Raw genomic sequence first — 144,179 nt, 5'->3', positions numbered from 1 at the left:
ATTATAGATTTTTAAATATTAAATACCTGTGTAAATATAACAAAGAAAACATAATACTTTAATTTCATAAACTTTATTTATAAAATCTAATGCAAGTATCTTTAATGCAAATTTGATTATATTCATGATTTATGGTTCAAAAATAATATTGGCAATAGTAATATTTTATAAACACACACACAAAAAACTGTTCATCTTTATTTTTTAAAATATGGATGCCAATCAAGGGCATAAAAAACTTCAAATGATTCTGTAATAGGCATTCCTAGCCCTTTCCACACCTATCCAAATTGAAAGCAAAATTTCTGCCTTATCATTATCAATGAAACAATTCCATTATTAGTAGTAACCAAAACTACTAACAAATATATATATATATCATTATAAAAGACCAACTATGATGATAATGAGGGCCTATTTTATTTCTTTACCACTCCAGTAATCAAAACACTTACAAACATGAAATATTAAAGACTGTTTTCATTTCTTTTGTTCCCTCAAAATCTTTTTATTCCATCCACAACTACAATGAAGTCCAAGTTTTAGAGTTCTCAAACCTTATGCTATTGGGCCACATTTAAAGCAAAACTGCTTTGTGACATGAACCCTTGGGCTACTTCAAACTCTTGCAACTCAGAGTGTTGACCTAAACACCTGACACTAACACAACACTGTAAATGAACTATACTCTAATAAAATGTCTTTTAAAATATAGAGCATTTTACACAGAAATCTAGTGATTCATGTTTACTGTCCTTAAAGTAAAGTATAAAAGTCTTAAAAAACAAAAAACAGAGTGGCCTGAGAATTAGCACCATGGGCATCTACTGGAAGCTTGTTAGAAATGCAGAACATCAGGCCCTGCCCTAGACCTTATCATTAATCAGATTCCCAGGTAATTAAATGTCTGTTAGATTAAGATGCACTGCCTTAGACCACTGCATCAGACAGTAGTCTGTTAAAATATACCAAGTTTCAAACTAAATTAGGCCATTTATCCTTTAGTTATTTGATCCTAATAAAAACTTACAAATAAAACCATGATCACTTTGGCTAAGGAAGCACTAAGTAGAGGATTATAAAAATCTCTTGCCTAAAATTAACATATTGCATGTACTTAAGATATTAAGTTGATTAAAATTCTGAAGATTAAATGAAATTTTAACATTCTTCCCTCTAACGATTTTTTCTTCTGTGTTAACCTTTTTCTTCATTATCTTTTCTATTTTTGACTAAGAATTTATAAAGACACGTATTTTCTATAGTTCTCTGATAAACTTGAGTGGAAATTCAATTACTAAATAGAGATTAACAATGCTCTGATTATCTCAACCAAGTCTCAATATTGTTTTGCTATGCGTTGCAAAGTATTATAGACTAAACCATAGACTAAACTCATTTTAGCTGCATAACACAAGAGTTACTAAAAAAATTCAGTGAAGAGGTTTGGAGTACAAATATTTCTGCCAAAAATTAAGCTGCTAAAGGAAAAGAAACTCATTTACAAAGTATCTCAGAAAATACCCTGTTAGTTAACCAAATAGTTGACATGGTGAAAACATTAGCCAGTACCCAAGTGGAACTGGAAATTTAATCACTCTAGTTTTAGAATTAAGGGAAACTGTTAGTTAAAAGATTCATAAAGACAAAATCCAATTTAGCAACTAGAATGAAGTTTCTCCTATGTTATCCACAAACTGACAAATACGGCATTTTCTACATTAGAAGGAAGAGAATATAATTGATCACTAGAATTTCTCTCTTCCCCACCCTTATAAGTTTTCATCCCATTGCAGGATATATCTAAGGAGGACAGTCAATTAAATTTTAGCCTGTTCATTCATATTAAGTCCCAAATCCTACCTACAATTTCACATATCTCACCCATTTATTTACTGTTGAACCACCCTCTCCCAAATTTGAATCTACTTATAGAATCTAATTATAGGATTCTCAAATCTAATTATGGGATTCTGAAACACTCTGAAACAGTATCAGCTTTGTTTCAGATAATAAATTTCCAGCCCCTGTGATCACATCTGTATAACTGCTTCAATAAGAACTGAAAGGAAATTAAAATGCTCCACCTAATGAAACACTACTCTAGCTATCACCTTTACTTAAGAGAAAGAAATCTCAAAAGCACTACCTATAAGCTTTTGTTCCACTATCATTACTGAAGTAGAACAGCTGATTTTGGGAATTGAGGGACTGGCAATCCTTTATTAACATCAATATTCTAGCTGATAGTTATTTAGTTCTATTAACTGAACAATTTTTAGGAAACTGGTCATGATATCATGCAGACAAACCAAAGTGAAAGGCTATAAGAGCAAGAACAATGGGAAATGTCACCAAAGATTCCTTTTCTATTTGTCTAGAACAGGAACAGGAACTGTTTAATAATGGTGTAGGAACTATCCTTGTCATACAATTCTCTTAAGACAAATTTCTTCAGCTGACTAATTACCACCATTATATACAATGTCAAAAGTATCTATAAGGTTGAAAGAAGGAGAGTGAGACCTGGGGATGTACCTATGCAATTCAACTTAAGGTTCTTAATATTAGTCTCTTTGAAGCCTGGGAACTCTATTACATACTATCCTGACCTCTTGTTTAAAAAGATCTCTTCTTTCTTCCCCTTTCAGAGAAACAGAGAAAGAGATAGGCGTCGACAAACACAGATACAGACAGAGGTGAATATATATATATACACTTAAAAAGACAAGTGGGGAGAAAGAGAAGTCAAGGAATCGCATACTGCCCAATACCTCAAGTACTGAAAGGTATAATGCTTTAGAGATTCTTATGTACTTTGAGTCATTTCATGTATCCCTTGTTGGGAAAATATTTCATTCCTACCCAATTCCCTATAGCTCCACATTCCTATGAATAGCTACCCAGACTGCACAATTTTCCACGCACCAAAGGAAGTACATAAAAATAACAAGTCTCCTCTCCTTAAATACAAGCAAATAAACAAACTATAGTTGTCTTCACTACTGCAAAACTAAATAACTTACCTGTACAACCAAAGATCTATCATTGTGGAAATATTATCTCTTTTCCTTATATCCTGAAGGAGTTGAAGCTATGATCTAGAATAGAGCTTAAGCATCAGGGTTTCAGACTCTCAGCTTCAGCCATGGAGAATACTAGAACTTCCTAAATTCCTTTCTTTAAAATAAAATAATAAAAAAAAAGAATTAAAGAAGCAAATTAACTTATGCTAACAGATTTTATAACACTTTGGTAATTCTCATTAACTTTGTAGCCTCAGAGATATCAAGAAACTGGAAAAGGATTTTTAGAAACTAATAAAAACAAACCAAAAAGAGTTTGAAATATACTAAATCTTTACAACTCAATATTATTTTGAGTCAAAATGTGACTCAGTTCTTTTTTAGAGTCTAAGGCAATATTGTCCTAAGATGGCCCAAAGACTGCCCTTTATAAGATTTCTCATACAGAATATATAATCTCTTACTCTTATTCTAGAGACCTTCCCAAAGATTGGCTTTCAAGTATTTAAAACTGAGGACTGAACAACAAAAATAATTTAGGTTATGTACAACAAAGAATCAACCAAATCGTCTATATATACATGATAATTGTGATGAAGTGTAACAGGACTTTACAAAGGGAAATTTTTTATAAGGGGAAATTTCTATTATTTTTAGCATATGGATTTTCAACAAAAACAATAAGGATTTTCTGGCTCTGGTACCCAGTAGACCAGATATTTTAATTAGCCTAACTACAATGCATTTCTTGGACAGTCTGATTAATTATAGTTTTACTTTATAATAATGTATTACGATATCCTTTTCAGAGGAGCTGGCTAAATGGGTTATTATGAGTGCCCATTTGAAAATAAGGAGGAACACCAGGAAAAAGACTGGCAATGTTTATGATGGAAACTGTCACTTTATTGTAAACATAAAACTAGATATTCTAAAAGTGACAGTATTTTTGCTAAAGGATTGCAATTGAAAACACAAAAAAATTTTTAAGTTTTAAAAATAAAAAACTGATGCAATTATCAAGCTTTGTAAACTATCAACAGATAGCAAAAATAAATAAGAGCACAGTTTCAGTCAATAAGACTGGAATAAGGCTAATATTTAATATCGCTAGATGCAACCTCTCCCAGATATGCCTTGCAAATTCTTGAAAAGCACAAAGCAGGAAAATAGTCTAAATAAAATTATTTAATACTACATTAAAGAATGTTCTAAATTAACATGAGGAGGGTACACAGTGAAAAATGGGCCTGTAAAAAAGTAACCCTTAACTTGAAACTTCACTCTTCTTGTAACACATTCCAGCTGCCAACTCCTTTGTACTCAACCCTGAAATCCTTTCACAGACATGGTAACGCACTGCATTGTATGGTGTGTGGTGATGGTAGCAATCAACAGAACCAAAGAAGATCCACCATTTAGGATGTGTCTCTGAGTATTCCCTAGCACGCCCATTTCAGTACTCTTTCCAGTTCCAACCAGTCAGGTTACTATCCTATTTGGATAGGGACTGCTGTAGAAACATCATCCATTATGATGTTTGCCAGGCAAGATCTGCAACTGTTATTTTCACAGAACTGATACTTACAGCTGAGTCCTACCAGTATTAAGATAAACAGGGTCATGCAGATGGTTAGGCAGATTAGGCTTCTGAAAAACCTAATACACTGAAAAAGAAATTACTTCAGTCAATTACTCGTACTAACTAAAGCACACTTGGCCTTAAGATTATATTTTTTTCTTACCTTTCTTTAAAGTGTTTCACCTAGTGTTTGATTTCCAAGCGTCTGCATTTATCTGTCATCACTGTTAATGTCCATCTTACATTGAGACTTCAGGTATTAATTATTTATATGGTTGAACTAGCACAACTTGATATCTGTGAAGGAAAACCACAATATAGTCACTATGGGTGTGTTATTATTTGCAAATTTGTGCATAAAACTGACAGTATTTTCTAAACACACAGCACACTGTATTTTTAAATAAATTTCACAAATAATTCTTTTTATTTCACTATAAAATGTTACTTTAACAGACCAAAAGGATTTCTTAATTCTCTTATAAATGCTTCTCACAGTGCCCACATAAAATATTTCAAAATTTCATTCTACACTAAAATTTGTATCAGTTTTAGAACTTAAGATTCCTTCTCTGACTACCAATATAAATATGCCTCACTTGCCACAAGTCTGTAATTTCTCAGATATTAATAGAAAAGTACTTTTTTGTGTTTTACAATAATATTAGGGAATAAATCTAGAAAGCTTAAGAATGCAGTAAAAAATATCATGACTTTCCCTAAACATGACTTTAAAACATTTGTTTTCTTTTAAGCTAATATTTTTGTACTGGTTAGATTATTCCTCTGTGACTAATTTGTTCCTGTTATTTTTTTTTTTTTTTTACTTTTTTTCCCCCCATTTATTTTTATTAGTTGGAGGCTAATTACTTTACAATATTGTAGTGGTTTTTGCCATACATTGACATGAATCAGCCACGGATTTACATGTGTTCCCCATCCCGATCCCCGCTCCCGCCTGTTCCTGTTATTTTGACTATAAGTAGGAAATAAATGTGACAGAATAAGTGAAGAAATAAATCAAGATATAGCTATGCAAATGTTCCTTACATGTAAGCTTCTTAAAAATATATCCTTGGTTATAGGTTACACATGAGAAACATATCAAAGTGCTTACAATGATAATGAAAAGCATTATATAAAACTTTAAGTCATTTCTGCCCATTTACTAGTGAAAAAATAAGCTTAAAACTGTCATATATTTCTCAGAATTTAACAGTGGCATTCTAAAATGATTCAGCATAGTTTACCATTCCAAATTCCTATATAATAAAAAGTAAAAATCTACACAGAAAATGCAGATGGCCTGTTTTGTGTATAAAATTTGTTACTGGAGATGTTCACTAAAATACAGTAGAAAATTATAAAATAAAATACACAATGTCAATTATATCTCAACTTTTTTAATTGGAGAAACAGAATAATAGAGTAGATAGTGATTAAGAAATACTAATATCTATCCTCAAACACTTCATTTCTATTCCATTTGTGTTTTGTTTGGTTTTTTTAACTGCACAGATGGCTTGTGGGATCCTTGTTCCCCAACCAGGGATCAACCAGAGGTCCCCTGCAGTGAAAGCGCAGAGTCCTCACCACTGGACCACCAGGGAATTTCCTCATTTGTTTTCAAATGTTAAAAAACACATTAGGTAAAGTCACACAAAAAATTAATACACATCTAAGTATTCCTAAATTTAAAAGTTGATATAAATGATATAAATGCTCTTGTAACAATGAATTAAACTAGTCAAAACTCTTCTTACATTCCCTACACTACCCAGCAGTCTTCATTTCATTCATTGTGCATTTCAAATTTAAGATTCTGCACAAAACTATATGCTTTCGGAGCAGGTAAACTATTAAGAATTGCAACAAGCTACCATAATTTTAAATTATTTAAGTATAGCAACTTGCTCCAGAAGTTTAAAAAGGTTAGCTATTCTGTCCTTTTAAAAGCATACAAAATAGAAAACAAACCATTTAAATCCAATTCCTAAGGGCTTATTTATGCCTTTCCACAGAGCTTTGCTTGTGTTCACGTACTAACAAAATTCATTGACTATTCAAGAATTCCAAAACCAAATCCAAAAACCAATCCTGACTGAAAAGAATTACTTTTCCTACTATTTGCAGTCTAACACTAGTACTACTGTGTTAAACAGATTACAGTGTCTCAGATTCACAGCACATGTGAAATCACTTCAAAAGACTACAAAAAAAACTCACTAGAAAATGTATCAGTTCCATTGACATAGCAAAGTTATATGCCACACACTTACTATAAAAGTAAAACTGTGACATCTAGGCTAAATGCAATCTAAATTATAAAACAATAATTTTTTTTTTTTTTTTTACTTTTCTAAGACCTTCGGGAAAAAACTCAGAACAAAGGTTACAACACAAACTCATATTTGGCATCCAGTTCTTCAGTTATTGGAGAAGGCAATGGCACCCCCACTCCAGTACTCTTGCCTGCAGAGTCCCATGGACGGAGGAGCCTGGTAGGCTACAGTCCATGGGTTCTCGAAGAGTCGGACACGACAGAGCGACTTCACTTCACTTTTCACTTTTCTTCAGTTATAATCGAAAATACTAAACACACACACTACACTTTAAATTATTTTAAAAGAAAACAGAGAGAGACAGTCAAAGCTGGTTGTAAAAAGCATGAAGATAATGGTCGACATAAATACTTTTCCTAAACAATTAAGTGTATCATCATTACTTGCTACAGAGTTGAACCGAATTTTCACTTGGTACAAAGTATAATCAGGAAGATCACAACAACCAGGCTCCCTCAATTGTTTAGAACCAGAGGTTCAATGTGTTGGATGCCTCCTACAGGTTTTAGAGATAAGCATATTTCACAGGCAACATAAAGGAAGTATAAAGAGCATCAGATTTGGTGGAAGGAGACACAAACATGATTCTCTACCTACCAACAATAGTAAACTGTTTGATCATGAGAAAACCACACTGCCCTTCTGCATTTCATCCATAAAACAGGAGACATAACACCTGCCCACTACATTTCAGGGCTACTGTGAAGTTCAGTAAGTTTATGCCTGCAAAGTACTGTAGAATGTTGGTTTTTGAAATTTTTTATACTGTTTTCCAAACTTTAGATTCAGCAGTTCTGGACATGGCAAGCATGCTGCTAAGTCACTTCAGTCATGTCCAACTCTGTGCAACCCCATCCCTGGGATTCTCCAGGCAAGAACACTGGAGTTGGTTGCCATTTCCTTCTCTAATACATAAAAGTGAAAAGTGAAAGTGAAGTTGCTCAGTCATGTCCGACTCTTCGCGACCCCACGGACTGCAGCCTACCAGGCTCCTCCGTCCATGGGATTTTCCAGGCAAGAGTACTGGAGTGGGGTGCCACTGCCTTCTCCGATGGCAAGCATAAATATTTTTAATTAACTACTTTAGGTCATTCCAGTGCAGGGGTTCCCCCAAAGATGAGGCTCAAACTTTGAAAAAATTCCATCACTTTCTTCTGAAGAAATTTTAATGCTTGTAAAGCATTACCCTAGGGATTTAATGCAAATTTCTAAGCCTCATCCTTAGAACTTCAGATTCAGTGAAGTTGGGGCAGGGCACAGAATCCTCATTTTTATCACACTCACTGTAGGTGACTGAGACGTAAACAGCTCATGACCCACACTTCTACAAAACCTAAAGCAGATTATTCCCCTTGTACATTTCTCAAATCTAATTTCAATAAATTTCAAATTTCCCCACCTCTAGTGTCATGAAGTTATGACCAACCTAGACAGCATATTAAAAAGCAGAGACATTACTTTGTCAACAAAGGTCCGTCTAGTCAAGGCTATGGTTTTTCCAGTAGTCATATACGGATGTGAGAGTTGGACTATGAAAAAAGCTGAGCGCTGAAAAATTGATGCTTTTGAACTGTGATGTTGGAGAAGACTCTTGAGAGTCCGTTGGACTGCAAGGAGATCCAACCAGTCCATCCTAAAGGAGATCAGTCCTGGGTGTTCACTGGAAGGACTGATGCTGAAGCTGAAACTCCAATACTTTGGCCACCTGATGTGAAGAGCTGACTCATTTGAAAAGACCCTGATGCTGGGAGGGATTGGGGGAGGGAGGAGGAGGGGACGACAGAGGATGAGATGGCTGGATGGCATCACCAACTCAATGGACATGGGTTTGGGTCAACTCCAGGAGTTAGTGATGAACAGGGAGGCCTGGCATGCTGCGGTTCATGGGGTCACAAAGAGTCGGACACGACTGAGCAACTGAACTGAAGTTAAGTGTCATGAAGGGCATGACCAATATTAGGCCTTCATCATTTCTTACTTCAACTAATCCACCTGACTTGTAATTGGTTGCTTTAAGTCTTGCTCCTTACAAATTCACGGTCTACAGAGAAGTCTAAGGTACACATTTCTGTCACTCTCTTGTCTAAAACTCTTTCAAGGGACTTCCACTTCTGGCCAAGGCAGAGTAACAGAGATGAGAGGTACATTCCTATTTAAAACAACTGAAAATTTGGGCAAACTGTACAAAAATGTTTTTCAGACACTTGAAACCAGACAACACAGAACAGTGATCAATGAAAGACAAGAAACAAATAAAGCAAAGCCTTTAATAGCCCCAGCTTCCTGATTGGAGTTTCCAGACTACAGAGCGAGGAGGGTGATCTCAGGCAAACCAGTCTCCCGGTGTTAAGACGAAGAATGCAGTCTGGGGAGACCCAGGTAGCTAAGGTTTCCAGAACACTTGTACCAAAGAGGAGGGAGCATCAAAAAAAAAACAAGTAAGACCTAGAAGATCTACAGAGATCCTCCTCAAGTCTTGAGCTGAGTACTCATCAGTATATGCAGTATATCCAAGGCCTGGAAAATCACTCCTACCCACAGCCAGGGGAATACTAGGAAATGTGCAACAACTAAGGACAGTTAGTGGTTTATAGTTCCTGGTTCACAGGGTTACCAGTGACTCCAGTGTGAATATTCCTACCCATGGCTAATTTCAAGTTATCGAGCAATATCACTGAGTACAAAGATGAGAAGAGATACATAGTAGAACATCAAACATTACACAGTATTTCTATAATAATGATACAATAGATATAAATTACCACCAAAGCACAAAAGTAGTAATAAGCAATAATATAATTGGGGTCTTCCCAGATGGTCAGTCCAGTGGTTACGAATCTGCCTGCAATGCAGGCAACGCAGGTTCAACCCCTGCTCCAGGGAGACCCCATGTGCCGCTGGGCAACTAAGCCCGTGCCACATGCTCCAGAGCCTGCCAGCCACAATTACTGAAGCTGGAGGGCCTAGAGCCCACAAGAGAAGCCACCGCTATGAAGAGTAGCACCCACTCACCACAACTAGAGAAAACACCTGAGCACATCAAGAAAGACGCAGCACAACTAAAAATAAATAACTTTTTTTTTTTAAAAAAAAGGAGAACAGAGAAAAATGACAATAAGATTGAAAGCAGACTAGTCACTGGAAATGACACAAGACAGTGAGGTTTATCTTTGTATTGAAAGAAACTGTCTACTAGTGAAATAAAGATGACTTCTAACTATAAATGCTGAAAGATGTCATCACCAACAGAAATAGACTATAAGAAATGTTGAAAAGAAATTCTTCAGACAGAAGAAAAACCATACTGGTGGGAACTCTGGATCTAGCCAAACAAATGAAAAGCACCAGGAACGGAAAATCAGGGTAAATATAAAAGACTTTTTCCCCTTAGTTGTGATATCTCTTTAAAAGAAAACTATTTAAAACAAAAACAACACTAATATACTGTGAAGCTTATAACATACATAGAAGTGAAAGATAATAGCACAACAAACAGGAAGAGGGAAATACAATGATGTAAGGTTCTTAACACTACATGTGAAGCGGTATAATTTCATGACACCCTGTAATAAGTTAAACCCTAAAAGGAATCACTGTTTAAAACTGACATTTAATAAGCCAACAAAAGAAATAAAAGAAAACATAAAAAAGAAAAAAAAATACTAAGTTCAAAAGAAGGCAGGATAGAAAGAAAAGAGAACAAAAAAATATATATATGAAAAAATTTTAACAGCAACAAGGTAATATATTTAAACAACTATGCATACATACATACATATGTATGTATGTATGTACATAGTAAATGGCCTAAAAACAGTTTAGTTATTTGGAAAAAGTTTCTTGGAAAGAATAACAATAAATTTTTAAAGATTCAAGTAATATAAATTGTGACCATGATAGAATTAAGTCAGAAATCAACATTAAAAGAATTGTCTCAAAATCCCCAAATATCTAAAAATAATAGCATGTTTCTAAATACCCCATGAGTCAAAGAAAAAAGAGAAAAGAAGGGAGAAATTAGAAAATAGTATAACTAAATGAAAATGAAAACAACACAATTAGGATCTATGAGATGCAACAAAAGTTAACACTTAAAAGGAAAATTTACAGCAGAAAACATACTGGGAAAAAAGTAACTCAACTCAATGACAGCACCCACCTTAAGAAACTAGAAATAACAATAATAATATAGCCATATTAAAAAGAAAGGAAAAAATAAAAAACAGAAATCAATGAAACTGAAAACAGAAAAATAAAAATCAATAAAAATAGTGAGTCTCTTGTCAGACTAATTAGGAAAAAACTATATAAATTTCTAATATTAAAAAACAATGAAGTGATGTAACTGTAGATTCCATATTTAACAGATAATTATTCAAACAAGGGTACCAAGACAAATCAATGGGAAAAAAATTACAACCCTTCCCCCCAAAATGGTGTTAAAACAACAGAATATCTACATGCAATGGAAAGCTGGACACCTACTTTGCATTCTCTTCAAAAATTAACTAAAAATTAATCAAAGACGAATGTGTACGAGTTAAAAGTATAATACTTTTAGAAGAAAATTAAGCATAAATCCTTGTTACCTTGGATTAGACAATGGTTTCTTACATATGACCCTAAAAAGCACAAACATCCAAGGACAAATACTACATGATTCCATTTATGTGTGGTACCTAAAGTATAAGTCAAATTCATACAGATACAAAATAGATTGGTGGCTTCCAAGAACTAAGAGAAGGTAATGGCAAGTTACTGTTTAATGGATAGAGTTACAGCTATACAAAATTAAAGACACTTACAGATGGATGGTAGTGATGACTGCCCAACAATGTGATATACTTAATGCCACTAAAAACTGTGCACTTTAAAAATGATCAATTTTACAAGAGTGCCCACTGTCACTATTTCTATTTAACATAGTATAAGTCTCAGTCACAACAATCAAAAAAGAAAAAATAAATAAAAGATAACAAATTGAAAACAAAAAAGTAAAACTGGCACTATTTGTAGATGACATGATAATGTATGTAAAGAACCCTAAAGTCTCCACCCCAAAACTATTAGAACTAATACATAAATTCAACAAGTTTACAGAATACAAGATTAGTAAGTAAAAATCTGTTGCACTTCTATACATTAACAATGAAATATCAGCAAGAGAAAGTAAAAATACAGCCCCACTTAAAACTGCATTAAAAAATAAAATACCTAGGAATAAACTGAACCAAGGCAGTAAAAGACCTATATTCTGAAAACTACAGAACAATGATGACGGAAAATGAAGATTATTCAAAAAAATGGGAAGATGTTCACTGCTCTTGGATTGGGAAAAAATCAACATTAATTATTAAAATGGCCATACTACTCAAAGTAACCAACAGATTTAATCCATCCCTATCAAAACACCAAGGATATTTTTCACAGAACTAGAAAAAATAATCTAAAATTTATATAGAATCAAAAAAGGCCCCAAACTGCCAAAGCAATCTCAGAAAAAAGAACAATGCTAGAGGTACATAACTCTTCCAGACTTCAAACTATACTCCAAACCTACAATAATCAAAATAGCATAGTACTGGTGCAAAAACAGACACATAGAATAATGGAACAGAATAAAGAGCCCAGAAATAAACACATGCTCACACAGTCAATTAGTCCATGACAAAGGAAACAAGGATATATAATGGAGAAAAGACAGCCTCTTCAACATGTTGTGCAGAGGAACCTGGACAGCCACAATGAGATAAGAACATTCTCTCACTTCTCACACAAAAATAAACTCAAAAATGGTTTAAAGACCTAAATGTAAGACACGAAACCATACAACTTCCAGAAAAGAACATAGGTGGGACACTTTTTGACACAAATCATAGTGATATTTTCTGGGATCAATTTCCTAAGGCAAAAGAAATAAAAGCAAAAATAAACAAATACGACTTAATTAAATTCAAAAGCTTTTGCACAGCAAAGGAAACGTCAGTTTAATGAAAGACAACCTATGAATGAGAGAAAATATTTCCAAGCGATATGGCTGACAAATGGTTAATACCCAAACTGCTCAAATAACTCAAAATCAAAAATAATCCAACCAAAACAGGGGGCAGAAGACTTGAATAGACATCCTTCCAAAGACAAACAGCTAGCTAACACGCACATGAAAAAATGCTCAACATCACTAATTATTCAGTTCAGTTCAGTCGTGTCCGACTCTTTGCAACCCCATGAATCACAGCACGCCAGGCCTCCCTGTCCATCACAAACTCCGGAGTTTACTCAAACTCATGTCCATCGAGTCGGTGATGCCATCCAGCCATCTCATCCTCTGTCGTCCCCTTCTCCTCCTGCCCCCAATCCCTCTCTGCATCAGGGTCTTTTCAATGAGTCAACTCTTCGCATGAGGTGGACAAGGCATTGGAGTTTCAGCTTCAGCATCAGTCCTTCCAATGAACACTCAGGACTGATCTCCTTTAGGATGGACTGGTTGGATCTCCTTGCTGTCCAAGGGACTCTCAAGAGTCTTCTCCAACACCACAGTTCAAAAGCAAACTCTCACATCCATACATGACCACTGGAAAAACCATAGCCTTGACCAGACAGACCTTTGTTGGCAAAGTAATGTCTCTGATTTTTAACATGCTGTCTAGGTTGGTCATAACTTTCCTTCCAAGGAGTAAGCGTCTTTTAATTTCATGGCTGCAATCACCATCTGCAGTGATTTTGGAGCCCCAAAAAATAAAGTCTGACACTGTTTCCACTGTTTCCCCATCTATTTCCCATGAAGTGATGGGACCAGATGCCATGATCTTAGTTTTCTGAATGTTGAGCTTTAGGCCAACTTTTCCACTCTCCTCTTTCACTTTCATCAAGAGGCTTTTTAGTTCCTCTTCACTTTCTGCCAGAAGGTAAGGGTGGTGTCATCTGCATATCTGAGGTTATTGATATTTCTCCCGGCAGTCTTAATTCCAGCTTGTGCTTCCTCCAACCCAGCGTTTCTCATGATGTACTCTGCATATAAGTTACATAAGCAGGGTGACAACACACAGCCTTGACGTACTCCTTTTCCAATTTGGAACCAGTCTGTTGTTCCATGTCCATTTCTAACTGTAGCTTCATGACCTGCATACAGGTTTCTCAAGAGGCAGGTCAGGTGGTCTGGTATGCCCATCTCTTGAAGAATTTTCCACAGTTATTAGAGAAATGCAAATCAAAAGCACAATGAGGTATCACCTTACACTGATCAGAATGTCTATCATCAAAGAGAATACAGGGCTTCCCTGGTGACTCAGTGGTAAAGAATTTGCTTGCTGTATGGCAAAAACCACTGCAATATTGTAAAGTAATTAGCCTCCAATTAAAATACATAAATTTAAAAAAAAAAAAAAAGAACTCACTTGCTAATGCAGGAGACATGGGTTCAATTTCTTATCCAGGAAGATCCCACACGCTGCAGAGCAACAAAGTCCATGCACCACAACTACTGAGCCTGTGCTCTAGAGCCCAGAAGTCACAACTACTGATCCCACATGCCACAATTACCGAAGCCCGCACACCCTAGAGTCCACGCTCCACAGCAAGAGAAGCCACCACAGTAGAAGCCTGCGCACTTCAACTAGAGAAAAGCCATCGCAGCAATGAAGACCCAGCACAGCCAAAAATAAATAAACAAATTTTAAAAAATAAAAATACAAATAACAAATGTTGTGAGTGTGGAGAAAAGGGAACCCTTGTAAACACTGTTGATGGGAAATTGGTGTAATCTGGAGCACCTACTATGGAAAACAGTATAGTGCGCTCCTTTAAAAACTAAAAAATAGAACTACCAGGGAAATTCCTGTTGGTCCAGTTAAGACTCCACACTTTTATGTATGGAAAAAAACCAAAAACACTTTTTGAATTAAAGACACATGCAACCCAATGCTCACAGCAGCACTATTTATAATAGCCAAGACATGGAAGCAATACAAGTGCCCATCAACAAACGACTGGACTAAGAAAACACCTACACACAGGAATATTACTCAGCAATAAAAAGAATGAAATACTGCCATTCGCAGCACATGGATAGACTAGGAGAACATTATGCTTAGTGAAATAAGTCAGAAAGACATATACTGTATCACTTGTATGTATCACTTAATTCTAAGAAACAATATAAATGAATGTATATGCAAAACAGACTCAGAGATATACAAAACAAACTTGCAGGTACCAAAAGAGAGACAAAAAGGGGGAGAAATAAATTAAGGGTATGGGATTAATGGATAACAAACTACTATATATAAAATATATAAGCAATAAGGATCTACTATATAACACCAAAAATATCTTCTTTATCTTGTAATAACCTACAATAAAATATAATCTGCAAAAATACTGAATCACTATGCTATATACCTGAAACTAATACAATTATGTAAATCAACTATACTTCAGTTTTTAAATAGTCAATTTTAAGATATGTTTTACCACAATTTAAAAATTGAAAACAAGCAATCACAAAATACAGATAAATTGTAATCACAAAAATTTAAGCTTTTTGTGCCTTTTGTGTTTCTAAGAACTCTATCAAGATAACGAGACAACCCACAGAATGAGAGAAAATATTTACAAATCACTCATCTACAAAGAACCTTTACAACTCAGTAAAAACATAAGCGATCTAAAAAGTGACTAATAGACTTGAAAACATATTTCTGCAAAAAAAGAAGTATAAATAGCCAGTAAGCATATGAAAAGATGCTCAACATTGTTGGTCATCAGGGAACTATAAATCAAAACCACAGTGAGATATTGCTTAATACCCACTATGACTAGTATGACAAAAAATGAAAAGCCAATATTGACAGGATATGCAGAAATTAGTACCCTCATACATGCTGGTGTAAATACAAACCGTTGCAGCTTTGGAAAAGTCTAGCAGTTCCTCAATAAGTTAAACATAAAATTACCATGAGGCAGGAATTTCACTCCTAGATACATACCCAGGAAAAAGAAAACATTTTCACATAAAAACTGAATTTTCACAGCATTGTTATTCATAATAGGCAGAAAGTGAAAACAACTCAAATGTTCATAAACTGCTGAATGGATGTATAAAATGTGGTATACAATGGAATATTTATACAACCATAAAAATGAATGCAGTATTGGTACAAGTTACAACATGGATGAAACTTAAAAACCTGATACATGAAAGAAGGCAATCACCAAAGGTCACATATTGTATAATTCTATTTACATGAAATGTTCAGAACAGGTAAATTCATAGGCAAAATCTACAAAAAGGAGATTAGCAGCTGTAGAGACTAGAGGAAAGGAAGAGACAGTAGAAAGCAATTGCTAATGGGTGTAGGGTTTCTTTTTAGAGAGATAAAAGTGTTCTGCAGATGACGGTTACACAATTTTGTGAATATTCTAAAAATTACTGAATTATACACTTTAAAGGGATAAATATTATTATTTCTAAATTTTATAGGAATTTCCCTGGTGGTCCAGTGGCTAAGACTCTGCAGGGGATCCAGGTTCAATTACTGGTCAGGAAACTAGATCCTACATGCTATAAAGAGTTTGCATGCCGCAATGAAGATAGAAGATCCCATGTGCACAACTAAGACCTAGTACAGTCAAACAAATAATAAAAGTGATAAATAAATAGTATTTAATAAATAAATAAAACTATTCCCTTTGCCTCAAGTGACTGTGCCTTTCTTTCCATAAGCTGCTGCTAAGTCGCTTCAGTCGTGTCCAACTCTGTGCGACCCCATAGACGGCAGCCCACCAGGCTCCCCCGTCCCTGGGATTCTCCAGTCAAGAACACTGGAGTGGGTTGTCATTTCCCCCTCCAATGTATGAAAGTGAAAAGTGAAAGTGAAGTCACTCAGTCGTGTCCGACTCCTATCGACCCCATGGACTGCAGCCTACCAGGCTCCTCCATCCATGGGATTTTCCAGGCAAGAGTACTGGAGTGGGTTGCCAAAAAACTGCTCTTCAGTAAAGTGAGAAAAAAGTCAGAAAATATACTTCATTTTCCATAAAGTTAGATTTACTCAATTTAAAGAATTCCTTTATTCTGAATCTATGTCACCCCTCTTTACTGGTATGAAAGGGAGTACCTGTAAAGAGTCTAATTTTTTTTAAACAAAATTAAAAGCTGGCAACCCCACACTGATTCCAAAATATTGAAAATTATACTGAACTACTCTGTAACAATATTTTTAACTTTTTGTTAATTAAATACAATAACTTGGAACCACTGAGGTTGTAATTAAAGAAGACAAAATTATCAGGCTATCATTTCGGGTTTTTTTTTGCCTTGAGGTGGGACACACAGGGCCCCAACCAGGAATAGATCCAAGCCCCTCTGCTGTGAAAGCAGGGTGTCCTAACCCACTGGACCACCAGGGAATTTCCAGGCTGTCATTTCTAAATATTATTCAGTTCTATTTCATATTAGTGGATCAAAACAGTGTTGAATAAAGAAAAAACATTTTTAAAAGTTAATCCAAGGGGATAAATGGAGTTTTTAAAAAACCTGTTTAGAAGCAATTTTTCTATAAGCTACAGACTCATCAACCACTGGAGACAATTTCCCAATTTTCCCCATGAGTTTCAGAGTCCTATGTGGATTTATATGTGATAATTCAGTTAACTCTGTACTTCTCAAAATATATTATTCAGTCCTCTGCTGACAATTTCAAAATTAGTAAAAGAATGAACTTTCAATTTTATTCAAGTAGTGTTTATTTCACGGAATATTCTTTTTAAAAGTATAACTAGTTTATTATTTATTCCATTTTAATTGAGGAGTTCTGGCATGCTGCAGTCCATGGGGTCACAAAGAGTCAGACACAACTGAGTGACTGAACTGAACTGAGGCTGAAAAGTCTAGTCAAAGAGAAGTATAAAGAATTATACAGATTATATTAAGATACAACAAAACAATAAAGCCATAAGGATTAATATTTGAGCAATGGTGTTATTATATCCTACAAACATACAAGTTATCTTTCATAAACACCAATATTTAACTCCACATGGAACACATATTCAAAGTTGTTGATAAAAATTCACATTTGCCCAATGATTTACAAACTCGACTTCAAAGATGAATTAAGAGTAGAAAATCTTGATTCCCAAATACATAAACCTTTTCACAAAAACTCTTTCAAAAATGCATTTTAAGCAAATACAGTACCAAGTGAGAGAGTTAACTTGGTTAAGTCTTAAAGCTCCCATTTTACAGTGATGGAATGAATGTGAAAAGCCATTGTGTAGGAGGCACTTTGCCTAAGGATACTTTAAAGGCCTCTATTAGTATTCCAAGTTCAATAAATGGACTGCATCAGGAAAAAAAGAAAAAATTAAAAGAAGAAAACCTCAATAGAGTTCTCCAAATTTCCCTTGAATATAATATCTACTTCTATTTTCCCAGACTCAACATCAAAAGACTTCATCCAGAAATATTTATGGCTAGGTACTTTTTCATTTTGGGGTCTTTTGACCTTTTTCCCTTGGCTGTAAAGTCATTACAATTTTGTACGTCAACTTGAAGTAAGTTCCTTACAGAGGATAAAATCAAAAGTATTTTTCCCTTTCCAAAGGCAAAGTCTAAAACCACTTTTTAACAGCTAAATCAGCCAGACTCAAGGAGTCTAGTGGCTTGTAAACAAACCATTAACTATTCTTAATTATATGTCAACTAACCATGTTTATTTCTGTAGTAAAAATTCTAATCTATTGAGCAAATTAAAGAAACCTAGGAATACTGAAATAAAAGATGTTGGAAAACACTGGAAAACCCAGAACTCAGAGTGGAAAAACCTGTAATCTTGAATCAAAGGTGATTTGCCTATACAGTGTAAAAGCACCTACAGCATATATTGAAAGGCACCTGAATATAGTGGGTATTGGGGTGGGAGATAGTTTTAGGTTCGAATCCTGCTTAACTAGTTATGTGACCTAGAGCAATTAACCTGACACTCATTGCTCACCTGTGAAATGGGAATAAAGCACTCCTAATACACAGCATTACCCTGAGGATTAAATGAAATAATTTATATACAGTACTCCCAGCACACAGTGCTTAATCAACAGATACACATAATAATGACTGTTAACATCTATTATGTCTAATACTAGACACTATACTTTATATTCATTATCTCATTTAAAACTCTCAAAAATCTAAGGAAGGAGGTCCTATTATATAACTCCCATTTTACAGATGAGAAAACTAAGGCTTGAAAAGTGAACTATTTTATTCAACATTACACAGCTAATTAAGTGGCAGAACAGAGAGTGTTAACCACTTTGATACTGTGCTTTACAATAAAAGAGGAACTTTCTCATTATACCCTCACAATAGTCTCAAAAGTAGACAAGCTAGGCATCATCTTCATTTCCTCCAACATACGGCAACAAACCCAAGAAATGCCTATGATCACACAACTAATGGAGCCAGAATTTGAGCACAGATCTTACTACTCAAACCAAAGTTCAACCAGGACTTCCCTGGCAGTCCAATGGTTAAGGCTCGAAGGATGGATCCCTAGTCAGGAAACTAAGATCCAACAGGCTGCATGAGGCAGTCAAAAAAGCACAAAACAAACAAACAAAACAAGGAGCTCAATCGATGCGGCTCTGTGGCTCTCTACATTACGGGAGTAGTTCTACAAACCGTGAATGAAGATTAAGGAAATAAGATAAGCTACATCTAAAAAAGATATCATATATGATCTATGTTAATATTTTCTCCCAAGTGCTGTCAACAGTCAAATTTACCAGAAGTTAAAACACAGATTTACTTAAGAATATCAATAACATTATACTAGTTATACAAAGTCTGTGAGAATATCCCAGAGCTAACCAAAAGCATAAGATATTTTGACAGGTCTATTACTATTTTCTGTAGTATCTTTCTTGTTTAATGAATGACATTATTTAACAGAAAACTAGAAAAGAAAATTTTATATTTCTTTGTAAGTCATTCAGCCTCTCCTGCAGTCATTCCCTCTCTGTTCATGAAGAGGGAAAAGATACTCATCTATGGAAAGGCGTAAGGACTGAACACAAGACAGTGCCTAAGGCTTGATACGAAAAGTGCTCTTCAATTTTATTTACTTCCTGCCTATCTCCTAGAATATAAAATATAAGAGAAGTAAGCCAATTAAATAGTTAATACTGACACAAAATGTCAGTTTTTGGCTTCCCAGATGGCTCAGTGGTAAAGAATCCACCTGCCAATGCAGGAGACACAGGAGATGCCCTGGAGGAGGAAAAGGCAGCCCGCTTCAGTATTCCTGCCTGGGAAATCCCATGCACAAAGGAGACTGGTGGGCTACAGTCTATGGGGTTGCAAAGAGTCAGACTTGACCAAGTGACTGAGCATGCACGCACTGACACAACATGATCAAACAAATGACCTGTAAGATCAAAATTAAAATTTTTTCTTCTATAATTATCCTTACTTTGGATTTTAGTCATGACAGTGTTTTTAAATGTTTAAAAGAAACAATTGTTTTTAATCAAAAGGGGTTGTGAGCAAATATGGTCATCTGATTTATGACAAATGTAAAACTATAGTAGAATGGGAAAAAGGAAGGATTTTTCAATAGATTATACTGGGTCAACTAGATATCCATACAGAATAATATGTGGTATAACTATCACTTCATGCCACACACAAGTATCAGACAGACTATGAATGTAAATGGGAAAGGTTAAAAAAAAAAAAAAAAACAGAAGAACTTCATCATCCTGGAATAGGCAAAGGTTTTCTTTAACAGGTCACAAAAAGCAGCATTTGAAAAAATGGATTGGGAATTCCCTGATGGTCCAGTTGTTAAGACTCCAAGCTTCCTCTGCAGAGAGCCTGGGTTCAACTCCCTGATCCCAGGTCAGGGAACTAAGATCCCACGAGCCTCACAGGGTGGTCAAAAAAGAAAGAAATGGAAAAAAATGGATCAAGTATGTTATGTTACAGTTTTAGACCTTCTGTTCAGCAAAAGGGGCTTTCCCGATGGCCCAAGCGGTAAAGAATCTGCCTGCAATACAAGTGACGCAGGTTGGATCTCTGGATCACTAAGATCTCACAGAAGAGGAAATGACAACCTCCTCCAGTACTTCTGCCTGGAAAATCCCAGGGACAGAGGAGCTAGGCTGGCTACAGTACAGCAAAAGATACCATTAACAGAATGAAACGGCAATCCACAAACTGGAGGCAGATATTTGTAATGCATATTACAATCAAAAGAGGACTCATGTTCAAATATATTTTTAAAATCCCTACAAACCAGTAAGAAACTGGGGCTTCCCAGGTGGCACAGTGGTAAAGAATTCACCTGCCAATGCAGGAGATGCAAGAGACACAGGTTGGATCCCTGGGTTGAGAAGATCCCCTGGAGGAGGAAATGGCAACCCGCTCCAGTGTTCTTGCCTGGAAAATTCCACTAACAGAGGAGCATGGTGGGCTACAGTTCATGGGATTGCAAAGAGTCAGAAACGACTGAGTAACTGAGCACACATGCACAATAAGAACAAGACACACATCTGATATTTTTAAACAGGCAAAGATTTGACCACATCAAAACAGAACAACTAGCCAATGAACATGGAATGATACTCTACTTCATTATTTATCAAGGAAACAAAAAAACTATTAATGACTAGGTTTTTTTTTAAAAGGTGAAACAAAAATTGACAAGAGGAAATTCCCTGGTCGTCCAGTGGTTAAGACTCCACGCTTTCACTGATGATGACCCAGGTTCCATCCCCATTTGGGGATCTTAACTGCGTGACACAGCCCTTTCAAAAAAAAAAAGAAAGAAAATGACAAGAATGTGGAGCAACCAGAACTCCAATATGCTACTGGCAAGAGTGTAAACGGATACCGCCACTTTGGTAGTTTTATCAATATCTACAGTTCAATAAATACAGTGTATTTACTGAATACATAATAAATTGTGTATTTATATTATAATGTGTAATATTATACACAATAAATTGTGTATTCAATAAATGACCCAATCCTTTCAACCCTAGGCATACACCCAATAGAAATGCATACACATGAGGAGGAAAAAAGAAATGCATGCATATGTTCATCTAAAACATATAAGAATGTTAAAAAAAAATAGCACCACTATTTATAACTACCTAAAGACCCATCAACAACAGATATATAACTTGAGGGTTATTCACACAATGAAGTAGTATACAACATGAAAATAAGCTGTAAGTTCATACAACAATAAAAAGCTCATAAGCATAATATTTAGCCAAAAGACATACACACAGGAGTACTGTATGTTTCCATTTATATAAAGTTCAAGAACAGGTAAGACTAATATGTGGTGATACAGCTGATTTAAGCATGGCTGACCCCATCTACGTGTATATATACAACACACACACACAGAGCATATGACATAAGCAGCAACAATCACAGTTTCTCCATGAGATCTGTGTATATGGATAACAACACAGCTTAACAGATAGGACTTCCTCAGTCAGTCAGTCACTGAAACTCCCAGTGAAAAGAAGGAAACTCTCAAGAAAAGAAGGAAACAGAGCCTAAAGGGCCACCATTTAAACAGTTTGATTTAGTTTTGCCTGAAGTGAGATAAACAACCTGAACTTCAATATCATAAATCAAAAATATTCCCATAGTTGACTGGAGACTTTCAAAAACTAAAATGAGAAAGTATCATTCTGATACATTCTGATACATCATTCTGAGGTCCAAACTAGCTTCATTATTCTTGGAACAGAGTAGTTTGGAAATGATTCTTGGACCAAAGACTGATTCATTTCAAGATATGTTAATTGAGCATGTTATGTTACTATGTACTATTACTAACACACAATCTCAGCTCTGCACAACAGTTTACATTAATCAAGCATGTTAGGCTACCATGTGCTTACTACATTAACAAACAATCTCAGCTCTGTACAATGGTTCATCTTTAAAAAATCTTTAAGTTTTGCAATTTAAATGTTAATAATTCAGCAAGGCCTATGTGAAATGTCTGATGTAAAGATCCCTCTTTTACCTTCAATTTCTATAAAGTCTTCCTTTCAGCAATACTCTTCACTAAAACTATCTTTCACAATTGTCCAGCTGTACATAGAATTTTTAAACTGGTAACAAATAATTATGAATGCAAGAGCCTGCTTTAAAATATTAAAAATATGTCTTACGTTTGTGTGTGTACTCAGTCACATCCAATTCTTTGTGATCCCATGGATTGGGAATCCCAAATCTTATACACAACTACACTTCAGTTTTTAAAAGTCTTTTATTTATCATGAGTCTAAATTCAAATTCTGCAAAGCTCTATTTAGGATGGTTATAAATTTGTCGATTAGTTAAATTTAGAGAAAACTATAAACTTCCATTAATTTTATTCAGTGATTTTTATCTTTAAGGATGTTATTAATGTCAGCCTCTTTAAAAACAAGTCAAAGGTAACAAATGATTACTTAACCCATTTTAAAAGCCAAGTTTCACCTGTCTTAAGAATTCTCAGTGGTTTTGGTCAGTCAACAATTAAGATCAGGAAAAGTCTTAAAGACAAAATAATTAAGAGGAGACAAAACAAGGTAAAGATTCATACTGAATTAGGGCATTTTACCATTCTTCTCTCAGGACAAAGTCCTCCCAGAAATTTATTTTTATATCATCATCAAGAGCTCAATATCAAAATGCAAAAACTTTGAAAGCATATCAGATCTATGGCAATTTCTCTAAGTTCTTCCATTTTACTGTCACTATCCCAGAGAGAACAAAAAAAATTGACCAATAGTCTAATCTACCTCTAAGTGGATACTCCACCATATTTAAGAATCTACAGAAGGTTAGAGAGTTCTCAAGCCAGTTTTAATATTTCAAAAATCTAAAACTACCATAAAAGTTGATTGTCCTTATTCACAGTAGTTATGTTTCATAAAGTTGCCACAAAACACTGGACACAGAACAGTTAACCAATATGGAACACTGAATTAACCTAAAGAAAATGCACCATTAAGTTCCTGGATGCTTCTGGTCACCTTTTTATCATGTGATCAAAACATAACTTTGTTTTAGGTGTATTTCTGTTAAAATACATCTTATTTAATTTATACTCTTGATTCATGAACATTGAACTGATAGCCAACAGCACTGCAACTAGTACTAGAATGAAATTTGTCTAACACGCATTTACTATTTTTCTCTGTAAGATACATCACAAACGGATTTCACTTAGGAATGCTTCAGCATGACACGTGGAGGTCATTTTAAACAAATGAACAAAATCCCATCCCCCAAATGAGCAAAATCTCATCTCCAAAAAAGACAAAACTGTGAAAGACACGGTACTAAATAGACCATGAAAAGTACACTGTTTACAACATGAGAGCTGAAAGGAGGCAGGTAATGATCTGTTCAACCTCAGTCAGGAACATGTGCCTTGGGCAATTCAAATTTTTCACCATTCTGCACATGTCTGCCAATGACCATTAAAGCTCCAGGAGTACCAATTTTGGTGTTACAAATAAATTTTAGCAAATAAGTGAATTCATGATACAGAACCTACAAATAAATACTATCAACCACATTTATATTGTTACCATTAGTCTACCCTGTTTCTTAACTAGAAAGCTAATGAATATACAAAAACCTTGTAAGTAGCCCCTAATTAAAGCATATCCATTCTGTTAGGCCATTAAGATCACTTCTATTTTATTACCGATTATAAATACCACTTTGGTGAATGCCCTTGTACAAGGTATTTCTGCACCCCCAATTACTTCTTTAAGACAGACTAACTGGCTCCTAGGATATAAACTTTTTTCAAGTAGATTATAACATAAAACTTTTATACTTTTATACCTATTATAACTTAACTGACTATGCCAAAGCGTTTGACTGAGTGGATCACAACAAACTGTGGAAAACTCTTAATTAAACAGATGGGAATACCAGACCACCTTACCTGCCTCCTAAGAAATCTGTACGCAGGTCAAGAATCAACAGAACAAACATGGAACAACAGACTGGTTCCAAATTGGGAAAGGAGTATGTCAAGGTTGTATACTGTCACCCTGCTCATTTAACCTATATGCAGAGTACATCATGTGAAATGCCGAGCTGGAGGAAGCACAAGCTGGAGTCAAGACTGCCAGGAGAAATATCAATAACCTCAGATATGCAGATGACACCACCCTTATGGCAGAAAGTGAAGAGGCACTAAAGAGCCTCTTGATGAAAGTGAAAGAGGAGAGTGAAAAAGCTGGCTTAAAACTCAACATTCAAAAAACTAAGATCAAGGCATCTGGTCCCATCACTTCATGGAAAATAGATGGGGAAACAGTGGAAACAGTGACAGACTTTATGTTTTTGGGCTCCAAAATCACTGCAGATGGTGACCGCAGCCATGAAATTAAAAGATGCTTACTCCTTGGAAGAAAAGTTATGACAAACCTAGACAGCATATTAAAAAGTAGAGGTATTACTTTGCCTAAAGCTGTGCTTTTTCCAGTAGTCATGTACAGATGTGAGAGCAGGACAATAAAAAAGGCTGAGCACCAAAGAATTGATGCCTTTGCACCTGGAGAAGACTCTTGAGAGGCTTTTGGACTGCAAGGAGATCAAACCAGTCAATCCAAAAGGAAATCAACCCTGAATATTCACTGGAAGAACTGATGCTGAAGCTGAAGCTCCAATACTTTGGCCACCTGATGAGAAGAGCCAACTCACTGGAGAAGACCCTGATGCTGGGAGAGACTGAAGGCAGAAGAAGGGAAGACAAAGGATAAGACAGTTGGGTGGCATCACTGACTCAGGACAGTCAGTGTCCTAAGGGAAGGACAGGGAAGCCTGGCGTGCTGCAGTTCATGTGGTCACAAACAGTCAGACACGACTGAGCAATGGAACTGAACTATTAATACAAAGCGACATGTTACCACTTCTAAATTTAAAGGGACTACAAAACAATGTATTAAAATATGCTTATTAAACATATTTTAAATAGAAAGGTGGCTTATAATATGCTATACTAAGTTGCTACCACTTAACGTAGTTTTAAGTGTTTTAATGTCACTAAGGTAATTCTAGATTTAAGCTAACCAATTTATTATTCCATTTCATTTTCTCTAAGAAATCTAATCAACTTCTTAAATCTTAAAAAAGTTTAATCTGATATTCTGATTTCAATATTTCAAAAAAGTTAGACTGGAAGAGTCGGGGAAAGGAACATCTCAGATTTTTCCAATCCTGCACATTTGGGGAAAAAAACAAAAACAAAAAAATAAAGATGGCATGTCACAAATACAGCAGATATCAATGAAGGTTAAAAGGGACACCTGCTAAATATTGTGAAAAGGTGTTTTCATATTCTGCTCAAGGCTACAGAATGGTTTATACATACTGATTCTGAGGTATTTCAATTTACCTAAGGAACATCTTCTTATCTGAAAAACCACAGAGTAACGTGACATTGAGGCAGCAAAGCGTATCAGAGAAATTCACAAGTGCCAAATGCCAAATGGCTGATTATCAGAACTTCAAATTAAACATATCTCCCAGGAACCACTGCCAAATGCCATATCACTCCATTGTTTTAAGGTCATGGCCCAATTTCCCAGTGCAAAAAATTTTTTACCAAGGAACACAAGACATGGAGGGGAGATGTCAAGTGTTATCAAGCTTCCCTATTAAAATAAAGAGTTTTATTCTGTTCACCTTTATCGTGTCTAAATCCTGGTTTTAATATCAAACTTATCATTAGTCTTATTTTTTAACCTTTCCCTGTCCTACCTACTTTCCTATTACCTTTTGGCTTCAAGTGAGTGAAATCCAAACTCAAACTAGTATAAGCAAACACAGAAAATTATTGATTTAGTAACTGAATGCCTTAGGGGTAGAGTTAGCAGAGATATACGGATTCAATATCATTAAAATCTAGTTTCTCATTTCACTTTTAGCTCCCATTTTGAAATATTTTTCTGTCATATTTTTAAGTATCTACTTTTAGATGCTGTGGAAGCAGGGGAAATAAGACAGGTAAGGAAGGTCTCTACGATGACTGACTTTACACTCCAGTAAAAGTCTAGAGATTCACACTGTGAACCAGACATATCAGCGTGTGAAGTCAAGTGGGCCTCAGGAAGCATTACTATGAACAATAAGCTACTGAAGGTGATGGAATTCCAGCTGAGTTATTTCAAATTCTAAAAGATGATGCTGTTAAAATGCTGCACAGAGTATGTCAGCAAATTTGGAAAACTCAGCAGTGGTCACAGGACTAGAAAAGGTCAGCTTTCATTCTAATTCCAAAGAAGGGCAATGCCAAAGAACCTTCAAACTACCACACAATTGCACTCATTTCATATGCTAGCAAGGTTATGCTCAAAATCCTTCAAGCTAGCCTTCAGCAGTATGTGAACTGAGAACTTCCAGATGTACAAACTGGGTTTAGAAAAGGCAGAGGGACCACAGATCAAATTGCTTATATTCACTGTATCATAGAGAAAGCAAGAGAATTCCAGGAAAACATCCTACTTCTGCTTCATTGACTATGCTAATGTCTTTGACTGTGTGGATCACAACAAACTGTGGAAAATTCTTCAAGAGACGGGAATACCAGAAGACTTTTATCTGCCTCCTGAGAAACCTGTATTCGATTCAAGAGCAACAGTTAGAACCAGATTTGCAACAACAGACTGGTTCCAAACTGGGAAAGGAGCAGATCAAGGCTGTATATGGTCACCCTGTTTATTTAACTTATATACAGTATATCATGCGAAATGCCAGGCTGGATGAAGATCAAGCTGGAGTCAAGATTGCCAGGAGAAATATCAACAACCTCAGATAGGCAGTTGATACCACACTTATGGCAGAAAGCAAAGAGAAACTAAAGAGCCTCTTGATGAAGGTGAATGAAAGGAAAATGAAAAAGGTGGCTTAAAACACAACACTCAAAAATTCAAAAAATGAAGATCACGGCATCCAGTCCAATCACTTCATGGTAAATAGATGGGGAAAGTGGAAGCAGTGACTGATTTTACTTTCTTGGGCTCCCAGATCACTGCAGATGGTGACTGCAGCATGAAATTAAAAGGTGCTTGCTCCTTGGAAGAAAAGCTATGACAAACCTAGACAGCGTATTATAAAGCAGAGACATCACTTTGCAGACAAAGGTCCATCTAGTCAAAGCTATGGCTTTTCCGGTAGTCATGTATGGAAGTGAGAGTTGGACCACAAAGCCTTGAACACTTGAGCAGTGAAGAATTGATGCTTTCAAATTGTGGTGCTAGAGAAGACTCTTGAGAGTCCCTTGGACAGTAAGGAGATCCAAGTAGTCAATCCTAAAGGAAATCAACCCTGAATATTCATTGGAAGGACTGATGCTGAAGCTCCAATACTTTGGCCACCTGATGTGAAGAGCCGACTCACTGGAAAAGACCCTGATGCTAGGAAAGATTGAGGGCAGGAAGAGAAGGGGATGGCAGAGGGTGAGATGGTTAGATAGCATCAATGACTCAATGGACATGAATTGAGCAAACTCCGAGACATAGTCAAGAACAGGGGAGCCCAGCATGTTGCAGTCTATGGAGTCACAAAGAGTCAGAGACAACTTAGCAACTGAACAATAAAAACCTAGGGATGGGTCTGCACTGGAATCACATTAAACTCCTTTATCTTTTTATATCTTTCTTTCTACAATAATACCCCTTTTCCCAATTAGTAGATCAAACTCTTACAGAAAATATGTAAATTGGATATTCCAAATTAAAACTCTGCTGATCATGGCATCCGATCACTTCACAGCAAATAGATGGGGAAACAATGGAAAGAGTGACAGACTTCTATTTTCTTGGACTCCAAAATCACTGCAGATTGTGACTGCAGCCATGAAATTAAAAGACGCTTGCTCCCTGGAAGGAAAGCCATGGCATACCTAGACAGCATATCAAAAACCAGAGACATCACTTTGCCAACAAAGGTCTGTATAGTCAAAGCTATGGTTTTCCACAACAAACTGTGGAAAATTCTTAAAGAGATGGGAATACCAGACCACCTTACCTGCCTCCTGAGAAATCTGTATGCAGGTCAAGAATCAACAGTTAGAACCAAACAAGGAACAACAGACTGGTTCCAAATTGGGAAAGGAGTATGTCATCACCCTGCTCATTTAACCTATATGCAGAGTACATCATGAGAAACACCGAGCTGGAGGAAGCACGAGCTGGAGTCAAGACTGCCAGGAGAAATATCAATAACCTCAGATATGCAGATGACACCACCCTTATGGCAGAAAGTGAAGAGGCACTAAAGAGCCTCTTGATGAAAGTGAAAGAGGAGAGTGAAAAAGCTGGCTTAAAACTCAACATTCAAAAAACTAAGATCAAGGCATCTGGTCCCATCACTTCATGGAAAATAGATGGGGAAACAGTGGAAACAGTGACAGACTTTATTTTCTTGGGCTCCAAGATCACTGCAGATGGTGATTGCAGCCATGAAATTAAAAGACGCTTGCTCCTTAGAAGAAAAGCTATGACAAACCTAGACAGCATATTAAAAAGCAGAGGTATTACTTTGCCTAAAGCTGTGCTTTTTCCAGTAGTCATGTACAGATGTGAGAGCAGGGCAATAAAAAACGCTGAGTGCCAAAAAATTGATGCCTTTGCACTGTGGTGCTGGAGAAGACTCTTGAGAGGCCCTTGAACTGCAAGGAGATTAAACTAGTCAATCCAAAAGGAAATCAACCCTGAATATCACTGGAAGAACTGATGCTGAAGCTGAAGCTCCAATACTTTGGCCACCTGATGAGAAGAGCCAACTCACTGGAGAAGACTCTGATGCTGGGAGAGACTGAAGGCAGGAGAAGGGGACGAACAGAGGGTAAGATGGTTGGATGGTATCACCAACTCAATGGACACAAATCTGAGCAAACTCTGGGCGATGGTGAAGGACAGGGAAGCCTAGCGTGCTACAGTCCATGGGGTTACAAGTTAGGGCACAACTGAGCAACTTAACAACAATGTAACTAAATCATTTTCAATGATTTTTAAATTTTTCATTAATTTTTATCCAGGAGAAATAAATTAATGTAATTTTTGTTCATTTTTCCAGAAATGTCAGCATAATCTTCACCACACAGAGCTATGGAGATTTCCATAAATTGATGGAAAAGTCAGTGCAGACACCAACTAACTACACAAACACAAAAGACAATCTTTTCCCAGAAGTTAAAAAATAAAACTTTTATGATTCTTTAATTTCATAACAAAAAGAGTAAAAATATGCAGGTTCAAACTATTTCAAAAATTAACATTACATGACATCACTTACATAAAGTTCAAATCAGTGGAACTAATGTATAGCATTTGTTGCTGTTTAATCACCCAGTCATGTCCGACTCGTTTGCCACCCCATGGACTGCCAGGCTCCTCCATCCATGGAATTTTCCAGGCAAGCATACTGATGTGGGTTGCCATTTCCTCCTCCAGGAAATCTTCCTTACCCTGGGATCGAACTCATGTTCCACATCTTCTGCACTGCAGATAGATTCTTTACCAGTGAGCCACTAGGCAATTACACTGTTAGGTGATGTCAAGAAAAAAGGTTACCCTTGGGGTGGGGGGGTAGAAAGGCACTGAAAGGAGGTACTGCTAATGTTCTCTCTCTTGATCTAGCTGCTGGTTCAGTTTCTGGAAGTTCACTTGCTTTACATCCAGTGAGGGTGTGTTTTTCATGTATATGTTATACTTCAACAAAAAGGTTTTGCAAAAGCTTATACTACATCTGAAATTAACAGTATTGTTAATGAGAAGCTAGAAAGATAAATTTACAGTAGAGGTATATTAATAAGGACCAATAATAATGAGGAGGCACATTTCATTTTCTAGCATGTGAAGGGTATGTCTCATAGGCCATAATTACTTCTATACCATCATTTTCGAGCCCAACAATTGTGCTTCTTTTTACTAATCATTATGATCAAGTCCAGGTTTTCAGTCATTCTGGGCTAATCTCCATTTCTCCCAATTTTTGCCTAATAATAGTTGTTCTAATAGGAATCATATTTGTAAACACACAACAAAAACAAAACTTATTTTTTATTTATAAAAATTTTTCTGGGAAGATTCACCAAGTCAAATTCCTTACATACTCTAAGCACATTTTGCTACCCATTTGTCATCAATGATCGAGCATCATTTTAACGTCAGAAAAAAAAATTTCTCTGTAACTCCTTCATAAAAATCACCCAGAAAAGTATGCAATTAACAATGGCTCACACACAAACAAATCACAGTTTCAACATAAGGACTGAAAATATCCTCAGATGTTATTTAGCCCTGAAGATACACTCTAACAGCTTTTCTGACACTTAGGAGGAAAATGAATGTGGACTTTGTAGTTAAATACTTGGTAACAAAACTACAATGCTCTGAGGAGAGATTGGTTACGTTTCTCTTGTACAAAAGGGGAAAGCTTACCAGTCTTAATAATTATCATATGAATACAATGAGATCATTGTGGAATGTTGTCAAGTTTCCTTTATCTACATCAGGGGACTTTCTAAACGTAAGATATCCCCTTCTCCAATTTTTTTTTTTTTTTTTTAAGCTGTGCCATGCAGCATATGGGATCCTGAAGAGGAGCCATGCCCCTTCATTGGGAGTATACAGTCTTAACCACTGGACCACCAAGGAAGTCCCTCTTTTTCCATTTTTGAGCAGTTCAAATTGTTAACAGGGTATTTTTAAACATGACACCAAAAAAAAAAAAAAAATCTTTTAACTTTAAATTACTTTTATTAGAGAAGAGTTACAAATATGTCATGGTGGAAAACTGGAATACACACTGCAAAGACTGGAACTGAAGGTTATCAGTGTACATAGACCGAACCTAAACAAAGTGAAACATCAGAAACACATATTGAGGTACATCCAACAAAATGCCTGGCCCAAACTCTTCCAAAGTATCAAGGTCAAGAAATTCGAGGAAAAGTATCAAGGTCAAGAAATTCAAGGAACCGTTTTCAGATTAAAGGAGTCTAGAGAAAGAATAATTAAATATAATGCATGATCCTTGATTTTAAAACTATGAAAGCAGTTGTTAGGATAATCAACAAAATCTGATTATCAATTATAAATTAATGTGAAATTTCCTGATTTTGATTACTGTAATTGTAATTATATAAGATAATATCCCAGTTAAGGGGAAAAGTCTGGTAGTATACCTGGGTCTAGTTCCACTCTATGAAATTATTCATTACAGGCTTCCATTACCTGAATATAGCTGTCCCCTCCCATTCTATACTCACTCCTTCCAAGTCACGCCTTCTCCACATTAAGCACTATGAATTTCTTCAAAGGTCCTGATACTTAGCATCATCTGGTTACCCTCCTCTAAACACGTCCGATTTTTCACTTAAAATGCAGCTTCTAGAAACAAGGCCCACACTGCAAACACAGGCTAACCAACAGGGAGGACGTTTTATGCCCCTTCCTACGCAGAGAACCCTATTAATGCAGCTCGGTCCCTCATTCGTTCTTCTCTTTTTTAAACTCACACTGTTGGATCTCTCAGATTATGCAAGACCAAACTACTAAATTCTCTATCAAATCAGGCTAGTTCTTCCCCCAACTGAAAAGGTTTCTATTTTCAGTGGCCACACCATTTAAATCTCCTTGAAGTTTTTACATCAAGTCATCATTTCTCTTCCTCCTTCCATTTCTCCTCCTCCTTCCTTCTAGTTTTCCGCCTACCTCTGAGATACGCTTTCCAAGACTTTCCCCTCCATTTTCTCACACATTGTGACTCCTGTCTGCTCCCCACAAAATGAATGTGTCCCTTTCTAATCCTCTCTCTACAGGTAAAATTAAACTCTCTCAGACGATTTTCATCTATTGTATTTCTACACCACCCAAAACTTCAGATTGGCATATTGTGAGTTCCCAATCTAGATGTCCCAAAAGTAGTTTGTATTCAACAAGTAGAAATCCCTAGTCATTTTCTTCCTACCACCAAAAAACTTACCTCCTCCCTATGTCAACCATCTAAAGGACATATATCACCCAAACTAAAAAACTTAACATCTTAACTCTTTCCCTTTCCCACCAGTATACAATCAATAAACCCTACTTATTCTGCTTCTGAAATGTCTTGACAAAAACTTTCTACTGTTTCTGTCCTACTGTTATTGCTCCAAGTCAGGCCATCATCATTCCATTTAAACAACTGTAATAGTCTAATCAGTCTCCCATCCCAATGTATTATTTAATCTGTTCACAAAATATATGTCTTAATAAATAGAACCCTGACAGATCTTCCAGTCCCTAATTAAAAGAACAAATAAAAAACACCACAATGATGTTCTATCATCAGTTCCTAGAAAACGCTTCTTCCTCCAAGCCCAATTCAATGATCCACCAGAATTAACCACTCTTTCTTCTGTTCCCCTAACACTTAATAATCTTCTATTATAGAATTTACAATGTACAGTTTCATATGTCTATATTCTTTGATTACAGTCTATTTGAGGGAACAGTGCAATTCATGTTTTATTCTCCAGTACAGTGCCTTAAAATTGGTGAATTAAATAAAATTCTACTCACAGAACTTTTTCAGTTGAATTCCATACTCTTCCAAAACTTCTTCACTTTTAAGCAACTCACACTACAGGTTCCTGTTTCTGATTTTACACAAAATTTTGAAAGCTACTTTTAGTCATCTATCCTTACAGTTGAGTTGTTCAGAAATTAAGTACAACTGTGTATTTATAGAAAGTATTAATAAAAATATTAAAACAGACAAGGACAAAAAAAAAATCTTTTTAGATACATCTCTAACATAAATCCCTTTTTAAAAGTGTTTAAGAAAGCTTATTTACCTATTAATTCAATGTTCTTAATGCTGATGAACCAGCCTATTTCTCTACCTCACCTCCAAGAATTAAAAAATTATTTCCAAAACTACTGTTTTCTTTTTAAATTAAGACTTCACGTCTGTTTCTAACTTTCTGGCATACTCCGATTCACCACGAATTAACAAACACTATCAACATTTTTCTCAGTTCCTTTTTGTCACTTAAATGATCTAAAACCTGTGGCATTAGCCAGACAGGTAGAAAAATGAATTCTTGGAATCCAATGAAGTAGTAAACAATCTGGGTGGGGTTTACAGAAAGAACTTGATCAAACAATGGAGTTAAAAGGTCACTACAAAAAGCCTTAAATTGAATTCAGAAGAAATCAAAAGGCATCCTCTTGGAGCTCCTCTGTTATTATATGGACCACTTTTGTTAAAGGTTCGATGAGTCCATATGTGGAATGAGAAAAACCACCTGGACAAATACAGCTTCCAAAGTCAATTAAAGTCAGGCTGATAAGCAGCCAGTCAAGAGATGGTAACTGGTCTGTGCTCATCAATGTGTCACAGAAATTCAACTTGCTTGAAACAACAAAATTATTCCCTGAAGTGACTCTCTAAACTTTAAAGTGAATTAAAATTGAATACTACTAAAATTAAACATGGACTTCACTGATGACTCAATCGTAAAAAATCTGCCAGCCAATGCAGGAGGATCCAGTTTGATCCCTGGGTCGGGAAGATACCCTGCAGAAGGAAATAGCAACCCACTCCAGTACTACTGCCTGAGAAATCCCATGGACAGAGGAGTCTGGCAGGTTACAGTCCATGGGATTGCAAAGAGTTAGACACAACTTAGCGACTGAGCATGCACGCAAAATTAAGTATATCAACCCATGATATCAGTATTTCATGTTAAGTTTAAAATGATTTTTTTTCTTGAAGTCTGTATAATGCTTAAGAAAACTTTTAACATTTTAGAATCTGACAGTCTTTAAAATTTACAAAGGTAACTGACTTCAACCTTATGACTTTTAACAGTATAAAAGTATTTGGTTTGGTTAACAAGCAATATTGGAATATTTAAGAGAAATTATGACTCACTATATTTACCAAGTTTCATTTATTAATATTAACAGAGTTTTACATATCCAGGAAAAACCTGCTTGTTGAAATTTTACATTTACTCTGTAAGGTATGTAATGTGTTAAAAAATAAATGAAATCTAGTATATGTGTAAATACAAAGAATGTAATTAAGTTAAGCAGCATTATCACTATTAACAGCTAACATTCAAAGAGCATTTTCCCATTGCTCAACACTGTTCCCCCACGTACTTTACAATATAAACTTATTCATTCAACAAATTATCACTGACCAGCCACCATAAGCTACGCACTGTTTAAGCTGAGAATTAAATCAATGAACAAAACATAATTTCAACCTTCGTGGATCTTATATTTTAATAAAAAGAGGCAAAGAATAAAGATCAAGTATGGTAATTACTGTGAAGAAAAATAAACCAGGGAAAGTGAAAGAAGGAAGTGTTATTTGATTTGATGTAAAGAGGGCCATATCTGTAAGCATCAATCACAGCAAAGTCTATGTAAATGATGGCCCTTGGAAACTCCTTCATCAGGGAAAACATCTCTAGACCAAGTGACATGTGAACCAAAGGCATGCAAATGTGTAAGTGTATTACAGGAAAAGAGAAAAAAGTACTGGAATTGCCTGCCAGTCCAGTGGTTAGGACTCCACACTTTGACTGCCTTGGAGCTGAGTTCAATCCCTATTCAGGAAACTGCTTAATTTTAGTAGTTTTCCATTTTAGTTTACTTTCAAGTTTAGAAAGTCACTTAAGGGAATAGTTTTGTTGTTTCAAGCAACATCCCACAAGCCCTGCAGTGCAACCAAAAAGTACAAAAGTACAAAAAGGTGTTTTAAGGGAGATTTAATCTGTTAGAGATAGGAATACCAGACCACCTGACCTGCCTCCTGAGAAATATGCAAGCAGGTCAAGAAGCAACAGTTAGAACCAAATGTGGAACAACAGACTGGTTCCAAATTGGGGAAGGAGTACGTCAAGGCTGTATACTGTCACCGTGCTTATTTAACTCATATGTAGAGTACATCATCAGAAATGCTGGACTGGATGAGGCACAAGCTGGAATCAAGATTGCTGGGAGAAATATCAATAAACTTAGATATGCATATGACACCACACTTATAGCAGGAAGCAAAGAAGAACGAAAGAGCCTCTTGATGACAGTGAAAGAGAAGAGTGAAAAAAAATTGGCTTAAAGCTCAACATTCAGAAAACTAAGATCATGGGATATGGAACCATCACTTCACAGCAAATAGATGGGGAAACAGTGACAGACTTTATTTTTGGGGGCTCCAAAATCACTGCAAATGGTGAGTGCAGCCATGAAATTAAAAGACGCTTGCTCCTTGGAAGGAAAGTTATGACCAACCTAGACAGCATATTAAAAAGCAGAGGCATTACTTTGCCAACAAAGGTCTGTCTAGTCAAGGCTATGGTTTTTTCAGTAGTCATGTATGGATGTGAGAGTTGGACTATAAAGAAAGCTAAGCGCCGAAGAAGTGATGCTTTTGAACTGTGATGTTGGAGAAGACTCTTGAGAGTCCCTTGGACTGCAAGATCTAACCAGTCCATCCTAAAGGAAATCAGTCCTGAATATTCATTGGAAGGACTGATGCTGAAGCTGAAACTCCAACACTTTGGCCACCTGATGCAAAGAACTGACTCATTGGAAAAGACCCTGATGCTAGGAAAGACTGAAGGTGGGAGGAGAAGGAGACGACAGAGGATGAGATGGTTGGATGGCATCACCAACTCAATGGACATGAGTTTGAGTGAATTCCAGGAGCTGGTGATGGGCAGGGAGGCCTGGGTGCTGCAGTCCACAAGGTCGCAAAGAGTCGGACACGACTGAGTGACTGAACTGAACTGAAATCTGTTCAACCCATAATAATCATGGAATAGTTTCCTCTTTAAACAAGGTTGTCTCCTTTCCAGTATGAAAGTCATTCTCCTAGATATAAGAGAAATAAAATAGGACTTGAGTAGTTGTCATTATTTAATACTATCTCCTCAATCAATGGACCTCTTCCCTACTGATCTTGCTCTATATTTAGCTAAAGTCCTTCTTGCTGTCTTATACATTTTTTGCTAACTTCAACTAATTCAGAGCTCGAGCCTCCCCACATTCTTCCTGACACATTTCTGTATTAACCATCAGTTATATACTATTAGTATTATGGGAATTCTTGATACATTTTCTTTTGAAGTTCATTAGAAATTACTTAATGTGGAAGTGACAATATTTTCTCTGGATGACTCACTTTCCTCGCCTCTGGAAATATTGTGTAACTTTAATAACATGTTTCATTATTTAAAATGTTTCATTTTTCAGTTCAGTTCAGTTGCTCAGTCCTGTCCCCCTCTTTGCGACCCATGAATCGCAGCACGCCAGGCCTCCCTGTCCATCACAAACTCCCAGAGTTTACTCAAACTCATGTCCATCGAGTCGGTGATGGCATCCAGCCATCTCATCCTCTGTCGTCCCCTTCTCCTCCTGCCCCCAATCCCTCCCACCATCAGGGTCTTTTCCAATGAGTCAACTCTTCGCATGAGGTGGCCAAAGTATTGGAGTTTCAGCTTCAGCATCAGTCCTTCCAATGAACACCCAGGTCTGATCTCCTTTAGGATGGACTGGTTGGATCTCCTTGCTGTCCAAGGGACTCTCAAGAGTCATCTCCAACACCACAGTTCAAAAGCATCAATTTTTCGGCACTCAGCTTTCTTCACAGCCCAACTCTCACATCCATACTGATTGTTTATACCATAGTGGTCACTCTTTTTTCTGAACTTTTTGAAACTCACTTTTCTATGAATTCCTAACTAATAACTTAAAATCCAAAGTAACACAGGCACTAATATTTGATTCCCATGATTTCCATTTCTATCTTTGAGACAAAGAATAGTGTATTTTGGAAAAGCATGGGCTTTGAAATCAGACAGATATTTGTCACTTACTAGCCATATAACAAACTTCTCTAAGCCTCTACTTTGACATCAATAAATAACAAATAGCATTTACAGAACACCTATCTTATATCAAGTTGTTTAGCGGCTCAGATGGTAAAGAAACTCCCTGCAACGCAGGAGACCTGGGTTCAATCCCTGGGTCCAAAAAATCTCCTGAAGAAGGGAATGGCAATCCACTCCAGAATCCTAACCTGGAAAACTCCACAGACAGAAGAGCCAGGACAGAAGAGCTACAGTCCATGGGGTCGCAGGAGTTAAGACATGACCGAGTGACTAATACTTTCACTTTATCTTATATCAAGTTATATATACTTTATATGCAAATCTAAGGTACTACATCATTTATATTGAGGAAATCAAGGGCTTAGATATAAGCTACTTGCATAAAGTCACGGAGTTCCTAAATGCTAGAGCCAGGATTTAAAATCTAGGTCCATCTGATTCCAATCCCATGTTCTTTTTGGTACAACACAGAGAGACTATAAAACGCATTCACTTGCCCAAAAACAAATGTTCAGTAATAGTTAATTCCATATGTACCTCACTATTTTTCCTTGTTGGTCAGAATCAATTTCAAACCAGGAATACTCTACAGCTTTCAGGAGACTAAACTGCCAGCAAATAATCAAAAGTTCTGATAATCTTTATTATTAATGCACTGTTTAATTAGTCCACTTAATTAAAAGTAAGAATCCCATCACAGCATGCCAAATGCAATTTTCAGGCATTTTTGTGATAAAAGAATCTTATATGCAATCATAAAAACCCAGGGTTAGAGAGACATAAAACATCAGGTAGCTGAACTACCTTATTCAGTGTAATGTGCTACTCATTCATCCTCAAAATTCTTAAAATTCTTAAAACACATACAGAAAAGGCCTTTTTTTAAAAAAAAGAAAAAACTGTCATTCTTGTGAGTAATGCAGATCAAGACAACAGAAACACTCACCGTAGTTTTCCAGAAACCAAGCAACCACCAAACAGAACTTGGTACAAATTTGTCAATATCATTATGGAACTATAGTTTCTCTTAATTATCTTCTCTTTCTCTTCTCCTCTTTCCCTCTTCATACATTAGATTGCAAATAGCCAATTAAGTGAATGAAAGAATGTTTCCCAGGCCAAAACACTACCATTCACATCACTTTAAATCCTGACAATCAGGTAAACTGATCTGAGTAAACAGAAACTAAGAGCTAGAAGGCTAATTTTTTTTTCTATTTTGTAAAAGGAAGTTTAATTTAAAAAAAGATTTAGGTATTAAGGTTTATAAATAGTTTCTACTACTAAGCTGTAGTACAGTGCCATATTAAAGGACTTCTAAAATGCACCCACTGATGTTTTAAAAATCAGTAATAAATAAGCTGAAAGTGACACTGACAAAAAAGAAAAAGAAATCTTTTTGAATTGATGTAAATGTTCTAAAATTGGACTGTGGAAATAGTTGCACAACAGTGTAAATTTACTAAAAATCCCTGTACTATACTCTTAAAAAGAATATAACTCAGAAATCCTCCCAAAATAAGCTGTTATAAAAAAGTAACCAGAATGTTCCTTTCTTATATTAGTACCTTGAAATTAGCATCATCATTTAGATTTATTATTCTGGAAATATGCATGCTTACTTGAAATGAACCCCAAGCATAGTTTCAAGTACCTTGGGGACTCTTTTTTTTTTTTTTTTTTGGGGGGGACTCTTAAGTACTGAACTACACTTGTGATTCTCTTTAATAAACCAATACAATTCTTAAGTATATGAATTTACCACTGTGCAAAATTTTAAATGAAACACTAACCATGTAAACGCTGCCTTACTAAAACTTTACACAAAACAAAATGTATAAGGGAACAAAGAGTTTGGATAAACAACACCTTGATGAATAAGTGATTTCTATTTTTAAAAGTCAAAAGTGTTCAAATCACCGCTACATCCAGTTCTGCTTTTGTGTATAGAACAGTTTTAGCAAAAACAGTCCTTGAATATAAGACCTAGAAGAAAACTCAAATGTCACTGTAAAATGTAATACAAAAAAAATTCATTAGAATATATACAGTGGAGCTAGAACAATGCCTCTGTGACACTAAGCAAGATATTTAACCTCTCAGGTTCAATTCGCTCAGTTGTAGAATGAGGATAACAGTAAACATCATTACAAGGTAGTTGTGAGGTATAAATGATAATGAATACAATATTTACATGTATCTAGCACACGGCAAGTGTTCAATAATTTTAAGTAGGTATTACTTTTATAATAATAAGAGCTTCTCTGGTGGCTCAGCAGCGAAGAATCCGCCTGCCAAGCAGGAGACAAGGTTTGTTTCCTGGGTCGGGAAGATTCCCTAGAGAAGAGAATGCAACCTACTCCAGTATTCTTGCCTGGGACAAGCCCATGGACAGAGGAGCCTGGCAGACTACAACCCACAGGTCGCAAGAGTCGGTCACAACTTAGCAACTAAACAATAACGACAATAGTAATAGTTCAGCCAAAATACTTTCACAGGTTCTTTTTGCCTCCATTCAGAGTATATTTATTTAATAAATGTTTTATTGAACAAAATTTGTCCAAATATTTTAATTTTATATAAAAAATTAAATGCAGGTGCCCTTACTATAACCTAGTATTGGTTCTCAAAGTGTGATATCTTAATCTATTAAATCTGACACTCTTGGGGTTGAACCCAGCCATGTACCGCTTTTAAAGAAGAAAAACAAAACTTCCAGGCGATTATGATATATGCTAAAGTTTGAGAGCCACTGCTTTACAGTAGTTACAAACAAATCAAACTTTCCTTCATGAAATTTTGCCAACTATAGAAAGAAAAGTACCTACCCATAAACATGCCTTAGACCAAACTAGAAATAAGCATTTATTCAAATTTAGTGGTAACTCTATAATCTTTACAAAAGCCAGTTACTTTCTCCTTCACTCTTCGTGAGATATCATCCTATAACATGATGCCCAAAGTCAACGTTTTAAATTTAAATCTCCAGGCCAAAAAGAAATTTTTTTAGAAATTAAGTTTTTGCATAACATTTAATTTTCACAAAAGCTCAGCAAATGAAAGAGTACTAGGGTATAAAATGTTACTCTTAAAATTATTCTTGAAAAAAAAATCTAATTTCCACAGCTACAGGACATTTATGATATTCTGGTCCTAACAATTACTGAATGACAATAAGCAAAATTCATTTATAAAGGAAATTAAATGTATCTTCCATGCTAACAATGGAACTTACATGAAAGAAAAATATGTGCAGGACCACAGTAATAAATCTTTCTATGCCTTCTTTTCAAATTAAAAAAGTGAAATGGAAGGGTAGAAAATAAAGTACAAAAGGAGAATTCCATTTAAGAAAGTTGCACTTACACTTGAAACCAGCCTGAAAGGGGATGTTAACTAGGTATAACTCTCAGTTTTTTTAGTAGCCTATAACTTGATTTATGATCTGCACATCACAATGTTATACTGTTCATCATAAATATGAAACAAAATATTTTAAAAGTAAAATGACAAACTTAAATTGAGACTTTTTATGAGAGGGGAGGGGAAGGAAAGAGTGGGAACTCACATTCTTTGAAATAAGATACCACAGGGTAGTTGTCATAAAAATCAGAGTAAGAATCACTGCTTGAAAGGAATTTGAAGAATGAAAAGCAAGCTGCCAAGTCATAGGATAAAAGTCCAAAAAGCTATTTAGCTGGTCAGGAATGCTATACCAAAGTTTTCAAAACAAAACTTCTAAGTTGGGGCAGAGGGGGGGAACAGCTGAGGTATCCTTGAAGGCCATCAATGACAGAAATTAAAAGTATCCTGCTTGCTCAAATAATATTTAAACACAATCAGGGTCTAGCATACAATCAGAAAGCAAAGAAGGCATTTCTTTGATGTCCCCCTCTAGTTTCTGAAAACTCTGAATGCCATGAGAAAAATGTCTAAGTAAAAGTGTTCAGATGTTCAGGTAGTATAACCTAGATCAAGTTCTAGGATTTCTCAGGTTACTCATATCAAAACAGGATAAAAATGCATTAATGCTTACAAAAACAGTTAAAGTTCAAAACCAGACAAAATTATTCTGTGGTACTAGATATCAAAATAGTGATTTCCTACAGGCCTGGGGCATTAATAACCAGAATACAGCACAAGACAGTTTCTGGGGTTTTGATAACGCTTCATTTCTCAGTAATGATTACACAGTTCTATGTTCACACTGTGAAAATTCACTAAACTGAACACTTACAAGAACTTTCTATGTATATTAATATGATAATCATATTTACTTTTTTTTAAAGCAGAGAGGGAAAAAAAGGAAATTTCTCCCTCAGGAAATAAAACATATTTCTACAAAGACATTAAAAATTAAAGTTTAGTGGAGACCATTCAGATTAAGAATTATAGGTTTGGGGTGGGGAGTAGAGATTAAATGCAGAGAAGTATTACAAAGCTCCTCAGGGGCTATCAGTGGATAAATCTCACACAGATACACACACATACACACCTTTTTCAGGAGGAAAAAATCTTGGTTCCTCCCTTTATAATACAGCCAAGCTAAATGTCACTCTATGAAACACATAAATCTGCTTCTAATGGAAAAGTGTATATGAACTGCAGGATCTACTTTCCTTAAACGTCTGTCCAATTTAAAAAAAAAGAAAAAAAAAAGTTTCTAGTAATGAGGTGAGTGAGTGCCTGAATACAATTTTTAACAACTGCTATTCCTGGACCACTTCAGCGCCATTTTGAAAACCCAACTCAAAAAAAAATAAAGAAAAGAAAACCCAACTCATCCATTAGGCAGGGTGGCAGAATTCTGGTAGAAATAAAAAGGTATAAATTATATTCAATCCCTATAAATCTCATCCCAATCCAAACTCTAAGGAAATACCACATCAGGTTCCTCACCTGCAATTCTCCTTATATAACGCCCAAGCACAGGACATACTGTTTTCAAATATTTATATTTTCACACTTACAATGTTAATCTGTTTTTCCTTCCTAGCATTTATGTAACCACTGCAATCTAAAGGCAAAAGAAAATGCTAGTCAATATTTAACAATACAATAGCTTTGGAACATTACAGCTTTAAAATATAAATAAGCATAACAATCTCATTTTAAAAAAAAAACTATTTGCTTAATTATTCCATAAAGGAAAAAACAAACCACACCTTCGTAAACAGTAAGAATTTTAAATATATTTTAAAAGTTCTCCTTGGCATGGATGCCCTCACTAATGCTCACATGAAATTTCTTAGATTGTATTTAACTTCAGTAAATGCATATTGCCATGCCATTCTTAACAGCTGAAAAAGAAAGGAACTCATAATGGCTATTGAGCATTTTTTTAATTAAATATTTTAGAAGGCTAAGATATCAAGCTGTGTACTACTATATAATAAGGAAAATACCTGAAGTACACATCCTAATTGTTGACTGGAGAAGTTTACTTATCTAATTCCACAAAATCTATCCAAGTAGTTTTTCTCTTTGCAGCTTCTTGTACCCTTAGTGCTAGTATTGCTCAGTCACTCGGTCTGTGCCCAACGTTTTGCAACTGGATGGACTGTAGCATGCCAACCTCCTCTGTCTGCCCATGGTGATTCTCCCCTCAAGAATACTGGAGTGAGTTGCCATGCCCTCCTCCAGGGGACTGTCCCAACCCAGGATTGAACCCAGATCTCCACATTGCAGGCAGATTCTTTAACCGTCTGAGCCACACGGAAGCAAAGCAGTTTCATATTTTATCTCGCCAAGAAAGAAGAAATTGCTTCATTTAATCCTACTAAATTCTGGTAAACAGAAAAAGAATATTTCTAATTTTGGTTGACAAGAAAAAGAATTATAAAACATTGTTTTGTACAAAATGAGCTTTTATTATCCTCAAATCATAAACTGCTTTGAAAAACTAAGAAAACAAATACAATAAAGAGGCCAGGGCAAAAGATATTAAACACGTTGTAAGAATCATTTAAAAAGCAATACTAATAAGCAAAAATGAAACATAGCAAAACAAAGAAAAACTATTTAGTAAATAGACTAAACAATTATCGATTTCCAGAAAAAATTTACATTCTCACTTCACACCAATGCCAGTTGAAAAAGTACATTTACTTAAATTGAAGTTACTAAAACTAAAATAAATAGTATTAAAATCAGTATCATTTATTTATTACATTTTCAGAGAAGGAAGACTTTCATAAGATTAGAAGTAAAACAAAATTAGGTCAATGATTTGGTTACATTAATTTTAAAATTCTGTTTATCTGAAAAACTCACAGAAGAAATGTATCTATTAAGCATGTTTCACCTCAGTAGTAATTTAAGGAAAAAAGTGGTATAATATGACTTATCCCTATTACATTTTTAAATAATATTTAATGTTGAGGTATAGAGCAACAGCCATGTCAACGTGAATATAAATTGATCCTTTTAACAAATGTCCCAACACTGTGTTTTAAGAGCCTTTAAAATTTACCTAAAAATTAAACCTGTAATGTACTAGGAGATAATATTGATACTATAAGCATGAAACACCTTATATACAAATGTTCTTCACATTCCTTTTTATATATGCAAAAAAATTAGAAAAGGAGAATAATACATCTACACATGGAACATCATACAACCATTTACAATAATGATTATAAGACTTATTGTGAGAATGGGAAAATGTTACCTACAATTAGGTTAAAAGCAGGATATGAAATTAAATTATTTTTATCTGTAAATACATAAAAGATGTATTTTTATATAATGAAAGAAATACATCAAAAATTTAATATGGTTATGTTAATTCCCAATATTCAAAATCCCAAACCAGCCACTAAATCATTAAAACATACACAAGTACACAGTTAATACCTAAATCAAGTGCTACATACCATCATTATCAACAAAGAGAGAATAAGGTTTAAATTAACATATTAAAAGAGACTGAGTCACTTGTAAGCTGTGTCCAACTCTTGCGATCCCATGGACTGTAGCCTGTCAGGATCCTCTGTCCATGGAATTTTCTAGGCAAGAATACTGGAGTGGTTTGCCATTTCCTTCTCCAAAGGATCTTCCCCAACCCAGGGATCGAATCCGGGTCTCCTGCACCACAGGCAGATTCTTCACCAACTGGGCTACCAGGGAAGCCTAAAAGAGGCTGAAAAGGCAAGCAAAGCCACAGAGAAAATCTACAACAGAAATAAACACTTCTCACTTCAGGACGTTCAGCTGTGCTAAGGATGGAGACTCACTGTTACCATCGGGATCAAAACTATACACCCGATTCATAGAGAAGGTCAATTACAAATTCTAGTTATCTGCTCTGAAAATTCTTTCATCAACAAATGTGTTAGTTTTTAGCCAACTGGTTAATTACTACTATTTTTTTTTAATTACTACTATTATCAAATATTAAATGTAAAGACTTACTTGGCAAGTAACCCCTTGAAATATTAAATAAGATAAAAGCAATAAAATAAAACAAAGTCCATACACAGCAGCACCATCTTCTTGCTATCACTAAGTGAATTTTCTAGAAAACTGAAACAAATTTATTAACAAAGCTTTGAAAACATTTACTCTTAAATTTGATGCTTTTGAACTGTAGTGCTGAAGAAGACTCTTGAGAGTCCCTTGGACAGCAAGAAAATCAAACCAGTTGATCCTAAAGGAAATTAACCCTGAATATTCATTGGAAGAACTGATGCTGAAGCTGAAGCTACAATACTTTGGCCACTTGATGTGAAGAGACAACTCATTGGAAAAGACCCTAATGCTGGGAAAGACTGAGGGCAAGAGGAGAAGTGGGTGACAGGATGAGATGGTTGGAATGGCACCAATGACTCAGTGGACATGAGTCTGAGCAAACTTAGGGAGATACTGAAGGACAGGGAAGCCTGGAGTGCTTCATGGGGTCGCAAAGTGTTAAGACAAGACTTAGCAACTGAACAACTCATAAAAATCTTCTAAAAAAAAAAAAATCTTCTAAAAAGATATCAATTTCTTAATTCAGTTCCTAAAACACAGTCTATAGAATAAAGTTTATTTCTGATTAACATCATCACTATGACAGACCATGTGCTATCCTGTTCTACAACACTATGATTCCCTCAAAAGTTCATAATTATAGGACTGTATGTCTCCATGTAATGACACTACCTTTTAAAGTTCCACATACTTAAAAATAAATAAATAAATAAAGTTGCACATACTTAATAGAGCTTCTTCAATAGCCTTGAAATAAGATGACATTTCAGTTGTCAGTGTGCCTAACTCCAATGGCCTATCTTGCAATCTTGTAATCTGTGGGCTAAAAAAATCAGATAACCAACTCTGTTGGGGTTGCAAAATGTTATTTATTCCAGTAAGTAGTTCCTGAATAAAACTCACAGGCTTATTATACTTGGTTACAGTTATTCTGAAGCCTCAGAGCTCTGCTGTTTCAAATGGAAGAAATCACTATCACTCAAAAAATGTTTAATTACTGACTGTAACATACATACTCTGGAGTTCCAAAATAATAAAAATTGAAGAGTTTGATAGTATCTTCTGGGAAAGTTACTCAACTTACTCGTCTCTGACTAGAGAAAAATTACCTACGTTGAGAAATAACAGATGAAAACAAAAAGAAGCAAAAAAGTGAGAAAGACAAGTTCAAATGAAATAGCAGAGTCCATAACACTTGGTTTTAGAAGTCAAGACTTGACATCTTGGGAAATATTTACTCATACTGTGTTTTTTAATGTATATTACAGTGGTTATCAGAGTATTGACTACAGAAATTTGCACTACGGTATATATCCCATATACTTTAAAAATCAGAAGACTGGCATTCCTTTGAGGTCCAGTGGTTAGGACTTCATTCTTTCACTGCCAAGGGAATAGCACGGCCAAAAAAAACAAAAAAACAAAAAAAAATCAAAAGACTTGTACTTAAATTGACACTGAATTTTCATACGAAATTGCAGGTTTTTTTAAAAAGTCCTACAACATACTTTCTTGATATTTCTGATCAAATAATTTCCTGTAAACTGTCTTGGCCACTGGTTCAGAAAAAGACAGAAAATTAAATGTACATTCTTCATATAATTAATATGTAACATAGGTAATACACTATAAGTTTACAAAGTTACAGGTCTATGGAAATTAGCATTGTGTCATCTAAACAAAAAAAAATTCAAGTAAGGACATTATCACTTTTGTTAATATCCTCTGATCACTGAAGCTCATTAGATCTCGTAGATGACTTCTATGACAATAATAAATGAGAAAAAAGAAAATAAAATTTCTTGGTTGTCTAAGTTTTACTCAAGCAAAACTCAAATCATATTAAGATATATTTCTCCTTGAATTTTCTCAGTATATTTCTACCCAGTACTTGGATATTTTAGTGTCTGTAGAAATCTAATAATTTCTAAGATCTGCTACCAAACACAGTTTATAAAACAAAGTTGTTAAGAATAAGCAAAAAATACTATTGCAAGGATTGGATACACCAAAGGCCCAATTCCCAAGCAAAACTGTATGAACACCTTTGCAAAGGTCACTATAAAATTATCATCTTTGAATCCATAGTCATCTTCACAAGGTCCAAGATCTAACAAAATAAAATGTACTCAACAAAAGTTACTTAACGAAAGACAGACTTTACCTAAGTTAAGAATTCACAGAGTTTCAATTAAACTCAACTTCAATTGGTGGGTTTTTTTCTGGGGGGGGGGGAGAGACAAGTGATATCAAACAATTGGGGGCGGGGGGGCTGAAACCTGTTTGAAAAAATTAAGAGGGAAAAAAAACTGCCTCACACACTGACTCCAAACTCTCCTCACCCCAAGCCCGCTCCCACCTCAGGAGCTGCCTATTTTGGGAACATGGCTGTCAGCCCTCTACCATCCTTCCTTTTCCCTGCAACTTCTCCAATTCCATTCCATCAACCTATACACACCCCCACGTCTCCTCTTCCTCTTTCCCACATCACAGCTCTCAACACACTTTTATTCCCAACATTCCTGCTTGAACTATTACATGAGAAAACCACACCGACCAGGAAGAGTGGTCATTTTTTTTATGTGACAGGTCTGCTAGTAGTCTGGAGGGAAAAATACAAAAAACAATCACAAAATGCTGCCTAGCAACTTTTGGTATATGTACATTTGTTTTATGAACTACTGATATATCTTACATTCTTCAGTTGAACTCACTAAAGTACACAGTCAGAACTATTTAATTAAGCTGGTAACTTTTTATATTGGAAAACTCCAATACACACACGAGTAACCATTTACAGCACATAAGTATCAAAAGATATAAACATACAAATATAAATGTAAATAAACAGCACAACTATTAAAATATAGAACTTGGGACTTTCCTAGCATTCCAGTGATTATATCTGCACACTTCCAATGCAGGCGGCAGCAATTTGATCTCTGGTGGGGAACTAAGATCCCACTTGCCCTGCAGCATGACACATACATCTATATGTATGTACGTATGTTGTTGTTTAGTCCTAAGTCATGTCTGATTTTTTTGCAACCCCATGGACTGTAGCCCAGGAGACTCCTCTGTCCATGGGATTTCCCAGGCAAGAATACTGAAGTGGATTGCCATTTCCTTTTCCAGGGGATCTTCCCAACCGAGGGACTGAACCTGTGCCTCTTGCACTGGCAGGCAAGGGCAGGTGGATTCTTTACCACTGAGCCACTAGGAAAGCCTATATAATATATATATACACACATATGTGTGTGATGTGTGTGTGTAAAACTCAAGTGACAAACATTTCTTTAAATCTTATTTCATGTGGACTTTTTGTACAGAGCTACCAGCATACTAAAGTTCTATGGTAAAAATAATACTATCACTCAAGATGTTTTCACAAAACTATAATACCAAAAAAATCTGTACAAACAAAAAATTTTATTTTTTTAAGCATGTATGTATGAGTCAAAAAACAAGATGTAACACTAAATAAAAATTAAGAAATTTTTTACTTATTACTAATGTTGTGATAGTTTATCTTAAAACACCACCCCTCCATTTCTTCCTCTCCGTTAAAAAAAAAAAGAAAATATCTGGAATAATACATAGCTACTGCTAAGAATGGTTACAAAGATTTTAGGACTAAGGAAGGTAACCTGATAGAATATGTACCAGGAAGTATTTTACCCTTTATTCTACTCCGTACTAAATGCAGAGAAAAATAACACGTTTGTAGTTTAAAAAAAAAAATTACGATTACCTGATTAGATTGCTAATTTGCCGCTATGAGTACTAAACAAATCGACTACTCAAAAAAAAAAAAACGAAAAAAAAAAATATGCTATAAATTCACTTTGATAAAACGATGGCGAAAAGCTAATCTTATCTCAAACTCACTTAAGGAAAAATTGAATCCAAACTCAAAGTTTAAGAGAAGTTTGCTTTTAAATTTGACTGAAAATGTTCCACTATTACCTGACATACGTAACCTAAAACAATCATCCCTGAACAACAAAGACGGAACTTCATAAAAACAGTAATCAAAATCTTGCTGGGGGGGGGGGGGGGGAGAACTGATCTTTAATTATGAGTTAATAGGCACGTACAAAAAATTAAAAGAATGGTTTTATTCTGTCATCGGGTATTGTTCTGATATACAAAGGATCTCGCCAAATGCTGCCAAAAGTTACGGTAAATACAAAGTAAGGTAGAGTGATGAGGAAATTATCAATGAGCAAATAAATGGGAGTAAATGATGCCCACAGAGAAAAAACGGAACGCGCTCTATTTTAAGCGTCCGAGGAGGGCCAGTGGAGAAAGCTACTGCGGAACAAACAAGCGACAGAATGGTTAACAGGTCTGGAATTCTTCAGAAAATGGCAACAACGGTAAAAACTGACAAGAACGTCTGAAAGTAAGAGGAACGGTATCCAATGGAATCGTCACGTCTCTACGAGCATGGCTCCGGACTTCCAGTGAGACCGGGGAGGAACAGGAACTCTCACTAAGCGGGGAAGAAGGAGCCCGGGCTGAGGGGTACAGTCGCTTCTGCAGGTGGCGGAGCGCCCGCAGGGGGGTGGGGAGGAGGATAGTGTTGCCTCAACTGGGTCAATGTATAGTCCCTTCGGGACTAGAGAAAGCTGACACAGCACGTCTCCCGGCACCAAGAGGCACTTGCCCTAGGCCCCTCCCTAAAAACTTGCCTTGTACAAAGAGTTGCGAGTCCCAGGCCCCCGGAACCCAGGGCTCCGCCATCCAGGACAACTGCTCTGCCAACAAGGTCCCGCGAGAATCAAGAGATCTCGCGATACAAACCCCCTAGCATCTCGCGAGTTTCCTCTACAGCCAACATGGCGGTACCGAGAAATCCGTATTTCGGTACTTAAAAAGGGCTTCATTTACAAACAGGAGAACGTGTAAAAAAGAGAAAGGGCAGGAAGTCTTTTCCGCCTTATATTTCTCTTCGTATCCCCCAGCGGAGATGAAAATCTGCAAACAACCCTAAGACCCGCAACGATCACGGTTGCACTACAGAGACACAGCAACTTCCAGCCTCAGCCAGCCTCCGAGCCTGTCACGTGGAAGCGGATTCTTGGCGTGCCGGTCACGTGGACCGGTACTAAGCAAGCGCGCGCCCGTTGGCCTCCAGAGAGCCCTCCCCCGCCCCCCTTTTGCCCGCGCACACGTGCGCGCGCACCCCCGCCCCACGTGGGGGCTCCGCCGCCGCCGCGGTCGCCGAGGCAGCCTCTAGCCCACCCCCTCCCAGCACTCCGTTCCAAATCCGGGTCCCTGAGCCGATCATCCCCGAGTACCCTCCTCCTCCATTCTCCCTCCCCCGCATCTGGCCCCCACCACGTGCCCCGAGCGCCTGCTCACCTTTCGTGCGGGGCTCGGCGCCGCAGGCCATTCAGGGAGGCGCCGTCGCCGTGGCCGCTCTCCGCCCCCGCCACGGCACTGGGTCGGGTGGCCGCCGCTGCAGGAAGCTCAACGGCGGCGCCGGGGCGCTTCCAGGTGGGTCCCCGCCTCCCGTTCCTGCCACTTCCCGCAGCACCAGCGGCTCCTTCCGGTCCCCTCCTTTCTCGTCCTCGCTGGGACGGGCGGGCGGCGACGGCTGCAGGCGCGCTCAGTACACCGCCTGCTGGTAACCGCAGCCGGTGCAGCGCGGGCTGGCAGGGCGGGCCGGGGGCGACGGTTGCTCTTCTGAGGGCGGCCCCCGGACCAGCCCCTGCTGTTGTCTAACTTGGTCCTACCCAAGGAGGAAAGGTGTCATTGTAGCGCCGCGGATGGACGTCCGCTTCATCCTACCTTTTCTGGCCTCTTGAGAGATTTGTACACTCCCTCCTTAGCATGGTGGTCTTAGGTAGAAAAATATTTGTGTATATATTCCACTCTACCTGATATCCGACCACATAGCCCCCTCGCTCACCTCTCTGGCTTTCCCTCTGTTCCTACAACAAGCAGGCTCGATCCACATCTGGACTTCGCTTATGCTGTTCCCTCTGGCTGGAACACGTCTCCCAGATTTCTTTTAGCGACGAGTATTTCAGGTACCTTCTCAGAGGTTGACATCTGAGGCTTCGCAGACCACCGCCCACTCTATCCAAAGAAGCATTTTGGAATACTGCTCTGGTTACATTTCTTCATGGCAGTTAGCACTTCCAGACCTTATTTGTCTGTTCTTAGCCAGCAAGATTGTGAGATCCTTAAAGGCAGAGACTTTGTAAGTTTTGTTTTTGCTATAGCCACAGAACCTGTGTCTGGTACTAAGCAGTATTTGATATTCTAGTAAATCATATCAAGGGCTTCTCCGGGGACTCGGGTGGTAAAGAATCCTCTTGCAGTGCAGGAGACCCTGGTTTGATCTATGAGTAGGGAGGCTCACCTGGAGAAGGGGTTGGCTACTCCCTTCAGGATTCTTACCTGGAGAATTTCGTGGACACAGGAGCCTGGCCGGCTATATACACCGTGGGGTTGCAAAGAGTCCAACCGGACTGAGTGACTAACACTTTGACTTTCTACATCTTTTCAGGGAACTACAGTCAGCATGCAGGAAAAGGCCCAATACCCACTGATGGAGATAAGTACTTACTTGAGTTGATAGTTTCATTGACAGGTTCACCATTTATGAGCTAAATTTCCTTTCCGCTCTGTAATTTGAAGATTATATTCCAAAAATATCAAATGCAGTGGTACAAAATGGTTTAACTGGAGCTTCTGCAATCATGGGGTACTGAATGCTTCATTGCTTTCACTTACCTTGTCTTTTGACACTTTTTTCAGTCAAGTGGAGATGTGCCTCCTCTTATTTTGCTAATAAAAGTTATTAAAAGGTTGAAATGCGTTTTTGTATTTGTTTTAGTTGAGAGTTCAACTCAAAATAACATCTGCTTGGAGACAAAGAGTGGCAAGTATATTTTTATATTGACACATAACAAGCCTTTATTGAATCCAGTTACAGGCCCTATACTAGGACCTAGTGTCACACCACTTCCCAAAGAGGCAAATCCAATGACTGATCAACACAGGACCATTAATATTTCTCTCCGAATTGTTGGAAGGCCTAGCCTTCTTACCTCAGCTTGCAACAGTTCTGGTGGATCTTCCCATCTCTAGAACAACCTGCATCCGGTTAAGACTCCATGGCAGCTTAGCTTCTCCCTCTGCCAGTTCTTCTCTTTCTTACAAGTGGTGATCCTAAGAGCATTCCTAAAGATATGCACACTAATCATGTAAGATTTTGCTTTCTGGAAAACCGAACATGTGACACTATTCACTTTTTTCTTTTTTAGAAAATAGGCTTAGAGAGGTTAAGTAACTTATCCAGGTTTGAGCTGCAAAGTGCTATATAGACATATAAAGTACTGGGGGAACAGAGGAGGACTTGGGAAAGAGTTTTTATAAGGGTTGGCATTTGAGTTACAGCATGACTGCAAAGCAGAGGAAAAAGATCATTTTCAGCTGAGGGAATTGTATGAATGAGAGTGTGTGGGAATGTGAGAGGGGAACTACAAGTAGCCCCAAGTGGCTGCACTCAAGAGTCTTTGGAACAAACACTAAAAGGGTGATCTCAGCTGATGCCAGGAGCTCTGTGTCAGATCCAGAACCACTTTTTCTACAGTTCTTTTTAGAGTGTGAAGCAGAGTTTGAAAAAGCCCCTCAAAAGGAATGCTAGAATTAGAAAAATCACCATTTTGCAACCTGTAATGAAATAATTGATGCAGGCAAATAATCATCAGTAGATAACACTATTCATTGAAAAGTTGATCAGTAATTTTACAATGAAAGGATTGCACTTTCACCATCTGAACTCACTGATCAATCCTTGTATCATTAAAAGTGGGAGAAATACTGTGTGACCTCTTACTTCACCAGGCTCATCTAACATGGTAGATATTGGTGTCTTTCAATGAGCTATGCCTGCTGATATTCAAGCCCAATATGTAGTTCTCTTCCAAAAGAAAATGGCTAGAAATGGGTGCCAGTTCCAGTCCCAACTCCTTGGGAGCCTGCAGCATTTTGTTGTACCCTCTTGGAATATAGCTGCCATAGAGTAAGGAAGATCAGGCTATCCAGAGAGAGGCCCTGGGGGATGAGATCCTGTGGAGAGAGGCCTTGATGGAGATAAATATAGTGCCTCAGCCAACAGCACCGAGGCCCTGGTTAGATGAGAAGCCTTCTTGAACCTTCCAGCACAGCAAATCTGCCAGCTCAGTGCAGTCCTATCCAGACAACACATGGAAAACCACCCAGACGACCAAAAGAATTGTGAAAAATAAATCTTCATTTTAAGTCCAATAAGTTTTGGGGTTCTTTGTTACACTACAAAAGATCATCTGTAATGTGAGTAGCATCATGACTCTACTATTTGAGAACTACTCCAGCTGCTGTGTTCATGAACAGTCTCAAACTTCAGCGTCCTCAGGTCCTATAGCAGAACTTTACTTGGATGAGAGACAGAGAATTCAAGGAACTTAAACCCAAAAGGCTTGTCTGACAAATCTACACCTGAATCACTGCTATCAGAAATGTTTATGCCTCCATAATTTTGCCAAACATACACACTTTAGATTTGAATTATCAAAATCATTATCTACTTAGTATTTGGAGCCCTACAGAGGGATAGGGTGGTATCCTGGACTTTCTGCCACTGGTGACATCTGAAAAGCACTGTAGAATTAAGCATCTGGAAAGGAATGTTATATGCACCCAAAACCAGGGAGAGAGACTGCATTTACCATGTACTTTATATCTTTTGAGCATTTAGTTTCATATCAACACAAGAAAGGACATACTCATTTTACAAATGAGGCAACTGAGATAACTGCCAAGGTCACACAGCTATTAGGTGGAAGAGCCTGTATTCAATGTAAACAATTTGATTGTTGTAGATTGATTGCATTAAATGACCTTAATTGTTCACATGTCTGTGTATCCACAGCTTTTGCCACGTGACTTTGCAGTTCTTTAAAAGTAGAATGTGGGGCTTCCCTGGTGGTCTGGTGGTGAAGAATCTGCCTGCGAATTCAGGAGACACAAGTTCAATCCCTGGGCCAGGAGGATCCCACGTGCCACAGAGCAACTAAGCCCATGTGCCACAACTACTGGGCCAGCATTCTAGAACCTGAGAACCACAACTGCTGAGCCCAAGTGCCACAAGTACTGAAGCCCATGTGCCTAGAGCCCGTGCTCCACAAGAGAAGCCACCACAATGAGAAGCCCATGCATTTCAATGAAGAATAGCACCCCAGCTTGCCACAACTAGAGAGAAAGCACATGCAGCAACGAAAACTCAATGCAGGCAAAGATGGAATAAATCTTTTTTTAAAAAAAGAGAATGTATTTCCCCCTCTCTTGACTCTGAGTTACATCATGCAGCTTGCTTTGGTCAAGGAAATATTAGTAGATAGGGTACATGGAGAGACTTGAAAATGGCTTATTTCTCTGCCATGACCAAGAGAACATGCCTGGGTTAGCCAGGCGAAAGGAATAAGAAACAGAACAAATTTATTCCAGTCATCTCCATGGAAGTCATCCTAGATCAGCTGAACCCTAGACAAACTAGTGAGCTCAGCCAGCCTCAGAGAACTGCCTACCCACCCGCCCCCTCAACTGACTAAAGATGAGGAATGAGCCTAGGTGAGATGAGCCAAGGGCCTGATTAGCTCAATTCCCCAGACTTGTGAAATAAATAATGTTCTTCCACATTGCTGAGTTTTGTGGCTGTCACATAGCATCATTGTAGCCAAAGTAACTGACACACTGGCTCTAGAGCCCATACTGCTAATGACTATGTTGCTTTTCAGATTGTTCTAGTTTTAGGTGACTTGACATGTAACTAGATATTCAATACCTTCAGCAAAGAGTTAGAAATTTGAGAATAGAGTTTGTAAGAGTCATTAAGGGTAGTAAGATACAATTGAGAATCATTTTAAAAGAAGCAGTGTTTAGGGAATTCACTGGCGGTCCAGTGGTTAGGACCCTGTGCTCTCATTCCCAAGGGCCTAGATTCAGTTCCTGGTTGGGGAACTTAAGAGCCCACAAACCTCAGGGCAGCCAAAAAGAAAAAGAAGATGTGATATTGAAAACAAGGGAGTGAATGAGCTCTCTAAAGAATAGAATAATTAGTTACAAAGAGTGAGAAAGATTTATCCTTTAACATCCAGAAAGAGAAGACACAGTAGGCAGATATGCAGAGGGGAAAAAATGGAGGGACTGAGGCACCATGCTTCATAAGGAGGGAAGTTTCAGGATATAGTTATCGCTGAGAAAGTCACTGGACTGTCCAGTTGGAAATTTACTTGTGACTTCTGAGAGAAGCATAGGTTTTGGAATCAGACACATCTGTGTTTGAATTCTGACACTTAATAGTTGTATGGCATTATCAACTCAACAGACATGAGCTTGAGCAAACTGCAGGAGGTAGCAAAGAAGAGGGAAGCGTGGCATGTTGCAGTCCTTGAGGTTGCAGAGTCAGACACGACTGAGCAACTGAACAACAAGAAAACACATTTAACCTAGTGTCTGACACTTGCTAAGAACCTGAGATTAGTAGTGACCAGTGGTGATTGTATTGTTAATAAAACAGTTTTGAATGATAGCCCATTTTTTTCTCCCTAGAGAAATTATTTATTTCTAATCTCCTTACTCTCAACCCTTCAAAGTGATATCAAGTATATTCAAACTGATCACTTTCCTTTGAGAGTTAAGGGAGTAGCTTCAAAAATACAAGAAAATTGCATTTTTCTGATATAATTAACTGCATATAACTGCTAAGTCGCTTTGGACTTTAATATTCCTTTGGAATATAATATTCCAAAATTTGGTATAGAAATAGTAATGACTGTTAATAAGTCATATAAGAGAAAAAAAAAGGGTTTTTTGAGTAGGGTGGCAACAGTAAAAGCCAGATAGATTTGAAAGGTAAAGAGGGTAAATATTGAAGTGGAAGCAAAAAGTGAAACAGAGCAGAATCCTGTGAGGCCTCCCAGGTACAAATCCTTTCCATGTCCCCTGTTTTTTGTTTATAGGAAATAGGCTTCACTCAACCTCTTAGACCTTCCCTGTATTCCAAAAGTGAAAGTGAAAGTTGCTCAGTCGTGTCCAATTCTGCGACCCCATGAACCGCAGCATGCCAGGCCTCCTTGTCGATCACCAACTCCTGGAGTCCATCCAAATCCATATCCATTGAGTTGGTGATGCCATCCAACCATCTCATCCTCTGTCATCCCCTTCTCCTCCTGCCCTCAATCTTCCCAGCATCAGGGTCTTTTCACATGAGTCAGATCCTCACATCTGGTGGCCAAAGTATTGGAGTTTCAGCTTCAACATCAGTCCTTCTAATGAACACCCAGGACTGATCTCCTTTAGGATGGACTGGTTGGATCTCCTTGCAGTCCAAGGGACTCTCAAGAGTCTTATCCAACACCACAGTTCAAAAGCATCAATTCTTCGGTGCTCAGCTTTCTTTATGGTCCAACTCTCACATCCATACATAACTACTGGAAAAGCCACAGTAACTTCAGGCTAAGCATAAACACTGGACCCCAGACCAGATGGAACCAGAAGGCTGATGATTGAGATTTCTGGAACACCAGCCTGCTACCTCACCAACAACCAATTAGAGGAAGGTTACACATCTGGCAGCCCTCTCCACCAATTTTGCCTGTAAAATGTCTCCCTGAAACCTACTAGGGAAATTCGGATGTTTTGAGCGCTAACTCCTCTGATTGCCCTGTCTGGCACCTTACAATCAATACTGTTCCCTCCTTTACCACAACTTGGTGTCAGTAGATTGGTTTTACTGCATGCAGGCAGGCAGACCCAAGTTTGATTCAATAACAAGAGTGTAGACCAACCAAGAAAGAACTTTGTCACTAAGTATGGTACTGGCACAAAAACAGAAATATAGATGACAAATACAGAAAAATAGATCAATGGCACAGGATAGAAAGCCCAGAAAATAGTTCCACACACATATGATCAATCTATGACAAAGGAGGCAAGACTCTGCAGTAAAGACAGTCTCTTCAATGTGCCAAATGGTGCTGAGAAAACTAGACAACTATGTGTAAAAAAAAAAAAAAATGTAATTAGAACATTCTTTAACACTATACACAAAAATAAACTCAAAATGGATTAAAGACCTAAATGTAAGATCAGATACTATAAAACTCTTAGAGGAAAACATAGGCAGAACACTCTTTGACGTAAATCATAGCAATATCTTATCCCATCCATCTCCTCGAGTAATAGAAATAAAAATGAAAATAAATAAATAGGAGCTAATTAAACCCAAAAACTTTTACACAGCAAAGAAAACCATAAACAAAATTTTAAAAAAACATAGAATGGGAGAAAATATTTGCAAACAATGTGATCAACAGGGGACTAGTCTCCAAAATTTACAAATAGCTCATGTGGCTCAATATCAAGAAAGCAAACAACCCAATCAAAAAATGGGCAGAAGACTTAAGTAGACATTTTTCCAAAGATGACATACAGTTGGCCAATAGGCACAAAAGAAGATGCTCAACATTGCTAATTATTAGAGAATGCAAATCAAAACTATGAGATATCACCTCATACCGGTCAGAATGGCTATCAACAAAAAGTCTACAACAATAAATGTTGGAGAGGATGTGGAGAAAAGGGAGCCCTCCTACACTGTTGGTAGGAATATAAATTGGTACAACCACTATGAAGAACTATGGAAGTTCTTCAAAAACTAAAAATAGAGCTACCATATGACCCAGCAATCCCACACCTGGGCATATATGTGGAGAAAAATGTGGTTTGAAAGAATCCATGAACCTCCCCCAATGTTCATTTCAGTAGAATTTACAATAGCTAAGACATAGAAGCAACATAAATGTTCATCAATAGGAAAATGGATGAAAAAGAAGTGGTACATATATACAACGAAATATTGTTGTTTACTCACTAAGTCATGTCTGACTCTTTTGCAACCCTGTGGACTATACCCACCAGGCTCCTCTATCAATGGGAATTTCCCAGACAAGAATACTGGAGTGGGTTTGGTTTCCATGTCCTTCTCCAGGGGATCTTCCCGACCCAGGGACTGAACCCACATCTCCTGCATCGGCAGGTGGATCACTGGTGAAGGCCAGTGAAATATTACCCAGCCATTAAAAAGGGTGAAATAATGCCATTCACAGCAGTATGGATGAACCTGGAGATCATCCTAAGTGAAGTAAGTTAGACAGAGACCAATATCATATATCATTTATATGCAGAATATTTTTTTTAAAAAAAATGATACAAATGAACTTACAAAACAGACAGAGACACGGAGAATGAACCTATGATTACCAGGGGGGAAGTGAGGAGGGAGGGATGGATTTGGAGTTTGGGACTGACATATACACACTGCTGTATTTAAAATAGATAACCAACAAGGACCTACTGTATAGCACACAGAACTATACTCAATATTTTGCAATAATCTATAAGGGAAAAGAGCCTAAAAAAATAGATATATGTGTGTGTATAACTGGATCACTTTTCTGTACGCCTGAAACTAACACAACGCTGTAAATCAACTACACTTCAATAAAAAAATTACAATTAAAAAAAGAGAAGTGAAGAAAGACATGTGGCCAGTGTGGCACACAGGTCTAGGAAATGCTCATTTCTTTCATCTGCCTCCTAAAAAGGAAAATTTAGCAAGTGTGAAGGCAGGGGAAATTTAGAAATGAAAAGGGACAGTTTGAGAAAGTCTATGATGTGGATAATTTTTTTTTTGGCCATGACATGGGCATGCAAGATCTTAGTTCTCCGACAGGGATCAAACTCACGCCCCCTGCAGTGAAAGCCCAGAGTTCTAATCACTGAGCCACCAGGGAAGTCCCAATACTTAATGTTAACATGTACTGAGGTGTGTTACAATGGAATATCATTTCAATCATAACAAAGAATGAAATGTTGCCATTTTCAGCAACATGGATGGGCTTGGAGGCTATAAGTGAAATGTTAGAGAAAGCTGAATATTATATGATATCACTTATATGTGGAATCTAAAAAAAAAAAGCAAACTAATGAATATAACAAAAGACAGATAGATTCACAGAGAACAAATTAATGATTACCAGTGAGTAGAGGGAAGTGGGGGGGAGCAATGAGGGGTTAGGGATTAAGAGGTGCAAATTATTAACTATAAAATAATCTATAGGCCTCCCCTGGTGGTCCAGTGGTTGAGGTCCACCTGCCAATGCAGGGGACATGGGTTTGATTCTTGGTTCGGGAGGATCCCACATGCCAAAGGGGGATCACTAATGAAGCCGTCAGGCCTAGAGTTCATGCTTGGCAACAAGACAAGCTGCTGCAATGAGAAGCCCATGCATCACAACTAAAGAGTAGTCCCCAGTTACTGCAACTAGACAAAAGCTTGTGCAGCAACAGACTCAGCACAGCCAAAAATAAATAAATTTTGAAAAACAAAACAAAGTAAGCTACAAGGATATATTGTACAATACAGTGAATATAACCAGTATTTTGTAATAACTATAGGTGAAATATGTGGTGGTTTAGTTGCTAAGTCGTGTCCAATCCTTGAGACCCCATGCCCACTAGGCTCCTCTGTCCATGGGATTTTCCAGGCAAGAATACTGGAGTGAGTTGCCATTTCCTTCTCCAGGGGATCTTCCAGACCCAGGAATCGAACCCACGTCTCCAGCATTGCAGGCAGATTCTTTACCGACTGAGCTACAAAGGAAGCTCAAGTGAAATATAAGCTTTATTTTTTTATTTTATTTTTTTACAGAGTTCCATCATTTATGAAACAGAGACTCCGTTTAAGACTGTTCTCACAGAAAGCAGTTAAAGAGCAGTCATTTGGAAGGGGAGGAGGCTAGTGGACCTGTGACTCTCAGGAGCCTTCCTGCAGTGGCCACAGCTGGGGGAGGGGTACTGTCCACCCTTTGGCTCTGTCTCCATCCTGGGCATCTGCTCAAGGATCACCCTCTTGTGGTTCTGACCCCTCTGACCTTGGCTCTTGGGGGACTTCTTGACTTGGCTGTTGTCATTCCAGGTTCATATATCATGCCTCTTCCTAAAGAAACCTGAGAATTCCTCAGACTGGAAGCTTCAGATGCTCCAAGGGCAAATCAGTTAGTGCTTTGAATTCACATGTTAACAAACAGATTATTTAGCATCACTCCAAAAGAGTAACACAAATTACCTCTAACTATGGATGGACTATGGATGGATGATTGTTGTTTAGTGGCTAAGTCGTGTCCAACTCTTTTGAGACCCCATGGACTATATAGCCTGCCAGGCTCCTCTGTCCATGGGATTTTCCAGGCAAGAATACTGGAGTGGGTTGCCATTTCCTTCTCCAGAAATATAAGCTTTAAACAAGAAATTTTTTTTAAATATAATGAGTCACAATATAATGAATTGTATTTTTATGTCTGTAACTTACATAATATTGTACCTCAACTATACTTCAATTAAAAAAAAAGTTTTTTAATTTAAAATAAAGGTTCTTCCCTGGCAGTCCAGTGGTTAAGGCTCCACCATTCTATTGCAGGGGGCAAGTGTTTGATCCCTGCTCAGGGAACTAAGATCCCACATGCTTCAAGCGAGGCCAAATAAAAAAAAATTACTGAGGGAAGTGAAAGGGCATGAGAAATACCATGAACGAATAAATAAATTCATGAGAAAAGAGAGGAAGTCAGAGAGGGAAATAGGAGGGCTTCTCCTTTCTTTAATGCAGAAAGTGAGAAGATGGCAAACATTAAGAGGTGGAAACAGAAGGAAGACAAAGGAGCTTATGCCTCCTCAATATTAACAAAAGAGGGGTAAGATTATTTACTGCAGCCAAGGAAAGGCAAGGTTTGAAAGAGCCGGTGTGGTATAGTATGTTACCCTGAGGAACTGACAAAGGATCACTAAAGATGTCATTAAGCTCTGAGAGCTAAATTGATGCAAAAACAAATATTTTATGATTATAGATGTTAGTCTTCCCATCCTCACTTTTAAGTTCAGTGATTCTAAATGGTTCTGAAATTCTATGTCTTAAACTAACTGGAAGTAATTTAGTATAGTTCAAGATATCTGTGTGTTGGAACATATGCTGTGTAATTAACCCAAATCCACAATCTTACAATACAAAATCATAACCTTTCTAAGCAATGGCGTCATTGTCAGGATCAAGGGAGATTAAACTTTTTAAAGTTGGGCATAAGATTTATAACAACTGCTTTTTGACCCCAGACTTTTTCTTTTTTTGCCTGAGCAGACTGGTTCCAAATAGGAAAAGAAATACGTCAAGGCTGTATATTGTCACCCTGTTTATATAACTTATATGCATAGTACATCATGAGAACTGCTAAGTTGGATGAAGCACAAGCTGGAATCAAGATTGCTGGGAGAAATATCAATAACCTCAGATATGCAGATGACACCACTCTTATGGCAGAAAGCGAAGAAGAACTAAAGAATCTCTTGATGAAAGTGAAAGAGAAGAATGAAAAAGTTGACTTAAAGCTCAACATTCAGAAAACTAAGATCATGGCATATGGACCCATCACTTCATGGCAAATAGATGGGGAAACAGTGGAAAGAGTAACAGACTTTATTTTCTTGGGCTCCAAAATCACTGAAGATGGTGACTGCAGCCATGAAATTAAATGATGCTTGCTTCTTGGAAGGAAAGTTATGACCAACCTAGACAGCATATTAAAAAGCAGAGACATTACTTTGCCCACAAAGGTCCGTCTAGTCAAGGCTATGGTTTTTCCAGTAGTCATGTGTGGATGTGAGAATTGGACTGTAAAAAAAGCTGAGTGCCAAAATTGATGTTTTTGAACTGTGGTGTTGGAGAAGACTCTTCAGAGTCCCTTGGACTGCAAGGAGATCTAACCAGACCATCCTAAAGGAGATCAGTCCTGGGTGTTCATTGGAAGGACTGATGTTGAAGCTGAAACTCCAATATTTTGGCCACCTGATTCGAAGAGCTGACTCATTGGAAAAGACCCTGATGCTGGGAAAGATCGAAGGCAGGAGGAGAAGGGGACGATAGAGGATGAGATAGTTGGATGGCATCACCGACTCAATGGACATAAGTTTGGGTAAGCTTCAGGAGTTGGTGATGGACAGGGAGGCCTGGCGTGCTGCGATCCATGGGGTCGCAAAGAGTCGGACATGACGAGCGACTGAACTGAACTGAACTGAACTGAGCAGCATGTGGGTCTTGGTTCCCTGACTGGTGATGGATCCGAGCCCCGAGCAGCGAAAGCATAGGATCCTAACCACTGGACTGCCAGGGAATTCCCTTTTTATTTTGAAGAATTTCAAACCCAGAGAAATTCCAAGAATAAGGTAGAACCCCTGTAACACAGAAACTGTATATTCACTATTTTTTTTACTTTTTTTAAAAATCAAGGTATAAGAAAAGGGAACCTTCTTACACTGTTGGTGGGAATGCAAACTAGTATAGCCACTATGGAGAACAGTGTAGAGATTCCTTAAAAAACTGGAAATAGAACTGCCATATGACCCAGCAATCCCACTGCTGGGCATACACACTGAGGAAACCAGAATTGAAAGAGACACGTGTTCCCCAATGTTCATCGCAGCACTGTTTACAATAGCCAGGACATGGAAGCAACCTAGATGTCTGTCAGCAGATGAATGGATAAGAAAGCTGTGGTACATATACACAATGGAATATTACTCAGCCATTAAAAAGAATACATTTGAATCAGTTCTAATGAGGTGGATGAAACTGGAGCCTATTATAGAGTGAAGTAAGCCAGAAAGAAAAATACCAATACAGTATACTAACACATATATACGGAATTTAGAAAGATGGTAACGATAACCCTGTATGCGAGACAGCAAAAGAGACAGAGATGTATTGAACAGTCTTTTAGACTCCGTGGGAGAGGGCGAGGGCAGAATGATATGGGAGAATGGCATTGAAACATGTAAATTATCATATGTGAAACGAATTGACAGTCCAGGTTCAATGCATGATACAGGGTGCTTGGGACTGGTGCACTGGGATGACCCAGAGGGATGGGATGGGGAGGGAGGAAGGAGGGGGGTTCAGGATGGGGAACACACGTACACCCATGGCGGATTCAAGTCAATGTATGGCAAAACCAATACAATGTTGTAAAGTAAAATAAATAATTTTTAAAAAATCAAAGCATAGTTGATGTATACTACTACATGTTACAGGTATACAATATAGTGATTCACAATTTTTAAATGTTGTACTCCATTTGTAGTTATGGTAATATACTGACTATAATCCCTGTGCTGTGCAGTATATTCTTGTAGCTGATTTTATATTTAGTAGTCTGCTTCTCTTAATCCCTTACCCTGTACCACCCCACCCCTCTTCCCTCTACCCACTGGTAACCTCTAGTTTGTTCTCTGTATCGGTGAGTCTGCCTCTCTTTTGTTATATTCGTTAGTTGTGTTTTTAGAAGCCACACAAAGTGATACCATACAGTATTTGCCTTTCTCTTATTTCACTTTAGCCTAATACTCTCTAAGTCCACCAATGTTGCTGCAATTGGCAACATTTCATTCTTTGCATGGGCCAGCAAGTATTCCATTGTGTAGAATATTACTTATCTGTTTATCTATGGATGTACACTGAGGTTGGTTCCATGTCTTGGCAATTATAAATAATGCTCTTATGAACATTAGGGTGCATGTATTTTTTTGAGTATGTTTTTGTATTTTCTGGATATATATCCAGGAATGGAATTGCTGGGTCATACTGTAGCTCTCATGGACGTGAATTTGAGCAAACTGCAGGAGACAGTGAAGGACAGGGAAGCCTGGTGTGCTGTATGTAGGCCATGGAGTTGCAGAGTCAGACACGACTTAGTGACTGAAAAATAATAAACAGCAGCTATATTTTCACTTTTCTGAGAAACCTCCATACTGTTTTCCACAGTGACTATCCCAGTTTACATTCCCACAAAACGTACAAGAGTTCCCTTTTCTTCACATCCTAGCCAACATCAGTTATTTGTGTTCTGATAGCCATTGTGACAGGTGTGACGTGATATGTCAATGTGGTTTTGATCTGATTCAGCAATTAACACTTGCCACCTATTTGTGATCTCTCTTCCTGCTTTCTCTCTCTGTTTATTTCATATAGCATTATTTCAATCCTAAAAACTTCACCATGTATTTCCTACCAAGTTCATTCCTTCATACTACTATAGGAGTTATCACACTAGAGAAATTTAATACTGAAATATTATCTAATGTATACTCCCTGGCCAATCCAATTTTCCCCAACTGTCCTCATATCACTCCTTATAAATTTTGTCCAATCCAGGATCCAATCAAGGACCACACATTACATTTTTTGTAATGGTTTCTTGATCTTCAGGCTTTTTTTGTCTTTCATAACTAATTCTTTGAAGCATCGAGGAAAATTATTTTGTATAATATGCCTTTTTAAAACAATTATCTTGATTTCCTCCCTCATGATCAGATTCAGATTAAATATTTTTGGCAGCCTTCTTACATAGATGTGTCCTTAAAAGTTACACATTTTGAAAAGGAGAAAGAGAGTAAGGGATTATATTAAGTGCCAAGTTAAGTTTATATAACAATACCCCTAACTATCATAATCCTATTAACAAGTATGGCAGGCACACAGATGTTCAGACCACCCTTCAAGAAAGCACTCATTACCAGATGAGAGAATGCTTGGCTGACAACATCTTGCTGTTGGTCCCTCCAGGGTCAACTGGAGGTCATTCTCTTTTCCAGGTAGCCCCTAGTAACAGTAAAAGAGCCAAGCCATTTCTGCCCAGTGTGAGACTTCTCTAATGGACAACCTTAGTTGGGCTTTCACTGTGCTGCAGAGACTGTCAGGTCTGCATTATGGTCTGCTAACTCCTGCTCAATCCTGCTTCCTATTTTCTTTCACTGATGTTACTCCTCAAGAAAGCATTTGCACTTCTTGCTCCATCTCAGTGTCTGCTTCCTGGAAAACTCAGCCTGAAACATTCTTGTTTGAGATGAAAAAAACAGGAGATCTGGGAACTTTAAGTGCCGTTCCAAACCAATTCACAGTAGAAAGATGACGTATCTACTATTAAGAGGATATGAATATAGGCAAACTGACTCCAGGGTTCAAAAACTAATCACCTTCATGTTATAAATCAATGTAGTAGTCTTAAAATATTGTAGGCCCTCAGTATCTCTTAACTGCAATTTTCCTACTTTTCAGCTTAAGTAGTTCCAAGAAAATCATCCTCAGAGAAACCGAATTTTTAAATTTGGTATCTATTAACACATATGACAACTTTTTAGCAGAGTCTATGGGGTTAACCCTTTATGTACTATTTTGTTATGCATTCAGATGATTATAATGTAAAAAAAACTAAAAAGTTCTTAAAGACCAGTACTCTTTTTTTGGCCATCCCATGTGGCAGGTGGAACTCCCCCAACCAAGGATCCAATTCATGTCCCCTGCAGAGAAGTGTGGAATCTTAAGCACTGGACAACCAGGAAATCCAAGACCAGTATTCTTATCAATATTATATATCCCAATGGCTGATGCTATTAATGAATCTAATGCTAACACTATAATCTGTTTTAAAATAATTCAGTGGGTGAAAATACACCATGGTGAATGAAAACAGTGGTATAAGGTTACAATGACTTTAGTTGTAGTCCCATATCTGCTACTTCTCTGCTATACATATGACTTTGGGCAAGCCACCTGACCTAAGTCATAGGGTTTTAACCAGGATTAAGGGTAAGTAATACACTTTAGTAGAGTGTCTGAAACATCATAAATGGAAAGCACTAAACCTTTTTTGATTATCTCCTAAAGGTCCGTCTAGTCAAGGCTATGGTTTTTCCAGTGGTCAGGTATAGATGTGAGAGTTGGGCTGTGAAGAAAGCTGAGCGCTGAAAAATTGCTGCTTTTGAACTGTGTGGTGTTGGAGAAGACTCTTGAGAGTCCCTTGGACTGCAGGGAGATCCAATGAGTCCATCCTAAAGGAGATCAGTCCTGGGTGTTCATTGGAAGGACTGATGCTGAAGCTGAAACTCCAATACTTTGGCCACCTCATGCGAAGAGTTGACTCATTGGAAAAGACCCTGATGCTGGGAGGGATTGGGGGAGGGAGGAGGAGGGGACAACAGAGGATGAGATGACTGGATGGCATCACCGACTAGATGGGCATGAGTTTGAGTCAACTCCGGGAGTTGGTGATGGACAGGGAGGCCTGGCGTGCTGCAATTCATGGGGTCGCAAAGAGTGGGACACGACTGAGCGACTGAACTGAACTGAACTGAACTGAAATGCCAGGCATTATACTAATCTCTGGTGATTCAAGACAGATCAGTAATATCATTCAATCCTTGAAGATGATCACAGCATAATCATGAGAAAGAAGAAAGCTAAAAGCTATCTATATTTTAAAATAATCAAATAGATTCTAATGGCTGATTATTTAATATCATTAAATACCAAAACTTTAACTACTATACCAAATGACTTAATTTGCATATTGCTGATTAAGAAATAACAAGACGTTAGTATCAACAGACTTTATATCCTTCACCCTTCATATCTGTTAAATAAATACAACATCCAAGTTTATACATTTTTAAATCATTTTTATTGAACTGATTTTAATAACACTGTTTTAGCTGGTGGCAGCTGCCCCAGACCAAAACAAAGCCATTGTGAATGCTATTCAACATCCTCAAAGTAATCCCATTTGTTTTTGTACTTGGAATATAATTAAACTTTTGACATCACATAATCAAGCAAATAGCAGTGCATACTATGTTATTCAAAAAGACTTTATGCATTTCATTTAAAAAATCATTTCGCAGAGGCTTCAGCTTTATCAACACATTCTACACATCATGCTCTCAAAATAAAAGTGCCCTAAAACTAACCCTTAGGTTTATTTTACTGTTATTAATGAATACTATTCAGGGTTATAGGAACTGAAATTTAACATTTTACAGTATGAGGCAATAAATTATTAATATTTGCCGACACAAATTCCACTCAGACTAAATACATCATTGATACATTCAAAAAGACAATTTGTAAATATTAATATACTAATTCATATGTTGCAGTGCAAAAGAAGTGACACTCTAACAGTTTCCTGAGCTTTAGGAAATAACATCTTTCTGACTGTGACTCTCAATTTAAAATAGGCTCTTTATAATATGAAGCCATGTCAAAACTATACAATTAAATTAGGTTTTTAGAGAACTGAAAAGATTGGTCAGAGTTATGGTGGTTTAGGGTAATGAAAAAGTTTTCAAAGCAAAAGTATTTACAAAGCTACAAAGGACTATGAATTTACATGTAGTATGAAGATCAAAGACAACCTGATTACCAAATGATCACAATTATCCCTTCTCTTTCAAAAATATTACACCGAAAGACTTTATAAGTTATCTAGCATTAAATATGCCAACCTGTAGAATATTACACATCTTTTTAACACATTCTTCCATAATGCCCAGTAAGAAGGAATAAAAGCTAAAACATTAAAAATCAAGAAAATAAACATGCTTTTAGGAATGTTTTGCATGGGAATATGCTAGGAGAAGTGAAAATGATTTCTCATCAGACCTCTACATATCCTCAGAATTACAAAGACCGAGTTTCTACTTCAATCTTTTCTTCTGCTTGTACTGCATCAGGATCAGCATGAACCACTGGAGGTCGCAAGATGACTTCGGGCCCTCCACCGTATATGGACTGTAGAAAATTCCACGTTTCTTCAGAAATCTGACCAGAATCTGCTCCTGAAAACCAAGTACATAGAGAAAAAAACAGTATTTACAAGCTTTCATATTCGTATTGCAAAAAGCTTTCATAATGTACCCCCAGTATGTATACTCTAGGAATAATTGAGAAGTTTCAGAACATGAATTTTCAGGCTACCAGCCTATATGGTTATAGGTTGCAAATTTATGGTCTGCCTTAAAAAGTTAGAGATTCTTTTTCCCACATATTCTTTTTTTTTAATTAATTTTTTTGGTGTACAGTTACTTTACAATGTTGTATTAGTTTCTACTGTATGGCAAAGTGAATCAGCTATATGTACACATATAGCCCCTCTGTTTTGGATTTCCGTCCAATTTAGGTCACCACAGAGCATTGAGTATTAAGAGTTTCCTGAGCTACAGAGTGTAACAAATCACTAACAAGTAAAGGCTTAACAGTATTAGTCAAACTTACCCTGCTTGAGTATCACATTGCCACATTTGGTGACTGCAATTTTAGTGTTATCAATAGGACCTGGAGGATCTAAGTTAAAAGGCAAAACAAATAATCAAAATGTATAAGTGTACCAAACAACTACATATTTCTGTACCTGAATTAATGAAGGATATAACTGTTTAATTAGATTATTTTTAGTCAGATTATTCTAGTCAGTTCTTAACTGTCTTATTCTGAGTTTCTTTCTTTTTGGGTCTTAGTTCCCTAAAACAGAACCAGGAAGGCAGACAAGTGAAGTTTTCTCACTACCATCCAAAATGTAATAAAAATAATGTCTTAACTATCCATTTGGGGATTACAGATTAAAATGCACTTTTAATACTTTACAAAAGAACAACTCCTTTGTAATTTAAAAAGAATGCAACTCTCAGTTCCAGACTGTCATTAAACTAAAAATATTATACAATGAAATGTTAAATGTTATGTTAAATGTTAAATGTAATGTTAAATGTAAATGTTAAAATGTATATGTGTATATATATATATTTTTTTTTGGCTGTGCCTCAAGGTTTGCAGGATCTTAGTTCCCTGACCAGGGATTGGACCTGGACCCCTGGTAGTGAAAACACAGTATCCTAACCACTGGCTGTCAGGGAATTCTCAAAATGAATCCTTTTTTAAGGGAAAAAAACTTTGTTTTCCCCTTGAATACAAAAGTATAGTGTACCTCCATTATCAAAAACCTTTAAAAGACAGAAAAGGCACAAGAAAGAAAAAAATACTGTGATCCCACTACAGAAAGACAGGCAAACTGTTTTTGCATCTTTCTGGTCTTTTTGCCTTTGTACATGTTTGCCTTTTCCAACTATGTTTGCCTAGTTCCAAGTATGCATACTATATTATAACCTTTTTTGTATGTCAAGAACATCTTATTTTTTAATTATTAAACACTGTTATACAAATAATTTTTAAAGTTCATATAGTATCCCATTGTAACGGATGCACCATAATTTAACCAATATTATTGTTGGAAGGATTAAAAAAATTTTTTTAATGTTAAGATTGTAGGCTAATTTTTATTTAGTTCCCTTATACTTTCCATGAATATGCTATACTTTGTGAAAGTTTTTAAAAAGTTAAAAATAACCAAAATATAAACTAGACTATATGATCCCCAATCTCTTGTTCAGTAGTTTAATTCCAAATACATATATTCAAAAAACATTTGTCAAGTAAACAAAAAATTTGCAAAGAATTTTGTCTTTCTGTTAAACACTCACCTCCATCTTTACCCTTCACAAAACTTTCCCATTCTCTAAACCATTGCATACTAATGCAATAAAAAGTAGCTGGAGAGTCCTCCTCTTGGAATGCTCTGTTGAGCTATAGAGGGAAAAAAAAATCAGTCACTTAAAGTCTAGAACGTGTTTGTAGCAGAATACAACCATTCTACTTCATTATCTGATGAGGTCAACTCCTCATACACAAAGAATGTGATGTAAGTTGATGCTAAGTTATCTTAATAGGACATGTTAACACCTGATAAACATTCAATCAATCCATCTACTGAGTTTTAAGACAAAAAAACCCTAGAGTTATGGAATAATTACAGACCTGCATTTTAAAAAATAAAAAAGTTTTATTAAAGAATAATCCACCTACTATTAACATAAAGTTCAATGGTTTTCAGTTAAGTTTATAGTTCTAAAACCACTACCACAATCCATTAAAACATTTCTGGGGGACTTCCCTGGTGGTCCACTGGCTAAGACTCTGCAGTCCCAACGCAGGGCGCCCGAGTTCAAACCCTGGTTGGAGAACTAGATCCCACATGCCACAATGGAGACTCAGCACAGCTAAATAAATATTAAAAAAAAACAAAACATTTCTGACACCAAAAAAGTTCCCCTGCACCCATTCGCAATCAATCACTTCCTCTCAGCTCCAGGAAACCATTGATCTACTTTACCTTTTTTTAAAAAGAAGTTTCACATAAACGGAATGAGACATCACATAGTCATTTTTTGTCTTATCTTCTTTCACTTGGCATAATGTTTCTAAGATTAATCATACTGCATGCATCAGTAGCTCTACCTTTTTTATGCTCAGTTGTATTCCATTGTATGGATGTAACACATCTTATTTATCTATTTGGCACCAGATGGGTGTATCAATTATTTCCAATTTTGGACAACTACAAGCAAGTCTGCTATGAGCATCTGTGTACGGGGTTTTGCAGACTTTAATGATCATTTCTCTGGTGTTGTGTGAAAAGTTGCTCAGTCTTGTCCGACTCTTTGCGACCCCATGGACTATACAGTCCAGGGAATTCTCCAGGCCAGAATACTGGAGTGGGTGGCCTTTCCCCTCTCCAGGAGATCTTCCCAACCCAGGGATCAAACCCAGGTCTCCGGCATTGCAGGCGGATTCTTCACCAGCTGAGCCACAAGGGAAGCCCCATTTCTCTGGAGTAAACACCTAAGAATGAGGTTGCTGAGGCACGTGCTGCTGCTGTTTTTCAGTCGCTAAGTCGTGTCCGACTCTTTGTAACCCCACGGAATGCAGCATGCCAAGCTGAGTCCTGTACTGAGTGGTTGTTTAACCTCTAAGGAACTGTCAAGCTGGTTGTCATTTGGCATGTGACGCTACATGTCCACCAACAGTGTTTATGAGAACTCTAGTTTTCTACATTTTTTGTCAGAACTTGATACTGACCTCTTCTTTTAGTCATTCTAAAAAGTATGTATTGGTATCTCATTGTAGCTTTAATTTGCATTTTACTAAGGACTAATGAGAATGTGTACTTTTTCATATGCTTAGTTAACACCCATATATTAAGGGTAATGTATATTAAAATATTTTGCTTATTTTTAAACTGGAATATCTGTCTTCTTGAGTTGTATAAATTCTTTACATAACCTGGATATAAGTCCCTTGATGATAAATGATTTACAAATACCTAGAACTGCATTTGGGTCTACCTTCCTAATGTACGTTTTTTCCAGTATCAGCATTGCTGGTCTTACTGTCTGTCTCATTAACTGAGATGATATCCCATTCCACATTACCTCTGACAATGTAACTAACTTTACACAAAATAAATGAAGAAGTGGGCTCACATCCATACGATTCATTAACTTTACCATATGTTATTGTTGTTTAGTAGCTAAGTTGTTTCCAACTCTTTTGCGACCCCATGGACTGTAGCCCACCAGGCTCCTCTGTCCATGGAATTATCCAAGCTAGAACACTGGAGTGGGTTGTCATTTCCTTCTTCAGGGGATCTTCTTGACCCAGGGATCGAACCTGCGTCACCTGCATTGGCAGGCAGATTCTTTACCACCGACCATCACCTAAAAGTTGCTGGCCTACTGACTACTGTTTTTGTGCCTAGGTGACAAAACACTGTGGGTCTGGTACTGTCCTATATGAGGCAGTATATGCCCCAAACTAGAAACAACTCTATAGTGTTCTTTAACAATCAGAAAATAGGATATGAAGGTAGGTACACAGGTAAAGCAAGTAGGTGAGTTTATCTATCACAACCTACTGACACAAAAGCTTTTTTTGCTTCTAATTAATACAACTTTGACCTATACTAGTTTAGAGGTATTAGTTTCCAAAGGGACACAACAATGATTTTACTAGACTGGAAGACAAGACACTCCTCTGGCCACTGTGGGTTCCTCACATCACTGAATCTAGAGGCAAAGGGGGTGGGGCTCTATAAAGAAGAAAGCAAAATGTCTACTACACAACAGAAACAAGAAGGACTATGAAAACCAGGTTATACCCACTATATTAGTTTCAGAGAGCTGCTAGAACAAATCACCACAAACTTGGTGACTAAAACTTATTCTCTCAAACCTCTGGAGGCCAGATGTCCAAACCAAAGTAAAGGTATGACCACACTTCTTGTGGAGACTTCAGGGAAGACTCGATTCCTTGCCTCATCAACCTTCTGTTTGCAACTGTCCAATCTGTCTTGTGTCTTCATGTAACTCCTATCTGTGCATCTCTTTATAAGGACACTTATCATTGGCCTTAGGGTCCATGCGAATAATCCAGGGTGATCTTGTCTCAAGGTCCTTAATTATATATGCAAAGACTCTTTTCATAAATAAAGTCAATTCACAGGGATTGTGACATGGAAACACCTTTTTTGGAGACCACCATCCAATTCACTATAAGCACCATTCAGCATTTCCGTATCCACAGATTAAAAGCTAATAAACAACCAGACAAATTTAACACAGGCAACACTACAAAGAGCTTAGATTCTTCAGGAATGAAGGTCTAGGTTACTGTATCAGGAAAATAACCAGCTGAAGTGCTGGCTGAGAAGACAGAGAATATGGAATGGGTAGTTATTGACCGTAGAGACATATTTCTTCCTTGCCCCCTGTACATATTTGTAAATATTTACTAAATTTGAGAAAAATTACCAATTTATTTTTCCTTTCTTTCAGTCCTCTATTTCATACAAAGTATATTATTGGTGCTTAATCTTATGGTTTATTCTTTAGATTACAGAATATACAAGGGAGATTGTGACTGAACTAAACATGAATGAGCATCATCCAGAAATGGACATGCTGACTGATAGAACTCTGGGTTTCTGACCATTCTAGACACCTGCCAGTGGCAAGCAATATAGGTCATTTCCAGAGGCTTTTGGTAATCAAATTTTTTTTAGCTTTGAAACAGTCTCAAACTTATAGGAAAACTCCAGTACAATACAAAGAAATTTTTTCTGAGCCATTTCTGGGTAATTCGCTAAACACACAAGGACTTTTTCTTAAACATTTGACACAAATGATAAAAACCTAGAAATACTGATATAATACTAGCATCTAATCCTCAGACTCCATCATTTTTCTAAATGACTCAATAATATTGTTTATAGCCAAAGAATCCAGTTAAGAATTACCTATTGGGTGATTCCTGGCAGTCCAGTGGTTGAGACCCTGCACTTCCATTTCAGGGGGCATAGGTTTGATCCCTGGTCCAGGAACTAGGATCCTACATACTGCATGACCAAAAAAGCCTCCCCCCAAAAACAGAAAATCCCAAGAATCACCTGCTGCATATAACTTTACATTTCCTTTAAGGTGACACAGTTCCTTAGTCTTGACTTTCACAATCAGGACAATTTTGAAGATTATAAGCCAGTTATCTTATAAAATGTCCCCCAATCAGACAAAAAATGGTTTGTCTGATTTTCCTCATTTGAGATTCAGGTTATGCATCATGTACCAAACAAGTGATGCTGTGTTCTTCTCATTGTATCCTTTCCTGGCAAATGATTTTGATATGTTCCATTAATGATGTTCCGTTAAAGATGCTCACTTTAATGACTTCATTGAGTTGGGTGCCAGTCTTTTCTCTTTGAAAGTAATAAGTATTTTGTGAGAAATAAGTTGGAACTATGTTAATATTCCATTTTGCATCAGTCTTTCAAATTTATTCACTTATTTATTTATAACAGTATGGACACAATATCTCCTATTTTGTTTAATGGGTTATAATACTATTATATATATAATACTATTATTTGCCGACAAAGGTCCATCTAGTCAAGGCTATGGTTTTTCCAGTAGTCATGTATGGATGTGAGAGTTGGACTATAAAGAAAGCTGAGCTCTGAAGAATTGATGCTTTTGAACTGTGGTGTTGGAGAAGACTCTTGAGAGTCCCTTGGACTGCAAGGAGATCCAACCAGTCCATCCTGATGGAGATCTGTCCTGGGTGTTCATTGGAGGACTGATGTTGAAGCTGAAACTGCAATACTTTGGCCACCTGATGCGAAGAGCTGACTCATTTGAAAAGACCCTAGTGCTGAGAAAGATTGAGAGCAGGAGGAGAAGGGGACACAGAGGATGAGATGGTTGGATGGCATCACCGACTCAATGGACATGAGTGGGTAAACTCCAGGAATTGGTGATGGACAGGGAGGCCTGGCATGCTGCAGTCCATGGGGTCGCAAAGAGTTGGACACAACTGAGCGACTGAACTGAACTGAATACTATTATAATTTATTTTGAAGCACAAACTGTCCCAAATTCGGCAAGGAAGAGTCCCTTCAAGCTGGCTTCTGTGTACTTCTGACATTTCCCCATCATTCTTCAAAAACTTCTTAACTTTTTGGAACAGAGTGAAATTCCAAGCTCATCTTGCAATTCCCCTGCCTCAGCCCTGAAAGCAGCCATTTCTCCAAGGAGAGCTGGTCACTTTGACTAGAGAAGCCAAGATCTGAAGAAAGCTGGGTATGCTCAATCCTACTGGAGTTATCCAGGCCTTTTCAGTGACAAGAGTTAGGAAATTAATTTAGGTACATCACTTATTTCTATATACATGTGCACATACACACATTCATAGCTCCATATGTATGTATATGGGTTTCCCAGGTGGCTCAGTGGTAAAGAATCCACCTGGCAATGCAGGAGATGCAAGAGACTCAGGTTCGTTCCCTGGGTTGGGAAGATCCCCTGGAGGAGGAAATGGCAACCCACTTCAGCATTCTTGCCAGGATAATCCCCTGGACAGAGCAACCTGGCGAGCTACAGTCCAGAAGGTCCCAAAGAGTATGACATGACTGAGCACACACACATATATGTACATTTCTATACAGTGAGTTCACAACGATATCTATAATTTTAATCCAATAACAAAGAGTCCGTTTTAGTTTTCTCTTTCAATACTTGTAACTGCTTTATCTGACGGTAAGAAATCTGGCTCTCATTACACCTGTATTATCTGATCAGTCCTACACATGGAATCAGTCCCTCAAATCTGCCACCACGACTATGCTGTGCCTCCTCACATATCCATCTCCAGCCAACACGGACAACCATTCCTACGTTGCCTGTGCTCCAACACCCTTGACCAGGCCCACACCACTACAAACAGCTTTCTTTACCTTGTCTGGGCTCTGAAACCCCACTCTGAGCCACTGTCCCTGCACCTCTCTCTAGTATGGTAGCCTACCCACCTTCCAGATTTCCTCAAAGTCAGCTATGGTCTTCTTGATCTTCACTGACCAGTTTTTTTTTTTTATTTAAGTCTTACATTGCTTGTATTCCTCTTCTACTCAAAATACTTAGAATGGCTTCTATTGATCAAACCCTAATGGATACAGTCATGAGCCATCTATTTAAGTATTCATGGAATGACTTATTTTTAATATTCAACTAAAATTTGCCTCTTTATATTTAGGAAGCAAATGAGGCTCAAGCACAGTAAATCAATCCACACCTGTAATAGTCTCCTGTGTATCTGAAAATGTCTTTATTTAGGCAAATAAATAAATTTTGTGTAAATAAAACACTTTATTTACACAAAAAAACACCTCTAAGTCTATCAAAAGAAACAGGTATGTGTGAAGAGAAGTGTGTGTCCACACCATGAAATGTACTATTTATCTATAATATCTACTCAATAACTTCTCCCCATCTTTAACTAAAAGAATCTCAATCTTACCTTACAGAATTATCCCTCCACCAATATAATTTCAACAGGAATACAATGAACATGCCTCTCAAGTGACCCAAACTCTAGTAGGATTCTCTACTAGGAATTCGAGGAAATAAAATAGTTGGAGCTGTTTTACTGACAGCACCACTTTGAAGAAACTTACTTCAAGCTACCTAGACAAACGGAAGTGTGCTCTTTCTCTCCATAAAACCTGGTTACTCAGCTCTTCCTATTGATTCTGTGATCAGACTCTCTATTGCCTGTAATCAAGAAACATCTTGTAATATACTCACTTTGTGGGAAGTAGGTATAAGTATAAAGAGCTCCCCCAAACAATATTTACTTTACAAAGGGGTGAAAGTAGAGAATGCAACCTGAATAGACTCCTTCCAAAAAATCACTAGCTTACCGAAATCTATAACTGACTATTTCAGTAAGATTTCTTGCCAGTGCCAATACTTAAACCCAAATTTATTACCAATCCATGAAAACAAAAATCCACAAAGGAAGAACTTAACTCACTACAACTATAGTCACCTTACCGGGGTCTCTCACTGTTATGTGCCCATAACACTTAAAATCTATTACAACTCTTTCATCCAATCATTTCACTTACAGAGTTTTTTTAAGGGTCACTTCTTTTTATTTTAGATCATTTTTCTAATTTGAAAAGCATCATTTTTTTACCCGAATAAAAATTTCCAATTCAGTTTTTCTTCTTTTTTCAATTTTCTCCGCTTCAATCTGGCAAGTGTGACAAATGTACAGATGGTTGACGGCTGGTCCTCCTCCATACCTAAGGCATGAAGAATATTAATAATTATGATAATTTGGAAGAAAGCTGATCTAGGAAATGTATCCAAGTTTTCATAAAATGTAAAAACCAAATTATTTGTGAGGACTTGATTTTATGCTTTTCAGGGTCAATGACTATGTCAGTTTATTGATTTGTCTGCTTTATCTATATTTGAACTTTCCCTTACAGCTACTTTTGTTACAAAATGTTTGCGGCAACAATAACATACAATAAAAGAAGTAGCTGTCAAAAATTAGCATGTTTATATGTTTATAAATCTCAAGTTATACACAGCCACAGTTTTAATCAAGTTTTAATTAGAAGGAGACTTACCCTGTCCACTCATGTAAGAATTCATGAAATGAATTATTTTCAATATTTAAGAAATATATTAGGGGATTGTGTGAAATATTTTTAAATAAAATTTAAACCTTTAGAGAGTTAAATATCACAGCATACCTTTATACATACAGATTATCAGAAAGGAAAAATTAGAATTAATTATCTAGACGAGGGCCACTCAGGCTACAAAAGTCTCTCCAGTCATGCCTCAGAGTGAATAAATAAAGGAAAAGGCAATATTGTACATAAGCAACATACAGCACAAGGAGCACATACAAAATAACCAATCTCTCTTTAACAAATTTCTTAAACTGATTTTCACAATATCATACTGTCTGATTTAAAGAAACAAACCTGCTATATAGGTTATCCCAAATGTTCTGAGGCAGCATCAAAACCAGGTCTTCAATATAACCAGCTTTTCGTGGAGGAACACCTAGAAAATTTTAAAATGAGTCTGTCTCATTCCTTTTGTTAATTTTAACTGATTAATTCCTGGCATTTTTTCCTAATTATTATTCTTAAAAACTCTCCCCAAGAGGTAGAAAATTAAGTATAAACATATGTTCCTGAAGGTGTATTTTCTCTTGAAATAGAGAGTAAGTTAACCAAGATGTTCAGGTATTTAACTTACATAAATTTTTACTAAGCCTTCACTATGTATTGGGGCAAACCAGAGATTAAATCAGAGACAATCTTTCTTCATGGAGCTTATAAGCCAGAAGAAGAAATGAAGAATTTACATGAGTAACCAAAATAAAAGGCAGGCACAGATAAATGCCATAAAAGGATTATAGGGAGATTCTGAACAGGAAGAGACTTAAGTTAATAGCTCAAGTGGGAGAAGTAATAAGAGAAAAATTCACATACAGAAATATTTTGAAAGTTTAGATTTCTAAATCCAATACAGGACATTTCTACTATCTCTTGTGGTTTCACTGCAAAAATAATTAATTAATGAGAATAACAAGTCTTTGACCTTGAAATTTAATTAAAAGTGTCACACTAAGGTATTATTTGTCATGGGAACAAGCAGTAACACAGTCAATCACAAAGGAAGAAGTTATATTTAGCAAATAACTGCATGAGGTTTTTTTGTTGTTGTTAAATTCCAAGTACATTTTTTTGGTTAGGAAAAGAGCCAGCTATTCATTTAGACAAAAGGGATAAGAGCCATGGATACAGTTGGAGCTGGATATCTCTCAGCTGAGAAAAATGGTGAGCAATAGACGTGCTCCCTGTGCCTTAATCAGGTGTTTATGCCTCTGTCTTTACTATGAAACTGGAGCGTTGAGAGCAGAAACAGTGTTTCTGGTATTTTTAGACTCTTAGCACAGCGTTTGGAAATGGCACCCAATATATATTAATATATATTCTATGAAGAGGCTATAGATTACCCATACTTACAAGAAAAAACTAACTTCTGAGACCACAGTAAATTAAACACATTTAAGTTGGAATGCAGATGGGGAAACGGAAAATAAATGGAAGAGGAAAATCCGTGTCTCTTGCCTTATTTGTAAATTATTTAATAGCAAATTCCTACTACTACTTTTCACTAGAGTTTCTTACCTCCATGAATACAGAGAAAATCATTATTTGAAATAGGGCCAGGTTCGGCAAAGGTCTTAAATTTATTTAGCCACTGTCGAGAAATATAAAACTGAAGGAGACTTGGTTCCATTATGTTCAACAAATTTGATATTCTTCGCCTCTCTTTTTGTGCTTCTTCACTGCTCTTCCTATTAAGGATAGTGATTCATTATATTCAATAAACATTTTACTCCATTAGTCTAGTAAAGCGGATTTTTCCACTTCCTTATTAGACTTTGCATACACACTAACACAGTTATACCTCTATATCCATGGGGGACTGGTTCCAGGAACCCTGCAGATACCAAAGCCTTATATAAAATGGAGTAGTATTTGCATGTAACCTGTGCATATCCTCTCATATACATTAAATTACTTCTAGATTACATAATACCTAATACAGTGTAAATGCTATGCAAACATTAGTATATAGGGCATAAATGGTAGGTAGATAGTTACTGGTGAGCAATTTCAAGTTTTCCTTTTTGGAACTTTCTGGAATCTTTCCCTCCCCAATATTTCTTATCTGCTGTTGGTTGAATCCTCAGATGCAGAACCCATGCATTTGGAGGGTGAACTGTACTGTGAATCTTATTAGGTCTTGAAAATTATTCATAAGAAATATATTGTACTTTGCTCCCTGCTTCCCCCACTACATTATAACCCTAGGGGTGATATCTAGGTGATAACTACTGGTATCCACATAACTACTGTTAGAAAACAGACAATCAAATGATTGCTAATAAGACAGTAGCCTGTACAATCTTTTAGAGGGTACTATAAAGTATTTTATATTAATACCTCCTTTATTGGCTATGTTAGGAGAAAATTTGGTATTTAGTTCCTACTGTCAGTGCCTAATTTTTAAAAGTAAAACAAATGTTTCTAAAACAAAATATAACCCTTTGCCCCTCAACTAAACAATTAAGAATTTCTTAACAAAAGATCATTCTACATACAAACTTTCACTTTTACTCATGTAAGGAGAGTAAAACAATTTCTAATCTTTACTCAGCAATTCATTTTGAAAGTCTTAGAAGTCACTATTAACCTCAACATGAAACGCTTTGTCATCTTTGTCAAAACAGCCTACTCATGAGTTATTACCTCACCTGTAGAAGAGAACATAAGCTTCTGCATTTTGTACAGTAGACTCTGAAACTTCAGTGACACTCTGGTCGTCAAATTCATACCAGAGATTATTTAAATTGTTTCGGCAGTAGGCAATATAGTGTCCACCTGAATTTAGGCAGAGAAAATTTAAATTATTTTAGTAATACAAAATTAACACAAGAATGGAAGATAAAACTAGTTTTGTAGCCTCAGTTCCTATCTAGCAGAGATATAGCAAGAACTACCCTAATTTTTCTAGTATGTACCCTGACCACCATCACTGGAGGAAATGAAAATCAGAAAAAAGAATGCAATCTTAAAAAACCCAGTGTAAAAAATAATCATGTTAAAATTCTTATTATTTATCTTAACACAAAATGTTTTTCTATTTTAAACATGAGAGTAAAATTATTCAAATTCCTAAAATTTCTGATGTTTTTAAAAGCCAAAATAAAATAATTAATAAAAATCTACTTTTACACATTTTTTTCTTTTGTTCAATCAGGGCTTGTTTAAGAGATCAATTCAGATGTTTCTTTCTTTAATGTAAAATCATATGTCAAACTTGGATACTTACTACTTGCAGTTCCATGGTGACAAATGACTGACAGAAGATCATAGGTAACAATTTGCGCTGGACTATCTTTAGCAAGAAATGGTTGAAGATCCAGGCCTTCCAGTGGAAATGAAACATGGGTACTGATTTTGGTGGAAAACATCAGTTCATGTCTGAATCTTTTAAGATGGATGCACAAAATCTTTTTAAAAAGAGAAAGGTAGGGTTATTTCAAAATGTCTTGTTCTAGATAAAGGAGTCTATTAAATACACTTATTGTCAAGATTAAACATAATCATCCAATTCTGATAACCTGATTCCAGAGATGTTAAAATGTGAAAATCCTGGAATGTGGTACTTCCTAGGTCCATAGCTACTGGTTTTTCCAATTTTACACTTTATAGCTGTAAGAACCTACAATGTCTGATTAAACTATGTGTTTAACATAGTTTTACTTACTGCTAGGGGCACTTACTTGACATGCAATCCAGTATTTTAAAAATGGATAATCATAATGGGTATACATAGTAACTGGTCAATAGAACCACTTCACTCTTCAACAAATGCTGAAGAATTCACTGCACTGTGTTACATTAAAGCTTTACCTACCACATAAAATAAAATGAATTGTCATAAAGCCCATACCTCAGGAAACTTTTGTACTTTACAAAACTTTACTCCATTTCTCAACCTAAGGGATAAAAAGGGAAAACCAATTTTAATAAAACTGTTTCCCAAACAAATCTACAAAACCTTTAGTATTTTCAAATATACAGCAAAATCTTTTAGAAAATGCAGAGAGAAAAGTATCAAACTAAAAATGATTACTACTGAATTATATGCTACCAATTAAAAACATACTAATTAAACACCAGAATCACTTTCTGTAAAAAATTATTTAAATTAAGATAAAACTTCAGAGTTATGTAATTCTTTGATGAAAAATCTACTTTCTATGGTCTGGCTATGCCTTTAGAACATTTACGTATCAATTGAAACTGGGTAAAATAAAATCCTAGTTTTATAGAATTGATTGGTCAGGTCAATATATTATATAAACTTTATTCTTTTTTTTTGTAAAATATATCTATTTACTTGGCTACACCAGGTTTTAGTTGCGGCACGTGGAATCTTTTATTAATAGGCCCCCTCCATTGGGAGCATGGAGTCTCAGCCACTTGACCACCAGGGAAGTCCCTACAACCTTTACCCTGAATGGGGAAATGAATAACCTGAGATAAATAAAGAGTGGTTATTATTAATAATCAAATTTTTTTTTTTTTTTTGGCCATACCACATGGCTGGTAGGATCTTAGTTTCCTATTCAGGGATCAAACCTGGGCCCTTAGCAGTGAAAGCAGAGAGTCTTACCACTAGAGTGCAAGGGAATTCCCAATTATCAATATTAACATATACTTGACAGATCTCTACTTTGGATTTTGGATTCTGGGGTGGATGCAAGTTCTTTTCCACCTTCACTATTACCTTTTTTTTTACCTGGCACTTTTTTCCCAAGAAAGATTCCCCCTCTGGGCCAACTCTGTCATCAGCTATCAACTGTGGCTTCCAGGACAAACTGATAATAAATACTTTCCAATTCACTAGAAGTGTACTTTTTTCTAGAAAGTACAGGGCAGCTTTCCTTCCTTACTGACCAAACAGTACACTATACCTTTCTGTCATGAAAAAGACCAACAGCTGTAGAACAACATTTCCCTGGGTTTTTGACAAAAGCCAGAAGTTTGTATTATGAAGATTATGTATCGTATTAGGAGGCCTTTATTCTTCTATTAGAGAGATTCAGAAAAATTTTCTAGTTCATTCTACCTTAAACGTATTTGCTTTAAATCCTTCGTTTTTCTTTTCTGACTCATCACCAAGAAGACTTAAAAGCGTAATTTTATTACAAGATAGAAAGAGGCAGCTAGTATAAAGAAACAAAACCATACTTTTTGTTTTTTAAATAGTATGATGCTTTTTATTGTTCATATTTTACTTATTTTTTAATTGGAGGATAACTGCTTTACAATGTTGTCCTGGTTTCTGCCATACAACTTGAATGAGTCATGATTATAAATACATCCCTTCCCTCTTGAGCTTTCCTCCCTCCTCAAATCCATACTTTCTTATCTGTCTTTTTCATTTGGCCCTCATACAGCAGGTAACATTACAGACAATATCAGTTCAGTTCAGTTCAGTCGCTCAGTCGTGTCCGACTCTTTGTGACCCCATGAACTGCAATACACCAGGCCTCCCTGTCCATCACCAACTCCTGGAGTCCACCCAAACCCATGTCCATTGTGTCGGTGATGCCATCCAACCATATCATCCTCTGTCGTCCCCTTTTCCTCCCGCCCTCAATCTTTCCCAGCATTAGGGTCTTTTCAAATGAGTCAGCTCTCCGCATCAGGTGGCCAAAGTACTAGAGTTTCAGCTTCAACATCAGCCCCTCCAATGAACACCCAAGACTGATCTCCTCTAGGATGGACTGGTTGGATCTCCATGCGGTCCAAGGGACTCTCAAGAGTCTTCTCCAACACCACAGTTCAAAAGCATCAATTCTTCAGAGCTCAGCTTTCTTTTTAGTCCACTCTCACATCCATACATGACTACTGGAAACACCATAGCATTGACTAGACGGACCTCTGTTGACAAAGTCATGTCTCTGCTTTTGAATATGCTGTCTAGGTTGGTCGTAACTTTCCTTCCAAGGAGTAATCTTTTAATTTCATGACTGCAATCACCATCCGCAGTGATTTTGGAGCCCAGAAAAATAAAGTCAGCCACTGTTTCCACCGTTTCCCCATCTATTTGCCATGAAATGATGGGACTGGAAGCCATGATCTTAGTTTTTTGAATGTTGAGCTTTAAGCCATCTTTTTCACTCTTCTCTTTCACTTTCATCAAGAGGCTCTTTAGTTCTTCTTTGCTTTCTGCCATAAGGGTGGTGTCATCTGCATATCTGAGGTTATTGATATTTCTCCTGGCAATCTGATTCCAGCTTGTGCTTCCTCCAGCCCAGCATTTCTCATGATGTACTCTGCATATAAGTTAAATAAGCAGGGCAGCAATATACAACCTTGATGTACTGCTTTCCCTATTTGGAACCAGTCTGTTGTTTCCTGTCCAGTTCTAACTGGTGCTTCCTGATCTGTATACAGGTTTCTCAAGAGGCAGGTCAGTTGGTCTGGTATTCCCATCTCTTTCAGAGTTCTCCACAGTTTATTGTGATCCACACAGTCAAAGGCTTTAGCATAGTCAATAAAGCAGAAATAGATGTTTTTCTGGAACTCTCTTGTTTTTTCAATGATCCAGTGGATGTTGGCAATTTGATCTCTGTTTCCTCTGCCTTTTCTAAAAACCAGCTTAAACATCTGGAAGTTCACAGTTCATATACTGCTGAAGCCTGGCTTGGAGAATTTTGAGCATTACTTTACTAGTGTGTGAGATGAGTGCAATTGCACAGTAGTTTGAGCATTCTTTGGGATTGCCTTTCTTTGGAACTGGAATGAAAACTGACCTTTTCCAGTCCTGTGGCCACTGCTGCGTTTTCCAAATTTGCTGACATATTGACTGCAGCACTTTCACAGCATCATCTTTTAGAATCTGAAATAGCTCAACTGGAATTTGAACGCCTCCACTAGCTTTATTTGTAGTGATGCTTCTTCCTAAGGCCCACCTGATTTCACATTCCAGGATGTCCGGCTCTAGGTGAGTGGGAGTGATCACACCTTTGTGATTATCTGGGTCATGAAGATCTTTTTTGTACAGTTCTTCTGTGTATTCTTGCCACCTCTTCTTAATATCTTCTGCTTCTGTTAGGTGCATACCATTTCTGTCCTTTACTGAGCCCATTTTTGCATGAAATATTCCCTTGGCATCTCTAATTTTCTTGAAGAGATCTCTAGTCTTTCCCATTCTATTGTTTTTCTCTATTTCTTTGCACTGATCACTGAGGAAGGCTTGCTTATCTCTCCCTGCTATTCTTTGGAACTCTGCATTCAAATGGGAATATCTTTCCTTTCCTCCTTTGCTTTTTGCTTCTTTTCGTAGCTATTTGTAAGGTCTCCCCAGCAGCCATTTTGCCTTTTTGCATTTCTTTTCCACTGGGGTGGTCTCGCTCCCTGTCTCCTGTACAATGTCACAAACCTCCATCCATAGTTCATCAGGCACTCTGTCTATCAGATCTAGTCCCTTGAATCTATTTCTCACTTCCACTGCATAGCCATAAGGGATTTGATTTAGGTCATACCTGAATGGTCTAGTGGTTACCCCTACTTTCTTCAATTTAAGTCTGAATTTGGCAATAAGGAGTTCATGATCTGAGCCACAGTCTGCTCCTGGTCTTGTTTTTGCTGACTGTATAGAGCTTCTCCATCTTTGGCTGCTAAGAATATAATCAATCTGATTTCAGTGTTGACCATCTGTTGATGTCCATGTGTAGAGTCTTCTCCTGTGTTGTTGGAAGAGGGTGTCTGCTATGACCAGGGCGTTCTCTTGGCAAAACTCTGTTAGCCTTTGCCCTGCTTCATTCTGTACTCCTAGGCCAAATTTGCCTGTTACTCCAGGTGTTTCTTGACTTTCTACTTCTGCATTCCAGTCCCCTATAATGAAAAGGACATCTTTTTTGGCTGTTAGTTCTAGCAAGTCTTGTAGGTCTTCATAGAACCGTTCAACTTCAGCTTCTTCAGCATCTCTGGTCAGGGCATAGACTTGGATTACCGTGATATTGAATGGTTTGCCTTGGAAATGAACAGAGATCATTCTATCGTTTTTGAGATTACATCCAAGTACTGCATTTCAGACTCTTTTGTTGACTATGATGGCTACTCCATTTCTTCTAAGGGATTCCTGCCCACAGTAGTAGATATAATGGTCATGAGTTAAATTCACCCATTCCAGTCCATCTTAGTTTGCTGATTCCTAGAATGTTGATGTTCATTCTTGCCATCACCTGTTTGACCATTTCCAATTTGCCTTGATTCATGGACCTAACATTCCAGGTTCCTATGCAATATTGCTCTTTACAGCATCGAATCTTGCTTCTATCACCAGTCCCATCCGCAACTGGGTGTTGTTTTTTCTTTGGCTCCATCCCTTCAGTATTACCTTTCTGAATTTTACACAGACTTGAAACTATGTACCTTTATAATCACTTTCACTTCTAATATCTAGCCTGTTAAGGTGAGAAACCAGAAGAAAATACTGCATTATTTATGATGGCAGAATTAACCTATGTAATAAAGATACATGTTATATATCCTAGTATATGTCTATATTATGGAAAATGTTTTTTTGCAAAATGACATACTTACCTTATCTCAAAATACACTGTCACATATTAGCTAAGCCTATACAATTTGTTAAATTTTTAAGCTTGGATTTGTTTTACAGAATAGGTTTCTTCATTTTTACTAGGACAAATCTTACATGTCCAATTCAAATAACCAAGAGAAATATCATTTAAAATACAAAGCATGCAATTAAAAGCATTACCAATGACACTTACTTTTTGCATTTTTCACAACTGTACATATTGTCACCTGAGAATAGAACAGATCTGGTTATTCCTCTTCAACTAAAAGAAAGTTATTTTCTTTTGGTTTTGCACTTCTTTGAGTTTGTCATGCTGATCTCATAGAACAGTAACACATTTTTTAGTCTCTGCTCAAGTCAGTATGTCAACCTTGCCTACAACACCCTTCACCTCCCTCTTGTTTTCAACCCAGAAGGGCTATCTCAAATAACATTGTGCCCACTTAGTTTACTCAACAAAATTTAGACTGCCTATTGTATGTTGAAGCAAGGTGCTGGCACTCAAAAATAGTGAAGGATTGGATTTAAACACTACCGAGAAATTCAGACTAATCCAGATGTACAGTCTTTTATACTGGCTGAATTTTCTCTTTTTTCAATCTCAGAGCAGATTTAACACACTTCAAATATCATAATGTCTAGTACTATAGGAGCTGGTATCAATTATTTCAGGATATTATTTACAGTATTTATGTTGTCATGATAGAAGCTGGCACTGTGGCAATACGGGCAAGCACTATTTAAGCTGCTCAAAATTTAGCTTTTATGAATACATTTCATACTTAGTCCTACTAATATTTTAGCTCACTCACAACAGTTTAGCCATGGATGAAAACTATTTTGTATTTCTTACCTTTTAGTTCATCTCTGGCAAAGAAGGCAGCAAGACAATCTTGCAAGGTTACTATTGGACCCCAAAACCAGCTAGGGACACATGAGACAACAAACCTGAAACATCATTGACAGAAAAAAGAAAGGAAATGTTCTGCCAGTACAGCAGAAACAGCAGTTTTAACAATGAACTAATAACAAAGAAAATACACACATACCTCTTCACATACTCCATGAAAAAAGCTATCCACCCTTGTGGAGCATATGCTTCGCCACATGATCCTGCTTTGACTATAGATGTTGGATGACTTGATGAATGCAGCTTAGCAAGGTCTTCCTTGCCAGGAATTGGCAAGGACAGATCTTGAAAGGTCTCGAGGGTTACAGACACCTAAAATTGTTTTGTGTTTTAAGAATGGGATGAAAATAATCCAGCACAAACACCTGAGGACAGATTTTAGATGGCAAAGATCCAAGCAAATTATAATAAGGAAAAAAACCAAAACACCAAACTGCTTTTTATAGTAATAACAAAGCAAAAATAGTAACAACTAAAGCAAAACTGCTTTGTACCAGGCACTGTTCTAAATTTAATCTTCACATAAACCGTAACTACTAACATCCCCATTAGTTGAGAACACAGTGGTAAAAAGAAGTACCTCACATCCAGCCACTATAGCTTGAGGTTCAAACTGTTTATCACTACTGCATTTATTTTGGGAAATGACCTCTAGTGATACTTATTAAATGTAGTTTAAAAAACAAGATGTAAAACCTAAACAGCTGAAAACATTTCAGGATAATTCTACTTAAATAACTGATACTAAAATAGACTATAGAAAACCCTTAGATTTGATTTAATTCTAACACAATAACAGAAAACTTTCTTTGGGCTATTTCTTTTTTTGAGATATGTCATTTTACATTTCTTTTAATTATAGTCATCACTATACTGAAGAAAAACCATTCTTAAAACCTCTAAGAAATTCAGAATTTAGAGGTATTATTAAAAATCTCATGATGATATTAATTTATGCTCTTCTGTATAAACCTGATACTGCTTTTATTATCTGAATCCAATCTTAACATGAGAAAATATTTACAAACCATACAACCAAGTGAGATGATACATTCATAGCCTTGTAGAAGTCAGTAACAACTGTTTCCTACTAATTTCATCAGCCTTGGGAGAATATGCATGTGTTTCAAATTCTGGTTGCTGAGCAACATATCTCCTTTATTTGTTACCAGAGATGAAGAACTGAGTTAATTCTTCCTGCTAATGCATGCCTGTTCAATGACAAGTCAAGACCCATCCTTAAAAAAGTATGCTGCTACTACTTCCAAAAAACAAGTTCTACTCTTAGAATCAATTTATACTTATGCAAACACCTGAAATACATGTATAATCATCAATAGCAAAGAGAAGGAATTAAACCTTCTCACACCATCTTGTTTTTTTTAAAGCATTTGAAAGAAATCTCCTGTGTATTATAATTCTCTCATACTCACCCTGTCACAAGTCAGACACTGAACTGAACTAATGATTGTTCCATCAAATATGTCTGAAATAACACTTCGGTATTTCTTGTGCTGTTTTTTTCTCTTTGGAGATAATGCAGATTGAACTAGGATTGAAAAACAGGTATAGAAGAATTTTTTCTTTTAGAAATCAAAATAGTTCCTTTACATTTTTTCTGAAACTATTAACAGCAAAATTATTCTGCTGAAAAAAATCTGTCAAAATATCGTTTAAGCGAACTACCTAAAGAAAATACAAAAAACAACCAAAAACCCTCAAAGAGAAACCGTGACAAAATAGAAGGGGCTCAGTCTCCACATCTTGACTTCAACCAGAACAGTTTTGCTTTTACTTATTTGTTGCTGCTTCCAAGTAAGGTTTTATTTGAAGAAAGGATTCTATTAAGTTTTTGAGAGTTCTTTATGTATTCTAGATACAAGTCCTCTGTCAGGTACATGATTTACAAATATTTTCTCCCAATCTTTTCATTCTCTTAATAATTTTGACAAGAAAAATTTTAATTTTTTTTCATTTATGGATTTTGCTTTTTATGTATTTGATGTCTTTAAATAATTCTAACACAAAGTCATGAAGACTCTTTAACTTCATGCAACATTAAGCATAAAACTAACACAAAACCCAATCACCCCACATCTAGGTGTTTACCCTGAACAAGTGACAATTTATGTTCATACAAAAACTAGTAAATAAATATTTATAGCAACATTATTTGCAACTGCCAAAAACTGGAAACAAATTCATATACCCTTCAGTGAGTATATGCACTCACTGAGTTGTGTATTACACAGTAGAGTCACACAATGAAATACTAAGTAATAAAAAAGAACTATTCAGACATGTAATGTGACTGTATCTCAAATGCATTAAGCTAAGTGAAAGCAGCCTGTTTCAAAAGACTATGTTCTTTATGACTACATGTATATGACATTCTGGAAAAGGAAAAACAATAGGAATAGAGAACAGATAAGGCTGGGGCTTTGGGAGGGAATGGAATAGTACTATGGGGGACTTCTTTGGGGAGCTGGAACTGTTCTACACTGTGTTTGTGGTGGTGGTCGTAACAATCTCTGCATGTGCTGAAAACTCAGAACCCTATGCCAAAAGAGTAAACTCTGTCATACATAAATTTGTGCCACACACACAAAAATATTTTAAATCACGGCTGTATAAAATGATGCTGTCAATTTAAAAAAGCCTGAATAATATTTCATAATTAACACTTTAAACTATGAAAGCAAAGGAACCTGAGTAACTGAAACATCTACCTTTTTTGTGTGTGGGTGGCAATCCTGGCCACAAATTGCCTGATTTAGGAGGGCTTGCTGATAACCGTGGATTAACACCTTCATTTGATGGGAGGATCTGTGGTGTAGACAGGTCATTCAAATGGACATCAGTAATATATTCTGTAATATTTAAAATTTGTATTATTACCTTAAGTAGTAAAATTATTCCACCTGTCAAAGAAAGCTTTTTTCATCTGAGATTTTGAACACAATTCACATTAATAAATCTCAGGTGAAATACTCAACAGACATTATGCTTGCTAAGTGAGTAACAGTGATTTTCCCCCTAAGAGTCCAATTAATGTTCATAACACATTACTGTTCATAACACATACAGAAAGTGTGCAGTGGAAATATAAAGCAGAAGCGGACTATACTTGTCCTAATTTAGTATTTAAAAAACTAAAGCAAATTGGGGCATTTTTTAGAAAACTTTAAAAACATATGGGAGAAAAAGAGATTATCTTCCCAAACTAATATAGTAATCAAAATCCAGGAAGAAATTTAGGCATGAAATAATTATAAATTATTTTATTTCTTACTGTAATAAAAGGAAATAAAACCCTCTGTCAGAAAAAGGCATCTTTTTTGAGAATTAAATTATGAATCAAGAAAATAAAAGCTCTATGACAGCTATCTTGATTTGCTATTGGATTCCTAAGTATATAACATATGTTTCATGGTGAGAGACTGCTAAAAAAGCATTTGAGTGAAGAAAAGAGAAGTGTACATAACAGACACTGAAACAGAATGATTTCAGAGATTTCTGCAGATAATGCACAAAAAATGACTTTTATGACTTTCACAGAGGCATTTCTCATTATTACCTCAACCATGACTAAAAGTAGACTAATAATACTAGGGGAAGAAAATAGGAGGAGAGGAGGAGACTCACTCTAGGCCTTTTAGAAGGGAATAAAGTTAATACAATCTAGGTCAGGGAAGGTCAGGGATTAGCAAATGATCCCTACAAAAGACCAGATGGTATATATTTTAGATTTTGTGTGTCATGTATCATCTTTGTCACATTTTTCAATCAGAAAATGTAAAAGCTCAGATCCCTGATCTATGTCATCAATTAGTTACTAATTGTAAGAATAAACTTGTTACAGAACAATAAAGAACTAGTAGGTCGCTTAATTAGGTTTTTTATGAGGAAAGGCTAGATAGCAGACTGCTGAGTCTTTCAATACTGAAATTCTACATAACTAATAATTAAACAACTTCTAACCACATCTCAGGAAGCAACAGTTAGAACTGGACATGGACCAACAGACTGGTTCCAAATAGGAAAAGGAATACATCAAAGCTGTATACTGTCACCCTGCTTATTTAACTTATATGCAGAGTACATCATGAGAAACGCTGGGCTGGAAGAAGCACAAGCTGTAATCAAGATTGCCGGCAGAAATATCAGTAACCTCAGATATGCAAATGACACCACCCTTATGGCAGAAAGTGAAGAGGAACTAAAAAGCCTCTTGATGAAAGTGAAAGAGGAGAGTGAAAAAGTTGGCTTAAAGCTTAACATTCAGAAAACTAAGATCAAGGCATCTGGTCCCATCACTTCATGGGAAATAGATGGGGAAACAGTGGCTGACTTTATTTTTTTGGGCTCCAAAATCACTGCAGATGGTGATTGCAGTCATCAAATTAAAAGACGCTTACTCCTTGGAAGGCAAGTTATGACCAACCTAGATAGCATATTAAAGAGCAGAGACATTACTTTGCCAACAAAGGTCTGTCTAGTCAAGGCTATGGTTTTTCCAGTGGTCATGTATGGATGTGAGAGTTGGACTGTGAAGAAAGCTGAGTGCCGAAAAATTGATGCTTTTGAACTGTGGTGTTGGAGAAGACTCTTGAAAGTCCCTTGGACTGCAAGAAGATCCAAACAGTCCATCCTAAAGATCAGTCCTGGGTGTTCACTGGAAGGACTGATGCTGAAGCTGAAACTCCACTACTTTGGCCACCTGATGCAAAGAGCTGACTCATTGGAAAAGACCCTGATGCTGGGAGGGATTGGGGGCAGGAAGAGAAGGGGACGACAGAGGATGAGATGGCTGGATGGCATCACCGACTCAATGGAAATGAATCTGAGTAAACTCCAGGAGTTTGTGATGGACAGGAGGCCCGGCGTGCTGCGATTCATGGGGTCGCAAAGAGTAGGACACGACTGAGCGACTGAACTGAACTGAACCACATCTAAACTTCTAAACTTTATGTCAGTATAATCAAGGGGCCTGACACGTTTTCTTGACTAGAAGGCATTTATGCACTGCACACAAGTATTACTGCACAAGTATTAATGCACTGAACCACAAATATTCCTGTGGTTAAGGAAACATCCTTCTTCTCCAGAAAAAAGTTGTGTTCATTCAAAAATCTTAGTAAATTTAGTACTGCCTACTATTCAGTACTTATAGAAGATAAATTTTTTATGTTCCTTGTCTGCCATTTATTTTAAGATCGGAGAATCTGAACCTCTGATGGTTTGATTTTATGTGCTTTGGAGAATTAAATACCACATTAAGCTAAGACAAGTTAACCCAAGAAAAAATAAATGTAAAATGAAAAACAACTCAATTGTTTTTCATTTGGCCACTTGCTCTTTCTCAAAAGAATAGTGACCAGTACTGTGGTATAATCTATTATAACAGAGTTCATTGTAATACATTAAACTCTGATGCCAAGCATACACCAAATATTTTGTAGCTGACATGACTCCAATGACAGCAATCTAAATCTAATAGTCTACAATTTGGATTATTTTGCTGTTTTATAAATCTGCTTTAGATGACACTAACTTAATACTCACATGCAAATAGTACTAAACTCTACTAGTTAGACCACTCCAGTGTTCTTGCCTGGAGAGTCCTAGGGACGGGGGGAGCCTTGTGGGCTGACGTCTATGGGGTCGCACAGAGTCGGACTTGACTGAAGCGACTTAGCAGCAGTAGCAGCAGCTACTAGTTAGAAAGCACAAAAGTAACATCTACTTAATTCCCTCTTCTTTTTTTGGCTGTACCACGCAGCATGTGGGATCTCAGATCCCCAGACAGGGATAGAACCTATACTCCCTGCAGTGGAAGCACAGAGTCTTAACCACTGGGCTGCCAGGGAAAGTCCCTCCCTACTTCTTTAAATTAATACGGCTGAACTATAAGGTCACAAACTGCACACAAAATATGAAGTTATTTCAGAAAACAGTAAAATTGCAAATATAATCTTGAACACATATCTTGCACCCTTTGTCCACAATTTGCACCCTTTGTCCACAAATGAAACACTATCATTTGCAAATTATAAAAACTGTCACCTGAAGCTCTGCTGTGTATTTGCACTTTGACAGTTTCCTGGTTGTTCAAATCAGCTGTTTCAGATATAGAGTCTCTATCTTTATCTAATTCCCCTTCAGAATTTACTTTATTAATCTTGTTGCACATCTTCTCTTTTTGCCAATCTTTTGACATTTCTGAATTGTTCTCATCATCCTGAATTAACATTGTTGTCTCATTATTATCTTCAGAAAAGCTTCTAGAGCCATTTTCATTTTCAGCTTTATCACTGCTGCTACAAGATTCACAGGACTGAAAATCTACATCTGATTGGCTCTTGTCTTCCTCCATGGTCTCTTCAGTCATTATAGTTTGAGGATCCTCTTCTACTTCCATGACTTGTTCTTTCAATTCTTCATGAAGCAGATCCATTAAACATCGAAGGAATTCTTGAGCATCCTATTATATATAAGCAACAGAGATAGTACCATTTCATTAAAAATATGTGTATGCAGAAACTTGAGAGAAAATACACAAAATGTGGTTAGCAATTGATTTCTACATGTGTAGCATTACACTGCGGACATACAACTTCACAGAACATAGGGCACTGGAGGGATATGATGTTCTAAGTTCTAAAAAGTTAGAAAAACAAAAAAAAAGTTAGAAAACAAAAGTAATGAAAAACTGAAGATGTATTTCAATAAACACTTAAAAAAAAAAAGCTGAAGATAATCTGAAAGTCAGCTTTACTACTGCTGTTATTGCAAAAAAACTTGAGTAAGGTGTAAAGAAAACATGGATTTGTGTTATCAGACAATAAGAATTCAGAGAGATATCAAATTCAAATATGTTTGGCTTAAAATTAAAGCTCTATCTAATTTTGTACTGTATCTCAAAATCCTTGATCAATCTAGAATGTTTATCAAAAATACAAGTTCATAGCTCCCAAGTTACATCTACCAAATCAGTGTCCGTGATCTAGGAATTTTTTAAAACAAATTTATGTATTAATTATTTGGCTGTACCGGGTCTGAATCCGCCTGCAATGTAGGAGACCCCGGCTCGATTCCTGGATCAGGAGGATTCGCTGGAGAAGGGATAGGCTACCCACTCCAGTATTCTTGGGTTTCCCTTGTGGCTCAGCTGGTAAAGAATCTGCCTGTAACGAGGGAGACCTGGGTTCGATCGCTGGGTTGGGAAGATCCCCTGGAGAAGGGAACGGCTACCCACTCCAGTATTCTGGCCTGGAGGATTTCATGGGGTCCATGAGAAATTCATGGGGTCTCAAAGAGTCAGACACGACTGAGAGATTTTCACTTTCACTTTTTTATTTCACTGGGTCTTAGCTGAGGCACTTGGGACCTTAAGTGAGATTTAAAAAAAAAAATTTTTAAGTGAGATTTTTAGTTATAACATGCAAACTCTACTGCAGCATGTAGGATCTAGTTCCCTGACCAGAGATCAAATATGGGTCCCCTGCATTGGGAGCACACAGTCTTAGCCCCCAGACCACCAGGGAAGTCCCTATGATACAGGAATTTGTACAAGAAAAAGTTAATAGGGAACAGGTATTTTTTTGAAAAAAGGAAACATATGGTATTAGGTATTAATATATGATTAGGTATTAACATGAAAAAATATTACATAAAGCAACAATAATTGAAACTGCCACTGGTATCAATTAAAAAAATTATAGGTCAATGAAGTAGATTAGAAAGTCCAGAAATAGACCTATTATATATTAATGTAAGCACAAAAATTAATGAAGACACTTTTAAAAACAGATTAAGAAAATTCTTAAATCTGTTGTTTGCTACACTTGTTAGCGGTATGTGAAAAATTAAATTTGGATCATACTGTAATGTGAAATAAATGACAGTATTAAAAATATTTAATTATAAAATACAAAAATATAAGCAAAAATTTATCTCTGGATGTGAAACTTTTCAAAGCTAAAAGCACTAGAAAATACAGGCATATTTACACACCCCCAAATTTAAAATTTCTAAGCAATACAGACCTACCTGCTGAGAATACCCCCGAAATGTTGGATTTACAGTTTTAATTCCTTGAAACAGAGTAGTAGGCACAACTGATCCTGGCCTGAGGAAGAAAACATTTTCAGGAAGAAACCTGTGATTTTTAGTTTTTTTTTTTAAAAGTATCCAGCAATTATTTTATTTATTTACTTTTGACTATGCCTTGTAGCATGTGGGATCTTAGTTTTCTGACCAGGGAATCCAACTTTGCACTGGGAACTGAGTGTCTTAACCACTGGGTCACCAGGGAAGGCCCTAATTTTTATTTTAGAAATGAGAAATCTAAAATTCAAAGAGTCAAACTGAAAAGTGTTCGTGTTTCAAAAAATCATTCAAAGTGGCCCAGTATTAAGCAACCTAGATGTCCATCAGCAGACAAATGGATAAGGAAGCTGTGGTATATATACACCATGGAATATTACTCAGCCGTTAAAAAGAATTCATTTGAACCAGTTCTAATGAGATGGATGAAACTGGAGCCCATTTTACAGAGTGAAGTAAGTCAGAAAGATAAAGAACATTACAGCATACTAACACATATATATGGAATTTAGAAAGATGGTAATGATAACTCTATATGCAAAACAAAAAGAGAGACACAGAAGTACAGAACAGACTTTTGAACTCTGTGGGAGAAGGTGAGGGTGGGATGTTTCGAAAGAACAGCATGTATATTATCTATGGTGAAACAGATCACCAGCCCAGGTGGGATGCATGAGACAAGTGCTCGGGCCTGGTGCACTGGGAAGACCCAGAGGAATCGGGTGGAGAGGGAGGTGGGAGGGGGGATCGGGATGGGGAATACGTGTAACTCTATGGCTGATTCATATCAATATAAGACAAAACTCACTGAAATGTTGTGAAGTAATTAGCCTCCAACTAATTAAAAAAAAAAAAAAAGTGGCCCAGTATTAAGCTTCAAAAGTTCATGAAAATAGCTTATTTTTTATATTTAAGCTATAATTTATTCCTCTCTCCCATAAAGAAATGACTATGCTCTACCATACGATTTTTCAAAAAATACTAGTTACTTAAAATAGTATTTTAATTACTTAAAATTCCTGGCAAAATTAAGATAAGGATACCTAGTACACTACCTAAATAAAAATTTTAAACCAGTTATCAAATACCCATGAAAACAAAAATGAAAAGTAAACCATAAGAGATTTAATCATCTAGAATCCTGTACTATGATACTTCTGAAGCTTAGTAAACTTCGAAGAATATGAAGTTAATAGTTTCAGAGCAAAGAAACTTAAACATAGCAGTTAAGGGCAAGTTCTAGCTATAGAGTAAGGAACTTGGAAACAATAGAGCCAGGTAATACCCAACAGGGATAAATGACTAAGAGTTTTAATACAAAAAACATTATAGCAAACAATTATTCTTCTAATGCTACACTTAGAGCAAATAAATACAAGCAGAAAAATAAACATTCATATGTGTCTCTATGGTCTGATTTTAGCATTGTGAGAATGTCTACAAAATTCAGAAGTGTAATAGCCACTGCAGCAATTCAACATTTTATCTCCAATCCAGATACTTCATTTCGATGTTCATTGTCAAATGTAATGTGGCCAAAATTGAATGCCTCAATCTGTCTGTCTTCTACTTTTTATATCTCTGTAAATGCACTTGCAAATATTTACAATATTCAGTTTAAAATATAATAAAGAAAATAAACACAGTAAGTACATACCTGCTTTTATGCCAGAGCTCTGTCATCAGTTTGAGATAACTTTTACAAATAGCTGGTTTCTTATCTGTTCGAGCCAGTCCTCCACAATCAAGAAAAAACTGTGTCAAAGGCGGGCTAGTTTAAAAAAAAAAAAGAAATTTTATAATCGAGTCAAAGCTTAATACTGATTGACTTCTAGTCATTTAATGAACTATGACAAAGCACTGTATCTATTATTTCTTTGCCCCCTTTTACAGCTTCACATTCATTTCCTCATTATTTTGTGGAGGACATCAAAGCAGATTTGACCCACAACATTACAGTCCTCAATGCTGTCAGATCACTTTTCTACTTTTGTTCTTTACCTCTCTGGCAACTCTTTCCCCTCTTTATTATTTTTTTCTGCTCTTATCAGGTGTCTAAATAGCAGGGTTCCTCAGAACTTGATCCTATGACTTTCCCTCTCTTCCCTGGGTGATCATCTACAAAACATTTCATACTGCATCTACCTGCGTCACAGGACGAAGACTGAGGGGAAAAAAACAAACAAACACCTAACTGCTTTATTAGAGACTTTCCACCTACAGAAAAATATAAAATATTTCCCTAAGATCTCTGAAAGAAAAGTGGTAAGAGGAATTAGTTCAAGCTCCTCCTTTTCTAGATGTAAAAACAACTTCCTCAAAGACGTACACCTCCCTAGGAGCTAAGCCAGGACCAGCATTCTTAGGAAGCCACAGGCACAGAGGAGTAACCAGTAACCCTACCGGGCCAACAATGGATTATGTCCCAACTCAGTTTCTTGCTTGCTCTACCTTAGGAGTTAATTAACAAGAAAGAGGAAAACCCTTTCAGGGATATTTGTACATTTAGATTTTAGTTAACCCAGATAATTTAAGTGAAGGCATTTCATGTGTTGAGTGGGGTAAGGAAGAGGTACAGCAAGGGATTAATGGGATCCTGTTGGCTAGGGAGACTGAATATAATTATTAACTTTTCAATATTACTATTAAAGTATATTTCTTTCTTTTCCCTCTCTCACTTCTCTTTTTTTTCTAAGCATACTATAGCATCATGGTTTTCTGCTCCAAGAGTAACTTTAAACAACTATACTAACAAAATTAATTTCTCTACTTACCAGTTAGAAAGAGCCTGCAAAGCTGCATTCATATAACAAGTATTTCCAATATTTTTCAAACCTGTAAGACCTATTAAGAAAAATTATGTTATGTTATCATTCAATAATCCAATGACTCAACTTTATGAGTGTTCACTAAGTATATAACTAGGTAATTATTATGGTTCCTAAGTTACAGTAAGGAAATACAAAATACATTATAGAAATACAAATAGCAACAACTTGAATAACTCAAAGAGGGGTCAGACTTACACCAAAGTGATAATTTTCAGAAAATTATTTAGATATACAATTGAATAGCAGAATGCAACTCAGCACGTGCTCTGGTTCTCAAACTTTACAGCCTATTCCTCTTCCACATGGCATGCATATGCACTCACACCCACCCACTTTATACATTTACTTTACCTTCCTGGCATCTGTAGATACTAGATTCCCTTATATGAATAATAAAACAGAAAAGTTTGTACAAAACTATATATACAGACAGTTTATACTGTGGGCTTTAGTAAAGTGATGGCAGAGAAAGCAAATATCAAAATTGTCAGTTTGCTTTTTTTCACAAGTAATAATTTTCCTAATAAAATTTCAACTTTTAAATAATACAATTACTTTATTGATATCTTACAATCAAATATTGCCAACTAGCATTACTTTCACTCATGCATCATTAAAAACAAAAGGATATTTCCTTGGTATTTTCAAATGATGCATAATGCAGTAAATTAAAAAAGTTAGAACTTAAAATGCACCTTGATTAATTATACACACTGGTGACTTTTTTTAAAAAAGCATTAACAAATAGCTTGGTTCCTAGAATTTATTTTTATAATTATCTTATCACCTCTAGATTTTGAAATTTTCACAATACAGTTCCCTAAAGAAATGGGCAATAGCATACAAAGGAGTGTGTTATATAGGAGAATTATTTTACCTCTTGCCTTAAGTTCATCTTCCTCTTCTACTTCTATATCCAGATCATCAAATACAGCAACCAGAGGAGTTTTTAATGTTGTGTTACTGGGTATTTTAAAATCCTTGATAACAGAAAAGACAGCAGGCTTAAACAAATCCTTAGGCTAAATTTTAAAAAAATTTTTACTCAACTGATCTGTAGACTTCTACAGTCTCTCCTGATACTTGTTACTAAAGTTATTTTGCATCCTTTTATGCACATGAAATAGTTTTAAATATTTTCTTTTTTTTTTTTTAATATTTTCTAAAATTCCAAAATTAATTCCTGAGAATTGGATTAACTCAAGAGGTTGCAACTGGTGACTTGCTGGTCAAATGCCAGTCCACACTATTTAAATTAAAAAAAAAAAACAACTTTTTTTTTAAGGCCAAAAACCTAAACAAAAGCAAAACTTTTGAGCTAACATTTTAAACATCGGGAGAGTTCACATAAAAAAATCAAATTTTGCTGCTGCATGACAGAAACCAACATAATATTTTAAAGCAATTATCCTCCAATTAAAAATTTTTTAAAAAAAATCAAATTTTACAAGTTTCATTTTTTATTATTTCTAGTTTTATTATTTCTAGCTTTTTTTATTTCTAGTTTTATTAGTTCTCTTCTAATAGAAGCTCAAAGTATATTGCACCCAGTTAGCAAAAATCAGTGGGAGGCTGAAATTGAATAGCAGAATGCAACTCAGCACGTGCTCTGGTTCTCAAACTTTACAGCCTATTCCTCTTCCACATGGCATGCATATGCACTCACACCCACCCACTTTATACATTTACTTTATCTTCCTGGCATTTGTAGATACTAGACATTTGGGAAGGCCCATATTCTCACTTTGTTGTATTGAAATACAGAGAAGTAGAACAGTTTTTAGGAAAAAAATCATTCAAAATCTTACCTCCTAGAATACTGTTTGAAAAATCTTAAGGACATCTGACTGATTTCCCATATTGTTAACTTGTAATTAATGCTCTGATGAATTAGGTTCAAATAGTCTATAAATTTTATATCACTAAAGAAATCTGTACAAATAACTTTTTCTTCTGAGCAAAATCTTTAACAACAAGATCACTGGGAAGTTGTATGAAATTAAATTCATGTCTTTTATGTGTTATAAAAATAACTCACCAGAAAGTTATTTACAAGCTATCAGAAAAGTATCAGTATTCTTACTCAACCAGATTCAGCATTCATTAAGAGGTTGCACTGGGCCTTCGTTACTGTGCGCAGGTTTTCTCTAGTTGTGGTGAGCGGGGGCTACTCTTCCTTGTGGTGCGTGGGCTTCTCAGAGCAATGAAGACCCAGTGCAACCAAAAATAAAATAATAAATGAATAAATAAGTTATTTATATATTAAAAAGTCACTTCTTTAAAAAAAGAGTTGCAATTGTAATCTATCAGGTAGAAATGACAAATAGTTGTTCTAACATTTTTCTTTAGTTAGTGATGATTATTTTCTAGATGTGTTTTTATTTGTATTTCTTCTTTGTGAACTATCTGTACGTATTCTTTGATTAATATAAATTGTTATCAGTTCCTCATGTGATTAAACTTTCAGTTATCACATTTTTGTTAATATTATAAGAGGGTTCACACAAACTTCTTTTCAAACTACCATGGCATTAACAAAACCAAAAAACGTATTTCTGAATGATAAATAGGTATTATGGGAGAAATAGTAATGATGATTTATGAACTAGAGTCATGCAACTGTGAAACTAGAAATGCAACAAGTATACCTTGTCTAAAATCTAGTCACTTTAAGTTACATTATATGTGAGGCAAACAAATTTATTATCACAAATTTCTAACTATCAGAATGTAATATAAAGATACAGCAGAAAAAATCTTAAGAATTGGCATCAAAGAACACAATTCTAGAAATACACTGTAATTTCTATAACCCACAAGGAAAAAAAGCTCACTGATGTGTTAACTAAAACAGATCAAATGATGATTAGAATAAGTAGACACCAACTACTCTTATTTTTCCATTTCCCTCTCCTATTTTCTTCTCTGGGGTGCTGCAAGGCACGTGGAATCTTGGTTCCCCAACCAGGAATCGAATTCATGCCCCCCGCAGTGGAAGCACGGAGTCTTAATCACTGGGTTGCCATGGAAGTCTGTCCCTTTCTTATTTTTATAGAACTTGAAAATTCTCAAAATTAAGTGAGCAATCTTTGCAAGTTCACACATATTTTGTAATCAAAGATTGATGTTAAGTTTTAATATATTCTATCTGGTTTTCAATAAATTAGTAAAACGTTCACAATAATAGACATGGGAGTGAAGCAGGAAGGGAAATGATGAAAAGGTAGTTGAATTAGGGCCTATTAAAGAAGGCCCATTACCTCTCCTAGAGCCAGCTGCTTGAGTTTTTAAAATCTATAAGGTGCTTTTCCATCTTTAGACACGTGTGAGATTCAATTTTACTGTAATCTATCATTCTACAAAAGAAAAAAGGCCAGATTCTGTGTCTCATTTGAGGAAAAAAGGCACATTATGGAAACCTGGTAAAGTAAAGATGAGGTAGGGTTCTTTAAAATTTCAGCTACATGACAATTCTGAAATTATTTTCTGAAAGCATTTAACATTTTAATTCCATGGATTTAAATTATTACCTGTACGCCATTTTCTTGTATTTGGTGAAGTGGTTTTACATGAGGTAATGAAGGCTGAGTTCCTAATTTCCTATCCAAAAATACTTCTTTGCTGCAAGCATAACACCATACTCGAAGGGTGGTAAGGTTCACAGTTAGATAATGCTTTGTCTCCTGAATAATTTCATGAGAGAGAGAGAAGAGGAATAAAAATTAGTTATAGTTGAAAGCCTTTCAAAAGATCATAGAAGATAAACTGCTGGCCTTTAATGAATAACAATATATTCAGAAGAGAAGATTTAAACCAGAGCACCAAATAAACATTACTTAGATAAACTGCTACTGCTAAAGCATAGTGAACAGTAACAATATCCAAGCCTACTACAAAAGTTATTCTATTATTTTCACCACTCTTCATTATAAAGATAAACAAAGAGTTATTATGAGAGTCTGCTCTGCAGTTAGCAAGTAATTATAATACAAAAAAATTGACAATAGCACAGTAAGTGTTCAAGAATATCAGAATGGCAAAAGAATACAAATGACATGAATTAAAGCACAAAAGAGCTTAAGCAATAATGAATATATGATCTTGGATATGTGAAATTCTCGCCTTCCTCATCTCGAGTTCTGCAAGACAATAATGCCCTACAGAAAATGATTTGAGTAACCATTTTCTCAGTTCTCCCAAGAATGGCACATAGCACCACCATTCTAGACGCACCAAAGAGAAGTAAATTAACTATGTATGAAGATACCTGAGAGTCTTAAGTAATTCTCTTGAGGAACCCTGTCAAGAACAGTTGATGTTATAGAGATAAATACAAATGAAAAAGACGGTTCATTCTCAAGAAATGTATAGTTTGGAATGGGAGCTCTATCTAATCTGTAAAAGAAGCATGCCAGAGTTACACACGAGCACCAAACCACCAAAGTGATGTAGAAAGGAGACTCCAGTAAGGAGGATGTAGAGCAAAAGGTAACATGAGCTGAGCCTTGAAGTCAGTCAGGCCCTGTCCTAAGCCTAGACTTCTAGTCTTGACTTCAACTTCCATATCCTCCTAATATTTCCAGCTATCACCTCCATACACCTGGAGGTACATTTCTTAAATCACTGCTCTTTTAATTACCACCTCATTCTAATATTGACCTTTCCAGCAATTCCCATCCCCACCTTTTTATAAGCTAAGATTTAACTCATTGTTTATTAAAAAAAAAAAAAAAGAATAAAAGGACAAAATTTTGAATGACAACTTGAATTAATGATGTTATATTTGTTTTCCTTTTTCCTCAGGCTATATTTAAAAAATGCCTGGCATGAAATTTTTCTATATACATACCTGAGAATGTATGGTGCTATGATCCACTTGTGATTCACCACAGCCAACATATGAACACCTATTCTATAAATATATAAAAAGAAAAATAAGGCATTTTATAATGTAAATTTATAATAATAAGCATTACATTTACAATGAAGTTCTGATCACATTTTAACTTTAAGATTAAATGAGTTCCAAAGTTAGTTATTTTAACCAAAAGGTACCAGGCACAAAAGAATATAATCAGAATAGTTTTAAGCTAAAAGATATGTCACCTCTAATAAAAAGTAAGTGTAAAATATTGTAGTGATTTACTAAACTCTGCAAAAAGCATTGTAAGTTAATATCCAAAGTTTAAAGTTTAACTTTTATTATCAATAACAATCTTTTTAAAGTATGTTCATTTATGAAATCCTGTGTCAAAAAAATCTTCTAGTTCACCTTATTCAATTATAAGTTTATAATATCAAACTTTTGAGAAGAAACACACACATACCTCCAGGCATGCCCAAAGGTTTGGTCCTCTGACTTTACAATCCTGACAAGAACCCTGTGAGAAGATCGCAGAGGTAACATCACCATTCCATTAACACAACCAAACACATACATTCACTAAAATCATACAAAAAAATTTGGATTCATGAACACAGGATAATTGTAGTAATTTATCAAAAAAAAAGAAACTCACATGTTTGTTTGAGAGAAAAATTAATATGATTTTTTAAAGGAAGGAAAAAAAGCCCTCTATCTTACATGAGATTTTTGTATTAAATCTTCTTTAGTTATTTCACCAACTGAATCCAAATGTGGACAATGACTCCGAAAAGATGACATTTTGTTAGAAATGTTTTCCTGTTTCTCAAGGCTTTCCAAATGAGGTAACACCTACAGAAAAATTGACCAGAAAAGTTAATTTCAAAAGTGCTATTATATGAAAAATTATTAAAATAAAAGGTAAAATAAGAAGCATACATGTTTATAAGTTTGCCCTACAAAAGTACATATTTTCAAATACACCGAACCTATTCTCACAATTGAATTTCACAACTGAATTTTGTAGTGTCCTACAAAACTGTATATTTTCAAATACATGGAGGTTATTTTCACAACTTCAACACTGGAAGTTTCTCTACTAATAAATAATCATTTTATTAAAATTGACACCTGTGAAGCAATGTAAGCTTGTTTCTCCACTACTCTTGCTGTTTTTCCTCCTTCTCCAAGTTCATTTTTTGAGGTAGATGAAAGGGAAAAAACATCAGGTTATTTTAAGTATTTACATCCCCTATTTTTCTTTTAAAAATATTAACCCTTAGGCAGAATTGGAATTGATAAGAAAAAGAATTCAGATGGAAACCATTTTCACACTAGCAACAGCCCCCACTAATGATATAAATAAAACAGCTTGGTACTCTAGCAATATACCTATATAGTCACTTTGTATCAGTTTCTCCACCCTGCACCAGTTACACTTTAGGCCAGAAAATTCTCTGTAGCTGGGGGAGTCCTGTACATTGCAAGATAGCTTAGCAACATTCCTTCTTCTACCCACTAGTTGCCAGAACACCCACACTACCACCCTGAGCTTCAATCACCAAGGTCACTACACAGTGTAAAACTATATTCTCTAGGCAACAAAGTTATCCCAGGTTGAGACTTTGACCAGACTTAGAGCCTGAAAGCGAAAGTGAAAGCTGCTCAGTTGTGTCTGACCCTTTGTGACCCAGTGGACTACATGGTCCATGGAATTCTCCAGGCCAGAATACTGGAGTGGGTAGCCTTTCCCTTATCCAGGGGATCTTTCTGACTCAGGGATCAAACCCACGTCTCCTGTGTTGCAGGCGGATCATCTGAGCTACCAGGGAAGCTCTTAAACAGTTATAAATTTGATTTGATAGAACCTTTTTGTTTAATATATTTACTAATATGTTAATATCATCACATTTATAATTGTATACATTTATTTTAAAACACAAATGTGCTGAAATATTAACACATTAGTAAATACATTAAAATGGTTCTATCAAACCAAATCATTTTAATAAGTCCAATATTACACTACAACCTACAAAATACAACAGGAATCACTCTGAAGTTAATGTTGACTAAGTCATGATTTCTAAATATCACATTACTACATAATATCAAATAAGCCATGCTCCTTGCTTTCATAGCATGAAATAATTGCTGGGACTTGCCTGGCAGTCAAGTGGATAGAACTCCAAGCTCCTAAGGCAGGGAGCATGGTTCTGGATCCCTGGTTGGGGAACTAATATCTCACCTGCTATATGGTACAGCCCAAAAATCTCAAAATTGAATTAAAATAATTGCTAATATTTTCCATTTTTAATTTATGTATAGGGGAGGGTTTCCCACCCACCTGTCACTTCCTTGTGAGGGTGAATATCTTTTCCCTCTTATCCAATTACTCCCATTTTCAACCATAATGGAGTAATAAGCACCAGATTTACCCTCTTTTAAATAAGAAATCAATTTTTAAAATATATAAAATAATGGTTTTTCAGACACACTGGACAACAGGCATTGCAGGACACTGATCCATCCATTAGAAGATAAAAACAAGGCGACTGCCCCAATTGACTGCCTGGAGAGAATTTCTAGTCTACAGTACAAGCAGAAGAAAACCCAAACAGACTTTGGTGATCTTTCTGAGCTGAAGAGACAAAGCTGGAAATGCAGCGAGGCCAAGGTGAGTAATCAGAGAGGGAACTGGAAACCTACTCCAGTATTCTTACCTGGAGAATCCCATGGAGAGAGAAGCCTGGCAGGCTAAAGTCCATGGGGTCGCAAAGAGCCGGACACAACTGATTAACTAACACACATATACATAAGGTGAGTAACGGGCTTCTCGGGTGGCTCTGTTGTAAAGAATCTGCCTGCCATATTTACAATAGAACATGGAAGCAACCCTAGATGTCCATCAACAGGTGAACAGATAAAGAAGTTGTGGTACATATACACAAAGGAATATTACTCAGCCATAAAAAGGAACACCCTTGAGTCAGTTCTAATGAGGTGAATGAACCTAGAATCTATTATACAGAGTGAAGTAAGTCAGAAAGGGAAAGATAAATATCATATTCTAACACATATATATGGAATCTAGGAAAATGGTACTTAAGAATTTACTTACAAGGCAGCAATGGAGAAACAGACACAGAATAGACTCATGGACACGGGGAGAGGGGAGGAGAGGGTGAGAGGTATGGAAAGAGTAACATGGACACTTACACTACCATATGTAAAATAGATAGCCAACGGGAATTTGCTGGATGGCTAAAAAACTCAAACAGGGGCTCTATGTCAACCGAGAGGGGTGGGATGGGAGGGAGATGGGAGGGAGCTTCAAAAGGGAGGGGATATATGTATACCTATGGCTGATTCAGGTTGAGGTTTGACAGAAAACAACAAAATTCTCTGAAACAATTATCCTTCAATTAAAATAATAATAATAATAATCTACCTGCCAATGCAGGAGCCTCAGGAGACCTGGGTTCCATCCATGGGTCAGGAAGATCCTTTGGAGAAGGGAATGGCAACCCACTCCAGTATTCTTGCTGGCATAATCCCATGGACAGAGAAGCCTGGCAGGTTACAGTCCGTGGGGTAACAAACAGTCAGAGATGACTGAAGCGACTGAGCAGGCACGCAAGGTGAGTAAGAGAAAGTAAAGAACTGAAAAGAAAGTAAGTCAACTCTGGAGATTCCGTTGGGCTTTCATCCAAGCACTGATGAGCACATGCCTATGACTAAGCTACCTCAAGTAGTGGAAAGAACTACAGGAAAGGGGTAGACAGAACAATTCTCAAAGCCAGCACAGGTCTGTCTGTGTGTCCACAGCCAGAGGTGAAAGATTTCACAATACAGAGGGAATAAAGTAATAGTACTCAGAAGGGCACTGCCTTTGTACAGGGGAAAAATTATCCCTAGAGGAAAGACTACTTTGGTTCTGCCTTCAAAAAGCTCAAAAGCAAGCATTATCGGGTCAAACTGCTCCAAAAGAATTAACTGTGTCCCAGAACAAAGATGAAGAACATTTAAAGGAATGAACAAAACCAGCGCCTAACAAGGTAAAAATCAAAATGTCTGGCATCCGACAAAACTATTAAGATACAGAAAGAAGGAAAATCTGACCCTCAGTGGGGAGGGGAAAAAAAAAAAAGAGATCCAGAAATAAGACAGACAGAATCAAGGATACAAATGATAAGAGACATGAAAGACTGGAAGGGGGAAAAAAGGAAAAAAAGACCAAAATCAAAATTCTAAATGTTAAAAAAACAAAAAATAAAAAATCAATGTGAAAAAATACAATGGATGAGATTAAGAGCAGACAAGACAAGGCAAAAAAATCATGAACTTGAAGACACAGTAAAGTCAAAGTGAAGTTGCTCAGTCATGTCTGACTCTTTGCAACCCTGTGGACTACAGCCTACCAGGCTCCTCCATCCATGGGATTCTCCACGCAAGAATACTGGAGTGGGTTGCCATCAAAATATAAAGATTGAGAAAATTAAACAAGAGCATCACTCAGGTGGCAAAGTCCAAATTTGATGAAAACTAAAAACCTCCAAACTGAAGCAACACAAGACATAAGAACAAATAATACCATGGCATATCAAAAACAAGTAGCTTAAAACTGTTAACAGAAAGGACATCTTAAAAGCAGCCCCAAAAGATCCATAATGTAAACTAGAAACATATAAGCCAGAAAGCAGAGGAGCAACATCTTTAGAGTTTACTGAAAGAACACCATCAACCAAGAATTCCATACATAGGAAAACATCTTTCGAAAACAAAGGCAAAATAAAAACGTCTTTAGTCATACAAAAGCTGAAGGAATTTATCACCAGCAGATTTGCATGATAAAACCTGTATGTATGCTTCAATATATTTCCATATAAATCATAAACAAATATAGATACAGAGACACATAATATCAACAATATTGGTAATGTTTTATTTTCTTCAATAATATTTTTAAAAATCTCAAGTCAAAATTTTCATGGATATATGTGAAATGCATTCACAGATGGATACATGCACTCAATCAATCTTCTAATAATAGATATTTTCCTTGTTTCCATATTGTGTCATTTAAAAATCCATGTAAACGTAATGGGTGTACCATTATATTTGTATTTGTATTACATGGGCCAGTTTATAAAAACAGTTTGCAAGATTACTTTCCAAAAATGCGATAACAACTCATATTTCCACCCATAAAGGAATACTACTTTCTGCACAGCAACACCATTTTCTCTACTAGCAACAGATATTACTGTTTCTTTTTTTTAACTTTTGTCATTTGATGAGTGTGTTGTTATATTTCACTAGTATTTCATTTGCATTGCCCAGACTTGACTAGCTAGCTCAGTCAGTGGAGCATGAGATTCTTTAATTTGCATTACCTTGACAACCTGTGAGATGAGACTGAGTGTCTTTTCATGAATTGTATAGCCTTCTAGATTTATTAATTTTCTTTAATGGTTCTTTAAATTTTTGCCGTTCTTACAGTTGGGCTGATAACCTCTTGTAAAAGGAATCCTGTCTTCTATACTGCAACCATTTTTTTCAAACTTACTATTTGTCTATTATTGTTCAGCTGCTAAGTTGTGGCCAACTCTTTGCAACCCCATGCATTGCAGCACTCCAGGCTCCCCTGTCCTTCACTATTCTCCCGGAGCTTGCTCAAACTCATGTCCTTGGTGTCAGTAATGCCATCCAACCATCTCATCCTCTGTCATTCCCTTCTCTTATTTGTCTATTAAGTTTACGAAAACCACATAAGTTTACTATCTTAATCATTTTTAAATATACAGTTCAGCAGTATTCAGTATATTCACACTGTTGGGCAATCAATTTCCAGAAATCATTTCATAATGCAAAGTGAAACTCTACAGCATTACACAGCAGCTCTGCACTCCCCCTCCCACCTACCGCTGGCAACCACCATTTTACTTTCTGTCTCTACAATTTTGATGAGTCAGGGTGTTTCACAAGTGGAATATAGTATTTTCTTTGTGTCTTGCTTATTTTACTTAGCATAATGTCCTCAAAGTTTATCAATTTTATAGCATGGGCAGGAACTTCCTTCCTTTCCCAGGTTGATTAATATTCAATTGTGGTGATATCTGTGATTCTTTAAAAATATATGTATATATATTATTTTTTTTTTTCATTCATTTACTTGGCTGTGCTGGGTCTTAGTTGTGGTACATGAGATCTTTTTAGCTGTATCATGTGAGATCTAGTTCCTTGACCAGGAATTGAACCTGGCCCCCTGCATTGGGAGCTCAAGAGTCTAGCCACTGAACCACAAAAGAAGTTCCCCCACTGTGGTTTTGATTTGCATTTCCATAATTAGTAATGTTGAGCATCTTTTCACGTGCTCTTAGCCATTTATTTATATACCTTCTTTGGAGAAATGTCTATTCAAGTACCTGAGTCATTTTTCTTTCTTTTTTTTTTTTTCTTTCTTTCTTTATTTTTTCAGTGGGTTTTGTCATACATTGATATGAATAAGCCATAGATTTACTCGTATTCCCCATCCCGATCCCCCCTCCCACCTCCCTCTCCACCCGATTCCTCTGGGTTTTCCCAGTGCACCAGGCCCGAGCACTTGTCTCATGCATCCCACCTGGGCTGGTGATCTGTTTCACCATAGATAATATACATGCTGTTCTTTCGCAACATCCCACCCTCATCTTCTCCCACAGAGTTCAAAAGTCTGTTCTGTACTTCTGTGTCTCTTTTTCTGTTTTGCATATAGGGTTATCGTTACCATCTTTCTAAATTCCATATATATGTGTTAGTATGCTGTAATGTTCTTTATCTTTCTGGCTTACTTCACTCTGTATAATGGGCTCCAGTTTCGTCCATCTCATTAGAACTGGTTCAAATGAATTCTTTTTAATGGCTGAGTAATATTCCATGGTGTATATGTACCACAGCTTCCTTATCCATTCATCTGCTGATGGGCATCTAGGTTGCTTCCATGTCCTGGCTATTATAAACAGTGCTGCGATGAACATTGGGGTGCACGTGTCTCTTTCAGATCTGGTTTCCTCAGTGTGTATGCCCAGAAGTGGGATTGCTGGGTCATATGACAGTTCTATTTCCAGTTTTTTAAGAAATCTCCACACTGTTCTCCATAGCGGCTGTACTAGTTTGCATTCCCACCAACAGTGTAAGAGGGTTCCCTTTTCTCCACACTCTCTCCAGCATTTATTGCTTGTAGACTTTTGGATAGCAGCCATCCTGACTGGCGTGTAATGGTACCTCACTGTGGTTTTGATTTGCATTTCTCTGATAACGAGTGATGTTGAGCATCTTTTCATGTGTTTGTTAGCGACCTGTATGTCTTCTTTGGAGAAATGTCTGTTTAGTTCTTTGGCCCATTTTTTGATTAGGTCGTTTATTTTTCTGGAATTGAGCTGCAGGAGTTGCTTGTATATTTTTGAGATTAATCCTTTGTCTGTTTCTTCATTTGCTATTATTTTCTCCCAATCTGAGGGCTGTCTTTTCACCTTACTTATAGTTTCCTTTGTAGTGCAAAAGCTTTTAAGTTTCATTAGGTCCCATTTGTTTAGTTTTGCTTTTATTTCCAATATTCTGGGAGGTGGGTCATAGAGGATCTTGCTGTGGTTTATGTCGGAGAGTGTTTTGCCTATGTTCTCCTCTAGGAGTTTTATAGTTTCTGGTCTTACATTTAGATCTTTAATCCATTTTGAGTTTATTTTTGTGTATGGTGTTAGAAAGTGTTCTAGTTTCATTCTTTTACAAGTGGTTGACCAGCTTTCCCAGCACCACTTGTTAAAGAGGTTGTCTTTTTTCCATTGTACCTGTCATTTTTTAAATCTAATTGTTTGCTTTTTTTTTTTTTTAATTATTTGCTTTTTTGTTGTTGAGTGTAAGAATCCTTTATATACTCTGGATTTTAACTCCTTATTGGATATATGATTTGCAAATATTTTTACCCATTCCATAGGTGGCCTTTTCACTCTCTTGACTATGTCCTTTGATGCACGATAATTTCTAATTTGATACAGTTCAATTTATCTATTAACTTTTGTGACCTGTACTTTTAGTGTCACATCCAAGAAATCACTGACAAATCCAATGTCACAAAGTTTCCCCTCTATGCTTTCTTCTAAGTGTTTTAGTTCTTATGTTTATGCCTTTGATCCACTAAAGTTAATTTTTGTATGTTTGGGTAAGGTAAAGATTCAATGTTGTATTTTTGCTTCTGAATATAAAGTTTGCTCAATACCCTTTCTTGAAAAGACTGTTATTTTTCCCACTGAATGGTCTTGGCACTCATCAAAAAACATTTGAGCAGGGATACTTTACTAAGATAGTGAAATAGGAACTTGAGTTCACCTCCTTTCACCTGCACATGAAAATCACAACTATTTACAGAGCAACTATAGATGAGAATGACCTGAAGGCAAGCAGAAAAGATTTTTCAATACTAAAGACATGAAGAAGGAACCATGAAACAGATAGAAGGAGCAGAGATGCAATATAGTAAAGATCTACACACCTGGGCAGGCAACCCACAAAAAGGAAAATAATCACAACTGTTGAGTTTCTCCCTAAGGAGTAAAGGATCTGAGCTCCATACTGGGCTCTCCAGGCCAAGGGTTCTGCAAAGGGAAAAGGCACCCCAAAATATCTAGCCCTGAAGACCACCTAGTGCTTGAGTACAGAAGAGATGGAGGTCCATAGGAAACAAACCTCTACTCTTTTCTAAAAAAAAAAAAAAAAAATATATATATATATGTGTATATATATATATATATATATATATGTATGTAATTTGGCTGCACTGGGTCTTAGTTGCAGCATGTTGGAGCTAGTTCCCTGACCAGGGATCGAATCCAGGCCTCCTGCATTAGCACCATGGAGTCTCAGCCACTGGACCACCAGGGAAGCCCCAAAACTCCACTCTTGACTGGCAAGCTTCACAAGAAGCAGAACCTGACATCCAATAATGTTAATGTAAGAGTCAAAATATGGAAGTCCATAAACAGATCAAGAATATGTGAGACACACACACACAGATGAATACGACTCAGCCATTAAAGAAAGAATGAAATCTTGCATTTGTGACTACATGGATGGACCTAAAGGGTATTATGCCAAGTAAGGTAAATCAGAATGATAAAGACAAATACATGTATGTATAATCTAAAAAACAAAACAGAAACAGATTAAAAAAAAACAGAGAACAGGCAGCTGCCAAAGGGGAAGGAGCAGGGGTTGACAAGGGAAAAAAAAGTTAACTATGTGAAGTAACAAATGCTAATAGCTTGATTGTGGTAATTACAATGCATATTTATATGAAACCACCACATTATATACCTTAAAAATATAAATTTTTGTCAGCTATACCTTAATAAAGCTGAAAAATTTTTTTTAAAATTGATCACATATGTGTGCATTATTTCTGGGCTCTATGCTATTCCATTAGTCTATGTTTATCTTACAATCAAAACTATTATTAACTTTCTTATGGTATGCTTTATCATTAAAAGTATTAATTTTTAATAAAATCAGATACATCTCTTATTTTGTAACAGCTTTTGAGTTTCTAATCTTAAGGTTTCCTTCAAAAAAAATAAATAAATAAAAATTAAAAAAAAAAAAAAAGGTTTCCTTCACTGTAATTTATAGAGCTAAAACTATAGAATAGCATTAAATTTTTTTAAAACAAGACTTTAATCTATCAGGAGGTTATCTTAAGACAGGAGCCCAGATTTATTTTCTTCCAGATGGGCAGACATTTGTATCAGTGCCATTTACTACATAATCTAAATCACTGCAGATGGTAACTGCAGCCATGAAATTAAAAGATGCTTGCTCCTTGGAAGGAAAGTTATGACCAACCTAGACAGCATATTAAAAAGCAGAGACATTACTTTGCCAACAAAGGTCCATCTAGTCAAGGCTATGGTTTTTCCAGTAGTCATGTATGGATGTGAGAGTTGGACTATAAAGAAAGCTGAGCGCCGAAGAATGGATGCTTTTGAACTGTGGTGCTGGAGAAGACTTTTGAGAGTCCTATGGACTGCAAAGAGATCCAATCAGTCCATCCTAAAGATCAGTCCTGAGCGTTCATTGGAAGAACTGATGTTGAAGCTGAAACTCCAATACTTTGGCCACCTGATGCGAAGAGCTGACTCATTTGAAAAGACCCTGAAGCTGGGAAAAATTGAAGGCGGGAAGAGAAAGAGACGACAGAGGATGAGATGATTGGATGAGATGGCTGGACAGAGTATGATATGAGATGGATCACCGACTCAACAGACATGAGTCTGAGTAAACTCCAGGAGTTGGTGATGGACAGGGAGGCCTGGCATGCTGCAGTCCATGGGGTCGCAAAGAGTCGGACACGACTGAGCAACTGAACTGAACCCACTTCCTACTGAATTGTAACATTATCTTTAACCTTTATTAAGTCTGCACATACCTCTATACATATTTTGTAACTGATCTCTGCCCATACTGTATTAATCTGATTTAGAGACTACAATATTCTATACAGAATAGGTGACATACTTCCTTCACTGTTCCATTTCAGCTTCCTTGGCTACTCTCTAAATACTCTCTAAATATTCTCTAAATCACTAGAAAATCTGATAATTTTACTTCTTATGTTCCAATATTAATATCAGTTATTTAATTTTACTGTTTTAAGGCAACTATTAGAATCTCTAAAGGCAATCTGAATATAAAAGTGATGTGAGCATCTATGTCAGGGTCCTTATATTAATGTTTTGCCATTTAGGGTATTTTCTATAATTTCTTTCTATTCTTAATTTGCTTACATTTAAAAAATTTGAAATGGTCTATCTAAAAACTGCAGTTTAGTTGATTTACAGTATTGTATTAGTTAGAAATGGTCTTAATGAACTCTATGAAATGCCTTTTCAGCAGCTACTGATGGCTTACTATATTCTTTGTTTCATTTGTTGATACTATCTATTATATTAACAAATTTAATACTATCTTTGCATTGATGCAATATATCCTATTGAGTCAAAATGTATATTAGTCAGTTTACTTCATATCTAAATTCTATCAGCTAATATTATATTTAGAAATTTTGCATTTCCAGAAACAAGTAAGACTGATCTTTTTTGGTAGTTTTTTTTTTCCCCCTTTTCTGGCCAAGATGCAGGACCTCTGCGATCTTAGTTCCCAAACAGGAATTGAACCCACGCACCGTGTAGTGGAAGGGCAGAATCGTAACCACTGGACCGTCAGGGAAGCAGTATTTTTATTTAGGATAAAAGTATGTGTGCTTCACAGAATGCACTGAGTAGTTTTGCATCCTCAATAACATAGAATAGAGTTTTTTTAAAACTTACGATGTTGTTTATAAATTAAATGAAAGTCAGCTGTGAAACCATCTGCTATGCTGCCTCGTTCAAGGAACAACTTTCAACGGCCTTTGCAATCCCTTATGGAGAATTGGTCAATTCAAGTTTTCCACTTCTTGGATCAATCCTACTAATTTATATTTTGCTATAAAATTATCCATTTATCTCAATTTTCAACTTTGGCATCATGGCATAACATGTAATATTCTGAAGGTATGAATATGATTCCATTAATCCCTCCTATATCTGGGTATCTATGATGTTTCCTTTCTCATTCTTAATATTGCATATTTTTACTCCAATTTTTTTTCCCCTTATATGAGGTTTATCTATTAATAATTCATCAGTCCTTGTAAAGAACCAGCTCTGGGATTTATCCTTCCCACTGTTTTTGTTTTGCTATTTCCAATTCTATTAATTACAGTTTTATCTTTAATCCCCATGTCCTAATTGGTTTCTGTTTTATTTTCTTAATCCCTAAATATGGGTACTGAATTCCCTTAGCTTTATTTAGTTAATAATAAAAGTATTTAAACTATAGATTTTCCTCTAAATATCAATGTTTGCCAATAAGATAGAAATATTCTCCTCATTGTTTTCTAGATAGTATGTAATCTCACCTTTTTCTATAAATCTCACTTTTGATGGTAAAGTGTTTTAAGTCCATCAATACAAGAATGAATACACACGATTGACTGTTACACAACAGTTTAACTTGTTATTACCCATCATGCACTGGATGGATAATTTATCAACATGCATAGATCTGAAGGAGCTTCCCTGCTGGCTCAGACAGTAAAGGTGTCTTCTTGCAATCCAGAAGATCCAGGTTCGACCCCTGGAGAAGGAAATGGCAACCCACTCCAGTACTCTTGCCTGGAAAATTCCATGGATGGAGTAACCTCATAGGCTACAGTCCACAGGGTCGTAAAGAGTCGGACATGACTGAGAGATTTCACTTTCACTTTTCATAGATCTAAAGGACATAACATTAAATGGAAAAAAAGGAAGAAGCATAATGTTCATTCTCTATGATACTACTGAAGTAAAAGTTTAAAACATGAGAGGGAGATAACTTAGGAATTTGGGATTAGCAGATACAAAGTACTATATGTAAAATAGATAAGCAAGGTCCTACTTACTGTATAGTACAGAGAACTGTATCATCTTGTAATAAACTATCAAGGAAAACAAGATAGAAAAGAAGGGGAAAAAAAAAAAAAGAAAAGAAGGTATATGTATAACAGAATCACTTTGCTGTACATCAGAAACTAATACAACATTGTAAATTAACTATACTTCAATTAAAAAAAAGAAGAAAAAGCAAAGTTTAACCAAAAAAAAAAAACCCAAAAGAAAACATGCATAACAATAGTACACTGTATCTATCTGTATGTACACATCCACTGTAAAAGCACAAAAATATAGCCTTGAAGGTTATGTACTCTGAACGTTGCCTCAAAGAAGAAAAGGGGACTAGGGAAAGATTAGTTCTCTCTGTTCTGCAATTAATGTTCTGGTATTTAAACAATCTATTTCTGCTTTATTGACTATGCCAAAGCCTTCGACTGTGTGGATCACAATAAACTGTGGAAAATTCTGAAAGACATGGGAATACCAGACCACCTGACCCGCCTCCTGAGAAACCTGTATGCAGGTCAAGAAGCAACAGTTAGAACTGGACATGGAACAAAAGACTGGTTCCAAATAGGAAAAGGAGCATATCAAGACTGTATATTGTCACCCTGCTTATTTAACTTATATGCAGAGTACATCATGAGAAACACTGGGCTGGTAGAAGCACAAGCCGGAATCAAGATTGCCGGGAAAAATATCAACAACCTCAGATATGCAGATGACACCACCCTATGGCAGAAAGTGAAGAGAAACTAAAAAGCCTCTTGATGAAAGTGAAGGAGAGTGAAAAAGTTGGCTTAAAGCTCAACATTTAGAAAACTAAGATCATGGCATCTGGTCCCATCACCTCATGGGAAATAGATGGGGAAACAGTGTCAGACTTTATTTTGGGGGGCTTCAAAATCACTGCAGATGGTGACTGAAGCCATGAAATTAAAAGACGCTTGCTCCTTGGAAGGAAAGTTATGACCAACCTAGACAGCATATTAAAAAGCAGAGACATTACTTTGCCAACAAAGGTCCATCTAGTCAAGGCTATGGTTTTTCCAGTAGTCATGTATGGATGTGAGAGTTGGACTATAAAGAAAGCTGAGCGCCGAAGAATGGATGCTTTTGAACTGTGGTGCTGGAGAAGACTTTTGAGAGTCCTATGGACTGCAAGGAGATCCAACCAGTCCATCCTAAAGGAGATCAGTCCTGGGTGTTCATTGGAAGGACTGATGTTGAAGCTGAAACTCCAATACTTTGGCTACCTCATGCGAAGAACTGACTCACTGGAAAAGACCCTGATGTTGGGAAAGATTGGGGGCAGGAGGAGAAGGGGAAAACAGAGGATGAGATGGCTGGATGGCATCACCGACTTGATGGACATGGGTTTCGGCAGACTCCAGGAGTTGGTGATGGACAGGGAGGCCTGGTGTGCTGTGATTCATGGGTCAAAAGAGTTGGACACGACTGAACAACTGAACTGAATTGAACTGAATGAGAATTAATACATGTAAAAAAAAAAAAAGCTAACCATTTGTATCAAGGCTATTTAGTATTCTCTATAATTAAAGACAACACTATCAAAATAGAAGGCCCTTCATATTCTAGTTATTCAGCTTTACTTAATTCACTATGGTAACAAAATCATTCTTTTTTCCTTCTGTTGATAAAGAACATTGAGAGTAGGGCATTCAGATAAAGGAGGGTAAGGCAACGGGAGTCATCAGCTACTTCAATTTCCTCTAAAAGTGTACACCAAAAGAAAGAAGGCATGCATGCTTTCATTCTGGTCTGAAAGTTTGTTCAAGGAAGATAGGAACTAGACATTAAAAAAGACAAGCAACATGAAAGCAGTAAAAACAAAAACTACATGAAAAAGCTATTTGTTCAGTCTACAAATGTAGAACCCACAAAACTCTAAGACTCCTTTAGAAGCTGTGGATCAAAGGTTGGGAATCACTACAGAGCAAAAAAAAAAAAAAAATCAAGCTTTACGTGGAAATTAAAGCTTTCCATAATTTGACCTCAATGTGCAATCTTTATCAGGCAACTTTTCCCTCTTTCTACCATATCTAGACAATCTGAAATCTCCTCAGTCATAAAGATGGGAACAACAACAACTGAAAAATCTTCTAGACTGAAATGACAGCATTCATTCTGCATGATGTACAGCTTTGGCAGGGACTCAACTGCTCATCCAGATTTAAAACTGTTTCTGAAGATACTACTATTAAGGCTGCTGCTGCTGCTGCTAAGTCACTTCAGTCGTGTCTGACTCTGTACGACCCCACAGACGGCAGCCCACCAGGCTCCGCCGTCCCTGGGATTCTCCAGGCAAGAACACTGGAGTGGGTCGCCATTTCCTTCTCCAATGCGTGAAAGTGAAAAGTGAAAGTGAAGTTGCTCAATAGTGTCTGACTCTTAGCGACCCCATGGACTTCAGCCCACCAGGCTCCTCCATCCATGGGATTTTCCAGGCAAGAGTACTGGAGTGGGGTGCCATTGCCTTCTCTGATTTTTAAGGCAGTGGGGGATATTTTAGCAGTACGATCTCCCAGGTTTCAGGCCCCAAATTCTAACCTGGTCATCCTACTAACAGAACAGTAGACATTCAAATTTTAATATGGAAAGGCATAGGGGCCAGTGTTATCAATATTTGTTATACATCAGACATATTAATAGTTGATAGCCTAAGGAGAATCTTTTAATATTGAAGAACTGCCTGTAATCCATTATCTAGCCTATTCCAAGAGCATGGCATCTGGTCCCATCACTTCAAAGCAAAGAGATGGGGAAAAAGTGGCAAATTTTATTTTGGGGGCTCCAAAATCACTGTGGACAGACTGCAGACACAAAATTAAAAGACACTTACTCCTTGGAAGAAAAGGTATGAATAACGTAGTGTGTGTGCACTTAGTTACTCAAGTCATGTCCAACTCTTTGTGACCTCATGGACTATAGCCCACCAGGATCCTCTGTGCATGGGGATTCTCCAGGTAAGAATACTAGAGTGGGCTGCCATGCTCTCCTCCAGGGAATCTCTCCAACCCAGGGATTAAACCCAGGTCTCCCACATTGCAGGTGAATTCTATACCATCTGAGCCACCAGGGAAGCCATGACAAACCTAGACAGCATATTAAAGAGCAGAGACATCCTTTTGTTCACTAAGATCCATATAGTCAAAGCTATTGTTTTTCTAGTAGCCATGTAAGTGTAAGGGTTGGACCACAAAGAAGGCTGAGCACCAACGAATTGATGCTTTCAAACTGTAATGTGGGAGAATACTCTTGAGAGTTCCTTAGACAGCAAGGAGATCAATCCAGTCAATCCTAAAGGAATCAACCTTGAATATTCACTGGGAAAACTGATACTGAAGCTGAAGCTCTAATACTTTGGCCCCCTGATGCAAAGAGCCAACTCTGGAAAAGACCCCAAGGCTGGGAAAGATTGAAGGCAGGAGGAGAAGGGCGACAGAGGATGAGACGGTTGGATGGCATCACCGACTCAATGGATACAAGTTTGAGCAAACTACCGGAGATAGTGAAGGACAGGGAAGCCTGGTGTGCTGCAGTCCATGGGGTTACAAAGAACTGGACACAACTTAGCTACTGAATATCAAGTCTATTCTAAAATGTAAAGCTATTTATAAAGAATCAGAGTCAAGAAACTGTGAGAAAAAAATTTATGTCAGGAGAACTAGTTGCTAATTCATTAGCTACACAGAAGATTAATATGAATCCAGAAGAAAGTCTGTAACAGCAGATGGCAGAACTCATCAATATTTTTAACAAAAATATGGATAAAGACACGGAAGGCAGGCTAGTGAAATCTAATTATAAAAATAATTTTACAAAAAAAAAGTTTATTTCAGAAAAGTGAGCTAAAATTAACAAGGATGGATAAAATATTCTATATTGGGATTCAAAGAGTCTACTGTCTAAAGTAAGGCCAGAAAAGGGTTTCAAGTATTTAGATTCTAGATGCGACAGAAGATGAATGAAACAACAGTATAGTTCTTGCTCAATTTATCAATAGAACAATAGGTTTCAGAACAAAAAGAGTAGTCAGTTTTATTGTACTCATAAACTAAGATTATATCTCCAATGGATTATTTATGACGAATACTAAAAGCTACAGAATACAAATGCCTTCCACAGTCTTAAATAATATGAAAATTGTATCATGATAAGACAACACTATGGCTAAAAGTAAAGCTGCCAAAGCAAGCCTAATTAAGGGCCTGGCTCATATCCAAGCTCCACTATGTCCTAGGTTTGTGAGAAGTGTTAAGTCACTTCTCTGTTCCTCAGTTCCCTCATCCATAAAACTGACATAATTACAAAAGTCTACCGTGTGGAGTTGTGGGTATAACATATATGTTAACATATAGTGATATAAATTACTTGGAACAGAGTGACAGTAAGCACTCAATAAATGCTAGCTATTTATCAGGAAAAACCGCAAGTATGAATAGTTAGACAGCAGAAGGCAAAGGCTGGAGGACTAGAGGGGAGTTCCTGGAGGTCCAGTGATAAGGACGCAGCACTTTCAGTGCCTAGGTCTTGGTTCAATCCCTGGCTGGGGATCAAAGATCCAGCAAGCCACACCATATGCCAACACTCCCCAACCAAAAAAGTCCTGGCAAGTAGGATGTTCCCCATCATTGTTACACAAAGAGGCTGAAAACCCAACCGTTAGGTGTTTCAAAGGACAGCATTTTGGCCCAAAATCAGTTCTAATATTCTCTGACTACAGAAAAATTGATTTGTCTGTCAGTTTCAGCCTACATAACTGTTTCATTACTACAACTAATCTGATTAGTTCAACTGTACTATTTTAAATATTAGGTTTAAAAATTATTTCAACAGCAATTAAGCTAATAACTAATTTTTCCATATTTACAACAGAAGAAAACTGCTACCCAACAAAAGCAAACCAAAAATATTGACAATGGAAGTATAGGTGAAAAGAGTACAATAATAAGCAGAAAGGTTTGGGTTTATTCTAAATCAGTCCATAATACGTGTTTGTGGATACTTTTAATTTATAAAATCTGCTGTTGAGGACTTAGTTTTAAGAATTGTTTCCTGTCCTTTAAACAAATATTCTAGCAAACATACTCTTTAAAATCTTCGCACAGATCTCACAGTGTTATAAGTCTTTCCTCAATCACTCTTAATTTTCCTTCAAACCATAAAGCAGAAAAAGAAATTTAGTATTAATCTAATTTTCCTGTTCCGGGTGCGAGTGGTAAAGAATCTGCCTGCCAAAGCAGGAGATGCAAGAGACACCAGTTCGATCCCTGGGTCAGGAAGATCCCCTAGAGAAAGACATGGCAACCCACTCCTGTGGGTTCTTGCCTGGAAAATTCCACAGAGGAGCCTGGTAGGCTACAGTCCTTGGGGTCAAGGATGAGTGGGGTCAGGAGCTAAAGCACAGGTGGAGGGTGGCCCTTAGAGTGAAGGTAAACAATACATCCTCAGCAACAGGAGGGGAGGTGGAGGATGTGGAGACCTTTTGGTATGTGGTGGTGGTGGTGGTGTGCATGTGTGGAAGTTCTGCTCTAATTTCTTTTATTTTCTCCATTAGGTAGGAAAGCAAGATATCAGTTGGAAGTAAGAACTGGGAAAAGAGGTTTGAAGAAAGTGGAGAAGTTGTGAAAACAGATATCTTAGAGTGGAGCTGGGGAATTCAATGAACCAGGAAAATGTAGTTCTAGGCATCAGTTTCAGACACAAAAACGTGCGGAGGAATAAGACTATCCTCTCTAAATTAACATGACAGTTGCTTTTTAACTATGGTGTTGGAGAAGACTCTTGAAAGTCCCTTGGACTGCAAGGAGAGCCAAACAGTCCATCCTAAAGGAGATCAGTCCTGGGTGTTCATTGGGAGGACTGATGTTGAAGCTGAAACTCCAATACTTTAGCCACCTGATGTGAAGAGCTGACTCATTTGAAAAGACCGATGCTGGGAAAGATTGAGGGGAGGAGGAGAAGGGGACAACAGATGATGAGACGGTTGGATGGTATCACCAACTCAACAGACATGAGTTTGGGTAAACTTCAGGAGTTGGTGATGGACAGGGAGGTCTGGTGTGCTACAGTTCATTGGGGTCGCAGAGTCAGACATGACTGAGTGACTGAACTAAGAGAACTATATAATCTCCTGATTTCTCCACTTGCAATCTATCTGTTCTAGAACCTTATCTTACTTAACACTGCCGCAGTAAATCACCCAAACTGCATAGCTCTAATCTAGCAATCTAGCTTTAAATAAAATTTCTTAGTTGAGATGTATAAACATCAATCAGCATTTGCCATAAAGAAAAAAAAACTGTCAAATAATCGCAAAGTATAGTCAACCGTAACCTAATCTAGTTGAAATAATTGTGACAAACACTAGGAGGAGGAGGAAGAGAGAGGAAGAGAAATGGAGAACAAAAATGAATGAGTAAAAGAGCTCTAACAGAAGCAAAAACCAGCTGACGGTAAATTCCACCTTAAGTCACTTCTGACTTAAGCAAGATGGAAAGGTAATTAAATTAATAGACTATCAACATTATGGACTATTAACACGATATAACATTAAAATTACTTTAGAACATATAGAATCATAGAAAAACAAAGGCAACCGCCATATTCTCATTCTAAGAAATCTCGTTGATTTTTTGTCTTTATCAAAATACTGTTGATTATTTTTTAAAAAATCAAAATTTATTCATCTAAATAATGCCTCTGCTTAAAATATTAGCAATTCTTCCTTCAGGATTTTACAGGTAAAAACTGCAGGCCATTGTATTACTTTATGTCACATTTAGTCCCATATTTTCACCATATTGACATATTTCAGGAGTGTGCTAGCCCCAGGAACTTAGAGTTAATTTAACAAAGGCCTAATCAAGTATAGGTCAGGCACTACATATCTAGTTCGGGTGGCAGCACTGTTCAAATCTCCACCCTACCTGCCCTTTTGAATGATTAGTCATCTACACTCGACTTTATCAACACTCTCCAACACCCTGTAATTCTTTATGCTCCCGAAAAAACTAATTTGAATGTCAGTGGCCTGTCAGTTCAGTTCAGTTCAGTCGCTCAGTCTTGTCCGACTCTTTGCGACCCCATGAATCGCACGCCAGGCCTCCCTGTCTATCACCAACTCCCGGAGTTTACTCAAACTCATTTCCATTGAGTCGGTGATGCCATCCAGCCATCTCATCCTCTGTCGTCCCCTTCTCCTCCTGCCCCCAATCCCTCCCAGCATCAGGGTCTTTTCCAATGAGTCAGCTCTTTGCATCAGGTGGCCAAAGTAGTGGAGTTTCAGCTTCAGCATCAGTCCTTCCAATGAACACCCAGGACTGATCTTTAGGATGGACTGTTTGGCTCTCCTTGCAGTCCAAGGGACTCTCAAGAGTCTTCTCCAACACCACAGTTCAAAAGCATCAATTTTTCGGCACTCAGCTTTCTTCACAGTCCAACTCTCACATCCATACATGACCACTGGAAAAACCATAGCCTTGACCAGACAGACCTTTGTTGGCAAAGTAATGTCTCTGCTTTTTAATACGCTATCTAAGTTGGTCATAACTTTCCTTCCAAGGAGTAAGCGTCTTTTAATTTCATGGCTGCAGTCACCATCTGCAGTGATTTTGAAGCCCCAAAAAATAAAGCCTGACACTGTTTCCACTGTCTCGCCATCTATTTCCCATGAAGTGATGGGACCAGATGCCATGATCTTAGTTTTCTGAATGTTGAGCTTTAAGACAACTTTTTCACTCTCCTCTTCCACCTTCATCAAGAGGCTTTTTAGTTCCTCTTCACTTTCTGCCGTAAGGGTGGTGTCATCTGCATATATGAGGTTATTGATATTTCTGCCGGCAATCTTGATTCCAGCTTGTGCTTCTTCCAGCCCAGCGTTTCTCATGATGTACTCTGCATATAAGTTAAATAAGCAGGGTGACAACATACAGTCTTGATATGCTCCTTTTCCTATTTGGAACCAGTCTTTTGTTCCATAGCCAGTTCTAACTGCATACAGATTTCTCAACAGGCAGGTCAGGTGGTCTGGTATTCCCATCTCCTTCAGAATTTTCCACAGTTTATTGTGATCCACACAGTCGAAGGCTTTGGCATAGTCAATAAAGCAGAAATAGATGTTTTTCTGAACTCTCTTGCTTTTTCGATGATCCAGCAGATATTGGCAATTTGATCTCTGTCAATCCTCCTCAATCACAAGTTATCTAACTCTTAAACCTCAGTGCCTTTTTAGAGTACCTCTTCATGTTCTATATTCTATCAGTTACCAAATTCTACCACTTACTTCTCTGATCACTTCTCAACTCACATTTCTTCTAGGTCTCCACCTAAATTGAGGCTTTCATTTCACATCTGGATTATTTAATGACAATGCCTACTGACAGACACTGTTGACATCTGGCCCCCATCCCATCAGCTCACCTTGAGCTGGCACAGAGTATTCTGCTGGCTTCCCAACTTCAACACTTCTCTGCTTGTAAGTTCTCCAGCCAAACAGGAGCTTGCCCGGCCCTAGCCAAGGCAACAGAGGGACAAACTCAATCAGTGAGGCCTGGGAATAGGCAGAAAAACTCCCCAGCTACCTTTCATTTGCGAGGACAATTCTGAGGCAGTTCTACAAAAATTTCCACAGGATTAAACCCCCAGTTGCCCATCACTGGCTTTTTCCCCTTTCCTGACTCTTTACCCTTATGCTTCCTGGCATCTCACCTACATTCACGTTATATCCAGGTCTGCTTTCAAGATAGCACTTCAGAGGAACTAGAAGGGTCACAAAAGTGACACTATCAAGATCTTGCTCAGCCTAAAGCTGCCCAAGTGTTCTCTTGGTCTCAATCCTCTCCCAAATCACAGCTTATTCTGTGGATCACATACTGTGTGTGTGTGTTAAGTCACTTCTGTCGAGTCTGACTCTTTGTGACCCTATGGACTGTAGCCCACCAGGTTCCTCTGTCCATGGGATTTTCCGGGCAGAAATACTGGACTTGGTTGCCGTGCCCTCATCCAGGGATCGAACCTTCATCTCTTATGTCTCCTGCATTGGCAGGGTTTTTTTTTTTTTACCACTAGCACCACCAGGGCAGAGAAGGCAATGGCACCCCATTCCAGTACTCTTGCCTGGAAAACCCCATGGACGGAGGAGTCTGGTGGGCTGCAGTCCATGGGGTCGCTAAGAGTCGGACACGACTGAACAACTTCACTTTCACTTTTCACTTTCATGCATTGGAGAAGGAAATGGCAACCCACTCCAGTGTTCTTGCCTGGAGAATCCCAGGGACAGGGGAGCCTGGTGGGCTGCCATCTATATGGGGTTGCAGAGTCGGACACGACTGAAGCAACGTAGCAGCAGCAGCAGCAGCAGCACCTGGGAAGCCTGAATCACATACTTCTTCTAACAAAACATCTTCAATGAAGGCTTTCAAAATTTTTTCATCTCTTACTACTAGCTTATATAAACCATAACTTATGATCAGCCAAATTGCTCTACTGATCCTTTCTCAAATATAAGTTGTACGTTCCCAGGAACGCGATAATCTGTTCACTAGAAATGTCCTCCTGTTGAAAATCCTGCAAAGTTCACAGATGTCAAATATCATCTCTATCAAGATTCAATCACAAGTATGTCTTCCTCACCTAAATTCCTGATTATAATACCATAGCATGATTATATGATTATAATACCATAGATACCTGATTATAATACCATATACAATCTTACCACAGTTGTATAAAAAATTACCCAAGCCTGACTACAAATCTGACTCTAAGGGCTGAAACCATGTTTCACTTTTTGTATTTTCCAGAGGGTTTTCCCTGATAGACCCACAGAATCTGACCTACTTGGCATTCTAAAATAACTTTTGAAAAGAACAGTTATTTTGACATATGCATTGTCTCTTAAGTATCAGTTCTCCTGATATACACACACTCACACACGCACACTATATTGTACAAAATTCATTCTTTTTATAGACAAACCAACTGTATTCATCTCATTCTCTTTTCAACTACTTATCAAAATGCTCCTGAAATTGCATGCAGACTTTAAAAAAAAAATGTTTAAAAACTACATGAGGGACTTCACTGTGGTCCAGTGGTTAAGACTCCAAGTTCTAATGCAGGGGGCCTGAGTCTGATCCCTGGTCAGGCAACTAGATGCCACATGCCACAACTAAGACCCAGCATAGCCAAATTAAAAAAAAAAAAAGTCAAACAAAAAATCTACACCAAAAAAAGCTGCTATTTATTCCTTTATTTTTAAGAAATGACTACATTTCACATTTCTCACCAAAAATCTTTCATCATTTATGCTCTTCATTTCCTTTAAGAGTCCACAGTCTGTCACGTTATAGTTCACAGTGCTCCAAAATCTAGCTGAATTCCAATTTATACCAAAGGTTATTTCAGCAAGATTATTTCAGGCTTTAGAGAAATTCTAATCCTTACACAATCTCAAAATGTCTCTGTTGTGGGAAAAGGCTTTACTTCTTGGCATTCCTAACTCAGAGAACAGGCATGAGGATCAAATAAGACTGTACATTTGAAAAGTCACTGAAACTTATAACAGCAATACATAAATGTTAACATTATCTCAATGTTGCATTTCAAATGATTAAAATAATTTATCTACTACAATCTAATGCCATTAAATGCATTTATGTTTTTGGTTACAAATAGGTTACAAAGAATCACAAAAGGGAGGGGGGATCGGGATGGGGAATATGTGTAACTCTATGGCTGATTCATATCAATGTATGACAAAACCCACTGAAATGTTGTGAAGTAATTAGCCTCCAACTAAAAAAAAAAAAAAAAAAGAATCACAAAAGACAAAAAAGTGAAAGTTGGTTCTAAACCAGATAAAAAATAAGAAGCAATCTTAAGCAGACTATCTCTCCTGCAATAGGAGCATGAGAGGCAAGAGGTCAAATAATTTATTTCTGGGATATTTCTTGTACTGTCCATTTTTTTCAATCCTGCCAAAGTAAAATAACATAAAGCCCCTGGTGTAGTACAATTTATTCCTATTACTTTTTCTTAAGATTAGCATTGTCTTTCAATAAGATTCCCATTTTCCCCCATGTTTATATTAACAGCATGAATCCACTAACAATATTCATATTATGTTCAGACCAAATAGCTGATTATTTGCTTTGGTCAGACCTTCTGCTTCAACCAGAAACGAACTAGGACAGCCTCATTATTTTTTGAAACAAATTTTCCTTAAAAGAAAAATAATTTGATCAAACTAAAAAATTCTACAATTCTGTACATCTATTAAGCAAGAAGTCTGGAGATCCTTGTGGTAAAATTTAGCGTCAGTTTAGAGCCTACGCGCCTGCCGGTGTTGTCACCACTGTCCCAATTTTCCTGGCCTTATATTGATATGAAAACGTAAACCCTAAAAATACTTGAGTGTAAAGCACCAGAGTCATCCAACAATCATTCAAAAGAAGAGCATTTTATAGTAGGTAAACATGTTAAGAGTAAAGATCTGGGAAAGCACACACCATGGAAACTGACTCAAACAAAAGCTGCGGAAGGACAGACCGCAGGGGCTACCGTAACCTCTGAAAACAGTCGGGATTAAATATTCATCGAAGAAAAATTCCAGGGACGACGCCGCCTAGGTTTTCCCGCTGACAACAAAGAATATCGGGGCCCCTGGGGCTGCACAAATGGGTCCGATCACCCCAACTGCGCCGCAAAGCGAAACCAGAACCCCGGAACCAGCGCGCTGCGGGGCTTCCAGTCTTCGGCGCCCAACGTGCGGGGCTGGCAAGCTGGAATGCGGACCGAGGAAAGGAGCGGAGACCCTCTCAGGGACTCGCCTGACCACTCCTGCCTCCCAGGGAAGCGCACCCTGGGAACCCCTCCTCAAACCTACGACTGACTCGCGTCCTCCGCCGACCCCTACCGCGGCGGCCACCAATCATGAGCGCAGAGCCCTGGAGGGGGCCTAGGCCTTCTATCCACCCGCGCGCTCACCACCATCCGGAATCAAGAAAAGGAGGCCGCTACAGCAGCCACAGCCCCGGTGCGCGGCAGCGAGAACACAGATCCGCCCCTGGCTGCAGGCGGGCGCCCTTCGGCCCCGCGCCCCTCCCAGCAGCGTCGCGCTCACCTCCACGGCCTTCCCTACGGGCCCCGCCAGCGCGGCCAACGGTGGCCTGCGGCCGCACCTTCACCAACTCCTCTTTTCTTCTCCTGACCTAGGAGACGGGAGGCTTCGCGTCCTGCGCGCCGGAAAACAGCTCTGCAGCTTAGCCCGCGGGCTCCCCGCCTCCCGCACCCGCCACTTCCCGCAGCAGCTGCCGCTCCTTCCGGTGTCTCCGCCGTCGCCGCAGGCGTCTGGGGAGTTGCGGGAGGGCGGGGAGGGGCGGGGCTGCGAGGAGAGCCCGCCCCGGCTCCGGGGCGTGGCCGCGGCGGCCGGGTCCAGGTGCGGAGAGCCAGGCTGCTGTCCCCGCTGAGACTTCCTAAGGAGCTAACGGCTCGGGGAGCAATTTTAGATTTGGGACACTTCGTTTCTACACGAGTTCTCGCCCTCTTGTATAGTCACACTAGGACCATTAACAGGTCTGTCTCGATGCATTACAGAATTTGCGTTTAGGCTGCCCACTAAAGGGGCAAAGAAATACCAGTTTACTTAGTTCAACACTTTTTCCTTCCTCTCTTTCTTCTTCCAACATCTTGGGACCTAGGCTCTGATAGTCATTGTGTTTCTTTTTCCACATCTACAAAGTAGAAATTCATCTCTCCCATTTTCCCTTAGGCCAAAATCAAGATCAGATCAAATATTTATTGAAACCTTAGTATCTGCTTAGTGACTAAAGCATTTAAAGAGATCTGCCAAAAAAAAAAAAACAGAGAGAGAGATCTGCCTTCTATTAATAATTTATGGACCTGTTAAAATCCATTCAATTGATTAATATGCAAACAATAAAACAGTTAATATTAATTGCTCCAATTGTCAATTTCAACGTGTCTGTTTATCTCTAACTTTTTGGCCTCCAAAATGGGAGCTTGTACTCAAGTGTTATGTAAGATGATCAATCTCCGTCAGGAACAAATAGAGAATATGGGAGCTTCTAATTCTATTCATATGATAAAAATGAAAGAAATGAACTTTTGCCATCTTCCTATGTAGGGACTGACACCGAGTCCTCAGTTTGCACCACAACCTATCCTGGGTTAACTGACTGTCGGCATATTTCAAAATATTGCAGTTTACATACTGGAAGATGTCAGCAATGTATTTAATTTTTATTTCATGAAACCATTGTTTCCCTGATACCTTGTAGCAAAGTACTATCTGACAAAAGGAGAGTTTTATACGTTTATTTGAAAAAAGACAAGTGTTTTTTACGTTTTAAAATTTTATGAACCTTTCTGGTGATAAGTGGCTGTTATTAGCAATGCTAATAACAAAACAACTTTTTAATGTATACATTTCCCTATGGTCCTAGAGTAAAAGCTGTGTTTCAAAAATGAGTGAGAACTGCTTTTTGAAAGAAACTTGTGCAATGAAGAGAGCATTTTGAAAAAGGAGGTTTGAAACTGTTTCCATTATTAAGTAACACTGCTGGCAAAAAATTGTCACCTATAAAAAAGTCATCTCTGCATCAAAAGACACTATAAAGAGATGAAAAAGTTAAGTCAGCAAGTAGGACAAGATATTTGAAATATGTATCAATGTAACTAATAAAGAGCTCATATATAAATGTGTATATACATATATATATTTCCATGAATCATTAAGACACTAAATAGACAAAAGGCAAAAGTAATTGCTCCAAAAATTCCTGCGTTGAAATGTATCAGTTATATTATGTTATTGCAGAGTTCAAGCAAATTTAGCTCAGATCCAAAGTCTTCCCACCAACCTGCTTAGTAATCAACATCCTCTTTTCCTCTTTGACTTATCTGTCCTGCAGGAATTCTAGGGCAAAGGGAAAACAAATGATGTGACTTTTCAAGGTAGGTGTGACTCATTGCCTAGATGACAACAGGCAAGTGCCTTTCATTTGGACACCAGGTCAAGTCCTTGCTATGGATGTCCTTAAAAATCAAGCAAATTCACACTGACAATGCAGTAGCTCTCCCACTTTTAACTTTCATGGATTCCCACCCTTCCTGCCAACCCCTGGTTTACATTTATCCTTTTATCCCTTTATAGCTAAGGCTTCCCTGATGGCTCAGAGGTTAAAGTGTCTGCCTGCAATGTGGGAGACCTGGGTTTGATCCCTGGATCGGGAAGATCCCCTGGAGAAGGAAATGGCAACCCACTCCAGTATTCTTGCCTGGAGAATCTCATGGATGGAGGAGCTTGGTTTACATTTATCCTTTTATCCCTTTATATCTAGAATCCTTAATTCCTTACTTTTCTTCGAACTATGCCTCAACAATAGGCTATAAGGAAGGATGCTGTCACCGGGAAATCTATCAACTCCCTCTCAGGCAGGAGAGATTATACTTCCCATAGAGTGGACACCCAGCTGAATCACATTAATTCTGGCACAGAACTCTGGAAGTACCACTTGTGTCCAACGTGATGTGAACTGTACACCTTGAAGTCATGCATCAGGTCAGATAGTGAAGGCTCTCCAAATAGGGATAGGGGTGGGGCAGAGGGCAGGTAATGAACATCAAAACAAATACCTTCTCATTTTTGCAACTAAGGGCAAGTAAAATAGCAAAGCACAAAACAAACATTTCAATCCTCCTGTACTTGAGACTGAAAAAGCCTTTACAAATGCTGTTCCCTCAGATACACTTGTATCAGATATAATTTGACCAGACACTCCGAACTCCAATCCCTCATTTACCTAACTCCTACCTAGATGTTCTCCATTTAAAGTAGCACTCTTGAGAACTCCCCAGGTGGTTCAAGTAGTTAAGAATCTGCCTTGCAATGCAGGGGACTCAGGTTCAATTCCTGGTCAGGGAGCTAAGGTCCCACCTGCCGCAGAGCAACTTAGACTGATGCACCACAACTGGAGAGTCCGTGGGCCGCAACGAAAGATCCCATGTTCCGCTAAGATCTGACACAGCTGAATAAACAAACAAACATTAAAGAAAAACAAAGTAACACTCCTAAAACAAATAAATAAAGTAGCACTCTTCACTCCATTATTTCTCATTTTAGTATCGCGTTTGTTTCCTTCAGAGAATTTATTATGAATTTGAATTATTTTAAGATTTTTGTGTGCATTTAATTCTTTGCCTATTTTCTCTGAACTGTACGTACTTCTCTCTTGTTCTCAATATTCTCAGAGATTAGTACTGAAGGACACAAACCTTTGTTGGCTTTCAACTGGGGGCAGTTGACATCGGCCCCCTGGTGGATATTTGGCAACATCCTAGAAGGGGAGTAGAGAAAAACAGAAACATTCCTTTGCATTGACCTGACAAGGGAGTCCAAAATGTTACTAGTGACACTGTTGAGAAACCCTGTTTAAATTAAAACTGACGCTCTAGAATACGTCTTTGGTTATAAGTGACAGGTAAGATAAGGTAAATAGTTGCTCAGTGGTGTCCGACTCTGCAACCCCATGGACTATACCCCCTCCCCCACCCCCAGGCTCCTCTGTTCATAGAATTCTCCAGGCAAGGATGCTGGAGTGGGTAGCCATTCCCTTGTCTAGGAGATCTTCCTGACCCAAGGATCAAACCACAGTCTTCAGCATTACAGGCAGATTCTTTACCATCTGAGCTACTAGAAAGCCCCAATAAGTGACAGAAATCTAATTAAATCATGGTTCCTAATTTGAAGAACACACTGGATTTGGAAGGGATCAAGCAGAAAACAATTTTGTTCTCTCTCATTATTCTCCCTGAATGACTGTAAGGATCCCTCCCTATTCCTCAGACAAAATCTTAGTCAAAGCCTTTAGTTTTTTCCCTGGAGTTACGAAATCTTTAACATTCATTTTTTTGAGTTTGCTATCTTACAGGGTTGTTGTTTTTTTTTTTTTTTGGCCATGCCACACAGCTTGTGAGATCTTTGTTCCCCAACCAGTGTGACAAAACTCTCTTAGCCTTTTCCCTGCTTCATTTTGTACTTCAAGGCCAAACTTGCCTGTTATTCTGAGTATCTTTTGACTTCCTACTTTTCCATTCCAATCCCCTATGATGAAAAGGACATCTTTTTTGGGTGTGAGTTCTAGAAGGTCTTATAGGTCTTCACAGAACCAGTGAACTTCAGGTACTTCAGCATCAATGATTGGGCTATAGAGTTAGATAACAATAATGTTGAATAATTTGCCTTAGAAACGAACTGAGATCATTTTGTTATTTTTGAGGTTACATCCAAGTATTGCATTTTGAACTCTTGTTGACTATGAGGGCTATTCCATTTCTTCTAAGGGATTCTTGCCCACAGTAGCAGATATTATGGTAATCTGAGTTAAATTCTCCCATTCCCATCCATTTTAGTTCACTGATTCCTAGGATATCTATGTCCAATCTTGCCATCTCCTGCTTGCCATGTCCAATTTACCTTGATTCATGGACCTAACATTCCAGTTCCTATGCAGCAATGGACTTTATTTCATCATCAGACACATCCATAACTGAATGTTGTTTCTGCTTTTGCCCAGCCACTTCATTTTTTATGGAGTTATTAGTAATTGCCCTCTGCTCTTCCCCAGTAGCGTACTGGACACCTTCTGATCTGAGAGGCTCAGCTTCTGGTATGGTGTCTTTTTGCCTTTTCATACTGTTCTCGGGGTTCTCAAGGCAAGAATACTGGAATAACTTGGCATTTCCTCCTGCCATTTCCTTCTTAAAGAGATGAGAATACCAGATCACCTTACTAGTCTCCTGAGAAACCTGTATGCAGGTCAAGAAGCAACAGAACCAGACATGGAACAACTGACTGGTTCAAAATTGGGAAAGGAGTATGACAAGGCTGCCTGCTTTTATAACTTATATGCAGAGTACATCAAGCAAAATGCTAGGCTGAATGAATCACAAGCTGGAATCAAGATTGCCAGGAGAACTATTAACAACCTTAGATATGCAGAAGATACTACTCTAATGACAGATTGTGAAGAGGTACTAAAGAGCCTCTTGAAGCAGATGAAAGAGAAGAATGAAAAAGCTGGCTTGAAACTCAGTATTAAAGAAAAAAAAACTAAGATCATGGCATCTGATCCCATCACTTCATGGCAAACAGAAGGGGAAAAAGTGGAAGCAGTGACAGATTTTATTTTCTTGGACTCCAAAATCACTGCAGGAGATGACTGCAGCCTTGAAATTAAAAGATGCCTACTCCTTGGAAGGAAAACTATGACAAACCTAGACAGTATGTTAAAAAGCAGAGACATCACTTTGTTGACAAAGGCCCATATAGTTAAAGATATGGTTTTTCCAGTAGTCGTGTACAGATGTGAGAGTTGAACCATAAAAAAGGCTGAACACCAAAGAATTGATGCTTTTGAATGGTGGTGCTGGAGAAGACTCTTGAGAGTTCCTTAGACAGCAAGGAGATCAAACCAATCAATCCTAAAAGAAATCAACCCTGAATTTCATTGGAAGGACAGATGCTGAAGCTGAAGCTGTAATACTTTGGTCACCTGATACAAAGAGCTGACTCATTGAAAAAGACCTTGATGCTGGGAAAGATTGGAGGTTAAAGGAGAAAGGGGTGGCAGAGGATGAGATGGTTAACTGGCATCACTGACTCAGAGGACATGAATTGAAATAAACTCAGAGAGATGGTAGAGGACAGAGGATCCTGGCTTGCTGCAGTCCATGGAGTTGCAAAGAGTCAGACCTGACTTAGTGACTGAAAAACAATTTCCCCAACCAGGTATTGAATGATGACCCTTGGCAGTGAAAATACAGATTCCTAACCAGTGGACCACCCAACAGATGATGACATGGTTGGATGGCCTCTCTGACTCCATGGACATGAGTTTGAGTAAACTCCTGGAGTTGGTGATGGACAGGAAGGCCTGGCGTGCTGCAGTCCATGGGGTTGCAAAGAGTTGGACATGACTGAGCAACTGAACTGAAACTGACTGAACCAGTGGACCACCAGGGATTACCCTTCATCTTACTGTTCTAAGAGCAGAGATTTTAGTTTAAAAAAATCCCAAATTGGGTCTTCCCTGGTAGTCCAGTGAGTAAGACTCCAGGCTCCCAATATAGGGGGCCTGGGTTCAATCCTTGGTCAGAGAACTAGATCCTACATGCATACTGTGACTAAGAGTCTGCAATGAAGATCCTGAGAAAGCCATAACTAAGACCCAGCACAGCCAAAATAAACAAATACATGAATATTTTTTAAAAATTTAACTCCCAAATAATGGGCTTATTGTCTTCACTTGGATTAAATGTATGCCTTGGCGCATTCAGCAAGTGCATAAAAGAGCAGAGTAGATCCAATGACAATTACATGGATGAATGGAATGGAAATTTCCAAGAGAGAAAAGTAGGGGATCAGGTCAACCCAATATCACACACACACAAATTGATACTGGTTTAAAAGCTGAGGAAGAAAGTTTATGATGGGCCAGAGAGTGGAGAATTTTTTAGGCACAGCTAATTTGGGAATTTGCAAGGGGTCAGTTTTACTGGTGCAGAGATTGAGGGCAGGGACAGACTACACATGGAAGGCAGGTCATGAATGATCATGTCAGTAAAGCAGACTTTCCTCTCTAAAGATCTGTGAAAAACTTTGAGAAAACCAACATGATGAGATTTACATATTGAATTACTTGGATAGTAATGATTAGCATAGATTAGAGACTGTTGCAGAATCTAGACAAAACAAAATAAGGGCCCAGCAGTGGAGATGACTGTGAGAGCTACTTAGGGGATAAAATCAGTAGATTTTGAACTGACTATATGGGGATGGAACCTCAGAAGCTTCCTCTGCAGAGTCTCTTCGTTTCTATTTTGATAGTTCCCTACTAAGCTTTTCTGAGTACCATACTTCTGAACACAACTCTTCCTAAAACACAAATCAAACCACATAACGCTTTAATGATTCCTTGTTGCCCCAGAGATTTTTTTTTTTCTCCTCAAGGATCTATGATGAGAGGAGCAAATTGCCCAGGGTTTAACATCTAAGTATCTTTCACCTGTCTGAACAAGAGACTAGCTTTTCAAATCGTGTGCCCTAAGCACCTGCTTCTTTAATCCTACTCCCCCTTGGCTTTATTATTAGTCAAATTTACTCCTCCCATCTCATTTTTTGTTCACCAAATGTAACATCCTATCCTCAAACCATTCTAATCTACATCTCATTCTCCTAAAAGGCAAAACACTTGGTTGTGCCCCTCCTGTTTAGTGCCGCTTTCCTTAAGCCTAAACCCTTGGAATGCCCCTCTCTTTTTTCAAAAATCTTGGCTGCGCTGCATCTTCTCTGTAAAGTGCGGGCTCCTTGTTGCCGGGGTGCGGGCTTTCTCTAGCTGTGGCACCCAGGGGCTTCTTTCTAGTTGTGGTCGGAGGGCCTTCTCTCGCAGCCTAGCGTGGGCTCCAGAGCACGGGAACGCAGCAGTTGTAGCAAGCCAGCTCTCTAGCTGTGGCGCTGGCGCCTGGGGCTACTTGCCCCTAGGTATGTGGAATCGCCTCTCAGCAGGGATCCAACACGCATCCCTTGTTAGCAAGGCAAATTCTTAACCACTAGACCCCCAGGGAAGACCTTTTTGTTAAAAGCTTTCCTTTCTGTTAAAAGTGAACCCCCACTCATCTTTCAAGAGTTACCTTCTAGGAGAAGCTTTCTTTAACTTTCCCAGGCCATATGGGCCCTTCCGTGTATTCTCTAGCGTACTTTCTAATGATATTATACTGCTGATTATAAATTATACAGTGTAATATCATTATACATCGCAATAATTTTTCAGTCTCCTGAATCAAACCAGAGGCAGGGATCTTTCTTACTCATTCTGATATTTCCAGCATTAGGCATAGTACAAGGCACAGTGTAGAAAATGGACGAATCAATAAAGTTGCTGCTTAAAAATATGAATAAATGTGAAACTATGCAAAAATTATGTATTTTCCAACTTGGAGACAGAGTAATTTTTTTTATACTTTTCAAAATGTCCATCATTTAAACGTACAGACAGCAGGTGCAGTTCATCTTATTAACTAATTATTTTTGTTTTCAGGCACTGGGCTGCATGCAAGAGCATGCAGGATTCTTTGACCAGGGATTGAACCTGCACCTTCTGCAGCAGAAGCGTGGAGTCTTAACCACTGGACCACCACGGAAGTCCTTCATTTTATTTATTTATTTATATTTTAAAGAATTTATTTATTTATTTATTGAAGGATAATTGCTTTACAGACTTTTGTTGTCTTCTGTCAAACCTCAACATGAATCAGCCATGGGTATACATATATCCCCTCCCTTTTGAACCTCCCTCCCATCTCCCTCCCCATCCCACCCCTCTAGGTTGATACAGAGCCCCTGTTTGAGTTTCCTGAGCCATACAGTAAATTCCCGTTGGCTATCTATTTTACATATGGTAATGTAAGTTTCCACATTACTCTTCCCATACATCTCACCCTCTCCTCCCCTCTCCCCATGTCCATATGTCTATTCTCTATGTCTGTTTCCCCTTTGCTGTCCTGTAAATCAATTCTTTAGTACCATTTTTCTAGATTCCATATATATGTGTTCAGTTCAGTTCAGTTGCTCAGCCGTGTCCGACTCTTTGCGACCCCATGGACTGCAGCACGCCAGGCTTCCCTGTCCATCACCAACTCCCGGAACTTACTCAAGTTCACATCCATCGAGTCGGTGTTGCCATCCAACCATCTCATCCTCTGTTGTCCCCTTATCCTCTGTTGTCCCCTTCTCCTCCTGCCTTCAATCTTTCCCAGCATCAGGGTCTTTTCAAATGAGTCAGTTCTTCGCACCAGGTGGCCAAAGTGTTGGAGTTTCAGATTCAGCATCTGTCCTTCCAATGAATATTCAGGAGTGATTTCCTTTAAGATTGACTGCTTAGATCTCCTTGCAGTCCAAGGGACTCTCAAGAGTCTTTTCCAACACCGCATTTCAAAAGCATCAATTCTTCAGAGCTCAGCTTTCTTTATAGGCCAACTCTCACATCCATACACACCCATAAGCAAAGTCAAAACAGTCCAACAAAAATAAAATACAGTAGATTGACTTGGCGAACAAAGGAAATCAAAAATTATATTTACCAGTTAAGAACAAAACTAACTAAAGCACAAAGTGGAAAACAAAACTAAAGCAAGGTGCCATGTTGGGAATAAAGTAATGAAAACAAAACTAACAAATATGTTGAGAGGAAAGAAAAGAAAGAAAGAATAGACATGCAAAGTTAAGTAGAGGTAGATGAAGATTTATATACATTAAAGATTAACTGCAAGGGGAAAAGAACAGAAGGAAAGGTAAACAAAGGAATAAATATAGAAAAAAATAATAGGTTCAAGGAAATTAAAATTAAAATTATAAAAAAGAGAAAAAAAAGGAAGAAGAAAGAAAAAAGGGTGAAAAAAGATAACTCCACAAAACTGCAAAAGCCCAACATAGAGGCAGAGGTTTATAACAACAATAAAAAGTGTGACTGAATATACACTATACATATACACCCATAAGCAAAATCAAAACAGTCTAACAAAAATAAAGTACAATAGATTGACCCAGCAAACAAAGGAAACCAAAAATTATATCTACCAATTAAGAACAAAACTAACTAAAGCACAAACTGGAAAACCAAACTAAAGCAAGGTGCCAACTGGGGAATAAAGCAATGAAAACAAAGCTAACAAAAACTAAAACAAAACAGACAAGAAGAAAAAATAGATATGCAAAGTTAAATAGAGGTAGACAAAGAAGATTTATATACATTAAAGATTAACTGAAAGGGGAAAAGAACAGTAGGAAAAGCAAACAAAGGAATAAATGTAGGAAAAAATAGACTTAAAAATCAAAAAGAGCAAGAAATAAAGGAAAATTCCACAGAACTACAATAGTCCAATGTAGAGGCAGAGGTATATAACAACAATAAAAAATGTGGCTGAGAAAGAAGAAAAGCTCAAAAGCTTAATTAGATTTCGTAGTACCAATAAAACTGATAACTACAAAGCGGGGGGGGGGGGGGGGGAAGGAAAAAACAATACCCGAAAGAATCTGCAGAACAAGTCAAAACTTAAGAATAATAAATGTTTTTCTTGAGTCACTGCTATCAGAGTCCTCTCCCTCGCTGGGAGTCACAGTCCACCTCACCTCCCTAGGATGCCCTCCAACACTGTGCTGATCTCTGGACCTGCTGTGGGGGCAGCTCAGATTACAATCTGGTTCTACCCCTGTGTGTTCTTGCCTCTAATGTCCACAGGTATCAGAACTAGTGCGTTTTCTTTTGTGGGAGCGCTCAGTGTCCTTTCATATATTCCATAGACACAGAGTCTGCCGAGTTGATCGTGTGGACTTAATCTGCAGCTTGTACATCTGGTGGGAAGGCTTTGGGTCTTCTTCCTTAGCCACACTGCCCCTGGGTTTCAGTTGTGGTTTTATTTCCACCTTTGCATGTGGGTCGTCCACTGAGGCTGCCCTGGAGGACTTGGGTTCGCCCCTGTGAGGGCCAGGTGTGGAGGTGGTGCAGCTGCTTGGGTCACAAGGGTTCTGGCAGCACCAGGTACCCAGGGGAGTTGGCGGCTAGGGCAGCAGGAAATGGCAACCAGCGTTCGGCAGTAAGCGCCAGAATTCTTGCCTGGAGAACCCCCCTGACAGAGAGGCCTGGCAGGCCAGTCTACAGGTTCGCAAAAGGATAGATGGAAAGTGCATAGATGGAAGACTGTTTTTTGCCTGTGACAGCTCTGTCCCAGTAAGAGTTGAGCATGAAGGTGGCGCAGCTGCTTGGCTTGCGGGGATCCTGGTGGTGCTAAGTGTGCAGGGACACGGACTGTCTCCACCGCAGGAGTTATGGCCCTATCAGAGTCTTTTTTCGAGCCTCTTGTAGCTGGCGATCAGAAGGCCTCTTAGGCCAGTCTTTCTCCGTAGCTCTGCCCCGTTCAGGCACTTAGAGGGCTCCCTTGCCTGGGGTCCTGCTCTGTAGATTGGCGCATCAGGCACTTAAAGGGGCACCCTGGGTGGGGTCCTATCCTGTCGTTCAGTGCATCAGGCATTTGATGGGCCAGTCTCTCTATTATTCAGTAGCTGCACCTTCCAGTGGAGAAGGAAATGGCAACCCACTCCAGTATTCTTGCCTGGAGAATCCTGTGGACGGAGGAACCTGGTGGGCTGCTGTCCATGGGGTCGCACAGAGTTGGACACGACTGAAGCGACTTAGCATGCATGCATTGGAGAGGGAAATGGCAACCCGCTCCAGTGTTCTTGCCTGGAGAATCCCAGGGACAGAGGAGCCTGGTGGGCTGCCGTCTACGGGGTCACATAGAGTCGGACACGACTGACGCGACTTAGCTGCAGCAGCGGCAGTGCCTTCCAGGGGACCTGTGTCCCTGTCTGGGGTACATATGGCTGCTGCAGGGACTGCCTGATTCTCTTTCCATTTAGGCTGCCACAGATCAGCTGTTTCACTTGCAGCCTTAAATGTTTCTTCTCTGACTCAGACACTTGCCCCGATGTGGGAATCGAACCCCTTTCAATTCCCCTACCCGCCAAGGGCAGGTCTAGTCCTAATAACACTCCTGTTTTTCCCCCAGTTCCTTCATCCTCCCGAGTTTTGCCGTGATTCTATATATTCTTTTCTGCTGGTCAGGTACTCCTGTCCGCTCTCAGCTGGTGTTCTGCATGGGCTTCTGTGTCTGAACGTGTATTCCTGATATATTCATGGAGAGAGATGAACTCCACATCCACCTACTCCTCTACCATCTTGTTCTCTCCCTTCAATTTATTAATTTTAAAAATACAATGTGGTTTTCTAGACCTTTGAAATATTATGAGTTCTTAACGTACAAAATAGGAATTATTGTTTCATTGAGATTTAATTCTAATTTTACTGCTCTTCACTTTATTTATTTATTTATTTATTGCTCTTCACTTTAAAGTAGCTTTAGGATGAAGCTCTTAATAGGTAAACATTTGTGTTGTTTATGCTTTATATTACATTTTGATGTAAATACCTCTCGATAGAGTGCATGCATCTTATTGGAGCGGCTCAGCATTTTGATAACTACTGAGGCCCGTGTTCAGTTCACTTCAGTCGCTCAGTCGTGTCCGACTCTTTGTGACCCCATGGGCTGCAGGATGCCAGGTTTCCCTGTCCTTCACTAATTCCCGAAGCTTGCTCAAACTCATGTCCATCCAGTCGGTGATGCCATCCAACCATCTCATCTTCCGTCATCCCATTCTCCTGCCTTCAATCTTTCCCAGAATCTGGGTCTTTTCTAAGGAGTCTGTTCTTCACATTAGGTGGCCAAAATATTGGAGTTTCAGCTTCAGCATCAAAGGAGATCAAACCAGTCAATCCTAAAGAAAATCAGTCCTGAGTATTCATTGGAAGGACTGATGCTGAAGCTGAGGCCCAGGTGGCTCAGTGGTAAAGAACCCACTTGCTAATGCAGGAGATGTGGATTCAATCTCTGGGTCAGGAAGATCGCTGAAGGAGGAAATGACAATCCACTCCAGTATTCTTGCCTATAAAATCCCTTGGACAGAAGAGCCTGGCAGGCTACCACCTATGGGGTGGAAAGAATTGGACATGACTGAGTGAGCATGTACACAAGGTAATGCAGGAAAAACATGCTTTAGATCAGCCTCTGGCCTCCCATCTCTAGCTTTTATCATTTTCATAACCTCCTTAATTCTCGATTTTTTTCACATAAGAAATCTTGGAGGATAATGCTTTTATTAAGACACAATTCACATGCTATAAAATTCACATATTTAAAGTATACAGTTGAATAGTTTTTAGTATATTCATGCATTTGCACAACCAGAACCACAATCTAAATTTAGAACGTTTCACTATCCCGCAAAAGAAGTTTCATGCCTTATAGGCGTCCCCTCCATTTCCCCTCAGCTCTTTCTACCCTGGGTGACCATTAACCTGCTTTCTTAATAGAGTTGTCTTCTGGAGGTTTCACACAAACAGAATCATACAATAACATAATCATTTATGACTGGCTTCTTAACATATTTTCAAAGTTTACCCATGTTGTAGCATGTATCAATATTTCAATTATTTTTGTGGCCAAATAATATTCTATTATGTAAATTTACCACATTTTATTTTTCTTTTATCAGTTAGTAGACATTTGAGTTGCTTTTTTAATTTTTCTTTTTGTTCTTTTTTGATTGCTTCTTAGTTCCCCAACCAGGGATAGAACCACACTCCCCACAGTGGAAGCACATAGTCTTAACCACTGAACCTCCAGGGAAGTCCCTGGATTGCTTTTCTTTTTCAGCTATTATGAATAGTGCTACTAGGCACATTCGTGTATAATTTGTACTTGATGAATATTCTCATTTCTCTTGCGTATTGTCTAGGCGTAGAATTGCTGGGTCATGTGGTAGCTCTATGTTTAACATTTTGAGGAACTGCATTTGCAATATTTGGATGTGCATGGAATAGATGTTCTAAATTAGCATCTAGATGTCTTGGTTGGCTTAGTTCTGACTTGTAGAGGAGTCTTGTCAAACACTCTTGGGTGGGTGAAAAGAAAAAAGATACAAGAGCCAGTATATGCCCAATGGCATTCTATTGATTTAAAGGAAGGACCTGAGTTATTTCTGGGGACTCTGCCAGGTTTTAGCAGTTAATGTAGAAGCTAACTGGATACATGAATTACCTAAAAGAATTCATTTACTTAGGTAATGTAATTGGTTTTAATTGTCAGAATGCTAGACTTTGTTCAGGCTTAATGTTGACACTTGATAAGTGCAGGTTCCACCCAGTAATTAATGAAGTACATTGGTTATATATTATCTCAGCTGGAGTGAGCAGTAATCCTAAGTATCTGGAATAAAATATCAGATATACCCAATCAGTAGAGTCAAATCCAACTTTGGCGTTTTCTGCATGTGGTCTACTCCTAAGAGCTGGCTCTTTTCTTCAGTCCCTTTAACACATTCCTCCATGATGATCTCCCCTCTCCCAACTTGCTGGGGACTTTTCAGAGTTTCATTTCCTAATACTTCAAAAAAAAAATCTGTAGCTAACCACTTCGATAGTCCACTTTGGTGCTGATTTCAAGATATAACCTTTTAAGATATAATAATTCAAGCCTGCTACATTCTGTGGTATTCTCATGGTTCATAGGAAAAATTTTCCTTGTAAAATTGCAAGTATAGGCCACTTCTGCTGCAGCCCTCTTTCTTTCTGCTGTGTCATCAAATGCCTCTTTGGATAGTGTATTGCTTTTAGATTCTCCCAGGTGGCACAAACTACTGGGCACAGAGGTCAAATTGAGTGGGTTTTTTTTTTTTTTTGGCTGCATCACACAGCATGTGGGATCTTAGTTCCCTGACCAGAGATTGAACCTGCATCCCCTACAGTGGAAGTATGGAGCCCTAACCATATGGGCCACCAATGAATTCCTGTCTGAGTTTCTTTTTTTTTTTTTTTTTTTCTGTCTGAGTTTCTTAAAGTTCTTTCACTTGTCTCAGGTGGGGGGTAGGATGAAATAAGCAAGTACTCTTTTCTCTCCAGGCTTCCCTGGTGGCTCAGTGGTAAAGAATCTTCCTGCCAACACAGGAGACTCGGGTTTGATCTCTGGGTTGAGAAGCTCCCCTGGAGTAGGAAATGGTAACCCACTCCAGTATTCTTGCCTGGGACATCCCATGGACGGAGGAGCTACAGTCCATGGGGTCCCAAAAGAGTCAGATGTGACTTAGCGAGTAAACAATAACTTCTTTCTCCATTCTTAAGGAGAAAAAAATGCACAGCACTCCAGAAAAATGCCTCCAAGGCATTTCTGTTCTCCAGTCTTTTTTGATCAATTCTGCTGTATCATTCCCTGAAGGTACGTGTAGACTAAAGGTTGCAAAATGGGCTTCACATTTTCCTAGCAAGCCCTGTGTGGATGATCTAGCATCCTTTTTTTTTTAGAATGCTCAGGGCACTTGGCATCTATTTTTCTCTACTTTAGAGCTTCTGCCAAGAGACGTGGAAAAGTCCCATTTAATATGCCATATATCTTAGAAATACGCGTTGGGGAGTGTTCTAAATTCTTAACCATTTTTTTCTTTTGGTGTCATGGGTGGACTCCATTGACATTCTGGTAAAGCCTATGAACCCCTTTCTCAAAGTAATGTTTCTATGTTTATAAAACAAAATATTTATGATTCCGAAGGAAACCAATTATATGCAAATAGAGTTTTATCCTTGGATCCCACAGAGTACAAATAAGCCAAGTTAAAAACTTATATGAAAATCTTAGTGCTTTACAAGTGTTATTACATTTGAACATCCCAATAAGGAAACTGAGACATAATGAGGGTAAGTACCTTGCCTACGGCCATGTACCTAGTAAATGGCAGAGAATGAATTCAAACCCTGGCAGTCTGACCCCACAGTATGGTTTCAATACTATACACATAGGATCCCCCAATTCACTAATGGCTGGTATAGCAAGTACCTCAGTTTTTGAACAATAGTAACAACTAATCTTCATGAATTCCACTTCCTGTTTGGTGAGCTTTACACGATGGCTTTAGTTATCTGGGGGAGGGCAGACCTTTAGAATTAATACAAGCCCCATTTTTTTTTTCCTGGGCCAGGATAATGGAAGATATCAAGTTCAAATATGAGACTGTGTCGTCTGTTGCTAATATCCATGCAGGCCATCCTGTCCAATGGTTTAAGTTACTACTTGTTCAGTGTTCTTCTGCTTCTAGATAACAGCATCCTACCTGATATATCCAATAATGACTAAGATCGAATATTCTAGTAAGCCATGAGAAAGGAGGCTTGGAGCACATTATATTTATTTATAAAAATAAATAAAATATGGTATTTCTTAAAGAGTAAAATATATACCCAGTGTGTAACAATATCTTTCTTATAATGGCTATTGTGGTATTAAAGAAGATAGTGTCCATAGGAAAGTTGCTTTAAGTGGAGTCATCATTATTACTTCCCAAGAGGCATTAGTGGTAAAGAATCCACCTGCTAATGCAGGAGATGCAAGAGACTTGGGTTAGATCCCTGAGTCTGGAAGATCCTCTGGAGTAGGAGATGGCAACCCACTCTAGTATTCCTGCCTGGGAAATTCCATGGACAGAGGAGCCGGGCGGGCTACAGTTCATGGGATAGGAAAGAGTTGAACAAGACTGAGTACACACATCATCATCATTATTACTCTTCTTCCCATTAGGCTGAAAGTTTGAAAGTTGTGGGAAGTAGGAAGGAGGCAGCAGAGAGAAGATGGAAAAATAAACAAACACAGCCTTACAAATTTCAGCTTCTTCAAGTGTCAAGAGCACTATTTCCTTTATAAGTGCACAATATTTTTTTTCCATTTATTTTTATTAGTTGGAGGCTAATTACTTTACAATATTGTAGTGGTTTTTGCCATACATTGACATGAATCAGCCATGGATTTACATGTGTTCCCCATCCTGATCCCCCCTCCCGCCTCCCTCCCCAAGTGCACAATATTTTTACATAGGGGCTTCCCAGGTGGCACTAGTGGTAAAGAATTGGCCTGCCAGTGCTGGAGACAAAGAGAGGTGGGGTTTGATCCCTGGGTCTTGAAGATCTCTTGGAGGATGGCATGGCAACCCACTCCAGTATTCTTGCCTGGATAATCCCATGGACAGAGGAGCCTGGCAGACTACAGTCCATAGGGTTGCAAAGAGTTGGGTATGACTGAAGTGACTTAGCACCCACGCACGCGTTTTCACTTAGAACTCAGTCTGTACAATTTTAGTTATTATTCATCAAGTAATGTCACCCGTGGGCTTCCCCAGTGGCTCAGCAGTAAAGAATCTGCCTGCAATGCGGGAGACAAGAAGACTCCCGTTCCATCTCTGGGTCAGGAAGATCTCCTGGATGAGGAAATGGTAACCCACTCCAGTGATCTTGCCCAGAAAATCCCAAGGACAGAGGAGCTTAGAGGAGTACAGTCCACGGGGTTGCAAAAGAGTCAGACACGACTGAGCCACTAAACAACAACAATAATGTCACACATTGGTACTACTGTTCACCCTATTTTCCATTTCACTAAAAGGGAATTTTGAACACCACCAGAAATAACTGTTCATTCTTGTTTCTTAGATAGGAATAGTAACATGTGCTCTCATGTT

General features: G+C 37.5%; 2 protein-coding genes across 10 annotated transcripts in view; both read right to left on the bottom strand.

Annotated features, from left to right (window-relative positions):
* ZZZ3 (zinc finger ZZ-type containing 3) overlaps positions 1–50,913 on the bottom strand; it is a 118,158-nt gene extending 67,245 nt beyond the window's left edge. Inside the window, exons 1-4 of one of the 4 annotated variants that reach the window (XM_043878029.1) lie at positions 50,729–50,913; positions 4,772–4,905; positions 4,615–4,693; positions 3,027–3,180 (exon numbers count right to left, since the gene is read on the bottom strand). Coding sequence is in view for 1 of the 4 variants with exons in the window: in XM_043878030.1 (XP_043733965.1) it covers positions 3,027–3,049 (23 nt within the window). In the remaining 3 variants the exon portion in view is untranslated. The remainder of the gene's footprint in view (positions 1–3,026; positions 3,181–4,614; positions 4,694–4,771; positions 4,906–50,728) is intronic. The other 3 variants (XM_043878027.1, XM_043878030.1, XM_043878028.1) reach the window with 3 other exon arrangements.
* Positions 50,914–66,962: 16,049 nt separating this feature from the next.
* On the bottom strand, positions 66,963–127,342 carry USP33 (ubiquitin specific peptidase 33). 6 transcript variants are annotated; one of them, XM_043876656.1, is made up of 25 exons: positions 127,113–127,341; positions 123,410–123,499; positions 103,179–103,310; positions 102,922–102,975; positions 102,444–102,506; positions 101,125–101,277; positions 98,472–98,574; positions 97,538–97,607; positions 96,421–96,534; positions 94,707–94,785; positions 92,721–93,138; positions 89,384–89,524; positions 88,088–88,203; positions 86,794–86,966; positions 86,598–86,692; positions 85,938–85,971; positions 81,074–81,119; positions 80,450–80,630; positions 79,872–79,998; positions 78,739–78,908; positions 77,521–77,602; positions 76,716–76,824; positions 69,836–69,938; positions 68,574–68,642; positions 66,963–68,137 (listed from the first exon to the last, which is right to left on the bottom strand). In XM_043876656.1, exons 3-25 carry the CDS (start codon positions 103,257–103,259, stop codon positions 67,980–67,982), a joined length of 2,739 nt encoding a protein of 912 aa, XP_043732591.1. In that variant the 5' UTR covers positions 103,260–103,310; positions 123,410–123,499; positions 127,113–127,341; the 3' UTR covers positions 66,963–67,979. The 6 variants fall into 6 exon arrangements, with proteins under 6 accessions (XP_043732591.1, XP_043732592.1, XP_043732589.1 ...); XM_043876657.1 differs by lacking the exon at positions 123,410–123,499 and having other exon boundaries at positions 86,598–86,668; XM_043876654.1 differs by lacking the exon at positions 123,410–123,499 and having other exon boundaries at positions 127,113–127,340.
* Between the last annotated feature and the right edge of the window lie 16,837 nt (positions 127,343–144,179).

Source organism: Cervus elaphus, chromosome 20 (assembly GCF_910594005.1).
Source record: "Cervus elaphus chromosome 20, mCerEla1.1, whole genome shotgun sequence".
Taxonomy (NCBI): Eukaryota; Metazoa; Chordata; class Mammalia; order Artiodactyla; family Cervidae; genus Cervus; species Cervus elaphus.
The sequence above is the reverse complement of the archived record's forward strand: the minus strand, read 5'-3'. Positions and strand labels throughout refer to the sequence as shown.

Bases quoted from the DNA above. Each gene is read 5' to 3' on its own strand.
- USP33 (XM_043876656.1), bottom strand. From the start codon at position 103,259: ATGTCATCTTTTCGGAGTCATTGTCCACATTTGGATTCAGTTGGTGAA. The intron at 80,631-81,073 runs GTATGGGCTTTA...CTTTTTAAAAAG, and splicing joins AAGTACAAAAGTTTCCTGAG to ATTTTGTGCATCCATCTTAA. The intron at 79,999-80,449 runs GTAAGTATCCAA...GCCTAAATTCAG, and splicing joins TCACCATGGAACTGCAAGTA to GTGGACACTATATTGCCTAC.